The sequence below is a fragment of the Triturus cristatus genome, chromosome 5_1 (genome assembly GCF_964204655.1).
Source record: "Triturus cristatus chromosome 5_1, aTriCri1.1, whole genome shotgun sequence".
Taxonomy (NCBI): Eukaryota; Metazoa; Chordata; class Amphibia; order Caudata; family Salamandridae; genus Triturus; species Triturus cristatus.
In genome coordinates, this window is record NC_140587.1 from 412,490,635 (window position 1) to 412,634,813 (window position 144,179).

General features: G+C 43.5%; 1 long non-coding RNA gene across 1 annotated transcript; it reads right to left on the bottom strand.

The window, feature by feature from the left end:
* Window positions 1-28,619: 28,619 nt before the first annotated feature.
* Window positions 28,620-113,859, bottom strand: LOC146830960 (uncharacterized). Its single transcript, XR_014961217.1, has 3 exons — window positions 113,535-113,859; window positions 53,214-53,321; window positions 28,620-28,752 (listed from the first exon to the last, which is right to left on the bottom strand). It is a non-coding gene; the product is annotated as an uncharacterized LOC146830960 (long non-coding RNA).
* Between the last annotated feature and the right edge of the window lie 30,320 nt (window positions 113,860-144,179).

The window sequence follows — 144,179 nt, forward strand, 5'->3', positions numbered from 1 at the left end:
AGTACTTCACAAAAAATCTGATAAAAATAAAATCAAAATGAAAAAACGATTGGAATTAAATCAAAAATGGGAACAAACATATGGATGGATAATAAAGAACAATGACATACAAAATGGAATTCATGTATAAAAAGATGGATAACGAACATGAAAAGTAAATGGACAATTCATATCACAACATAACAACAAGACCAATCCCCATTGGAGGGGTAGCAATAACAAGAAAAAGGACAGAAAGTGAAATATGAATAAACTTTCCAACTTAAACGAGGGTGACAGACAATAGCCCCACTGGAGGGGTCAAAAATGAAGGAAGAAAATGAACTTTACATTCCCGTGCGGGGTAAAAAAGTTATTGGATATCACCCTATCTTTCTACACAGTTATCATTAATTTCTTAATATAGTGATTCCCATAGAACAAAAGGAAACGAAGTAAAATTAAAATTATGTAAAGAACCACATCCTCCATAATGCAAAGGGAACTTGAGTGACTGCCAGGAAATGATGTAACAACAACCAATTTAAGGGGGACGGAGCCAAGTGGGCAGTTGATCGTGAGCAAGGTATCTGCGATACCGAAACGCGTAGATCTACTGATGCCTGCATCCCGTATAGCAAAGTAAATAAAAAAAAGCACAAAAAGGTTGCTAAGAGTGCGTCCCGTTTTGTCCTTCCAACCAGAGGGATTCTTTGTGGAAATATATATATATATATATATATATATATATATATATATATATATATATATATATGTATATATATTCCAAAAGAAAGTGCCCGAAAGGCGAAGACACCACACACGTCGTTTGTTTGGCCTTTTATTAGTAGACTGCAGCAACACAGAAACGCACTTCCAGCATGGCATCCTCGCCAAACGCGTTTCGGGTTACAATTCCCTTTGTCAATGGCTTAGAGGAAACAGCAATCTTTATTTGTTCGCCCTCGTGATTTGAAATGTCAATCCCGCCCCACTGGGCGTGTGCTGCCACTGCACCTTGGTCTTTGTAGTTCAGGTAAGTTATAATATCCATAGTGGGTGCTGCTGTTAGTTCTCTTCTATGCTTTTTTAGAAAATTTCTTACGATTGCTGTCAGATGCGAGACTCAGCTGCTGCTTCACTTATGGCATACCAATACAGCCACGGCGTTCCATCGCACCCTAAGATTACGGGCGCAGGATCTGCTCTTTCTGCAGCGGGGCGTCTTCTCGGCCAGGGCAGGCCGTTACCGATTCCAAAAGAAAGTGCCCGAAAGGCGAAGACACCACACACGTCGTTTGTTTGGCCTTTTATTAGTAGACTGCAGCAACACAGAAACGCCCTTCCAGCATGGCATCCTCGCCAAACACGTTTCGGGTTACAATTCCCTTTGTCAATGGCTTAGAGGAAACAGCAATCTTTATTTGTTCGCACTCGTGATTTGAAATGTCAATCCTGCCCCACTGGGCGTGTGCTGCCACTGCACCTTGGTCTTTGTAGTTCAGGTAAGTTATAATATCCATAGTGGGTGCAGCTGTTAGTTCTCTTTTATGCTTTTTTAGAAAATTTCTTACGATTGCTGTTAGATGCGAGACTCAGCTGCTGCTTCACTTATGTCATACCAATATATCTATATTATCTACTGGCGGTCGCCAGTAGATAGTTATAGTTAGGACCTATTTTCCATAGGAAATCCGCAACATTCTATTTGGAATAACGTTGGCGCCGGTTGATGAATCCTCGCAAAATTTTCCAAACTTTTGGCCAGCTCCGCTCCGCTCCTACCCTTACAGTTTTGTGGTGATCCGTCAAGCGGGAGCCGAGAAAAAAGGGGGGTCCCAAAACGCGTTTTCCCCATGCAATTTCCCATAGGATCTGTTGTCGCAGCTACAGCCCTAACCGCTGAACGGAATGACACCAAATTTGACAAAGAGGCAGTCCTCAGTTCGGACTCGTGCCTTTTGCATAAATGGTGTGAATCTGTTCAGTAGTTCCTGAGAAAATTAGGGTAAAAAAGTTAGTGATATCTATGGCCGCGGAGGATCCGCGGACCGTACACGCACCGTACGCGCACCCTCCCCGAACCGAGCACGCACCCTCCCGATCACGCGCTGAATGCTAATTGGCTGTCGAGTGTCTCTCTACATTCGAAACCAGGAACTGTTGGCGGCCATTTTCTGCCTCGGTAGAAGCGAGGCTGAAGAAGCAAGGGGAATAAGTGTGTAAAACATATAAAGGGGGCCTCTAGAGGTGCTTAGGGGGTCCCAGAAGGACCCCCTGGGGCCCTCCTTTGTAAAAAAAATAATAAACGGCGAAATGCGCGCATGGTGCGCGCATCCTATTGCGTTGGATGCACGGATCCTCTCGCGGTGGGTTCGCGGATCCAAGGGGAAAAAAATGAGATTGTTGGGAGATAAAGATTAAGCTTAAGTGTTTTGTTCTTGAGTGGCTCTAAAAAGAGCCGTTGTGTTCATTGAGAGTTGTTGGTACTTATAAGTAAGTACCTATACAGAGTCTAAAGTTGTTGAGGAAGACTCTGTTTCCTTCATCAGTAAAGTGTACTCCATCTCTCCTATACATCTCTTGCATATGAAAGCGCAGCTTGTTATTGTAAATGGACCCCATTCTATAGTCTCGGAGAAAAGCAGAGACAGATGTATTCACATGTTTCCTAGCTTTTTCACTCTGTGGACAAAAATGATCGGACCAGTTCCATTTCTGCCTTTGGCATATGTTAGAGTAAACAAAGGCAGTTTTAGGGAAAAGTGAAATCAGTTCTGCAAAGGTGTCCTTCATAAGCATTTCCAGACCTACCCCAGTCAGAGTGCCTAGGTCATTGCCACCACAGTGCACTATTATGAGGTCAGGGTGTTGGATTTGCATGAAGGATTTCACCAATGGCATCAATTGGTGCCACTTTAACCCTGTCTGTCCAATCCATTTAATGTCTACATTTGGCAAACCTAGGTCTTTGTGAATGCTTTTGTTTTCTGCATACCTTTGGCTCCAGAAAATGTAGCTGTGGCCCACAATCCACACTGTAAGCATCTTGTAAGGAGGTCTGGATGCACTCAGATGGTCTCTGTAAATGAAATGGCAGTTTGGAAAGTAAGATGTTTCTAAAATGGTGGCTAAGATGCAATTTTGAAAAAAGACAAGAAATCATTGGTTGTTTAACAACCTTCTACACTGAAAGGTAGGGTGCATATTTCTGTTTTTTAAACGCATGATTCTTATTGGTTAACAAAAACTGATTGTAAGGAACATTATATATGATTAGCTGATATGTTGAGAAGTCAAGCACACTTGCTGTTTTGATTAGCAACATTGTGTGTGCTGAACTTGTGACCTGTGTGCTCAGTACAGTGTTCCATGACCTGTTTCTATGGTAACGGGCAGAAGGCAGATTGGGGGAAGGGTTGAAGTTTATGTCATTTGGAAAGGGTTGAAATGTTTAACCAATAGAAATGTGTGTTTGCTTTTGAATTTATGTGGGAAGGAATGTGATTTGATGTTTACATGTATATGTGTGGAAAATGAGAGGGAAACTTTGCCATTCTTTGGTTCTGCTGACAGGTGCACAGTGCAGAGATTCTGTTTAGGAAAATCTGGTGTGTGACTGATATCTGGTGTGTGACTGATATACATCTTAATCTACAAAACATCTTGAAAGGTGAGTTATTTAATTGTGAGGGGATGTATGTAGACTATTTTTATTTTTATTAGACTAATGTATTTCTTCTGCTAAAGTGTAGGGAGTACTTTTTTTCTCGAAAATCTTATTAACAGTGTGTGTGCATGTAGAAACCATTTTGTGATAAGGATTTGTTTTTTTCATGTGTTTGTAGACAGATAACTGTGCAGTTTTTATATTTTGGTAGAATTAGAAACCAGTCATTGTTTATGAATTTGAGAAATGAGTTATGTTTCTGCAGTAAAATGTAGTACTCCTTGTAGATGAAGAAATGTGTTTTGGTATAGTGCAAGGGATAGTGTTGTTTGTCTAGAATCACACAGAGAGCCTGTGTGCATTTGGGAACCCCTGTGAGAGAAGCATTTAGTAATATCTTGTATTTGCTGACAGAAAACTCTTTTAAAACCTGTCATGTTGTCAAGTTTTAGTAGCATTAGAAGCCAGTCTTTGCTTATGCGTTGATTAAATGAGTCAGGCAATGATGCAAAAGTGCACTTTTGAAATATGCACATTGTGTGCAGTTCTCTTACCACTTCCATAGTAGTAAATAAGGTTTGGTAAACTCGTAGGGATAGTGGTTGTTGTCTAGAATCACACTGTGAGTCTGTGTGCATTTGGGAACCACTGTGAGAGAAGCGTTTGGTAACATTGTGTATTTGCTGACAGATAACTGTTTTAAAACCTGTCATGTTGTCAAGTTTTAGTAGCATTAGAAGCCAGTCTTTGCTTATGCGTTGATTAAATTAGTCAGGCATTGACATTAAAGTGCAGTCGTGAAATATGTAGATTGTGTGCAGTTCCTTTACCACTTCCACTGTAGTGAATGAGTTTTGGTAAAGTCCTAGGGATAGTGGTTCTTGTCTAGAATCACACTGTGAGTCTGTTTGCATTTGGGAACCACTGTGAGAGAAGCGTTTCGTAACATCGTGTATTTGCTGACAGATAACTGTTTTAAAACCTGTCATGTTGTCAAGTTTTAGTAGCATTAGAAGCCAGTCTTTGCTTATGTGTTGATTAAATGAGTCAGGCATTGACACTAAAGTGCAGTCGTGAAATATGTAGATTGTGTGCAGTTCCCTTACCTCTTCCACTGTAGTGAATGAGTTTTGGTAAACTCCTAGGGATAGTGGTGCTTGTCTCGAATCACACTGTGAGTCTGTGTACATTTGGGAACCACTGTGAGAGAAGCGTTTGGTAACATTGTATATTTGCTGACAGATAACTGTTTTAAAACATGTCATGTTCTCAAGTTTTAGAAGCATTAGAAGCCAGTCTTTGCTTATGTGTTCATTAAATGAGTCAGGCATTGACACTAAAGTGCAGTCGTGAAATATGTAGATTGTGCGCAGTTCCCTTTATCGCTTCCACTGTAGTGAATGAGTTTTGGTAAACTCCTAGGGATAGTGGTGTTTGTCTAGAATCACACTGTGAGTCTGTGTACATTTGGGAACCACTGTGATAGAAGCGTTTGGTACATTGTGTATTTGCTAACAGATAACTGTTTTAAAACATGTCATGTTCTCAAGTTTTATTAGCATTAGAAGACAGTTATGGCTTATGCTTTCATTAAATGAGTCAGGTATTGACAGTAAAGTGTACTCGTGAAATATGTAGATTATGTGCAGTTCCCTTACCACCTCCAGTGTAGTAAATGAGTTTTGGTAAACTCCTAGGGATAGTGGTGCTTGTCTAGAATCACACTGTGAGTCTGTGTGCATTTGGGAACCACTGTGAGAGAAGCGTTTGGTAACATCGTGTATTTGCTGACAGATAACTGTTTTAAAACCTGTCATGTTGTCAACTTTTAGTAGCATTAGAAGCCAGTCTTTGCTTATGTGTTGATTAAATGAGTCAGGCATTGACACTAAAGTGCAGTCGCGAAATATGTAGATTGTGTGCAGTTCCCTTACCTCTTCCACTGTAGTGAATGAGTTTTGGTAAACTCCTAGGGACAGTGGTGCTTGTCTAGAATCACACTGTGAGTCTGTGTACATTTGGGAACCACTGTGAGAGAAGCGTTTGGTAACATCGTGTATTTGCTGACAGATAACTGTTTTAAAACATGTCATGTTGTGAAGTTTTAGTAGCATTAAAAGACAATTATGGCTTATGCTTCCATTAAATGAGTTAGGTATTGACAGTAAAGTGTAGTCGTGAAATATGTAGATTCTGTGCAGTTCCCTTACCACTTCCAGTGTAGTGAATGAGTTTTGGTAAACTCCTAGGGATAGTGCTGCTTGTCTAGAATCACACTGTGAGTCTATGTGCATTTGGGAACCACTGTGAGAGAAGCGTTTGGTAACATCGTGTATTTGCTGACAGATAACTGTTATAAAACCTGTCATGTTGTCAAGTTTTAGTAGCATTAGAAGCCAGTGTTTGCTTATGCATTGATAAAATGAGTCATGATTTGACACTAAAGTGCAGTACCATGTAGTATTGTCTTCACTGCACCAGAGCTGAAAATTTAAAATTTTTACCCAGGCACTGTCCTAGAAGTAGTCTGATGATTTAGTCAGTTTCTAATTACTTATGTTGTGAACCATTCATTACCAAATAGACTGCTTCAAATGTCTATGCAGTATGCATGTAGTTCTCTAACCACCTACACAGTTGTTTTCACACCTTCAATTCCCTAGTCAGTATCCATACACTTCTAGGAAACACCCTGTCAGTCCCTTTGCAGTCTTCTAGTGACCCATTCAGCACCATGTAGTAATCCATTCACTGTGCCAAAACCCAAACACTTATAAATTCACTAAGACACTCTCTTTACAGTACTCTAATGATTCAGTCACTGTCTAAGTATTCAAGTAGTCAAAGGAGATAAAGTATGGTAAAAGAAGACAAAATCAGTATAAGGAATTACGCAAAAAAATATTTTACAAGAGAGTAGTGCATAATTTGCTGAAAGATGTGAAGAAATATAAAAAGAGAGCTTTATTTTATAAAAAAGAAGAAGGATATTGAAAGCATTGTGGAAAAGGCTTTTGAAGTAAAAAGGAAACTGTTTATTTTACTGTTAAACAGAATTCGATCACTAGATAAACCAATATATGTAATGAAGGCCAAAAGTAGGAGGAAAAGAGTTATTAATAAAAAAAAATGTTGTGATGTTTTTTTGGGAGAATGGAAACACAGTTCTAGTTCAGAGCCTTTTTTTAATGAAGAGAGTTATTCACTAAGTGAAAAATTATTCTATGCAGTTGACACCAGTAGTAGAGGTTATGAGGTTAGTAATGGTTGTCCAATGGAGAAAGAGAAAATGGTTGAAAGAAATGCAGAAGAAGTGATAGCTGATAAAGTTTTAGGGAGACGTGCTCAAACCCCTGTGTACACTTGGGATTGCAGTAGTGTTTGGAGTGTACGACAGGAATCTATTGAAAAATGATGTAGTTTTTTACGAGTCTATACTAAAATAAGTGTAAAACAAAAGATTAAGCTGTTGCAAGGACTAGACCCTTGCAGAGTGAGAAAACATACTGGTTTGCAAGGTCATTCTCTGGCTTGTCTTTCTAGGAAAGTTTGTGAAAGTGTTTTTCACCATTTCAGAATGCTGGCAGTACATCATACTCAAATGCAAAAGTTAGTGAGAAGGTTGTATTATGCAAAAAGTCCAGCACTAAAGTTAAGTGAGTTGAACAGTGCTCTTTTACGTAGGTCAGTTTCAGATGTGAAGCAGGTCTGTGAGGATATTGAGTTTTGTTACTTTGGGCCTCAGCAAGAGAGTGAAGAAACTGACACATTAGTAGAACAAAATGTTGAAGACAATGTAGAACCTGTAATTACAGAAACATTTGAGGATGAAATCACAAAGTTTAAGGTAATTTCAGGTGAAAGACCAAATGTTTCTTGTATTTGTAGTCGGCGAAGTCACTATAAAAATCAGACTAGGGGTGTCAATCTGTATTTAAAAAGTGAAATAGAAGATAATGATAAGTGGATGGTATTTGCAACTTATTTGTTGGTAGAGGATTGTTTTGATTTGGGATGTGAGCAGCGTATTTGCAAATATTGTTATAATAAATTAGATGAGAATAAAATGCCTGCTAGAGCTGTTCATAATAATCTGGAGTTGGTTGCTATTCCTCCAGAGCTGATTGATTTAAATACGTATGAGTCTATTCTGATACAATGTGTTCACCCATTTCAGGCTATTGTTCGTATGGAGCCCAAAACAAGTAAATTACCTCCATCAGAGTTGCAAAGAGGATTGAAAGGAAGAGTTGTGTATTTAATATTAGATTTAAGGAAAAATGTTGAAACTATTGGTGTAGATCATGCAGAAAATGAGCCACTAGTCATTCTAGTTAATGGTGTTCCTACTAAGAATAAGAAAATCTGGCAAGAGTTAGTGGATGTTAGAAAAGTGCAAAAGGCATCATTGTATCTGTTAAAAAATAATGAGTACTATAGAAATGTGTTTGTTGGAGAAGAAGAAATAGATTTAGCAGAAGATAGTGAAACATTAAGTGGACAAATTGAAAAAGTGGACATGTCCAGATGTGAAGAGATCTATGAACATTACAGTGTACATCCACTTCATTCCAAAGAGGTGATGGGGAATACAATTGAGTTGTTTCAAATGAAAAAAGCAACAGGACGTCCCATGAGTGTATGGGAAGAGAGCTTGGAAGCTCGTTGTTTCCCGCAGTTGTTTCCAACAGGAAAAGGTGGACGATATGATGAACGTCCTGTGCAGATTCCTGCATCTGAATATCGGACAACAAGATTATATGCAGAAGGTCCAAGATTTCGACAATGTATCCCTTATATGTTTCATCTTCTGTTTGAAAGTGACTTGTCTGGACTTTCATATGCAGTAAATCACATTTTAAAAACTGGAATGCATCTTCAAAATGTAACTGCAAAGGATTTCATGGATAAAGTGCATCAGAGAGATGATCATTTAGAATCTCAGTTGATTAATCTGATGGCATGTCAGCGTGGGTCTAATGAATATTGGTACCGTCGACAGGGAGAACTGAAATGCATGCTACGGAACTTGGGAACTCCTATATGCTTTGTTACACTAAGCTATGCTGAGTATGCTTGGGATGATTTACTTGAATTTCTTCGAGAGGCAAATTCCAATATAAAAAATATTGAATACAAGACACCTGGAGAATTGTGCTCTTTGGATCCTGTCAATGTATGCAGATATTTCAATCATAGATTTGAAGCTATGATGTCTTTCATCTGCAATAAAAAGAATCCTCCTCTTGGAGAAGTTGTGGATTTCTTTTGGAGAAAGGAGTATCAAGCAAGAGGTGCTCCTCACATACATATGTTGTTATGGGTCAAGGACGCCCCCAAATTTGGAACAGATGCACATGAAACTGTTTTGTCTTTCATTGAAGATTATGCTACATGTGCTCTTCCAAATAGCAGAGAAGAGAAAAACTTAAAACAACAAGTCTTACGATTTCAAAGCCATAGGTGTGGAAAATACTGTCGACGAAAGTACAAGTCAAAGGATAAGTTATATACCAAATGTCGTTTTGGATTTCCACGTCCTGTATTAGCCAAAGGAAGAGTGAACAGTTTTATGTCAGCTGTACGACATACCATCACAAGAAAGTCTCCGAAAAACACCTACAACTTAAGAAGAAGCGAAGAATCAAAATACATAAATGACTACAATCCAGTTATTTTATCCATGTGGAACGCTAACATGGATATTCAGTATGTTGCAGACAGTTCCATTGCTGTTGCTCGATATGTAACGTCTTACATTACTAAATCAGAAAAGACTGAATTGAAAGAAATGTGGGAAGAGATTTCTCACGAGAAGACTAAGTAAGAAATTATACAGTTTCAGTTTGAACATGTTATCGCATCGTAAAATTGGAGCATATGAATGTTCAGATCGGTTATCACCTGCAAGTCTATATTCCAAAAGTAGAAGAATAATTTGGGTGAGTCTAGGTCTTGCAGGAATGCGAAATCGGGTACTGAAATCTGTTCAAGAAATTGAATATTTAACAGAAAATGACCCTGAAAGTACAGATATTTTGAAAACCAATATGTTGGACACATACTATCCAAAGAGAAGTCATCATCTTGAGAACATGTGTCTCTATGAAGTGCTGCAAAACTACACTTTTAAACGGAATATTACAGAGAACATCAACGATGGAAAATATGGAGTGATTGGTTCTGAAGGATGTCTGGTGAAACAAAGGAAAGGAAATTTAATTAATCACAGAAAACTGAGTTACGACACTGCTGACAAAAGGGAATTTTACTATTTAGCCCTTTTGCAAATGTTCAAACCATGGTGTTCTGAACTGGAATTACTTGGAGATTTTCCCAGCTATGAAGATTCATTTAATGCTTGTAAAGATAACATACAATGCAGCGCTTTCGCAAATTATGTGAAAATGTTGAATGATGAAATTGATCAAGAAGCTACAATTGCTGCTGAGATTGCTAGAGACAGTTCTCAAGACAGTCAAAGTTCTGCTGCACTGAGTCATGATCCACTAGGACAACCAATTGTTGAAAATGAAGCAGCGATTGCAATGAATGAGGTGGAAACAGCAATGTATCAAGCACAAGAAGATGCAATACAGTTAGGAAACTTGGAAGAGCAACTAAATGTTGAACAGAAACAAATATATCACCAAGTGAAAGAGCAGATTGACCATGGATTACTTCATGAAAAGAGAGTGTGCTCATGTACATCATTTCAACCTATCCAAATGTATGTGAGTGGTCAAGCTGGAACAGGAAAGAGTTTATTAATTAAAGTAATTACAAGTTATCTGCAAAAAACAACTGAGTCGCATTTGTCTTGTGTTGTCACTGCTCCAACTGGGTTGGCAGCACATAACATTAAAGGAATTACTTTACATCATTTACTAATGCTGCCAGTAGAGCATGAGAACAAATTGGAATACCACAAGCTATCTGGAGAAGCTTGTTGTGAAGTTTTAAGACTGCTGAAGAAAATGAAACTTCTCATTATTGATGAGGTGAGCATGGTTTCAAACTTGATGCTTGCCTTTGTGCATTTAAGAATGCAGCAAATTCTTTAAACAGAGTATGACGGGTTATTTGGAGGAAAACACGTCATAGTTTTTGGAGATCTACTGCAACTGACACCGGTAAAAGGACAACCGGTATTTAAAACACTTGTCCATGAAGATACCAGAAAGTCTCTTGGCAGTGTTGGTAATGTGAACATTTGGAGCAATTTTGAATACAAAGAACTGACAACAAATATGCGACAGGCAAATGATGCTGAATATGGAAGTATTCTTCAAGATATAAGCATTGGAATTCTTTCACAAAAAGGGAAAGAAGCTTTGGAGAGTCGATTACTTTGCAATGTCTTTCCAAATGAAAATGCAGTTGCTGCAAAAGTGTACGTGGAAATTGCTAAAAATAAGTCAGTGATTTGCTTAATGCCGACACTGCGTGAGTGTTCAATATTCAACGAAGAATTATTAAAATTGGAAAATGAAGAAATTGTTAAAATGAAAGCCATCGATAAAATACTACATGAAGGAATCACTATTATTTTGACGGGTAAGTTGAGATCAAAACTAGATTGTTTAGAAAAAAAAATATCTAAAACTGCTGGTTTGGAAAAGACACTGTATGTGTGTGTAAACTGTCGGGTAATTTTAAGGCGTAATTTGGATGTAGAGAAAGGTTTAGTTAATGGTGCAATGGGTAAAGTGGTGGATTTTGTGAATTATCAGAAAAAAGAAGGAATTGAATTTTTAAAAATTAAATTTGATCAGATTGATGAAGTTAAAGAAATTGGTCGTTGTTCAGTTTGTTTTTTGCTTGTTAAAGATTTATATGTCCGTAGGAAACAATTTCCATTTTCTCTGGCATATGCAGTGACTATTCATAAATCTCAAGGATTAAGTGTAGACAGTGCATTGGTGAACATTGGATCTACTGTATTTAAAGAGGGTGAGGCATATGTTGCTTTGTCGTGAGTCAGAACATTATCTGGTTTGTTTTTGATTGATTTTGATGCGACAAAGGTTACTGCAGATGCAAACTGTGTAAAAGAGTATAATAGGTTAAGAAGGGTGTATGCTCCAAATTTAGGTCAATATCCTGTATTTGAAAAGCGTGTGGTTGGTCGAAAAAGAAGGTTAGAGAATATCTGTACTGAAGATGTCAAGAAGGGAAAAGAACAAGATAATGTCGCGATTGCAGGTAAAAAGAAATTGGACACTGTTGAAGAGATTGTTGGTTATCAGTTTGAAAATTGTTCTGGTGTCAACTGCTATGCTAATGTAGTGGTCAATGTTGTTTTATATCTGTAAGGTTTGCAAGCACAAATTATGCAGAAACGGGAAAAAAGATTTTGTTCTCTGTTGCATTCTGTTTATGAAAAATTGACAACAGATAGAAGTGAAATACAATCTGTTTCAGATGTTCGTAATCTTTTGGATGTGTGTTCTGGTTCTACACAATTTACACAAAATATCCAACAAGATGCTCAGGAATTTTTTATGTATATGCTTACAATTTTTGAAAATGAAGGTGTAGAAATAGAAAATATTTTTGGCCTTTCTTACAAATGGGAACATTATTGTGAAAATTGCATGTATAGAGAGATTTCTGTATTTAACATTACCAGACTGTAAATCAGTGTCTTTCAATAAATTAGTGAAAGGTGCAATTCAAAACACGGAGTGTAGCCAATGTAAATCAGAAATTTTATCCACATTATTCTTAACAAAATATGGAAAATACATAATTTTAATGATGCAACGTTGTACAGCTGACGGAAGAAAATTGGATACTTTAATAAAACAATTTGTAGCAGCTCAACTATCAATATCAGGAAGGACTTTTGTAGCAATTGCAAATATTTTCCATGATGGTCCTTCCACCACATCTGGACATTACACTGCCTATCTAAAATGTGACAAAGGCTGGACACTTTGTAATGATGCCCAGTTGGTTTTCAAGGGAATTAAAAAATTCCTACCTAATATTTTTAAAGCCAAAGTTTTAGGAAGATAATTCACTCTCTGAGGAATTTATTATTATAATTTAATAATTTAATAGGACTACCATTGGACAAAAGAAGTGCAAAAATACCATTTGGCCTCAAGGAAAGGTATATTTTTGAATTATGGACTTTTTGGTGGTCATTTATTCGGTGATTATTTTAATGCAGCATCATTTACAGTTTTTATAAGTTAAAGTTATACAATTTTGTAATCTGTAAGCATTTCATATATGTATGATTTGTATTTTCTGGTATTTTACTGAGAATAGTATGTTGGTTTTTTTTAACAATCTTTCTGATTGATTCTTTTTTGCCCGCTGTTAAGTGATGAGTACCATTGAAATCACTATTTCGAGTGAAATTCAATATATTCTGAGAACAGCAAAAAAGGCAAACAAATTACTTTGTGGAAATTATGTTGTGTTGTAAAAAATGTATTATTATATGTTATAGATTTTTTTTCTTTTCTTTCACAGATCCAAATTTTAAAATAAGCAATTTTTAAGAATTTATATTTGAATGAAAAACAGCAAAAAATTAATACCATTTTTTATTCCTATTACTGTGAATGTAAGTTTAACTAAGTCTCAATATGCAGAATGAAGAGGCCTGCAAGAAGCTACAAATCATTTCAATCATTCTTCTTTGAACATCTTTGCAGACAAAACTCTGTGCTTACCTTCTATCATTCGTAAGGAAATTTAAAAACGGAAATATTTCACTTTTTGTAACATAGTTATTGTGCAAGATACTCTTTTATATTTACAAAGAGAGGAAAAGGCACTCTGTGCACTTTTTATACTCCATGTAAATACAACCTCATCATTTAGACCACTTTGTGTTGAAAGGGTGTTCTATAAGTGTTGTTGTGCATGATTGCACTTAATACTCATAGAACAAGACACATGTCTAGATTTATCAGAAATCATAAATCTCGATATGTGTGTGAATGGTGCACCATTCTACAATTGGTGTAGGAAAGCACAACAAAGAGAATTGTTTTCATTTCTCCACATTTTTATATCTTCAATGCATGCTGAAATGTTCAGCATACATTGAAGGAGAAAAATGCATTTTCTCATTGTTTTTGTGGAGGAAGGTGTGTCTTCCTGCAGAAAAACAAACAGCACATGACACAGATATCCTTGCACTATGGTGCAAGGGTGCCTATGTCACCACATGGCTGCAGTTTAAGCAGCCGTGCAGACAGAAGCATAGATTTGCAACATATTTATGTACATATGTTGCATCCCTGTGCTTCGGAAGTACTCCAGCACACTGCAGTTAAAGAGGTTACTGTGTGATGCTGCAGCACTTCCTTATAGTTCTGCACTTATACATTCACCATACGCTACTAATGCATTCATTCAGTCAATTACGTACTGCACATACATTTATCTAAACTTTCACACACTAACAAAGAAATTTAGCTCTTTTTTTACACCAGGAAAGTTAGTTCTTACAAGAACTTTTTTTTTCTTCTTTCTTCTTTTATATATTTTTTTGGGTTTTTCTAACAATTTTGTAATTTTTTTGGTTTTTCAGAAGAAGAAAAAAAAAAAAAAAAAAAATAGGAGGAACCAAACAATGAACTTCAGGGAACAATACATTTTTTTTTAAAAACCTAGCAAATATGACTTTCTTGGCGGCGGCAGATCAGATCGATCGACTGCTCGCCATAGCACAAAGTCTTATTGCACTTAGTGCAGAGCACTATTAAAAATTAAAATTGAGGACGGATGTCCAAGGTTTGGTCTGATGGATGCACTCTTGATGTGCTCGGCTGCGATGAGGTGGATGGCGCAGGAGCAGGAGTGTTTCTCATCCGTCGGCACTCTTCTCGTGCAAGATTGTTTGGATGAAGGGTCCTCATGTGCTTCATCATACTTGCCGTGCCGCAAGAGTATTTCTTGTTAGGATCCCCTCTCGATAGGACTCTTTTGCAAATCTTGCATGTGACCAAGGTGGCATTGGTCTTATTCTGCCCCTCGGGAAAAGTAAAACATTTCCACACCACTGAAGAGAAACGTTCTTTGCGTGGTAACTCCGGCAAAAATTCATCCTCAGAAGTATGAGGTGATGCAGGCGATGCCTGCTGCCCTGAAACCATTTTTGGTGGAAAAAAGTTAGAGCTAAGTGTAAACTTAGTCTAAAAAATCTTCTTCTCTCCAAAGAGGTGGTTCTCCAAAGAAGCTCAAACAAGAATGATTGAAATGGGTGGGGTCTTTCAGTAGTTAGAACAGGAAGTGTAATGAACCAATCAAATTTCTTTTTTTGCAGGTTACATGGGATCCGCGCACCCTGCGCTTACGCAGAACGCACCCAGCGCGCATCCGCGAAATTGAATTAAAAAGAAATATAGGATTAGATGTCAAAATATATTACTTTTAAGACTAGTTTAGAGTTTGTCTTCAATTAATATTCACATGAAATACATAAATATGTTTTTTTAAATGTTAAATACTTCGCGGGATCCGCGCACCCACCGCGTCTTAGACGCAGATGAAGCATCGCGGAAGCGCGTAAACGTCGCGTTACATACATCGAACGTGTCGCGTATAGGCTGGGAGTCGCGTACTAGTCGTATTGGAATCGCGCACTAACCACGTACCCGACGCATACTATGCGCGGATGCTATCGCGTAGGGATCGAGAACGGTGCGCTTAGGGTGCGCGGATCTAAAAACATGGCAAAAAAACTATATAAAATAAAGTTTTGCACATATAGTTAAAAAAATATTTTGAAAATTTCTTTTTAAAAACCCATTAAGTTCAAATAGTATTTTTTATTTTTTAAAAGAATTGATTGAAAAATACATTTAAAAATGGTGATAAAAAAGTATTTTTAAAAAAATGTAATTAATGAAATGACACACTGAATTTGAAAAATATAGAAATCCACTCAAAATCATTAAACATGATATCTTCAGAGATAAGTTATAGATAGGAATTAGCATTTAAAAAACTTTTGAAATTCACTGAAAAAACGATAGGTTTCATACACGTTATAGTTAGGAATTGGCATTTAAAAAACCTTTGAAATTCACTGAAAAAACCATAGGTTTCAGGCACGTTATAGTTAAGAATTGGCATTTTAAAAACCTTAGAAATTCACTGAAAAAACCATAGGTTTCAGGGGCGTTATAGTTAGCTGGACATTTCCCTTGTACAAAACCCTAGAAATTCCCCTGTTATAGTTAGTTCAGCTAACTATAACTCGCGCCCCCGTAATGCACTGCTGATGACGTCACATATTACATCACTCATGACATGGTCAGTGACATCACTGATGACATCACTGATGACATCTCAAATGACATCACTGATGACATCACTGATGATATCATCCATGTGATAATCGACTGCATCTTCTCACACCCTAATTTAACCATTGATACACGAACTCAAAATTTCAGACGTCCATTCTCAAAACCATAGATACTCCAATACCAATAACTACATACCCACTTATTAACTCTTAGGTCTACATACACCTCCACTCATTCACATGTACAGTCACTCATACTTACAGTCACTCTGTACAAGACTATCATATGCATTTATACACCTACATAAACACTCATACACCACCAATCATCCATAGAGGTACTGTCACACCTAGTCAGTCATGCAAATAATTAATCACACTCCCATTTACTCACCTATGCAGTTATACACACTCAAGTTCACTTACTCATAAAAATAGTACCACATTCTTACGCTCTTATACAATCATTGATACAAGCACACACTCATCCATACAGCCACTCTCACAATCAAACACTCTCACATATACCCACTTATATACTCTTACACGCATATATACTGCCTTTCACATATGTAGTTAGTCAGAAATGTACCACTGAGATATACATTCAATCCCTAACACACCCATACATACACTCACTCAACCATACAGTTCATCACAGATGCACTCTTAAAACCATGCACCCATAGAATCACCCACTCACACATCTATGCACAGAGTCACACACAGCCTACCCACACAAACACTCAGATACTCAGACAACCAATCGATAACCCATATAGACACTCATATAGCTATTCACAAAACCATGCAGCCACTTATATACCAACAGACAGAAACATACAGACATACACACAGTTTAGTCACTAGTCTGCAGTAAGATACATTTAATGACTCACTTAAAGAGTCAGTTAAGCGCCTAGAAAATCATCCATTCACACACTTGTACAGCCACTCATTCTTCCACAGGCCTTTCACTATAAATATATAAAACATATTTAAAATTTACAGAAACACACAGTCACTGGATGATGTCATCAGTGATGTCATCAGTGATGTCATTTAAGATGTCATCAGTGATGTCATCAGTGATGTCACTGACCATGTCATTAGTGATGTAATATGTGACGTCATCAGCAGTGCATTGCGGGGCGAAAGGCCGAGCGTGATGGAGATCCACGCCTCCATGCGCACCTGAGGATTCCTGGTTCCTGACTCCTCCCCCTCCTCCTCGCGGCTGTGTGGTTCCAGCAGAGACTGATGGCGGCTGGCGGGCGGCGTTTTCCTCATCGGGTGGATTGTTTGTTCTCCGCAGCCTGAGGTCTGAAGCCTGAGTTCGACGGGAGTACAGCGGCTTTTACTGTCGGAGTGGGGCAGTTCTTTCCGTTTTCAAATGCACTGGAGTCTTTCGGCATCCCTTGTCTTCAGTTCCCAGCCTCACGCTATATCTGCTTTGTGCCTGGGGCTTCGTGGTTGAGGCAGAGGTGGAAGGCGGAAGGCGGAAGGCGGAAGGCGGCTGGTGGCGGCGTTCCAAAAAGTTTGAATTCGCCTAGCAGAGTGCCCTTTCTTATCGGAGCGGATTAGCTCCTCTCATTTCAGTTTTCGCTTGTAGCGCGGCGTGGCGCTGGAGAAGCCGCCGCAGCTGTTAGCTTACCTGAGCTTACCTGTTAGCTTACCTGAGTCCTGAGACCTGAGACTTCGTGATTTTGCCTATACGGTTGAACAATATCCTGCGACGAGGATTGGGCGTTTGAAGTCCTACTTGGCGCTCAGGTAGCGGAAAACAAAAAATTATTTTTTCTCTTTTTTTTTTTGCCACTGTTGCTGCTCTGTCTTTTTTTTCACTTTGTGTTATTGGACCCAAGAGACCTAGAGGTACCGGGACTTAACTGGGACTAAAACGTAAGGGAGCCACCATTACTACTGGTTTCTTCTAAGTATGGGGAAATTAATGAATACTCGTAAAGCAAAGGATCTACGCATTCAGGTTAAAGAAGCGAGGAATGCAGCCAAATTATTAAATAAAGATGCTACTGGTGATAAAGGCAATGTGAAGGAAAAAAGTGACAGTGCGGGAAGCTCGGAAGAGCTGGAGGAATCTTTCGGAGAGACTCTGACTCCAGATTTAGAGGCTTCTCATTGTGTAGAAGCAGCACGCTCCTCACTTATTCAGGATTCCACTTCCACGCAGGACAGCTTAATGGAGGTGCTCAAGGGCGCTAAACCATTCCCTCTTTTTGATAAGAATAGTGCTGTACCTTGTCAAAGCACCTCCGCCCAAGTCTGTCCTTCTTCCTCTTCCTCAATTATTCAACCTCCAAATTTCCTGCATAAGTCTAACATTGTGGCACCTTCTACACTTTCTACACCTTCACTTAAAGATAACTCTTTGGTACACTCTTTGAAAATTATGGATGATACTCAGCAAGATGTATTGACTTTGGGAAGTACAGTTATAGCGGAATCGCCTACTGACAAGCTCTCAATTACCCCAGGGAACCCTGTTTCTAATGATAGTCACCTCAGTCCTTTGTTAGATTTAGACACTGAGACCGTTGGGGAGATTAAGATGTTAGTTAAAGTTATGTTAAATCTAATTCTCGATGAGGTCCGAGAGTTGAAGAGGTTTCAGAAATCTGAGCTTGCTTTGATCCATCAGCGCCTGGACAATATGGAGGATCTCTTCTCTACATTCCCTGCTCGGCTCCAAGAAGCCGAAACTCGCATCTCTAATCTGGAGGATCAAATGATCGAGGTCAAAAAAGACGCAAATCAGCTTTCCCTCACTTCACGTTTACTTGAATCTAAATTGGATGATTTAGAGAACTATAATCGCCGATCTAACCTTCGTATAGTGGGGGTCCCCGAGGGTCTTGAAGGCTCTAGCACGCTGCAGTGGGTTACCTCTTTTTTAAAATCCAAAGTGATTCCCAATCACGAGGGGGACCTAACCATTACGCGAGCACATCGAGTTCCCGCTCAACCTTTTCCAAATTCCTCCCTCCCTCGAACAATTCTATTAAATTTTTCCGATACACGGATTAAAGAGACTATTCTCTCGACGGCAATTCAGAAAAGACAATTCTTTGTTAATGAAACTGTGAAATGTCGCATTTTTTCTGACATGTCCGCTTCTGCTGCTCGGAGAAGAAAAGAGTTTGTCCAAATGTTACAATTATTTAAAGCTAAAGGGGCCCAACCCACGATAGCGCAACAGTCCAAGCTCAAAGTTTTAGTGAAAGGCAAATTCTTTATGTTATCCGATATTGCAGCAGCACAGGACTTGCTCAGGGAAATCTCGAATTCTTCATCAGGTTAACATTTGGAGGAATTTGTGTAGAGCTTTTTTTTTTTTTGGTGTTCACAGATGGGATAAGTTTTGAAATTTTTTTTTTTGGGTGCCGACTGTATGGAGGGGTTGGGTGGGGGGGTCAGTAGAACAGGATGGAGTGTGGAATCCAGGGGGCCCAGGGGGTGCGACAGGTCACCCCAATAATGGGGGGTAGGTTCCGATGGTCAGCGTGGGAAGGGGAAGTTGGGCCATTGGTGGGGAGGGTTTGGGGGGGTGAGGGTGGTGAGGGTGGCCATGGTGGGGGAGAGTTTTGAGGGAGCTGGGTCAGGGTGGTGACGGGTGGGGTATAACAAAAAATGAAGTTGATGGTGCCAGGTGGGATTCTTCATTATGTAAGTTTGTGTCATTTCAAAATATCAGAATGTTTACAGGGGACAAGGTGAGGTCCGATGGTGTCTGCTTACAACTAGATAACTTAAGATGTCTTTGTCAAGCAAGGAGTGTCTGAAATTGTTTTCTCTCAATGTTAATGGTTTGAATAATATCAACAAAAGGCGAGCTGTGGAAATTTGGATCACGGCAAAAAATCCTTCTGTAATTCTATTACAGGAGACTCATATTTCCTCTCTTAAGATAGATCAGTTTTCGATGTTTAAATCTTGGGCTTCATTTCGGTGTTTTGCATCATGTAATGAATCTAAGCGAGGGGTGGTGATATTTTTAAATAAGAACATACATGCGGAAATTATCCACTCAGAAGAAGGAGGCTCAGGGCGTTGGTGCTGGGTCTCATGTAGAGTTAAAAATAGACAGCGACCATTTACCTTTATTAGCTGTTATGGCCCATTAAATGATGATTCTAATATGTTTGAAGATATGTTTCAATCCCTATTGACGGTGTCTGGGGATATTGTGATGGCGGGTGACTTTAATGTCTTGATGGATCCCAAATTGGACTCATCGTTTCAATCAAAAAAACAACTCAAACCTAAAGTTTTCCAAACTATTTGCAATTATAAAAGATTATTGGATCTCTCTGATCATTGGCGTCTAGATAATCCCTCTAAAAAAGAATATACCTGCTGGTCGAGTAGATTTAAGTCTTCATCCCGTATTGATTTTTTCCTTGCCTCACGCAATCTCAGGTTAGGTTATCATAATACGATGCATAATGTATTTTCCGACCATGCTATGCTTATTCGGGAGTTTATTTTTGGGGAGAGTAGAAGGTCTCCTAAAAGATGGGTCTTCAATAAATTATATCTAAACGACAAAATATGGGTCTCTGAATTCAAAATTATAATTAGAGAATTTATAATTCGCAATACTGGTACCGCCCCTCTTAGTATTATTTGGGATGCCCTAAAAGCGTTTATCCGTGGAATTATTATTGGGAAAGATGCTGCCACATCTATTGCTGTTAGGGCCTTAAAAAACTCCTTTGAACATCGTATACAAGTTCTTAGTGCTTTAAGACAACAAAATCCCTCTAGGCATATTAAAGATCAACTGAATGAAGCCAAACGTAAATTCAGTACATATTTATTTGAGCAAGGAGAGGCGTTTTTTCGTAGTCAATATCAGAAAGTCTACGAAGAAAGTAATTTTACGGGTAGATTTCTGGCTTGGCAGGCTAAAGAGCAAGTTGCCTCTAATCTAATTCGGGGATTGATTTGTCCCATTACCAATCAATATTTAACTGACTCGGATGGGATAGGTAAGATAATGCATTCCCACTATAAAAAAATATATAGCCATCAGTATGAAATAGATCAGCTAAAATTAAATGCTTTTCTGAGAAGGGAAGCGATCCCTTCCCTCTCCGAGTCCGAGCAATTAAATATGGTAAGTGAATTCTCCTTAGAAGAGGTACTATCGGTAGTGCAAGAACTTCCATCAGGGAAAGCCTCCGGCCCAGATGGATTACCCGCGGAATTTTTAAAAGTTTTTTTTCTGCCTTTTCTGATGTTTTTTTAAACTTCTTAACTCCATGCTCATTGGAGCCCCCATCCCTGACTCATTTCGCGAGGGCACTGTGGTTAGCTTTTTGAAGAAGGGGAAAGACGCTAGGGATCCTAATTCATATCGTCCCATTACCCTTTTAAACTCGGACTATAAGATTGTGACTAAATTACTTGCTATTCGATTTAATCATATCACTCCAGATTTGATTCATGAAGATCAAAACGGCTTTATTGCCGGCAGACAACTGATGACTAATACCCACTATCTTTCGGAAGCCTTGGATTATTTTCATACCCTGAGGATCCCAGCTTTAATTTTGTTATTTGATGCAGAAAAAGCTTTTGATTTGGTGGTCTGGGAGACACTTTTTATTATTTTGCAATATTTTCATATTCCATTAATCATTATTAATTTCATTCGCAATCTTTACACGGGTGCCAAAGCAAATATTATTATCAATTCACTAACAGTAGGATCAGTGTTAGTCAATCGGGGTACATGCCAGGGCTGTCCCTTATCACCCATTCTTTTTGCTTTTTTTATTGAACCCCTTGCAATCGCAATTCGGCAGTGTGCAGAGATTTCGCCCCCGATTCCATTAATGTCAAAGATAAAACTATACGCTGATGATATTATGCTTCTTATTAAACTAGATTTGCAGTCACAAGTTCGTGTATTCCAGCTTTTTGAGGAATTTGAGACTTTCGGAGGCTATCGTATTAATAAAACAAAAACAGAAATATTTGTCTGTGGAATTAAATCCAGATTTAAGGGGCTGCATTAATAATAAACCCAAAAGATATCTCAGGGTTTTTTTTACAGCTTCAGTTCAAGATCTCTACAGGCTTAATTTTGATCCCCTCCTTCGGAAAGTCGGTTCAATGCTCACCCGCTGGAATAAATTACCACTATCAATCATGGGCTGAGTTGCTTTGATTAAAATGTCAATTTTACCATTGTTCAATTTTTTGTTTTCAACGATTCCCTGTTTTCTTCCGGGTATTTTTTTTACTCAAATTGAATCCATGTTTTCGCGCTTTTTGTGGGCACATAAAACGCCTCGTATTGCGATGAATATTCTTTATGAGGATTTAGATAATGGAGGCCTTGCACTACCGAATATTAGTGATTATTACAATGCTTACTTTGCTCAGTATTTGACTCGATTTAAATCTTCAACATCAAATTCTAACGCATTTATTAGTTTTTTCTTTGATCTAATTTTCTCGGAAAGTCAAATCTCTCCCCCCCCTTCAAGTTCCTAAATCTCCCAAGCTGGTTAGGTATAAGATAATTGCCTGGTTCTTTAGGAAGCGTACGGCTATGCTTAGAAGATATTCTCTCTTTCTGTTTAATTCTTCCTCCTTATTGATTAATTTATTCTCATTTTATGGGCATGGGTTTGGCTCGGATTTAATGGGTCATTGGACAAATGCTGGATTTAGTAAAGTGGGTGATTTTCTGGACCATACAAGGTGGATAACTCCGCCGGAGATGCGATTACTAATTGCAAGAAATTTTTTGTTAGCCGGGTCTTACATTTATATTTATCAATTCCTGCTACAACATGCTCCCATTTCGTTCACTCAGACTTCTACTCTTAACAACGATCTTTTTTTTAATAATACTTTGATAAGGAAACCCGGAGAGTGGAAGCGTTGCCTCGCTCAGTCTAGACAAAGGGATCTGGGCGCTAAAGTCATAAAAAAATGGTGGGAACAAGAAAATCATGTATTGACATTGTCTACATGGCGAACCATTAATAAGTTTTATTTTTCCACATTACGGGGAGCTAACTGGCGCAGAATATTTTTTTGGGAAAATGGCTTTTGTATCGTACTCCGGCGGTAATAGCCAAAATGTATAGCACCCATCTTCCGAATTGTTTTCGATGTTTAAATTTCGCCCCTGCTAATTGGACTCATGTAATAGCCGATTGTTGCATGGTAAAAGCATTCTGGGATGACATTTTTGTTTTTTTGAGCGCACATTTTCATATTCAGATATCTTTAAATGTCAAATTGATCCTCTATGGCTTCGATCCGCACCTCAATTTATCTGAATCCTTTGCTAAATTAGTTTATATTTGCATGGCTGTTGCCAGATCGTTGTTACTTCAAAACTGGCGTACAAATCAGACTTCATCTATGTATGAATGGTTATTTAAAATGCGTAGAGTAAAGATAAGTGAGCGAAGTTATGCCTTGAGGACTGGGGGGGAAGAAAATTTGAAAAATTGTGGGGGGCTTTCTTTGATTAATTTGTAAACATCTTGTTGAAAGTGGGGTATATTATATGAGAAAGTACTTTATGGTTTGTTTTTCTGTATTCTGTATATGTATGACACCATTCAATTTCAATAAAAAAATAAAATAAAAAAAAGCAGTGCATTGCGGGGGCGCGAGTTATAGTTAGCTGGAATTTCTAGGGTTTTGTACGAGGGAAATGTCCAGCTAACTATAACGCCCCTGAAACCTATGGTTTTTTCAGTGAATTTCTAAGGTTTATTAAATGCCAATTCCTAACTATAACATGCCTGAAACCTATGTTTTTTTTGAGTGAATATATATATATGGGTAAATGTTAAAATATAATCCTGTTTGGCTTTCATTTTGTGTAATGATTAAGCCCGTTTTGTTTACATAAACACATTTCTCGTGTTTTAATATGTGCTGCAACTTGCATAGAAGTCATTATGTATAATCATGTCTTGCCCTGAGCCCCGCCCCTATCCCCGCCCACTTGCCACACCTCTAGCTCATTTTAATGAGTACCTGTTCTTATTTTTTCCCATTTAAAGCACTGGTCAGCTCAGTGGTGTGCACTCTATCCACCAGCTTGCAGTGATCTGCATGGAGCAAGGTCTGATCTGTCGTTACTGCATCCATCTTACTTTCCAAAGACTGTTGTGTCATCTCCAGTGTAGTGCCAATTTTATTCACTGCTGCAAGGACATCATCCAGTTTGTCGCTTATAGACAGCGCTCGAGGGGAGCCATTGACAGTGCCAGTGCCACTTGGTAGCTTGTCCCGTTCAGTGGAGGGTTGGAGGGTGCGCCCTGTGTACCTGTGTGTGGATGCCTCACTGGCCAGGGCCCGCTTGCCAGTAGCACGTAAGGGGAGGCACAGGGCAGCACAAGACCTCAGGAATGCAAACGTGACTGTTGCACACGGAAGCCGGCCTTGTGGTACAGTGAGTTCAATGAGGCAGGCTGTGTGGTGATCAATCCCAACATCTGTGCACCACGCCAGTGTTACTGTAGCAACCATCAAAATATGGAAGGTTAAGAGTGCCCACTTTCCTGTGCTATTCATCATAAATGAGTAGCACAACAGGCCCAGTGAGCAAATGCAGCAGACAGTACTGTGAGGGATAGCAGTACACAGGTGTAAATGCGGCAGGTGACCAGTTGAGGGCCCCCAGAGAACAGCACAACCAAACTATGCTACAATGCAGCAGGGTCCGTGTTTACGCAGTGAAGGTACCAGTAGTGCACCAGGGGGTAATGCAGCAATCCAAGGCTCCCTCGTCAGTCCCGCCCACTTGGGGACACTGTCCAAGTAGAACGCACTCGCGGACAGGGCCCAGTTGACTCTGAGGCTGCCCGCTGCCCACGCAAGGGACCCCCTTAGGAAGGCGGCCACCTTAGTGTCACTTGATGGCACAAACCCGACAGGGCTAGTGTTTGGACCCCCAGGGGTACGGAGCTACTGCGTCATTTCCAGCACACCAGTGGGCAGGGGGGCAGGTATATCTACCTCCCCCACCCAGCTGGCGATCCTTTTCGGTCCGAGGATCACGCCGTCTCCCTCCCTACCGCTTACCCGGTGTGACCGCTGGAAGGATGGCTAGGATAGGAAGGCTGTTAACTTGTTATTTTGTGTTGCAGGTGGAGACACAGGGCGATCCAGAGGCTGAATGGTACATAGGGGTACCCTCTTCAGGACCAGAAGAAGGGTGCAAATGCCAAATAGCCTCAGGAAGTCCTTACGGCAGGACCCTGGAGAAACTATGGCACCCCATTAGTCCTTCGGGCAGTTGTAAACCTGAGCAACAGAGGGATTGCCTGTATACGCTCTGCCCCCTCAAGGGGCGTGAGTAAATGGGTGGACTGATGGTCCACAGGATGTAAGGGGTAATCCCCCAAAATGGTTAGCACCGATTGGGTATGCCATGGTGCAATTTGGCTCATTAGGTGGGCAGGCAGCACAGGAGCTGCCTGCCCTTGGATCGCCCGTAAGTTGAACCACCATGTTGGCATATTTCTTATGCAAAATAAACCTGCAGCAATGTTTTCTCCAAACAACAAATGTGTCTCGTGTGTTCTTTATTGTGGTATTGCTGTGTTTTCGGGTCGGGTGTGTTGCCGATATTGGCACTAGAAGGCCCGCCCGAAGGCAGGCTCATATGTATGCCCCTGCCCCCACTGCACAGAGTACCACAAGCGGGCAGTGGCTGTGCCTCCACCCAGGGGCGTACCAACACCACAGTTGCTCCAGCTCAGTTGGGCGCCTGGCACTACGAAGTGCTGCTGCGATCAGCGCAGTGCCTCTTGATGCGGGATCCACTTGTGGTGACTGCTGCACCTGCACAGGCTCCTCTAGGCAACCCCCGCTTCTTGCCAGCAGTGTCAAGGGCAGGGGGGCCCACCTACCGTGCACATGGATCCCCTCCACCATGGGTTGTGGTGACAGCGCACCGTGTGTGTTCTGTCATCGAATGCCCCGCCGCCTCCAACCAGTCCCATGCACCCCCTCTGGAGTTGAAGAAGTGCGTCTTCCCCTCTGCCATTACCTGCAACTGTGCTGAGAAAAGGAGGGTGTATCTGACGTCAAGTTCTAGGAGCCGGCGTTTCACCACAAGGAAGGAGCTACGTTGTGCCTGTATACAGATTGTGTAGTCCAGGAAAAACATTCTTTACGTTGTCCATTGAAATCTCCTGCAGTTTTCTTGCCTCACGCAAGACAGCATCTCTGTCCCTGTAGTGTAGTTGGTGGAACAACAACAATCAGGGTTTGGAGTCCGGGGGCGGACGGCACGCCGGGACACTTGTGAGCGCGCTCCACCGAGAAGAACTGCAAAAAGTATCCTGAGGTAGCAGCTGGCGCAACCATTCCACTACATACGCCACGGCATCAGTCCCTTCAGCACATCAGTGCTGCGCTCCTCCAGCTGAGTCAAATGGGGCCCACAGCACCGTCAGAACGCAGCTTGCAGCGGAGCTTTTGTCTGCAGGCACAGCAGGATTGGCAGGGAGCACGGGGAGCTACCTGATGGTGATGGATGCCGGGCTCACCTCCAGATAAACATCAGATATTCAGGGTTAAGCGCAGAGCTTACTTAGAGCACGTCCGCCATGTTGGCTGCTCACTTTTCGCCCCCTTTTATCTGTTTATAATAGTCCTTAAGTTTACCTTTGTATAAAAGTTGATTTGCTGGATTATAGTTCACTTTCTATCTCCTTTGTAATATTTTGCAGTCCATTTATGTGATCTTTAACGCTTCATTAAGGGGCAGTAGGCATGTTTCTTTCTGGTTTAAGGTATCTGAGAGCAGAGTGGCTAGCTTGTGGTAATCGTGTAAAAATTACAGCCCTTCACCATATTTTCAGTGTCTATCATAATCTGACCAACCCAGAAGCCTTAAAGCCAATTTTTTGTGGAAGGGCCCCCTGAGATTCTCCAATGCAAAAATTTCAAACACATGGGCCCAATGACAAATACTCTTGAACCATCACTATCACCCCATACCAATCCCCCTCAATGAAGACCACCGTGGACCATGAGATCCCTTGGAAAAGACTCAACGGGTGGGCTGGGTTTTGTAGAATTGTCCTACATTTGATTCGGTCTTTCTTCCATAACAGAGGCCAACAAGCGTGAATCAGAACAGAAGAACCGTCAGAACAGAAGGTGTCTTTAGTGCCTAACAGGGGTTCTGCATGTGACGCAAGGGTTCAATATTTACATGCTTCCACTGAGCAGTATCAGATATGTTTCCAAATATTTGCTGATGATACCCAAATCCACTACCAATTGGGCAACTCAAAGGGTCAGACAAACACCGAAAAAGGCCTTTCTTTTGGATGTAAGGAAATGTTTTCTGATGCTAGAAGTAGGACACCCTGGCAATGACAGCTTCATTTTGATCGGTCCTATCTCCTCCATCTCGTGAGATAATATTTGATGCAGATGTTTCATTCACTCTTTAAGTTAATGCTGTCATTAGTGGTGTGAGCCTACCTCAGCCCGTGCTCCGGAAGGCTGTCAGTAACGCAGTCCAACCATCGACTTGCCCTGAGTTAAGCTAGAAGACAATGAAAGGTACGGAGTTCCTCGTGGAAATGTTGGCCACCTGGTGTATACTCAAGGTAGTGAGGAGGTGGGGGATACCTCCTGTTGGAACTAGGACCCTCACACACCCAGCAAGCTAGGTGTCATGCTTCATCATATGGGTCTGCTCCTCGTCGAGCCAGCGCTGCAATGCTCGACGGGCACCCATAAAGGGGCTCTTTTTCGGAGATCTTTAGTTCCTTGCTGTATAGGTTCCGTGGGTGTGAGGGGCCTAGGGGCGTGTAAATGTGGTGTGTGGATTAAAACAAGTAAGGGAATCCTTTGTGATTATTTTTATTCTGGAAAGGTCCCAACCTGACTAAAAAGGGAAGAGAGGGGGGCGACTATTTTGTTTTAATGTGACAAAAATTCGCTCTACCCCCAGATGGTCAACATGTTTCTCGCCTCAGAATGTCACGAAGTGATCAGTTGGCGATTCCTCAGGACCAGGTGACTAAAAAACAATCTACAGTGGGTGGTGTGGTGCAACGCTACCTACCACTCTTTCTATCCGAGGGTTAATGCCCCGGAGAAGGAAAGCAAACCTAGAGCACAAGAAAGGAGAAAGATCAAAAACCATGTCGAGATAATGGCAAATGATCCTGGTTAAATGCAGTGGATGTGTCTCACTATATACATTCCCAAAGTTAAACATGTAAAAACTTGAAAAACACACAGTGCTGTCATGCAAACCCATCGAGCTCTGTGTGTGCCTTCATATATACATATATCCCCTGTGTAACCGTATTCAGAAAGGTCGTGGTTCTACCATGGTGGGTGAGGGAACATATGCTCACCTCTTTGGTTTTCATGTGCTGCCGAGGAACTCCGTACCTTTCATTGTCTTCTAGCATCAACAAGTGCCCCAGGTAATAGGTTCGCTGAACTACTGAAACACGGCTCCCAAAAACCCTCACAGACTCCAGAGTCATGCAGCCAGACGATTGCTCAACATCCAGAGACAGGACCAGGTCAAACCAGCTTGAAAGCTCTCTCCTGACTCCCAGTAGAATCCAGGTTTAAATTTGAAATCTTCCACACTATTTACAACGTTTATTAGAAAATGGGACACGGCCACCTTCAAAACATAGGCTGACATTCCATTCCAGCTACAAATGCTTCACCTCACATTCCAGTGACTCTTTCTCCATTTTCTCTGCTGCGCTGGGCTCTTTCTCTTCCGCTTCAGCGCTCTGTAGTGGCCACGAAGCTGCACAGTTGGTTCTTTACAAAACACCTGGAAAATGAATAACTACACAAAGTTAATAAACGAAACAACGTGCATGAGAGGCCTTGTCACTGTGTGCTTCTCTCCTCTCTGCTTTCCACAGAGCCTCTAACCAACAATCTCGGGGATGGAAAAGAGAGGGGGCAAGATGGGGGGGAATAACTCAGCATGCGCTCAGCATGCATCTGTAAACGCACATAGACCAGCTTATGTAAAGACATCCATGCAGACAGGCCATCACACATACAGGCACTCATGCACATTGACCGCCATGCACTCACACATAACAGACCTTCAAGCACTGTCTGATACCCGTGCACGTTCACTCATTATAGAAGCTGAAGACCGAGGAAAACAACTAAAGGCACCCATGCACACGTGGAACAACATACATAAAAGCACCCATGCACACATGGAACAACATACATAAAGGCACCCATGCACACGTAGACCAACATACATAAAGGCACCCATGCACACATGGAACAACATACATAAAGGCACCCATGCACACGTAGACCAACATACATAAAGGCACCCATGCACACATGGAACAACATACATAAAGGCACCCAGGCACACGTAGACCAACATACATAAAGGCACCCATGCACACATGGAACAATCAATCAATCAATCAATCATGAAATTTGTATTGCGCACTACTCACCCGGAAGGGTCTCAAGGCGCATGAGGGAGGGGGTCTGCTACTGCGCGAACAGCCAGGTCTTGAGCTGTCTCCTGAAGGCGAGGTGGTCCGGGGTCAGTCGCAGGTGGACGGGCAGGGAGTTCCCTGTCTTAGCCGCCAGGTAGGAGAAGGATCTTCCTCCGGCGGTGGTTCTCTGGATGTGAGGGATGACGGCGAGGGCGAGGTTTGCGGATCGTAGCTGGCGGGTGGGCGTGTAGAAGGTCAGTCGGTCGTTGAGATATCTTGGGCCAATGTCGTGGAGGGATTTGTGTGCGTGGGTGAGGAGTCTGAACGTGATCCTCTTGTTGACGGGGAGCCAGTGCAGGTCTCTCAGATGGCTCGAGATGTGGCTGCGTCGGGGGACGTCCAGGATGAGTCGGGCGGAGGCGTTCTGGATACGTTGAAGTCTTTTCTGAAGCTTGGCTGTTGTACCGGCGTAGAGGGTGTTTCCGTAGTCTAGTCTGCTGGTGACGAGGGCCTGGGTGACCGTCTTCCTGGTCTCGGTCGGGATCCAGCGGAAGATCTTACGGAGCATGCAAAGGTTGTGGAAGCAAGCTGAGGATACGGCGTTGACTTGTCTGGTCATAGATAGGGAGGAGTCCAGGATGACGCCCAAGTTGCGTGCGTGGTCCGTAGGCTTGGGTGCGGTGCCTAGGGCCGGGGGCCACCAGGAGTCGTCCCATGCGGAGGGCGACGGTCCCAGGATGAGGACTTCTGTCTTGTCCGTGTTCAATTTCAGGCGGCTGATGTCCATCCATTTGGCGACGTCTTTCATCCCTTCGTGTAGGCTGGTTTTGGCGGTGTCGGGGTCTCTGGTGAGGGAGAGAATCAGCTGGGTGTCATCGGCGTAGGAGATGATGTTGAGGTTGTGTTGGCGTGCGATGGCAGCGATGGGTTTCATGTAGATGTTGAAGAGAGTGGGGCTGAGCGATGATCCTTGCGGGACGCCGCAGATGACTCCGGTGGCCTCAGAGAGGAAAGGAGGGAGGCGTACTCTTTGTGTTCTGCCGGAGAGGTATGAGATGATCCATTCCAGGGCCGTCCCTTGGATGCCGGTGTCGTTGAGGCGTTGGACTAGGGTGCGGTGGCAGACAGTGTCAAATGCTGCGGAGAGGTCTAGGAGGATGAGTGCCGCTGTTTCACCGTTGTCGAGCAGGGCTCGGATGTCGTCGGTGGCTGCGATGAGGGCGGTCTCGGTGCTGTGGTTGGCTCTGAATCCGGACTGTGATGGGTCGAGGGATCCGTTCGTCTCGAGGAAGGCGGCCAGTTGCTTGTTGACGACCTTCTCGATGACTTTGGCAGGGAAGGGAAGGAGCGAGATGGGGCGGAAGTTCTTGAGGTCGGTCGGGTCCGCTGTTGGTTTCTTCAGCAGTGCGCTGAGCTCGGCGTGCTTCCAGCTTTCCGGGAAGGTGGCTGTGTCGAAGGAGGTGTTGATGATGTCTCGGAGGTGGGGTGCGATGGTAGAGGCGGCCTTGTTGAAGACATGGTGGGGGCACGGGTCTGTCGGCGATCCGGAGTGGATGGTGTTCATCATGCGTGTTGTGTCTTCGGGGGTCACCTTGGTCCATGTCTGGAGGATGGCGGCGGGGTGCGTAGGTTCGACCGATGGGTGCGGGGGTGAAACGCCGAAGCTGTTGTGGATGTTGGCGATCTTGCAGTGGAAGTACGAGGCGAGGGAGTCGCAGAGGTCCTGTGAGGGAGTGATGTTGTTGTTGCCGGTGCTGGGGTTAGAGAACTCCTTGACGATGTTGAAGAGCTCCTTGCTGTCATGGGCGTTCTTGTCCAGTCGTTCCTTCAGAGATTTCTTCTTGGTGGTGCGGATGAGCTGGTGGTGTCTGCGGGTAGCGAGTTAGAGGGCGGTCATGTTGTCGGCGGTCTTGTCGAGGAGCCAGGCCTTCTCGAGGGTGCGGCAGGCCTTCTTGGAGTTCTTGAGTTCGTCGGTGAACCAGGGGGCCTTCTTGCTTCTGTGCCTGGTGAGTGGGTTCTTCAGTGGGGCGAGGTCGTCGGCACAGGAGGTCAGCCACTGAGTGAGGTTGAGGGCTGCTGTGTTAGGGTCCGTTGTCCTGACAGGTGGGTTCTGGCTGAGGGAGGTGGCGAGCTGGTCGACGGTGATCTTGCTCCAGTTCCTGTGGGGAACCTGCTTCGGGTGGTGGTGGACCGTGTTCTTTTTGAAGCTGAAGTGGACGCAGCTGTGGTCAGTCCAGTGAAGTCCGGTGGAGTGGCTGAAGGTGACGTGCTTGCTGGATGAGAAGACGGGGTCGAGCGTGTGGCCGGCGTAGTGGGTGGGGGTGTTGACCAGTTGCTTGAGCCCGAGGTTGGACAGGTTGTCCAGCAGGGTGGTGGTGTTGCGGTCGTTGTTGTTCTCCAGGTGGAAGTTGAGGTCCCCGAGGAGGATGTAGTCGGCGGAGGGGAGGGGTGGGGGCTGATGAAGTCCGTGATGTCTTCGCAGAACTGTGCGCGTGGTCCCGGGGGTCTGTAGGTGAGGGTGCCTCTGAGGGTAGTCTTGGGGTCCGTGTGGATCTGGAAGTGCAGGTATTCGGCGACGTTGAAAGCGTCGGTGGAGTCAGTCGAGATGCGAATGGTGCTTTTGTGGACGATGGCGATGCCTCCTCCGGTCTGGTTGACGCGATCTTTCCTGATGATCTTGTAGCCGTCCGGGATGGCTATGGCGATGTCGGGGGCTGAGGAGGCGTTCATCCAGGTTTCCGTGAGGAAGGCGACGTCTGGAGAAGCGGTGTCGAGGAGGTTCCAGAGTTCCACGGCGTGTCTATGGACGGAGCGGGTGTTGAGCAGGATGCACTTCAGGTGGTTGCTGTTGCCCGTCTTGGTGGGTGCGGTGCCGGTACGGAGGCAGGAGAAATTGCAGGATCGGCAGGCGAAGGGTCCATGGGTGCGTCGCGGGGATGCTCGGTAGCACCCGGGGGTTCGGGCGGTGTTGAGTGCGATGAGTGTGGCGGCATCGTAGGTCCTGCGGGGGGGTGGCGGACGCGGGGGCCAGGGGGTCTAGCGCTGGGCGCGGGCCAGGCACGGACGGGCGCAGACGGGCTTACCTTTGGCGCACCTTCGGCGCTCACTCGGCGCTCCCGCTGCGCGCGTCCGCTGCGCGGTCGCTGAGGGGGCGTCATAAGTACATAAAGACACCCATGCACACATAGACCAACATACATAAAGGCACCCATGCATACATGGAACAACATACATAAAGGCACCCAGGCACACGTAGACCAACATACATAAAGGCACCCATGCACACATGGAACAACATACATAAAGGCACCCAGGCACACGTAGACCAACATACATAAAGGCACCCATGCGCACATGGAACAACATACATAAAGACACCCAGGCACACGTAGACCAACATACATAAAGGCACCCATGCGCACATGGAACAACATACATAAAATCACCCATGCACACGTAGACCAAAATACATAAAGGTAGCCATGCGCACATAGAGCAACATACATAAAGGCACCCATGCGCAAATAGACCAACATACATAAAGGCAGCCATGCACACATAGGCCAACATACATAAAGGTACCCATGTACACACAGACCAACATACATAAAGGCAGCCATGCGGACATGGAACAACATACATAAAGGCACCCATGCACACGTAGACCAACATGCATAAAGGCACACATACTCACATAGACCAACATACTTAAAGGCACCTAAGCACACATAGACCAACCTAAATAAAGGCGCCCATGCACACAGAGACCAACATACATAAAGTCACCCATGCGCACACAGACCAATCTAAATAAAGGCATCGTTGCACACATAGTCCAAAATACATAAAGCCACCCATGCACATGTAGACCAACATACATAAAGGCACCCACATGCACATAGACCAACATACATAAAGGCACCCACATGCACATAGACCAACATACATAAAAGCACCTGCACGCACATAGACCAACCTCAATAAAAGCACACATGGACCAACCTAAATAAAGGCACCCATGCACACATGGACCAACATAAATAAAGGCACTCATGCACACGGAGACCAGCATACATAAAGGCACCCATGCACACACAGCCCAACATACATAAAGGCACCCACACGCACACAGATCAACATACATAAAGGCACCCACACACACGTAGACCAACAGACATAAAGGCACCCATGCACACATAGCCCAACATACGTAAAGACACCCACGTGCACACCAACCAACATACATAAAGGCACCCATGCACACAGACCAACATACATAAAGGCCCCGACGTGCACACAGACCAACACACATAAAGGCATCCATGCACACATAGACCAACATACATAAATGCACCCACGCACTCATAGATCAACGTACCTAAAGGCACTAATGCACACATACAAACAGAGATATAGACACATATACACGTGCACAGAAACGCAAAAGCACACAAGCAATCATTCAGACGTACAAAGAGCTAAACACATACAGACATTCATTAATGATTGTGCCTTGATATCGGTTTGCATGAAAGCAACACACATAGAAGGATAAATACAAACACAAACAACACTCATGCAGGTACTCATACAGTGTCAGACTACATGCAAGAGGTATACACTCACTCAGAGGTAGATATTTGTGCATGGTGAATTATCAGTAACTTCACGAGTGTGAGGCAATACCTGGATGACTCGATTAAAACATGAATGTGGGTCAATAAATGGATGCTGGGGTGGTATAGGGAAATGCATGGAAGGAAGAATGCATGAATGAATAAGTGTGGGTTCGTGGATGGATGAATATATGAGTGGATGGGTAGATAGATTGGACAGTTCATGAATTGGTTTTTTACCTGTCCATAGCTCATTCCTCCGATCTTGCAGTCACCCATTCACCCATCCGTTTGCTGACTCATTTATCCAGCATGTATTTATTCGCCCATTTCTCCATCCATGCCCCTACTCACTTTTCATCCATCCTTCTGCACTCTCTCACCCATGCACTCACTCTTCCTTTCACGCACTCAGTCATCTGTCATCCAACCTTTGATTTATTATTTTATTCTCGCACTCAGCCATCAACACACCTACGCACTGAAACTCGACAACCAATGGAGAAGCATTTTCAGTCATGAAAATGCAGATCTATTGGCTACGTCATTGGTTGTTTAGCTGTATGAATGATTATAATACCTGATAAATGTAAAATAAAGACAGACATGATGCTCCAGTGCTCTCCTTTTACGCATCGAACGTTAATTTTCATATTTATGGATTGAGATGAGTTTAATTTGCATATTTGTGAATTGAGGGGAAATGTAGACTTCCTCCTGGGACCTGCCCCACACACCACCGTTTGAGAGGAGAGATCATCTCTTCTTCAGTAGCCACTAACCCTGCTCTCTAGTCCAGTTCATCAGGGCTGAGCTAGGAGCTAAAAGCAACTCACAAAATATTGTGATATCAATCCCATTTTTCTCTGAGTAAGCTCAATATCCTACCCAACCAGCTTCCAAGGGAAGTGGGGGAGTCACCCTGAAATATTTGTGTTTTCTTTTAATGGGCTAAATCATGCTGATTTCATATGACACATTTTGCAAATATGTTTGCTAAGAAGCCAAAGGATGTATAGATACATCTGATAAGGAATTCATTTGATATTCCAATTCATCAGTACCTTGCGCGGTGCCCAGAAACAGTGGGGCAGATTTACAAGTCCCTTGCGCCACTTTTGCGTCACTTTTAACATGGGAAAAGTGACGCAAAAGTGGCGCAAGGGGCTTGTAAATCTGCCCCAGTGTTTCTCAATCAGGTGTTACATAAATGGCGTGTTCCTTTAGTGCTGCTTCCGGTCACCTGCCCCGGAAGCAGCATTTGCTGCCCACCCTGTTAGGGCTTGCTGTGTTCCAGGTGACGTTGGTCCATATATAATCAACAAATGTCCCCCACTGTGACCTCTCTGTCCCTTAACTGCAAAGTCATTTCGTTTGGGACACAAACGCAAAGAGAGGTAGAAGGGGAAATGATAGTGAAAGAGAGAGGGGCGCAGGCACGTTTCCATTTCAACTGACTGCACAGATTAGGCACGCATGGGAGTGGTTTCTGCAGGTCCGTGCACTCAAAAGGAGAATCTGACAAAATGAAATATTCAGTACTTCACAAATTCGAGAATGTAGAGGGGAAAAAACTGGACTGGACGAGCGAGTTCTGCACAGGAAACCCGAGAGCTGTGGAGCTGCCTAAACCTGCTCGGGGAAAGCGTGCACCAGCAAGAGCCCTTTAGCACTGCAAGCACTGCAGGCAGAGCTCCAGCGCTGCACTCACAGGGCACTCCTGGGACCACATCCACTCGCCGGGGCTCTTTGCACCGGCAGGAAAGCTTCACCCCTCAAGGGTGGAGTCATAAAGCACCGAGTGCTCTGCTCGCAACTGATGCCAAGCGCACGCACCCCGGCCCAGCACCGCTCCGGGGGAGCCGTGCAGCTGCGGGGCTGTGGATCCAGGATGCGAGAGGGACATAAAGAGAAGAGAGCGATGACAAGACAGACACTCGTAACACTCACTCAGTGAACACATCTGCAGCTCTATCCATTCACACACACTCTATGCACTTCATTCAGGCCATGTTAACACATACACCACAAAAACATTGTCCACACTTCCACCAGCGACACAAACCCCCTTTACACACATCATTCATATTTATACATTTACACACACAACATTACCTTAATTTACATAATACACCCTCAGGCTTCTCACATTTCGTTCACATCCACACCATTTATATTCAAACCATCTACAAAAACTCTACAAATAGCTGCCAGTTCATCCTCAAAAACACTTGGACCCACATTACAACAAGAGCGGGGACACCGCATTATTTCCGAACCCACAGTTGTCAGTAATGTGGGAATTAGTAAATCTGAGATGCAGCAATACAGCAATGGTCCAGCTTGTCTGTTTAGGGTGCCCGATGAAAAGGGTGATTACGGTAGGAACCTGAAACACCAGACCCAGTCTGCATTTTGCGTACATTCCCACTTGTCGATGTCACCAGCTCTAGCTGGTGAAAAGGCTGAGGGTGGGGGAAATGATGTTACCACATGACTTGTCATCAGGGCAACTGGAATTATACAGCAGGGGAACACCACATTTATGTGGCAGGGTTGTCTAAATTATGCAGCAAGAGAAGGCAAATTATACCGCATAATGTAGCATTTTTTTAATAGTATTACTTCATTATTTTGTACTTTTTACAAATGGTAATACTCTAAGCACAAAGATTTCACCTCATAAGTACCAGCTTAACAACCAAATACAAAACTAAGCAACTGAAAGATGACCAGTTAACCTATGCGAAGAGCCTTTCCGTCCACTTCGTGCGAAAACATGTCCAAACGTTTTTAGTAACTTTTGATCCACTTGACCTATAAACACATTTTTTTGGTTCAAATCTGCAGATTATGCAGAAGATGATGGTTTATGTGGTACAATATGGCAAATTCATAATTATGCTAAAAAAAAACCCAAGGCCGCATAATCCCATAATTCCAGTGGCCCTGACTGTAATTCCTGATTTGGCTGGTAACGCCATTTACGCACCCGAATCAGAAATTACACCAAAATCGGAATGGAGGCCTTGGTATGTGTGCACTCCAACAAAACAACAGTAAGGACTTTGCAGAGTGTGTTCTGGATTGAGTAGTCCTTCCTTTCATGCTGGTCTCCTGGTGCATTGTCTACCTTTGCATATTTTGAAGCTCGTTCTCTGCCTGACAGTAGCATTCAGCTCATGACTTGACAACAGATATTCACAATCCCAATAAATAACGATAGTGTAATTATTCATGAGTTCTCTTGTGCACATGCCCTCTTTACTGGCCCCAATGGCCCTCTTTACTGTAATTATGCTAATTAGGGAACATGTCGATTTCTGTCTAAATAAAAGGTCTCTAATTTTCTTATGACAATCGAATTGTGACATTACTATTCACATGTTAATAAAAGAATTGCATCACTAGTCCCCCTGCAACAAGGGGTTGTTACAGTCGAATTGTGACTTCACAGGGCCGGCAGCAGGCATTGTAAACAGTGGGCCACTAGGCAGAAATACAGTTACTGTTTATTCAATAAAAGGGAACAGCTCATTCGTATTAGCTATTTTAGCCTGAAAATTCCCAACTTTACCTATTTGGTTGTATTTTTATTGGCAGTATGTTTATTGATTGCAAACTAGCCAGGGGCGGCTCCTCCGCTATGGCGGAGGAGCGTCGCCCCACTGGTAAAATGTCAGCACATAGAAGAAAAATAAAATGACAATAAAACAATTTTATTTTCCACTTCTAGTTTGTGACCGAAGTTAAGGGGCAGTGCGGGTCCATGTCTCCGCGTCAGCAGGGGGGTAGGGAGGGGTGGTGGTAGCACTGAAAGTGTGCATGTAGGTTTGGCTGTCTCTCCACGGTCGGCCAAACCGACATGCGCATTTTGTAGTCCCAGGAGCAGCGAGGCACGCTACGACAAGGGAGAAGAAGAGCGCGGGACGGTGATGGAGCAGAAGTACACAGGTTGGCAGTGATAGGTAAGTGTTTAAACTTTTATATCTATTTTTTCCCTGTGCTGCCCCCACTGCCCCCCACGTCAGATTGGCAGCAGCCGCTGCTGAAACTAGACAGGAAAGTAGGACTCTGCTCTTCATGCTGCCTTTCTGTTCTCATAATGCTGCCTAAAGCCTTCACATGGCTTCCAAAGAGCATCTGTAAAAATGTCATTCAGGCCCTTGTTACACATCGCGTAGACTACAGCAGTGCTCTACTCTAAGGCATTACTAAACTACTGAGCATAGACTTCAGTCACCCAAATCTCCGCAGACGCGCCCATTCTGAATCAGATATCTCAAAGCCCCTCATGAACAATCACTTCAGTGCTTAATTTGTAACAAAAATAAGTGCCAGGGCTCTCGTCAGGAGGCTACTGCATCTTGCATCACACATTGCCCTTCCCATGCTGTCAATGATAGTATCAACAGAACCACTAACCATCACACTCCTACAAGTGTGACAATTCGGACTATTTCAGGCCCCTAGAGCTATAAGAATGGCTTGGGCGGCAGGTGATAGTTTTTTTTAATCTATATTGAATTATAAATTAACTGTTGTTAAGGTCATCTCTATATTATTCGGACAGCGCCACTTTCTGGCAGACTGTCACAAGTGCCGGTGTTAACAATTAAGTGCCGGTGCCAAGCACCAGAAACCACTGGCTCCTATTAAGCACTGCTTCGATACACAAACGGGTGCACTTTAGTAGTAGTCTGTTTTCCTCATAAAGCTTTATTAAAATCTAGGCCTTCCTACTTCAACTCTAAGGTCAATTTCTACCACATTTCCTGCTCTCCAAGCCCCCCAGACAGGGGCGTAGCTTCTGGAGGTGTGTTTGGGGTGTCACCCCCCTGATACATTTATTATTTAATAAATAGGTGGGTACAGGAGCTTCCAGTCGGGTATGGTAAGGTGTCTGTTGGATTTCACCTGGGATTTTTAAATACTCCCTCAGACAAAAACATACGCACACACATTCGCATCTCTGTTGTGAGGGTCTTAAACATGGTTATTTGACAAAATACTGTGGGGCAGATTTATGTTCCCTGGCGCATCCCTGCAAATCAGCATGGATGCGCCAGGGAAGATGCGTCACGCAAGTTTGCCCTTGCGCCACCGCAGATGCGCTGCATTTATAATGCGGTGCATCGTGGCACAAGGACAAGCAGATATGTGACGCATCTGCCGGCATAAGGTTGGCGCAGTGCTGAAGTTGCGTCGCAAGCGCGACGCAACTCCAGCACTGTTCCAACCTTTCCTATCCCTAACATGGTGCGTCAAGCCTTACGCCTGCTTCAAGCAGGCGCAGGGTTTTGACGCATCAGCGTTGGGAAAGTGACTCAGTGAAATCTTATAGATTTCACTGAGTCACTTTTCAGAGGCGTTCCTGCGACGGAACACCCCCCCTGAGTTGCAACGCCCACATGAAACCTGACGCAGGTTTCATGTGGCGCAGGGCTTTACACCGTGACGCAACTCCAGAGATGCGTCACGATGTAAATGGGGCGCAACATGGCGCAGGGTTTACGCCTCCGCTGCGTCACAAAAGTGACGCAACGGCGGCGTAAAAGTGGCACAAGTCCGATATAAATCTGCCCCTAAGTTTTAAGTACCCCCTCACAATCTGCACTGCTTTCCCTTTCCAGTGACCCTTAGGCGGCCCTCATGCATTGCTCCCAGACCTTCGGCTTGCAAAGGTTGCCAGTATTACGCTTGTCAGGCTTAGCAGCAGATCCTTCTCCTTCTGAGGAGCCAAACACTGGAATCTCCTTCTCAAAACCGACGGCCTTCCCGCCTTTTAGGAAATCTCTTAAAACCTACCTCTTCCAGCCCGTTTAACCCCTTTCGGCTCTCCCTATCTTGATCTTGTCTCCGCACCACGACAACCTCATGAGAGCAGCAGCCACTCTCTAAATAAATAAATAGTTGTATTATATTATGAATTCTGACCAACAGCTATTTTCAAAAGTCAGTCCCATTATTATACTTTCTCTATATTGTGCAACCAACTCAAAGCTATATATTTCCATTTTAATTTTCGAAGTCAACCTGTCTGCTACCTGAGTCTCTCTTACATACGAAGTAGCAAGAAAGCAATACATTTGAGGGTTAGGGGAAGGGCAAAAGAGAGACCTGACCATATATTATAATGAGTAAAGTACTCTCAGTTGTATGCTACAGGGATATTGTACATTGCCTTGGAGTGCCAGAATTTATAAAGAAACTCAGCCTTCGGCCTCGATACCTTTTTTGTAAACACCTTTTTATACATACAAACCAGTGACACATAATTTCCCCAAACAACATTGCAGCGCGAGAGCGCGCACGCGCGCACGTACGCACGCACGCACACACACACGCACACGCACACACTTCAGTTGGGGGGTCTCCTGAGGTTCCCATGCGACCCCTGGCTCTGAAAGGCCCCTGGGCGGCACAAAGATCAAAAGCAAACACATTTACACTCTGCAGCCCTCGCGCTCTCGCACTGTCTTAGGCTTCAGACGCCTGCAGCAGGCACGGGTCTCGAAGTGAAACTGTTGCTGATTTTGTCTCTTTCGAGACTGGGGGTCTTCTTTCAAAAAGAGATGGAGCTAAGCATAAATACTTTTTTGAGTTTGAAACGGGGATGCAAAGACCTTTCTGCCTCTGAAAAGTTAGGATTAAACCAGCGGGGGTCAAGAAGAAAAAGAAATGATAGCTCTCTGCTAATCGATGGTCCACAAGGCAGCCTACACACCAGGGTCTAATGCTGGCACCCCCGCCCTTGTACAGTTCAGACGACCATGGCCTAGGGACCAGGGTAACCTTTCATTACACGCACCAAGATGTGGCTGAATCCCCCCTCTGCAGCGCTGGACCAGAGACACTGACAACAGTCACAGGAAAGGGAAATAAGAAATACACCTTTTCTACATTGTTTCTGGAGGCCTTTGTGTTGCCTTACATGTAGCTTACATAGTCTGAGATACCTTTGCATTCTGGTACTTGCAGTCCTGGAGTTAGATTGGAGTACTCATAACTACAAGCTACATAATGCATAGATAACTCCTGTACTGGGTGACCTTCTGCTGCCTGACACTGAGGGCCTTGCAATCTGTGGGATTCTTGATGAAACTTCGCAAAACTGCATCTGCCGCGCATCCCGGCATAGGGTGAAGTACATTTCATGTTATGGAAATTAAATTATTTAATTTTCAAAATTTCACTTGTGCTATCATTTAAACAAGAAATGTTTAAATTATTGATTGCTCATGCTACAGCAGTACTGACAGCCATAACGTTCCTACAGTACATCTCTATCACCACTTGCACCATGCACCACTATCCCAGTACTACGACTAGCATGCAGCTCACGCTGCATCTCCATCCTCATGTGTACCATGCACTGCCTTCCTTAAGCAGAAGCGGCTGGCATGTGAGGAGAGCGTGGGGCAGGGGAACAAAAGTAAAAAACAAGTTTAAAAAAATCCCACTTACCTTCCAGACGCAACAACCTCCTCGCTTGGGTCTTCTAAATGCAAGCAGGCTCCAGGAAATTGCAGTAACCAATCCTGGTGCTTCTCTCATGCTGCATGAGAGCAGCGCCAAGATTGGAGGGAGCGGCCTTTCTTGCTGCTCCCGAGGACACTGGAGCCCTAAGCTTTCTCTAACCCAGCTGTCTAAGACAGCTGAGTTAGAGAAGTTTAAAATGCGCATGTATGGTTGTCTCGCCCAAGACGGCCGGCCAAAAAGACATGCGCATTTGCAACAATAGTGCCCTGTTTAACACTGCTGTCTGCTGCTGCCTGACTGGCAACAGCAGAAATCAAAGAGCCCCGCCCCCCGTCCTGATGGTCGGCTCGGGATGGGGCTATGAAAAATGAAATAGTAATAAATAAACTTTTCTTACCATTTTATTTTCCATCTGGGGGTAATTGTTTAGTGGGGCAACACTCCTCCTTAACAGTTGAGCCGCCCCTGCTCACTTGCACCGTGCACTGCTGCAATCTTAGTACTAAGTATAGCTCAGAGCTATCTTAATGGAACTTTATCCTCACTTGCACTAACCATGACTGCTATCCCAGTACTGAGACTTCCTCTGGGCTCTCACAATGCTTCTCTATCCTGACTCGCACCGTGCACTGCTATCTCAATACTAGGAGTTCCTGGGAGTTCTCACATTGCATCTCTGTACTTACTTGCACCGTGAACTGCTATCTCGGTACTAGGAGTTTCTGGGAGTTCTCACATTGCATCTCTGTACTTACTCGCACCGTGCACTGCTATCTCGGTACTAGGAGTTCCTGGGAGTTCTCACATTGCATCTCTGTACTTACTTGCACCGTGCACTGCTATCGCGGTACTAGGAGTTCCTGGGAGTTCTCACATTGCATCTCTGTACTTACTTGCACTGTGCACTGCTAGCTCAGTACTAGAAGTTCCTGGGAGTACTCTCAGTACTAGGAGTTCCTGGGAGTTCTCACATTGCATCTCTGTACTTACTTGCACCGTGCACTGCTATCTCGGTACTAGGAGTTCCTGGGAGTTCTCACATTGCATCTCTGTACTTACTTGCACCGTGCACTGCTATCTCGGTACTAGGAGTTCCTGGGAGTTCTCACATTGCATCTCTGTACTTACTTGCACCGTGCACTGCTATCTCGGTACTAGGAGTTCCTGGGAGTTCTCACATTGCATCTCTGTACTTACTTGCACCGTGCACTGCTATCTCAGTACTAGAAGTTCCTGGGAGTACTCTCAGTACTAGGAGTTCCTGGGAGTTCTCACATTGCATTTCTTTACTTACTTGCACTAATCACAACTGCTATCCCAGTACTAAGTCTTCCTCTGGGCTCTCACAATGTTTCTCTATCCTGACTCGCACCGTGCACTGCTATCTTAGTACTAGGAGTTCCTGGGAGTTCTCACATTGCATCTCTGTAGTTACTTGCACCGTGCACTGCTATCTCAGTACTAGGAGTTTCTGGGAGTTCTCACATTGCATCTCTGTACTTACTTGTACCGTGCACTGCTATCCCAATATTAGGAGTTCCTGGGAGTTCTCACATTGCATCTCTGTGCTTACTCGCACTGTGCACTGCTATCTCAGTACTGGGAGTTCCTGGGAGTTCTCACATTGCATCTCTGTGCTTACTCGCACCGAGCACTGGTATCTCAGTACTAGGAGTTCCTGGGAGTTCTCACATTGCATCTCTGTACTTACTCGCACCGTGCACTGGTATCTCAGTACTAGGAGTTCCTTAGAGTTCTCACATTGCATCTCTGTGCTTTCTCGCACCGTGCACTGGTATCTCAGTACTAGGAGTTCATGGGAGTTCTCACATTGCATCTGTGTACTTACTCGCACCGTGCACTGCTATCTCAGTGCTAGGAGTTCCTGATAGTTCTCACATTGCATCTGTGTGCTTACTCGCACCGTGCACTGCTATCTCAGTGCTAGGAGTTCCTGGGAGTTCTCACATTGCATCTGTGTGCTTACTCGCACCGTGCACTGGTATCTCAGTACTAGGAGTTCTCGGGAGTTCTCACATTGCATCTCTGTGCTTACTCGTACTGTGCCCTGGTATCTCAGTACTAGGAGTTCCTGGGAGTTCTCACATTGCATCTCTGTGCTTACTCGCACCGTGCACTGGTATCTCAGTACTATGAGTTCCTGGGAGTTCTCACTTTGCATCTCTGTACTTACTCGCACCGTGCACTGCTATCTCAGTAATAGGAGTTCCTGGGAGTTCTCACATTGCATCTCTGTACTGACTCGCACCGTGCACTGCTATCTCAGTACTAGGAGTTCCTGGGAGTTCTCACATTGCATCCCTGTACTTACTCGCACCGTGCACTGCTATCTCAGTACTAGGAGTTCCTGGAAGTTCTCACATTCAATCCCTGTACTTACTTGCACCATGCACTGGTATCTCAGCACTAGGAGTTCCTGGGAGTTCTCATACTACATCGCTGTACTTACTTGCACCATGCACTGGTATCTCAGCTACCAGTACGAAGACTCACAGAGCTCTCCCAATTCATGTCTATCTTGATTTGCAACATGCATAGCTATCCAGTACTAACACTCCCACAGAGCTCTCACACTGTATTGGTATCTTCACTTATATCATGCTTCACTATCCTAAAACTACAACTCCAACAGTGCTCTGACAATGCAGCTCTATTCTGACTTGCACCATGAGCAGCTAACCCAGTGCTTGCAGCATAAGTAGCAATTTCAGTGCTTGCACCATGAGTAGCTATCCCAATTCTTGCACCATGGGTTTATATTCCAGTGCTTGCACCATGAGTAGCTATCCCAGTGCTTTCACCATGAGTAGCTATCCCAGTGCTTGCACCATGAGTAGCTATACCAAAGCTTGTACCATGAGCAGCTATCCCAGTGCTTGCACCACGAGTAGCAATCCCAGTGCTTGCACTATGAGTAGCTATCCTAATTCTTGCACCGTGAGTAGCAATCCCAGTGCTTGCACCATGAGTAGCTATCCCAGTGCTTGCACCATGAGTAGCTATCCCAATGCTTGCAACATGAGTAGCTATCCCAGTGCTTGCACCATGAGTAGCTATCCCAGTGCTTGCACCATGAGTAGCTCTCCCAGTGCTTCCATCATGAGTACCCTTCCCAATGCTTGCACCATGAGTAGCTATCCCAATGCTTGCACCATGAGCAGCTATTCCAGTGCTTGCACCACGAGTAGCTGTCCCAGTGCTTGCACCATGAGTAGCTATCCCTGTGCTTGCACAGATCTATCACAAAGCATTTTAATCCTGACGTGGAACTTGAACTGCTTTACCAGTACTATGAATTACACTAAGCACTCACATTGCATCTCTATCCTCACTTACACCATGAGTAGCTATCCAAGTGCTTGCACCATGAGTAGCTATCCCAAAGCTTGCACCATGAGTAGCTATTCCAGTGCTTGCACCATGACTAGCTATTCATGTGCTTGTACCATGAGCAGCTATCCCAGTGCTTGCAACAAGAGTAGCAATCCCAATGCTTCCACCATGAGTAGCTATCCCAAATCTTGCACCATGAGTAGCTATTCCAGTGCTTGCACCATGACTAGCTATTCATGTGCTTGTACCATGAGCAGCTATCCCAGTGCTTGCAACAAGAGAGGCAATCCCAATGCTTCCACCATGAGTAGCTATCCCAAATCTTGCACCATGAGTAGCTATCCCAGTGCTTGCACCATGAGTAGCTATCCCAGTGCTTCCATCATGAGTAGCTATCCCAATGCTTGCACCGTGAGTAGCTATCACAATGCTCGCACCATGAGCAGCTATCCCAGTGCTTGCACCTTGAGTACCTATCCCAGTGCTTGCACCGATCTATCACACAGCATCTTAATCCTGACATGGAAGTTTCAGTGCTTTACCAGTACTATGAATTACACAAAGCACTCACATTGCATTTCTATCCTCACTTGCACCATGAGTAGCTATCCCAGTGCTTGCACCATGAGTAGCTATCCCACTGCTTGCACCATGAGTAGCTATCCCAGTGCTTGCACCTTGAGTAGCTATCCCAGTTCTTGCACAGATCTATCACAAAGCATCTTAACCCTGACCTGGAACTTGAACTGCTTTACCTGTACTATGAATTACACAAAACACTCACATTTCATCTCTGTCCTCTATCCTCACTTGCTGTCACCGCTCCGCCAAGACCATGGACTCGGCGCAACCCGCCCGCAAGACCACAACCCAACAGAAGACCATGCAATGCATCCTCCTCAATGTCCGATCCTCCACAAACACGCCACAGAAATTGGCACCTCCTCGACAGCACCACCCCGGACGTAGCGTTCTTCACCCAAACATGAACCAACACCACCTCGGGACCGGACATCGCCATCGCCATCGCCATCGCCATTCCCCAAGGATACAAGATCTCCAGGAAGGACCGCCCCAGCCACCCGGGAGAAAGAATCACAGTCGTCGAAAAATCCAACCTCCGCCTGAGCACACTCCCTGATGAGCCCACAGACCTGATGGAACACCTTCACTTCAAGATACTGGCCAGCCCTACCACCACCCTCCGAGGAACCCTCATCTACCGGCCCCCTGGACCCCGTGGACTTTTCGCCAACTCCATCATGGACATCATCTCCCCGCATGCCATCACGTCCACCAACTACACCCTACTAGGAGACCTCAACTTCCACCTCGACAACCAACTGGACCCCAGCACCACATCCCTCTTGGACAACCTCCACAACATTGGACTCCGCCAGATCGTGACCGAACCCACGCACTCAGCTGGACACACCCTAGACCCCCTCTTCACAGCAGGTAACTCCATCACCTTCAGCCACACCACCGAACTCCCATGGACTGACCATAGATGTATCCACTTCACCCTCAGAACACCCACCATCCACAGACACCTGCAACTGCTCCCACGAAGAAACTGGACCAGAATCACCGACGACCAGCTAACCTCATCACTCAGCAGCTCCACCCCAACCATAGTGGAAAACGACGACCCCAACACCACAGCCCGAACCCTGCACAGATGGATCTCCGACAGCGCCAACACCATAGCCCCCCTCAAGAACAACAACAACACCCACGCCAAGAAAGCCAGATGGTTTACCACCGAACTTCGAGAGTCCAGACGTACTTGCCGCCGCCTCGAGAAGGCCTGGAGAAACACCAAATCCACAGAAGCCTACAACAACTTCAGAGCCGCCACCAACGCCCACCACCAACTCATCAGAAAAACGAGGAAAAACACGATTGAAGACAGAATCTCGACTCATGCACACAACAGCAAAGAACTCTTCAACATCATCAAGGAGTTCGCCCAACCCACCAGTGAGTCCACCGACATCCCTCCCTCACAAGACCTTTGCGACAAACTCAGCACCTTCTTCCACCACAAAATCAAGAGCATCTACGGCAACTTCGACGAAGACAACAAACACACTGAACCCTCACCAACCACCCCCGACACCCTGAAGCCAGCGATTGACAACTGGACAGCCCTCACCACCGAAGACACACTGAAGACGATGAAGTCAATCCACTCCGGGGCCCCCACGGACCCCTGCCCCCACCACATTTTCAATAGAGCCGCCGACACCATCGCACCCATGCTCTGCCACACCATCAACCGCTCCCTGGCAACCGCCACGTTCCCCGACGACTGGAAAAGCACCGACGTCAACCCCTTCCTGAAGAAACCCTCGGCTGACCCCACCGACCTCAGAAACTACAGACCCATCTCCCTGCTCCCGTTCCCAGCGAAAGTCATCGAGAAAGCCATCAACAGTCAACTCGCCACATTCATCGAAGAGCACAATATCCTCGACTCCTCCCAATCCGGCTTCAGAAAAAAAAACAGTACGGAAACTGCCCTCCTCGTTGCAACAGACGACATCCGCACCCTACTGGACAAAGGAGAAACAGCAGCCCTCATCCTCCTTGACCTCTCAGCGGCGTTCAACACAGTCTCTCACCGCACCCTAATACGCAGACTCCACGACGCAGGGATCCAAGACAAGGCCCTCAACTGGATCTGCTCCTTCCTCTCTGGCAGAAAACAGCGAATCAGACTCCCCCCTTTCCTTTCCTCTCCGACCCTACACCTACCACCTGCGGAGTCCCCCAGGGGTCCTCCCTCAGCCCTACACTCTTCAACATCTACATTGCTCCGCTCGTCAGAACCTACGGACTCAACATTGTGTCATACGCAGACGACACCCAACTCATCCTCTCCCTATCCAACGAACCCAATACCGCCAGACACAGTTTTCGAGAAGGTATGGAAGCCGTCGCCAAATGGATGAAAAACAGCTGCCTACAACTAAATACCAACAAAACAGAAGTACTCATCATGGGCCCAAACCCAGATGCATGGAACGACACCTGGTGGCCCTCCGTCCTCAGAAGCCCGCCCACCCCCACGGACCACACAAGCAACCCGGAAATCATCCTGGACTCCGAGCTCAAAATGTACCGCCAGATAAACTCCGTCTCGTCCTCCTGCTTCCACACCCTCGGCCTCCTACGTAAGACCTTCAAATGGATCCCCTCAAACACAGAAAGACTGTCACTCACGCCCTGGTCACCAGCAGACTCGACTACGGCAACGCACTCTACGCCGGAACAAACAAAAACCTCACCCGCAAGCTACAGAACATCCAGAACGCCACCGCAAGACTAGTCCTTGACCTGCCAAGACACTGCCACATCTCCCAGCACTAGCGCACACTCCACTGGCTCCCCATCAAAACTAGAGTCACCTTCAAGATGCTCACCCACATCCACAAGGCCCTCCACGACACAGGACCAGCATACCTGAACAGCCGACTCAAATTTCACACACCCCAGAGGACCCTATGATCTGCCCAGCTCTCCTACGCTGTGGTCCCCCGCACCAGAAAGACCAGATCCTTCCTCGCAGCCTGAGCCTGGAACGCCCTGCCGCTCCACCTCAGACAGACAACATTGCTCCCCATCTTTGCAAGAAACCTCAAAACCTGGCTCTTCGACAGACCCCCCCTTGATGGACTGGAGCCTGCTACCCCCCCCCCCCTCAGCGCCTTGAGACCCTTACGGGTGAGTAGTCGCGCTTAACAAACGCCTGATTGATTGATTGCACCATGTATTTCTATACCACTACTTAGGGTTATACTACAAGATGCCTGTAATTAAAGGTTGAACATACCAGGTCCAAAGTACTCATTCAGACTGGTATCTTCACCCCTAATATTGTATTGCAAGTTAGAGTTCTCAGAAAGGGGAAAACATGTGAATCGGGAAATAGTAGGCTTTTACCACATATGGATTCCAAATTCTGGGAACTTTACAATTGATATGATTTCCGTATACTGTGGACAAGTATAAAATTTCAGCAGACGTGTAATTTAGGATTCCGGGGCACCAGGCCACTGGGAATCAGCCAGTGCAGTATCCCCCTGTGGATACTGCACCAGCAGACCTGGAATGAGGACCTAAAATGTCAACGAAGCTCTCGTAATGCATCCATATCTTCACTTGCAGCAGGCATTACTACCCTAGCTCTAAGATTTCCATGGAGCTCTCACAATGCATTTCTGGCATGCCTTGCATTATGCACTTCTCTGCTAGCTCTGAGATATCTCCATAGCCTTCACCTTGCACCTCTGTAAGTAGTATTAACAACATCTATCTGGAATGTGCACTATTATTCTTCTGATCAGACATCCACTGAGCTTTCACATTTCACCTCCCTCCTGATTTACAGTATGCACTGGCATGCCAGTATGGGCACATCCTCTCAGCTCTTGCAAGCAGGACCTCTTCTTTTTTCAGTTCAAGAATTTTTTTATTGATAAATATAAAGGTGTCTCTAAAAAATACAAAATAATAACCTCATATTGGTACATTCAAAATATGCCATATTGAGAGTATAAGAATCAAACTTATAAATAACAGCACATGAGATACAAATAATACAAAAAAAATCTGAATATCAATAAATTATAAAAAGATATTAGAAACGATTAGGGGGTCAGGGGGGTTTAAGAACTTCTTGTTGTGATGGTTGTAACTGGGAGAAATTTTGGGCACTTGTATCAAGAAATATTGTAACAGGTGACCACAAATCCAAACGCTTCGTTGCCAAATTTATAGGGTAAACAAAAGTAGTATCTAACCTATGATTGTGGCAAACGGCGTACCACCAGGCTCTATAAGAAATTTTTGTGAAGTCTTTCCAATTTATAGTAATTTGTTAAAAAGCAACTGCTAATAACAGATCAATGGTTTTGACATTAAACATCACATTTTCCCAAACAGCTGAAAGACTCCCTAAGGAAATAATGGCAAAAGAAAAAGGAAACTTAGAAAATTAGGTTAATTTGAGCTCAAACCTGTTTCCAGAAGTTACATACAGATAGACAGGAGAATAACATATGGAATAAATCAGCGTTTGGAGAAGAACATGTCCAGCAAACATCTGGCACAGTTGAAAAACTCTTACTTAAAGCATGTGGTGATAATAAAAGTCTATTTTATACAACAAATAATGTTTGTGTTGTGTTTGCTGCTCTGGAGGATTTTTGTAACTTAATCCATAAGTTCTTCCATAAAGGAATTAGCCAAGATGTCTGAAAATCATGTTCCCACGACTCCTCTATTCTGGATTTCTGCCTAATAGTGTCATTACCCTGTAAAAAACTGTATATGGCTGAAGCTTTGGGTGTATTCTTTAACAGAGTGTACAATTGCGTAAGGGAATCTGAATTGTTAGAAATAGTAGGTATACTGGTTATTTGGGTATATGTAGTGATCACTGCTTCCTTTAAAAGATTGTACTTGAGAGTGAATTAAGTAGGTAAGTTAAACAGTTGGCTAAGCGAGGGAAAAGACAAAAAGACTGAGTGGGAGAATAACTGGTGGGCCCAAAGTAATCCCTTCTGTCTCCAAGTTTTCCAATAAAAGGGTTTATTGTGAATAAGCAAGTTTGTATTAAGCCAAATGGTTGAATTGAGGAAGGAATCTATAGTGTGATGTGTATGGGGAGATGATGACTGAAGGAGTTTGGAGGTCAATTTAATTATAGGTGTAGAAAGGGTCTGCGGTTTGCATAAGAAAGAAAGATATTCATGAAAAGAAAGGGGAGACAAAAAAAGACGCTCAATTGAGGTTCATAAGGGGCAGTCATCTGTGGGTTCAAGTAGCCAAAGAGAAGCCTGACGTAAAAAGGAATGCTTTCTGATACACCTGAAAATCGGGAAAATTAACTCCACCTTCTGTTTTGGAGCGAATTAACCTTATCAGAGACATTCTGGGTTTCTTGTTGTTCCATAAAAAGGAAGAGAGGATGGAATTGATTTTCTTAAATGATTTAACAGGAATTGGAACTGGTATGTTAGAGATAGTGTATAAAACTATGGGCGACAGCATGATCTTAATGGTGTCTAAGCGTCCCCACCAAGATAAGTAAAGGGGATGCCACTTAGCGGTTGGGTCTGAGATCTTTTGAATACATTTATTCATGCACAGTGCTACTGTGTCAGAAATACAAGGTGTAATATGTAGCCCTAAGTACTTAATATGATTGGGGCTCCATGTGAAGTTAGAAGCACTAAATTCTGGTTTAAACGTATATTTGGTTAAGGGGAAAATTTTGCTTTTATCATTATTTAGCTTATAGCCAGAAATAAGGGAGTATGCTTGAACGCCCGCTAAAAAGGCAGGGATTGATTCACTTGGATTTGATATAAAAGCAAGATATTGTCAGCATAAGCTGCAAGTTTAATATGACAATTTAACATTTGGAAACCATGTAAATTCGGGTTTTGGTGCAATTTGGAGAGAAAAGGTTCCAGAGCCAAATTAAATAAGAAGGGAGATAAGGGGCAACCTTGACGAACTCCTCTGCCTAAATCAAAGAATGAGGAAATCAAACCGTTAGGGCAAACTGCAGCACGAGGATTCGAATAAAGAAGAGAAACTAAGGATGTAAATTTAGGACCAAAGCCAACCATTTAAGAGTATAAAACAAATAAGTCCACTCAACTCTATCAAACGCTTTTTCCGCGTCTAGTGCAATTGCCACTAAGGATTGTTTTAGGCGGAAGGATTTGGATAAAACGTTAAAAAGAAGTCGTGTATTGTCTGTGATAAATCATCCTTTAACAAAGCCAGACTGTTCCTTTCCCAACAAGATCGGTAGGTAGGAATCTAATCGGAGAGCTAAAGTTTTAGAAAAGATTTTATAGTCAATGTTAACAAGGGAGATAGGCCTGTAGTTTTTACAAAATCTAGATTTTTTGCCTTCCTTGGGGATGAGGCAAATATGAGCATCTGAAAAAGATCCAGAGGAATTATTTAAGGAGCTAAAAGAATTCATTAAAGAGTACAATTTAGGCAATAGGAGTTTGGAGAATGGAGATAAAATTAAACGGTAAAACCATCCAGACCCGGTGCTTTATCTTTTTTAAGATGTTGAAGTGCATTTAGGAGTTCTTGCTGTGTAATGTTTGACTCCAAAGGGGATAAATCCAGAGAAGAAAGATGGGGTTTTGGTATGTTAGAAAAGAAATGTGATAGGGAATGGTCTGTGTGTTGTGTTCCGGATGAGTATAGAGATTTGTAAAAGTAAAAGGGAGAATTCGCTTAAAATTTCAGCATCTTTGAATTTTAAATTTGAATTTATGTTGTATATCGATTCTATGTTTGATTTGTTCTGCCTGACTTTTAAGTAATTGGCCAATATTTTCCCAGCTTTATTTCTACCTCCATAAAACTTTGCACTGGACTTTAACAAGTATAATGATGCGTCATCAGTCGATTTCTTGTTAAATAGCAATTTAGCATTTATAAGGGCTGTTAAGCAATCTTTCGAGTGGGACGTGTAATAAGAAGGTTCTAATTTCTTGATGTCGTGAAGGAGATTTTTAGTATGTGTACGTGCAATTCTGCGTTTCTTGGCAACAAAACCAATAATGAAATCTCTTGCTGAAGCTTTATGAGCATCTCAAATAGTTGAAAACAGCATGTGCTCAGTTTGATTGGATTCAAAATATTCATTAAAAAAAGTAGTGCAGGAAGCAGTAAACTCTGAGCTTAAAAGAAGAGCATTGTTAAAACGCCATCTCCTAGGGAGTAAAGCTTTAGGTATAATGTCAATGTCAATTGAAACAGGAGCATGGTCTGAGAGTAAAATGGGGCCAATTTCTGCATGTGTGAGTGTTTGTGAGATATTGTGGGAGACAAAAATATAATCAATTCTTGACTGGGTATGATGAGTGGGGGAATAGAAAGTATATTCTCTGGTAGTCGGATTACATAAGCACCAAGCATCTAGGAGTTTATGTTGAGTAATTGTGTGAACAAAGGATTTATGCGGTTTATTGGGAACAAAGGAGAATCTAGAGTTTCTGTCAACAAATGGATCGAAAACCTGATTACAGTCACCAGCTAATACAAAATTATCTTCCATGGAGTGTGTAATTTGCTTCGCCAATGTGGACTAAAAAGAGGGTTCACCACATGTAGGGGCATAAACATTAAGAAGAGAAACTGGAACATCCTTTAACAACAATTCAACACTTAGCCATCTGCCTGAGTGTTAGAATAACAAGTGATAATATGCATAAAAGAGAATAAAACGGGATAAGATTATAAAAGACACCAAATTCGAAAAAAGAGAAAAATTGTAAGCCAAAACAGAAAACGAAAGACAAAACGAATGACATACTTACACTAAGAGAACAAGAATGTAGGGGTAGGTGGAACCACATGGAGCAGACGAGACGTCCAGTGAGGACTGGAACTTAACGGGAAGGGAACACGCCAAAACATAAACGTAACTGTGGAAGCAAAAGAGAAATGAAATGATAGGATTAGCTTTAACTTATATACTAAACATAAACATAGAAGAGGCAAAATCTTGTAATATTAGTTAACATTGTCAAAGATAACACTAAAATGCAGAACCAATAAAAATATATAACAGCATAAATCCTGCAGTCAACGAGAAAATGATAGCTCAAATAAGAGACTTAGGCGAGTCAAGTATCATGTGAGGAGGATGGTCTTGAAGAGTCCATGAGATCTGTCTTGTGTGCATTAATGAAGCTTTGCAGACGTACTGGATCATTGTATGAAGCAGTTTTGTTATTGTAAGTGACTTTAAACAAGCATGGATGAAATAGACCGTATCTGGCACCCATGGAACGAAGGACTGGTCTCATGTCGAGGAAGGCTTTACGTCTTGACGCAGTGGCTTTTGAATAATCCTGTGCAAAAAATAATGTAGCACCAGACCAAGACATTTTTTGAATAGCCCTGGCAGCAGCCAGAACCTTTAACAGATCTGTGTACTCCAGAAAGTACAAACTGACACCTCTCGGCCTCTGTGAAGATGAAGTATTAGTGGCAAAACGAACCAATCTGTGAGTGCGTTGTATGTTCAATGTGGTGCCTTCTGGCAAAAGAAGAATCTTGGGAAGAAAAGATTTAAAGAAAGCAATAGGATCTGTACCTTCAACCCCTTCTGCCAAATTATAAATGTGTATGTTGTTTCTCCTATTTCGATTTTCAAGGTCCTTGACTTGTTTTTGTAGTGTTAATACTTGAGAATGTAAGGAGGTAACGCATTTGGTGGTGTCATGAAAGGAGGAAACATTCTGCGACCAGTTATCTGAGAGGATTTGTAATTTGGTGTTTCTTTCCTCTACGAAAGGTCTGAGGGCTCTTATTTCCTGAAGTAATAAGTCCATTGAGACTGGGGAAGCCGGTTTGGGTGGTGAGGGGGGTCTTTCTTCAAGCGTTTCACATTAGACTTTCCTGTTGTTATCTGCGTGGGCTCCATATCTGTGTTGCACTGGTCTATATCAAGAACCCCCAAATTTTCCAAATTAGAGCGTTCAGAAAAAATTGTTGAGGGGTCCGGTTTCGGCGCTTAGCAAGATGACCGCCTAGCGGAGTCGCTCCGCTTCATCGGGACTCTTCGACAATGTAAACAATACTTTTTCCGCGCTTTCCTTCATCAAGCTGCCCCGCATCGGACACCGGAACATGAAGAGACTTTGGTGAGCTGCTTTCAGCCTTGCAGTGCGTCGCGCTTTTCCCGCATTTTCCTTCTGACGCTCTCCCTTCAAATTTAACCGCCATTTTGTCTGACGCCCGGCTCTCCTGATGCAGTGCGCATAATTCACTAGTTTCTAGATACTCTTAGCGCCTGTGACGCAACTTGCTTAATGACTGCTGCCACTTTCTACTAGTGGACAATTCCAGAACCTCAGCAATAAAATTGCCTGTGACTTTTCCTCTGCTGTTTATACATGCCTCAAGACGCTCTCCCTTCAAAATTAACCGCCATTTTGTCTGACGCCCGGCTCTCCTGATGCAATGCACATAATTCACTATCTAGATGCTCTTAGCGCTCGTGACGCAGCTTGCTTAATGCCTGCTGCTACTTTTTACTAGTGGACAATTCCATAACCTCAGCAACAAAATTGCCTGTGACTTTTCCTCTGCTGTTTATACATGCCTCAGGATGCTCTTCATTTTGCTGCCATTATCGTGTCACTACAACTGCTCCTCATAATTTTGCATGGGTTATCTTTGCTGTCTCTTCAGCTGTTGCATCCTCTGAATATTACAGCGTAATTTCTTTTTCTTGAATGGTTCCTGCTACATTTTATCATTTTTCCTCTGTTTTACTACTTACGACCACTGGTCTCTTCTTCTCAGAGAACTTACTACAATAATTGTTTTTAAGTGAGATGATCGTGCCTCCTATGGGAAAACTGTGCAAACCTCAATTTGTTTTTACTCCTAAGCTACGTGCCTCAAACTCGTCTCCTACACAATTACAAGCAGTACATCCGTCTCTTAATACTGGAGAGATGGCTGGAGTTCCATCTCCCCGCACTTCTTCAGCACAGCCTGTGGCCAACAAACCTTCTCCTGCATCTTCAGCCACTAAACGCTTGAAGAATGACCCTCCTTCTCCAGATAGGTCCTCTCCTACTATATGGAACTGTTATTAGAGGAGATTCGAGCTATACGACCGGTTGTTGAGGAAACCAACAACAGAATGCAATCTCCAGAGGAGAAATGGCTCTCCATGGAGAATAGAATGTCTACAGTCGAACAGCAAATTTCAGTTGTTCAAGGTGTCTCTCAAAGAATTACTTCTTTGGAAAAAGAGGTACACAGGCTCCAGCAACATACTGTGGACTTGGAAAACCGGAACAGAAGAAACAACCTGCGCATTTATGGATTACCTGAGTCTCTAGAGGGAGACGATCCGGTCTCCTTTTTTTCTTCCTTTTTACTGAAGCTGTTGGAAATGCCATCTTCAACGTCCCTCAGCATTCAGAGAGCTCACAGACTCGGTCCTCGTCCATCCCTCTCTGCTTCATCAGTCAGACCCAGGGGTGTTATTATTCTTTTTTTGAAATTTACTGATTTGCTATCAGTCCTTTCCGCTGCCAGGTCTAAACATCAACTTTCTTGGCTTGGCCAAAGGGTCTTTCTCTCCCAAGATGTTTCTAACGCTACTGCAGCCAGACGGAAGGAGTTTCTCACTCTTCGTGCTCCTCTTCGCACCCTTGGAGCTCGTTATGGTCTTTTTCATCCCTGTACGTTCAAGGTGACTTTTCAGAACAACACTTCAACATTTGAAGATCCGGCGGAACTCAGGAAATTCATTCACTCCCATACTGCAAGCAGTATGGATATTGCGGGTCCTTCTTCTGGTTGACTATTCATAACCATAATTGTATTTTTATGTAATTCTCTATAGGGTCGCTGTTAGAATTTTTATACATTTCCATTTCGGTTTCTCCTGTTTTCTTTGTTTGTTTTGAAATATCTCTCTCTTTTTTGACTCTCTCTTTGTTAAACTCTAGTTGCTGGTCCTGTTTTATATTCTTACTGTTTTGTTTTTCCTCCCTCTCTTCATCTTAGCTATCCTGTATGTTTTAGCTCTGCTTTACTTTGTCTCTCATCTTAACTATTTTGTTCTTTTATGTCTTTCTTTAATACTTACCTTCGGTTCTGTCAACCTCACTTTAAATTGCTTTGTGGTGCTACTCTTGTTAATTCTTTATACTCTTTAATATATAGGTTTTACAGTTCACATATGCAGTTTCTCCCTTTCCTTACACTGTCTTGATTCGTATTAATATTGTTATTTTATCCCTCCTATTTGATGCTTGTTTGTTTTCCCTTTTGTATCCACGCAGGTCATTTGTTGTTATCTAAACTATTTGGTTCATTTTCGTATTTCTTCCTGTCCTGATACGGTCCGGAGCTTCCGGATTGGGTATCCCATCTTGTTGTACGTCGTCCTAGCCCTTGTGTTACTTCCTTTATCCCCTTCAGGTACGTTTTTGCAGTTATCCCTTTTGGATATGTACTGTCTTCTCTTAGCTCTCCTTTCCTTACCCCTTCATTGTTCTGTTTTCTTTCTTTTTTCTTTTCCATCTTTTTTCTTCTGTTTCTTTATTTCTTACCATTTCTTCTTATTACTACCACTTATCTCCTCCAAATTTCCTTCTACTCATTATATTTTTTATGCTCAATTGCATTTGTGTCTTTCAATAATATACTCTTGTTTTTATGATGTTAATATTTACAATTTAGAGTTATTACATGGAATGTAAAAGGTTTTAATAACCCTATAAAGAGGTAGAGAATTCTTTCACATTTAGCCTCCTATAATCCTTATTTAGTTTTGTTACAGGAAACTCATTTATCTGAGGCTGAAGCTCTTAAACTTAAACGTAACTGGGTTGGTTTAGTAATGACCTCCCCTACCAACACAAAAAAGAATGGAGTTGTAATTCTATGCCATAAAAGACTGAAATGCACTGTTGTCACACAGGACACGGACTCCGATGGAAGGTGGATTTTGGTTAAATTATTAATTAACAACATCCATCTCACTGTGTTTAACCTCTATGGCCCGACTCAACCTAATTCCTCCTTTTGGCCGTCTATTACAGTTAAATATTTTCAACATAAGGATGAATTTTTTATACTTGGAGGGGATTGTAACCAAATTATAGACCCTTTTATTGATCGCAAATCCCAGGTACGTTTTATCCCCCACAAAACCCACAAACAATTTCTTAACACTATCATTCAGACTCAACTGGTTGATACATGGAGATAATGTAATCCAGATCAATTAGAATTTTCTTTTTTTCCCCCTCCACATGGATCCCTATCCCGGATTGATTACATATTTCTTTCAAAATCCTTAGCCTAAAACCGTGATTCCTCCATGATTGAGCCCATTTTGATTTCAGATCATGCTCCGGTGGTCGCTGATTTCGATTTACTTCCTCCCCACTCTAAAATGTCTAGGTGGAGATTTAATAATTATCTCTTACAGGATCCTGTTTTTTCCTCTTCCTTCACTTCCTTTTCTGAAGAATTTTTTTCCATCAATGAAGATACTTCTATATCTCCTGTTTTGGTGTGGGATAGTTTTAAGGCAGCTGCTCGAGGATTTATAATTGATTTTGTCTCTAAGAAAAAGAAACAATCTTCTCATAAGCATAAGGCTTTATTATCTTCTATCAAACGTTTAGAACACCAGTTTTACACTTCCTCATCCGACTCTAATCTGCAACAACTCATTCGAGCTAAGATGGAGTTTAATAGAATCTCTACTGACAGAGCCTCCTTTACCATGCTTCGTAGCAGTGCCAGGTATTATGGTGGTCGCAATAAGGTTGGCTCACTTCTTGCTAATTATTTAAAATCCAGAAAAGAGAAAACTTTCATTGAATCTATTCACTCTACTGACGGTAAACATCTTTTTAAAGATAAGGATATCTCAGCTGAATTCACAAAATTTTATACTGTCCTGTATACTACTGAATCACCCCAACTGATACACTTATCCATGAATATATCAGGACTATCCCTTCTCCTCCTTCTTCAGATCTTGACTTTTCCTCTCTTGACATAGATTTCTCATTACAGGAAATCTCTTCTTCCTTAAACTCTGTAAAGAAAAATAAATCCCCTGGCCCTGATGGTTTCTCGGTAGAATTTTACCTTCATTTTTCCAATCTCCTATTACCAAAACTTTTTCACCTTTTCCAACATTTTTCTTCTACTGGTGCGGCAAGTGGTACTTTCATAGAAGCTTCCATCTGTCTTATTCATAAGGAAGGCAAAGATCCCAAATTCTGCAAAAACTAACGCCCCATTTCCTTGATAGATGTTGATTATAAAATATTTTCTAAACTTTTAGCATTACGCCTTGATTCCTTCCTTCCTCATTTAATAGGCCTTGAACAATGTGGATTTGTTAAAGGTAGACTAACCTCTGATAACTCTCGTCTTTTTTTCAATGTTCTCAATAAGGCCCCTTCTCTATCCTTTCCGCTTGCGGCGATCTCCATTGATGCGGAAAAAGCTTTTGATAGGGTAGATTGGTCTTTTATGTTTAAATCTCTTAAATGGCATGGTTTCGGTTCTAAATTTATATCTCTTATTTCTCTCCTTTATTCTACTCCTTCGGCTTTTACTATTGTTAATGGTCAAATTTCGCAACGTTTCTTGCTTCATAGGGGGGTCAGGCAAGGCTGTCCATTGTCCACCCTTTTGTTCGTTCTCTCTCTTGACCTTTTCTTTCTCGTATACGTCAGAATCCCTCTATCTTTGGTTTTCCATATGGAGATCGTCACCTGAAATTATCTGCATATGCTGATGATATTTTGCTTTTTATTTCCAATCCGGGCTCTTCTGTACCTTCACTATTGCAAGAAATCTCCGATTTCTCGGCGGTATCAGGTTATAAAATCCATTCTGATAAAACAGAAGTTCTGCCAATTACAAAATTTTGCCTCAAACAACAATTCAAATCTACTGGTTTTCATTGGAATAATTCCAAAATCAAATATCTTGGTATCTGGTTTTCCAATTCTATTACCGATTCGGTTAAATTGAATATGAATGTAGCACTTGATCGTATATCTAAACTCTTCACGTCCTGGAATCCTCTTTTCCTCTCCTGGTGGGGTCGCCTTGATTCTATTAAGATGATGATTACCCCCATACTTTTGTATTATTTTTCAATGATTCCTATTCATGTCCCTCACACTTTCTTTAAAAAAATAGACTCTCTCCTCTCTCAATTTCTATGGAAAAACAAAAAATCTAGACTCTCTTTACTTCAGCTTAGAAAACCCAAACTTGTGGGTGGAGTAAACTTTCCGGATTTTCGATTATATCATAAAGCTTTTGGTTTAAAACAAGCTTCTCATTGGCTTCTTACGGAGTCTTCTCCTTTTACTCCTCTTTGGGTCACTATTGAGCGATGTCTGTTTACTCCTTTCTCGACCAAGGAAATTCTTTCCTTTACTGCCAAGAATACCCACACCTCACCTCCACTCTTTAAGCACACATGCTCTCTTTTAAAATCTCATTTTCAACCAAAAATAATATCCAGAAGTATTTTCCTCCATTCTCCTTTGTGGCATAATTGTCTTATAACTATTAATAATAGACCTATCTACTGGTCCTCATGGAGAGCTAAGGGGATTTCTTGGGTTAAGGACTTGTTTGAAAGTACTCCTCCCTGTTCTTTTCCTGACTTTCAGGTTACATTTAATTGTCCCCGATCTTTTTTGCATAAATTCTCCATACTCATGGAATTACTTTTTAACATTTTTTATTCTCTTCCTTCTGACATTGTTCCCATTACTTATGATTCACTTCTTAAAATGTTAGCATTAAATCCAAAAGCTTCCTTAATTACAAATTCTTTTACTCCCCAAACCCAGATCGAGATAAGACTAATATGGAACTAGCTTGGGAATTGGATTTAGGCTTCCAATGGAGTACTGATATGTGGAATAAGATTTGGGCTCGGTCGCTGAGGATTTCACGATCTGCTTCCACTACTCAATCTATGTTTTTTCTATATCATAGATTATATTTCACTCCTGTTTCCATAGCTACTTTCACACATACCAACGGTAAGAAATGCTGATCCTGTGATTTTTCGTCAGCAGATCTCTCCCATCTCCTTTCTTCATGTCCTCCTGTTCTGTCTTTTTGGTCGCAAATCTGGGATCGTTTATCAAAAATTTTCCAGATTCATTCACCACTATCCAATGTTCTTCTCTTTATGGGAAGTCTTTCAGAATCCATTCTTCTACCTTCCTATGAAAGAGGGCTGTTTGATCTTATGTTGGCTCTAGCGTTTCAACAAATTACAATGAATTGGAAATGTTTATCTAAACTTTCGACAAAGTCATGGTGGAATATTGTATGTCAATACCATATATTGGATGTGGCTAAAGCCTCCCAATGTAATTTACATGTAAATAGCGATGTTTTTGGATGCCATTAACTAATTATTTAAATATAGTTGCAGTCAATACTGTTTCTCATCATCGTTCTGAAAATTTCCAACCCCCTTAATTTTCTTCCTCTTTGTATTATCTTTCCTCCTCTCTTACTATTTTGGTAATATACCTATTCAACAGTTGTTTGCTTTTTACATTCTTTGTTTCTTATGAGCATAAGGTTTGACGTATATTTGGATTATTTTAGATGTTTTATACCCCATCCTTTCCCTTTCCTCCCTCCCTTTCTTTCATTTCCCAAAATATAAATAGCTTTCTTCTCTGATTTACTGCCTACTATATTTTATTTACATGATATTCTATTATTGTTATTTTTTTAGGCCTTTAATGTATGCCACTGTTTTGTTATGATTAAATAAAGCTTCTTAAACAAACAAAAAAAAGAAAAAATTGTTGAGTTTTTGATGGAGATAAGCTTTGGTTTCGAAGTAGCAGAGAGGGTGCCTTTTGTTCTGCCCATCAAACTGTAATATCGAGAGTCCAGAAAGCAGATACAGAGTTTGAAAGTGAGGAAGCTGGCAAAGAGGAGAAAAACCTGGCTGAAAGAATGTACAGCTGAACGGGACAACGCCTTCAGAATGGATGTTGAAGATAAAACATTCCAAAAAGTATTAGGAACCTTTATATGTCGAGAGACTGTTTAGTAACCACCACAGAATGAGCAATTGAACTACTTGAAAAAGCAATACAAATTGTCTAAATCGTGTGCATAAAGCAAAGAGGCATCACATATGAGAGGGGTGTAAGAGTAGAGCTAGTGCGCCTCTTATTAGTGCTGGAGAATTATCACAATGAAATTAGAAGTGAAGCACAAAATGGCGGCCGTAACCACAACACCCCAGCACTTGTGGAAAGGTGGGGTGAAACTGGGCTACTGCGCCGTTGTAGACCCCTGTTGAGAGAAGATATCACACGGCCAAAGCATGAGGGGGGTCTAATATGTGTATTAGTGGAAGATAAAATCGCCACTCATGGGGGTAAAGAAACGCTCGCATCGCGTTAGAAGAAACAAAATGGCGGCAGTTACAGCGCGACATCTCAGACACGCGTTCGTCTTCAAATAATGCCGTCAAATTTACCGGAAAAGCGGTAGAAGAGGCCACATCATTGCAAGCATTAGTTCACCCGCAGGGTCCTCCGGGAAGCTTCGCAAATAGCTCTCTCTGAGCGCAGTTCACTTGCGCAGGTCCGGGAGCCTCACTGCAACGCCGCCATGTTTGCCGGGCTCCAAGCCACGCCCCCCCGAAGCTGGACCTCTTCTGACTTGTACTGTGCACTGGTATCACAGTATTGAGGCAAGAACAACACTGCCCATGCAGTCCCTAACCGGAGTCCCCGATGGAAGCTTCCAGTTGTAGTGCTGCCTTAGCATTTGGGGGCTTTGTTTAGCATGTGAGGCTTTAATTAGGCTGTCTGGCATAAGGTGCCTACCCCTGAGCATGTGATGGCTACAAATTTGACATATCATGTTGGCATCCTAATGAATATGTGTGTGATGATTAAAATAGGGTTATATTTATTTTAACATCTTTGTTATTTTTTTAATTTGAACCTATTGTGTAATTTTTTTTTTGTAAAACAATTTTATTCGTCAAATACACATGTAGCGGAGCTCTGTAACCCAGAGACTTCCGTAGCATCAATAAACAAAATCCTGGCTTTGACATTTTTCTCATGAAATACCAAAAGAAAATTACATAAGGGACGTGCATAAAAAATGCAACCCCACTAAACAAATGAACATAGCACACCCCCCACCCCATCGCACCGCCAATCCAGCCAAAGCAGCAAGTCTGTTCGGAGCCTATTGTGTAATTTTGTTCTTATTTCGTGTTTTTATTTTCAGTGATGCCACCTCCTGTGATGTCATCAGGGCATGCACTCCCATGACATCACTTCCTGTAAAACCAGCAAGGCCAATGTTATGTGCAGTCTCTTCCTGTGCTGTCATCACAGGTCAAAGGGCGCATGATGTCACTTCCGGTACCCCTAACATTTTGGTGAATCGACGTACATGTTGTTTCTCTTACATTTGTCTCATGTCCATAAAAATAGCTGGGTTCAGGCTGGTGGGTGCTAAAAATACACAGCTGCACTCATCCATTGTCTGCTAGTGTAACAGGAAATGAGTGTCTCGCTTTTACAATTTCCTCAGTTAAATGTATCTCGATTTTGAAAACGGGAATAGATATTTCTTGCAAGTGTAAATGTTTGTTAATTAAGTGGGAAAATATTTGGGCCGGGATATAACAGACTCACCTCTCAACACCTGCCCAAGAAGTATACACTATTTTTGCTATTTTGAAAAAAAAAGTTATTAATAAAAGTGGTTCAAAGGTATCAATTGCACTATTTTTCTAACATTTTTTCCTCCTATAAAATGTTTTATTTTAACCTATCAGCATTGCCTGGATTCTAGCCTACGCCCTCAGTGCTTCTAAGTTTGCCCCTGCACCGGGCCCACGTCCATAAGGTTCATGCCCCCTCTGTCAAGAAATCCCAGTCTCACTGCTGTCTGCAGCCTGTGGCTGCAGCATCCGCTCCGTGAACAGCCAACAGCCCGCCATATGTTTGGCCTTTTCCCTGACACCGTTTAGAAGCTTCTCCGGGAACTGCAGCCTCTGGGACTCCCGCCAAGTCTTACATCCTGCGTAGCACAGTAGAGCAGACGTCTGCAGCCTTCCAAGGGCTTTCAAGCACTGACTCCTCCGGCGCGTGCTTCGCTTCTCCAGCCCGAGCCAGCGAGAGAGGCTGAGGGAAATCTAGCAAGGCAGGCCTGGTGGCACAGACGCCTCTCACGGTTGTGTCTTCCAGATTCATCTCAGGTCTGCTATTCAAGCCCCATCGCTCGGAATTTTCAAAGCAGCAGAAAGCTGCAATAGCAGCAATATACTCCACATCCTTGTGACAATATGCCATGCGCGAGCCCTCGCAGAATCTCATCTGCAAGACTGAAATAATGGCCTGGACTGTTCGACATTGACTTTCATTTTGTCCTTCAGTGAGAGATAGCCCCTTGTTTCTTCCTAGCAAACCCCACTTCTCCCATAAATATGTTAACTCGCACCTCTCCAGCACCCCGTCATAAACTCTATTTGTCACATGTTAAAATGACTGCAAGTGCCTGCACAATTAGATAAGAGGGTGAAATCACAACAGGCAATTCCTTAAGTGTGAAAGAGACCACTTTACTGAAACAGTCTGTTCTTACCTCAATAAAAAACAAGCTGGCCGCATATATTAAACCTAACAAACCAGCGCCTCGCCAATACAAAAATATTCTAACCCCCAAACATCCTCCAATACTAACAACCCACAAACAAGGTGTGGCCCAGCGGCTAGAGTGGCTGACTCTGGAGAGCAGGGCTCATGGTTCAATTGCTGGTGCAGCTCAGTTCAGCATCATGTGACACTGGGCATTAAGTCACTTAATCACCCAACAGACCCCAGTGCCTGGGAACCCTTAGGTGTGATAAGTTTGCGCTCTACAAAATGTGGAATTAATCACAGCGCAAACTTATCACCCGTTCACGCTTTACAAAATGTGGAGTTAATTACCCATTAAATTCTTTTCAGTCTCTCAACCCAAAACTGCTGGACAAATAATTGCCCTTCAACTCCTTCCCGTAGTAACTAGGGGGCATATTATCAAGCCAGGCGATAAAATTATCGCCGCTTTAGCGGCAGAAAACTGCCGCTAAAACGGCGATAATGGGCTTGATAATATGATCTATGGAATTCCAATTGAAGCCCATGTTAGACGTCCTTCACATTTAACATGGGCTTCAATTGGAATTCCACAGAGCATATTATCAAGCCCATTATCGCCGTTTTAGCGGCAGTTTTCTGCCGCTAAAGCGGCGATAATTTTATCGCCTGGCTTGTTAATATGCCCCTAAGTCTCTGCCCCATCCTTGTCTGCTTACCTCATCTAATCTACCAATTTACCTCCCATTTAGGGCATCACAGCTCGCCTATGCCTCTTCTCTCCACTCAGGGTCAAGTTTGTCCATCCTAGAACCTAGCCACTCCTTCTGCAACCCCTCAAACTGCCTCTACCTCCATTCCCAGGAAAACATGCACATTTTCTTTCCCCACGAAATACCTATTTTCCTCTCTGCCATTTTACCCCTTACAGAAAATCCTCCCATCTCTAACCACCATTCCCTGCCCAACTACCTTACTCCTGCGTCCATAAACTCAAGCAACTAGGGCAACTAGGCCCTGTTACCAAGAAACCAACAGAACTACCCAGCCTTCTGAACAACTCATAGTCCACAACTTTTCTCTGTTCCTGACTTGTATCGAAACCCCGTTTTACAAAACATGTATTTATCTGCTAACCAACTATCAAGACACCAGATCTGTCCACCAATCCATGTAGCTTCCCGCCTCTTACCTCCCTATGCTGCGTGTCTTCACTCATTCACCCATCCATTGACCCCTGTGCACCATCTGCATATGGGAACAATATGAAGCAGAAGTATCGTTAGACCCTGAGATGTAAAAAATGCCAACGCTGCACACATATATTCAGCTTCTGCCCACCCGTGTACCCCCACCTACTGGCTTCCTCTAGCGCTCACCTGCACACTACTGTGTACCACACATAATCATCCTTTTCTCATCTCACCTCATACCTCCTCGCTGGTAAAACCATCATTGTAAGTCACATCTATTGCATGAATGATTCCTGCATCCTTGCCCCTTAATATGGCAAAGTCCTGCAACAATCTGCGATATAACCTCCAAAAACTCCTCAACCATTCTACTCTCCCATCCCTACCTTCTACATACAATACCATTTGAAGACTAGCACTACCTTTTTACCCCAAAGACCAATATAGCCTAGCTACATAAACCCTAAACCTTTACCACCCATCATCTCTCGAACTCTGAACCTTATTCATCCCAGGCTCCACCTGCATCCTCCTGGCCTTAACACACCACTCAAAAAACTCTTTCATTTCGACAGTACAAGTGTAATGACCTGCGTGTCATCATGTTCTATTCCCCACTTGGTCACTAGAGTTCCTCATTCGAGAGCCTTCATCTAGTTTGAGTTGCTCTGGAACACCCAGAGTTCAGTTGCTGCTGGAGCTGTGTGGGTAAGACGTTTTACATGAAGATACCTGCTGTTAACTAATAAAGACTCTTCTAGCAACCTTTTCCAGTGTGCCACGATCCTACTTTATTACAACAAACTTTGTACACCTCCCCACTCTTTTTCTCTCGCTGCCTCTCTCTCTCTTGTTTACGCTCGTATAAACACGCATGCCCCCTGGTCCTTGCAGTGCATTCGTAACCCAACAAACATCTGACCCAAGACCGTGTGCACAAAACACTATGGTCACTGAAGAAAAACCCTTTCTGCTCAAACTCCATAAGAAAAGCAGACTATCTCTTCTCAACTACTGTTCCGAACTGCTGTTTCTTCCACCATCTGAGTACACCACAGTCCCAAAATCTGCTGTCCGTATACTTACCTAGTAAACCCCCAGTGAGGACTCTTTCCTCAGCAGCAATACCCAGGCTCACTGAGTTCCCTAAGATCATGTTGCAGTCTCACCCTGTAACACCTACCTCCAGTGCTAGCCCTGATGTCTTCCAAGCAGTGCCTAATTTGTAAAAAAAAATAAGTGCCAGGGCTCTCGTGAGGAGGCGACTGCAGCTTGCACCTAACATTGCCTCTGCCATGCTGCCGATGATAGTAAAAACACAGCTACTGACCGTCACACTCCTACAAGTGTGACACGTCAGATTATCCCAGGACCCCAAAGCTATAAGATTGGCTTGGGTGGCAGATAATAGTCAGTTTTAATATATATTTAATTAATAATTAACTGTTGTTGTGGTCTTCTTTAAATTAGCCCTACAGTGCCACCTAGTGGCAGACTGTCAGAAGTACCGGTGTTGACAATTAAGTTCTGGTGCAGAGCCCCGGATACCACCGGCTAAAATTAAGCACTGCTTCCAAGCAGCCCAACGTTTCTGCAGCTGAATTATCTTCGCTTACCAAAAACCACGTTCAAAACTGTCATTTGCCATCATTCTTTTCCCTTCCTGATCTGGAAACTAACTTAAAATTCTACCCCTGTCTCTTCTCTAATAACCTACCATGACATGCTGTCGCAATCACCTCACACACTCCAAAGTCCACTTTCAACTTCACCCTCAGCCTAAACTTGTATAATGTGCTACATCAGATCCTACATAGACGAATACTCTCACCAAAAACACCCTTCCTTTACAAAACTACCACACTACTAATTGTGCTTAGATGTAAACCCTTTCATTTTAAGTCCTCACCATAAAGCACCCCATCAAACATCTTCTTAAAAACCTCTCTTCCATTCTCTCCTGGTCTACTCAGTCTCCCAACCCACAATGCCTTTGATTGATGTTTCCACCATGTGTGGTGCAAGCATCACTACAACTCCTCCAACCGACCCTAGAAACACGGCAATGCCTCCACACACTCTGTACTCTTTGGTCACGGGACAATGAGAAATCATCCCAGTATTGGCCAAACACCCTAAACCTAACCCAGACCTAGCCTACTAAATAAGTTAATCACCTGCACAGTTCCCTTTCCATGCATGCATCAACAACCAGCAAAGTACCTGCTTTACATCATTAACAATCTGCACTGGCTTTCAGCCCTGGCTTTCTGCCCTTTCTCAAATAGCACCACTTCTGTTACACTGTAAAAATGCTCATAAATACTCTTCCATTTTCACCATCCTTCTGGCTCATCTAAATGATAAGTCCTACTGAACACTCTCACTGCGTTCACACCCACTGCATACTCACATGTTGGCTATAAGGGTGTTATACTGGCATTCTTGGTGTGGTTCCCCTGACTTTTTGCTAAAGTGCATGTGCTTTCTGCTTAAAACATGGTACCATTGGCTTATCCACAACTGGCATGTGTCATTTTCTTATAAAGTGCACTTTCCATGCCCAGGGTGTGTAAATTAAATGCTACTATGGGCCTGCAGCACTGATTGTGCCACCCTCCAGTTTAAACATGTCTCAGGCTTGCAATTGCAGAGCCTGTGGATGTAGTTTTAAACTGCCATGTTGACCTGGCAAGTTAACTCTCTTGCCAGACCCAAACCTTCCTTTTTAATACATATCAGTCACCCCTAAGGCAAGCCCTGGACAGCTGAAAGGCAGGGTGCCATTTATTTAAAAATTAGGATATGTACGTTCAAGTTTTACATGTCCTAGTAGTGAAAAATTCTTCCATTAATTTTTTACTACTGCAAGGCCTATCTCTTCCATATGATACCATTGGGATTACATTATTAAATTTTATAACTATAATTTCCAATTAAGAAGAGATTGAACCCCCAAGTTTGGTGTCTCTGGAATCACAATTTAAAACCCCAAGTTATGGTGGAGCCAAATTTTAAATTGCAATTCTGAAAATGCCACTTTTAGAAAGTTGGCCTTTCCTTACTTTAGCTATAAGGTGCCTGCTGCCTGTCTCTTAATACGCATCTGGGGTTGGTGACAGATATTCTTTGTGCTTTTCCTGTAGACAGCCACACACAAAGGGAGCTTAGGTGTGACTTGATGGGCAATCCACATCCTGAAGCTGAACGCAGCCTCACACTTACACCTCAATAGGCTGTATCCTGTCCCCACACAAAGGGCTGCATCCACCCCAGTAGTGCGTCTGGAGGAAGGGCAGAGACTTTGAGCACTTCAAAGGTCTCTCTTTGGAGCCACCCCCACTTCAAAGGCACAACTGGGTGTAAGTACTGGATCTCGGAAACCACCACTTCAGTGCAGTTCTGGACCTGTGGATACTTTGCCAGAAAGAAGAACAGTTGTGCCGCTCCAAGAACTGTCACTCTATTGGATTGCTGCTTTGCTGTGCTGACCTGCTGCCCTCCTTGCCTGGGTGAGAAGGACTAGAACCTCGTCACTTGAACCCAAATCCCAGAGTGTGACTCCAAGAGCTTTCTGCGTTGCCTCCTATTTTGAAGTCTCAGGGACATCAAAGACTATCATCTCATCCTGCTACAGCACCTGGACTCTGCAACCTGTGAGTCTTGCCCTGCCAAATGGTGCCAATCCAGTCCTGGGCCCTTGAAATTGGGTATAAAGTGCTGCTCCAGTAGAACTCCAACCATTGACGCCATTGTGACGCTCGGAACTGGCGCATTTCCATCATTGCCGAAGCATCTCCTCTGCTGCAAGAATCAATGGCATTACATCGCCATCTGCATGTCTCATCGCCTCCATCTCCAACTTTGCACGACTCGGAGCCTGTATCCTGTCGATTGGTCAACGACATATCGCCTCCCCTGCACCTTGCAACTCATCTTCGATGCAATCGAGGTACATTTCAGCAGTCAATCAATCAATCAGGAGTTTGTTAAAGCGTGACTACTCACCCCTTAAGGGTCTCAAGGCGCTAGGGGTGGGGGGGGGTGCAGGTTCCATTCCATCAAGGAGGGGGTCTGTCGAAGAACCAGGTTTTGAGGTTTCTTGAGAAGATGGGGAGCGATGTTGTCTGTTTGAGGTGGAGCGGAAGGGCGTTCCATGCTTGTGTGCGTGGGTGAGTATCTTGAAGGTGAGTCTCGCCTTGACGGGAAGCCAGTGGAGTATGTGTAGGTGCGGGGAGATGTGGCATTGTTTTGGCAAGTTGAGGACCAGTCTTGCGGTGGCGTTCTGGATGTTCTGTAGCTTGCGGGTGAGGTGTTTGTTTATTCTGGCATAGAGTGTGTTGCCGTCGTCGAGTCTGCTGGTGACCAGGGCATGAGTGAAGGTCTTTCTGTGTTCGAGGGGGATCCATTTGAAGGTCTTACGAAGGAGGCGTAGGGTGTGGAAGCAGGAAGATGAGACGGAGTTCATCTGGCGATCCATTTTGAGCTCAGATTCCAGGATGATTCCCAGGTTGCATGCGTGGTCCGTGGGGGTTGGTGGGTTTCCGAGGGCGGGGGGCCACCAGGTGTCGCTCCAGGCGTCGGGGTTTGGGCCCATGATGAGTACTTCTGTTTTGTTGGTGTTTAGTTGTAGGCAACTGTTTTTCATCCATTTGGCGACGGCTTCCATGCCTTCTCGAAAGTTGTGTCTGGTGGTGTTGGGTTCGTTGGATAGGGAGAGGATGAGTTGGGTGTCGTCTTCGTATGACACAATGTTGAGTCCGTAGGTTCTGACGATGGGGGCGAGTGGAGCCATGTAGACGTTGAAGAGCGTCGGGCTGAGGGAGGAGCCCTAGGGGACTCCGCAGGTGGTAGGTGTAGGGTCCGAGAGGAAAGGGGGGAGTCTGACCCCAGGGCTGGCCTGGCCGTTGCGGGCACTGGACATTTCCTGGGTAGATTGCCAGGGAGGGGGCCAGTTTTAGGCCCTGGGGGGCCGTTTTTGTTACCGGTGGCCAGCAATATCGGCCCCCTGTAACAAAAACAGTTGAAATCGGCCGTATCAAACAGCTCGACCGCACCCCCCTTATCACCCCCAGGAAGGCCACCCGAGCTGTTTGCCAGGGCCAGTTTTGCTTCCCAGTCCGACCCTGTCTGACCCACTGCGTTCTGCCAGAGAGGAAGGAGCGGATCCAGTCGAGGGCCTTGTCCTGGATTCCTGCGTCGTAGAGTCTGCGTATTAGGGTGCGGTGAGAGACTGTGTCGAACGCCTCTGAGAGGTCAAGGAGGATGAGGGCTACTGTTTCTCCTTTGTCCAGTAGGGAGCGAATGTTGCGGCGAGAAGGGCGGTTTCCGTGCTGTGTTTTTTTCTGAAGCCGGATTGGAAGGAGTCGAGGATGTTGTGTTCTTCGGTGAATGTGGCGAGTTGGCTGTTGAAGGCTTTCTCGATGACTTTCGCTTGGAACAGGAGCAGGGAGGATGGTGCCTATATCCAACCCCGCTCAATTGCAATTGGCCTGAACTTTTGGATTTGACCTAGCGTGACCAGATAGCCCTGGTTGGAGCTTTATGCTTTTAAGCACTACATTCCAGTTTTTTCTTTAAAAACTCATAACTCTGGCTCTACTTATTGGATTTTTGGCGTTTCCCTTTTATTTAGTTCATTAAATTAAGCTCTATTTTTCTAACCAGGTGTGATATCTTTTTGTGTGGTGTTTTCTTTGTTTTACTGTTTGAAGTGTTGAACAAATACTTTACACATTGCCTCTTAAGTTAAGTCTGACTGCTCTGTGGCAAACTACCAAAGAATGCACACAGGTTAATTTAGGGTGAGTTTGTGACTTACCCTGACTATGGTTGTAGTTCCTGCATAGACATATCTCTGCCACCAGAAACATTTCTAACACTGGTGATCAGCGGTGGGGATAGGACTTGTGTTTATGCAGTGCCATACAGTGATTTGGTGTACACTACTATTTGGAGTCCACATTGAGGAGCAAAATAGGCCTCCAGTTCTTGACATCCTCTCTCTCTCCCACCTGCTAATAAAAAAAGTGTTATCATACCTTCATGCAGGGACTGCGGTATACTTTACATTTCCACCATTTCCTCATAGATGTCTAGCCAGACCAGGCCGATCAGCCGACATAGTTCGACTTAGAGTTCAACATAGAGTTCCACTGGCGGACTGACACTGCCTGGGGTCTTGCCTATCGTGGAGATTGTGGCAGCCAGGCGCAACTCTTTCAGAGTGAAGTGCACATTCAGGCCCTCTCTCTCTTTTGGACTCACTGTCTTTGAGACGCCCTCTAGGAAACCATTCACCTATGCTCTCTCCGATGATTTTGGTGAGTAGAGCTCACCATAAAAGTCTGTCTTATTGCTTGCTCTTTCCTGCTGTGGAGCTACCCATTTGCATCCCGAAGTTCCACCAAAGGGCTGTCAACTGAGTGAAGTTACTTGAAGAAGAACAAGTTACATTTCTTGTTCTTCTCTAGGTTCTCGGTTCTGGTACAGAAGATTATTTTCCTGGATTCTTCCTTGAAGTGCTCTGCGATTTCTTTTTGGGTTATCTCCAGCTACTCACTGACTCCTACAATTGGACCATCTCCAACATCATGAACAACACTGCTCCATTCAAACATAAAAATGCTTCAACAAAAATATCCAAACCGTGGTATAATGATAACCTAAACACGGAAAGACGCAACCTTAGGGCAGTTGAACGCTCCTGGAGATCAAATACCTCCTCGCACCAACTTAAACTCCTAAGAGACGCTAGGAGCCTCTACTACAAGCAAATCAGGAACGCCAAGTCTAACTATTTCAGACACCAATTAGATCAAGCGGCAAACCGTCCCAAGAAACTTTTCGAATTGGTCAAACAGCAATCAATTGTAGGTCCAAACCTATCTGAACCTGGAGGCAGTCCACCCTCTTGTGACGAACTGACTACTTTCTTCATTGAGATATCAAAACTCATATCCTATGACCTTGCGGCTAAGAAGGCCGTACTCCTCTCTTCCAGGGCAGCCTCTCCACCTGACCTCTTTGAAAAGCTCAACTCTACCCCCCTGAACCCCAAGAACAATGCAGTCTGGGACACCTTTACCCCATTCAGTGAACAAGCCATCACAAAGATTTTCCTGAATATCAACCCTTCCAACCACTTCAATGACCCGCTACCCCCATCAATTTTCAAGGAAATCAAGAATGCACTCATCCCTACCTGGACAAGGATTGTAAATGCGTCTCTATCTCAAGGCACAATCCCTGATTGCCTAAAAGCAGCTCAAATATCCCCTATACTAAAAAAACCTAACGCTGATAGGACCGATCTCACTAATTTCCGACTTATCTCCAACATCCCTACCCTTGCGAAACTCCTTGAAAAATGCGTTCAATCCCAACACTGTGCTCACATTGAGAATTACCAACTCTTAGACCAGCATCAATCCGGCTTTCGGACTGGGCACAGCACCGAATCGGCCCTCATTTATGTTATGGATGACATTCTAAAGATTCTCAATCAAAACGAATCCTGCCTCCTGATCCTCCTTGACCTTTCCTCCGCTTTTGACACGGTCAATCATGACAAATTCTTATCCATTCTGCAAAACATGATGGGTTTTGGTGATCAGGTGCTAAAGTGGTTCTCGTCCTTCCTCCACCACAGATCGCAAAGAGTCAAGGCAAATCACTCTCTCTCCCAGCCCTCTCCTGTTCTCATGGGGGTCCTCCAAGGATCTGCCTTATCTCCTATCCTCTTCAACCTTTTCCTGGAACCATTAGCAAACTCACTTAACTCCATGGATATTCATTTCCACATGTATGCCGACGACACGCAACTCTATTTGAAAATTTCTTCCCCGGAGAACATCATCTCACTCAACACCACCCTAACGTATACTCAAAACTGGTTAACTGAGAACCATCTCCTGCTCAACACCTCAAAAACAGAATTCCTGCTCGTCTCCCCTCAGAATCACACCTCCAATCTTGACCTCTGGCTGAGCCACCTCACTGCTTTCAACTGCACTCCGTTCATCGTAGACTCAGCCAAATCTCTAGGAGTCACCATGGACAAGAACCTGAATATGAAAAATCATATCAGCAATTCATGTAAAGGAGCAAACCACTTGATAAGGACACTCAGAAATATCAAACCTTTCCTTCCACTTAAGGATGTCAAGCAGGTGGTTCAAGTGCTTGTCCTACCGAGGCTAAATTACGGTAGTGCTACCTTCTGTGGCCTGCCCAAATACACCCTGGCTCCGCTAAGGGATTCTCTGAATGCTGCTGCTAGACTAGTTACAGGCACCAAACGCAATGAGCGCATATCGCCAGTCCTAAAATCTTTAAATTGGCTCCCCTACGGAGCACGAATCCAGCTAAAAATTGCCACTATGACGCATAAAGCCATCCACTCCAATACGCCTAGGTACCTGGCACAAAAACTTTAACTATCCTGCGGTGTAAGAGCCTCTAGAAGCACCACTACCTTTCTCTTGAAACCACTTATCCTTAACAAAAAGAGAACTTGTCACAGAGCCTTCTTTGGCGCGGCTCCAAAGATATGGAACTCTCTTCCACCAGAAATACGCAGAATCTCCAGAACAACGGTGTTCAAACTGGAAGTCAAAAGATTCTTGATGAATAAACTCCTTCACTAATTGGGCTAGGCTCTCTGGCCCGCTGACATTGTTCCTACTTCCTTTGTTTCTACATTTACCATTACACTTTTTTGTCAAACTGTGTCTCACTTTCGTTATCCTGTTCTATTGTTTAACATAACTTCTTTTTGGAATTTTCATGTACCTTATGATCATTTGTGTTTTTAACTTGTTGTTGTTTACATTATGGTCCTTCTAATTCTAGTTCGATTGTAAAGCGCTCTGATATCCTTTGGGATCTGGTTCGCGCTACATAAAACTTTATAAATAAATAAAATAAATTATCTCCAGGTCATCACCCACGTTCCATCCTCTGAGCTCAGGTTCAAGAGTTGCTGCAGTGTGCTTTGCAGCCTCCTTAACTCACTCTTCTTTTTCTGTGCAGGAACTCTGCTTGCAAACTGGAAGAAGCTCTGGAACCTGATAGACACCCATTCCCACCACTCGTTGGACGAGTGCAAGAGGTCCTTCATGTCCTTCCGCTCTACATAGGTAACTAATGAAGCGAGCAGGGAACTTTCCTGTAAGTTCCCTCTCGAAACTGACTGCTTTGTGCTTAGAGAAGTGGACAGCAACCATAGAGGTTTAACGAGACTTACAGTCAGAGAGCTAAATAAGAAGTCAATCCAGGAATGCACAGAACCATCAGGCCAACTCCAGGACAAATTCATGGCATTTGCCCCATGACCCATATGATGTCCTGCAAGGATGCCTTGCCTACCATCTCAACCAACAGCCTAGATGTCACTTCCATTTCTAGAGACCCAGTGCATCCATTCATCACTGTGGTGCAGTTGAATTCACTGCCCTTCAGGATTGTCCTGGATGTCATGAACTGTAGCCTAAGGACCGGCAAAAAATTGAGCCGTTCATTCTTCTCCAGGGGGCATATGGGCTGATGAGCCGCACTGCCTCTTCAGCCCATGAGCTCAGCACGAGACCAGCAGTCTGCCATTGACCAGTTCTGAAATGCTTGCTCCTGATCAAAATGATGACTTGCAGTCATTTCACCTAGAATAAAAAGATGGATCACACGTCCACTGCCCCTCGAGCAGGCTGCGCAACTGCACGTATGGATTCCCACATTCCTGCAAAAAGAAGATGCCTCTATTCTGAGTTGCAAGGTGCACAGCGTGCCAACGTGTCTAACCTGATCTTTGACACTTCAAGGTGAACAATGATACAGCCATTGTCTCAACATTTGCTTTGGGTGTCCGGGTTTGAAACCACAACGGTGTCTGAGCTACACCAACATGGGGTGTTGAGTCACCTGCAGCTCTTCTCAAGCTTAAATTTCCTCTTCTGCAATCTCGGTACACTCTTCATCTTACCCCATCTTTCCCCAGCCACCATTGACATCTATGTATCAAAGGGAGCAACAGTGTTTTCACTCAAACAGATTGAGTGACGCGATGATGTGATGTTTGCGGCCGACACCAGCAATGTTAAAGAACTTATTAAAAGTAAGGGGAGGTAGAGCTAGGGCAATAGCCCAGAGAGTCCCAAAATGGAATTGCTCTCCTGCGCAGCTTGTGTACAAAGACTATTACGCAGGCCTCATGTGCCACAGCCCATGTGCACAATTGATTACTTTCATAATCATGAGTTACTCTTAAATCAGTAATTATCCCAGATTTATGGAAAGAAGGTAGTCCGTAGTAGCCATATTAACTTCCTGTAGTGTCCACTGCTTACCATTTACCTACACCCTCGCCAAAAGACAGGAGGCTGATGAGAAGATAAAGGTGGAAGAATGAGTCAACAGTGATGTCACCAGGAGGTGAATTGGCATATGATGTCTCTCCCCCTATAACTGAGATCCTGATGTTGGTAATAGATTTCCACCGGTGGAACCATCAGAAGCTTCTCCAGCGGAAGCATGACCTTTCCCACACTCTACATAGTACAGCAGCAATACTGGTCAGTAGCATTCACCTAAGGTTATAGCGTGCAGCCTCACTCTCGATCCTTACCAGGAGCTTGATGGAGAGCTTACTCCGCCACACTTGTGATAGAGTAGCCTGTCTGCCAAACTCTAAATAAGGTCCAAAGTCTACACTGACATATGCACAGAGGATCAGCCTGAAAGCTATAACTTTAGTGACTGTTCTTCTGATACCGCTCGACAAGTATTGCTAATGTGCATGCTATGGATCCAGGGTGAGTGGTACCATGATATGACTGAAGTGTGTGGCAGGTGTTGCTACCCCTTGTTGCGCCTAAACCATAATGGAACTGCCTTCGATCAGAATGATATATGCCAAGCAATTCCCATTGACTACCACAGAGCTCCTTTCATAGAAACTCGAAGACGTGCGTCACCACGGTGACTTGAGCAGCCAACTTACCTTTGCAAATACAATCAATCAATGAATTTGTAAAGCGCGCTACTCACCTGTAGGGTCTCAAGGCGCTGGGGGGGAGGGGGGATCCGCTACTGCTCGAAGAGCCAGGTCTTGAGATGTTTCCTGAAGGAGAGATGGTTCTGGGTCAGTCGTAGGTGGGTGGGGAGGGAGTTCCATGTCTTGGCCGCCAGGAAGGAGAAGGATCTTCCTCCGGCGGTGGTCTTGCGGATGCGCGGGACGGTGGCGAGGGCGAGGCTGGCGGAGCGGAGGTGGTGGGTGGGTGTGTAGAATGTGAGGCGGTTGTTGAGGTATGTGGGTCCCATGTCGTGTAGAGCCTTGTGTGCGTGGGTGAGGAGTCTGAACGTGATCCTCTTGCTGATGGGGAGCCAGTGCAGGTCTCTCAGCTGGGGAGAGATGTGGCTGAAGCGGGGGGTGTCCAGGATAAGTCGTGCAGAGGCGTTCTGTATGCGCTGGAGTCTTTTCTGTAGTTTGGCTGTGGTTCCAGCGTAGAGGGTGTTTCCGTAGTCCATTCGGCTGGTGACGAGGGCCTGTGTGACCGTCTTCCTGGTGTCGGTGGGGATCCACTGGAAGATCTTTCGGAGCATGCGCAGGATGTTGAAGCAGGATGACGAGACGGTGTTGACTTGCTTGGTCATCGTGAGGGAGGAGCCCAGGATGAAGCCCAGGTTGCGAGCATGGTCCGATGGCTTTGGAGCGGACCTCAGGGCAGGAGGCCACCAGGAGTCATCCCAGGCGGAGGGGGATGTTCCCAGGATGAGGACTTCCGTCTTATCTGAGTTCAGTTTCAGCCGGCTGAGCTTCATCAATTCCGCGACGTCTTTCATTCCTTCCTGGAGGTTGGCTCTGGCGGGGTCATTGGTGAGGGAGAGGATCAGCTGGGTGTCGTCGGCGTAGGAGATGATGTTGAGGTTGTGTTGGCGTGCGATGGCTGCGAGGGGGCTCATGTAGACGTTGAAGAGGGTGGGGCTGAGCGAGGATCCTTGCGGGACGCCGCAGATGACTTCGGTGGCCACGGACCGGAACGGGGGAAGGCGGACTCTCTGGGTTCTGCTGGCGAGGAACGAGATGATCCATTCCAAGGCCTTTCCTTGGATTCCGATGTTGCTGAGGCGCTGTATCAGGGTGCGGTGGCATACGGTGTCGAAGGCTGCCGAGAGGTCCAGGAGGATGAGGGCAGCTGTTTCCCGTTGTCGAGCAGGGAGCTGATGTCGTCGGTGGCTGCGATGAGGGCGGTCTCGGTGCTGTGGTTTGCTCGGAAGCCGGACTGCGAGGGGTCGAGGGATCCATTGGTCTCGAGGAAGGCGGAGAGTTGTTTGTTGACGATCTTCTCGATGACTTTGGCCGGAAAGGGGAGGAGCGAGATGGGGCAGAAGTTCTTGAGGTCCGTGGGGTCCTTGGTGGGTTTCTTCAGGAGGGCGCTGAGCTCGGCGTGTTTCCAGCTCTCTGGGAAGGTGGCGGATGCGAAGGAGCTGTTGATGATGTTCCGGAGTTGGGGTGCGATGATGGAGTCGGCTTTGTTGAAGATGTGGTGTGGGCAGGGTTCAGTTGGGGAGCCGGAGTGGATGGTGTTCATCGTGTGGGTGGTATCTTCGGTGCTGACTGTCATCCAGGTGCGGAGGGTGGTGGTGGGGGGCACCGGATCGGTGGTAGGGTGCGCGGTCTGTGCGCCGAAACTGTTGTGTATGTCAGCAATCTTGCGGTGAAAGAACGAGGCGAGTGAGTCGCAGAGGTCCTGCGAGGGTGTGATGTCGTTGTTGCAGGCGCTGGGGCTGGAGAGCTCTTTGACGATGCTGAAGAGTTCCTTGCTGTTGTGGGAGTTGTTGTCCAGTCGTTCTTTGAATGTGGTCCTTTTGGTGGTGCGGATCAGTTGGTGGTGTTTGTGGGTGGCATTCTTGAGGGCTGTCATGTTTTCTGTAGTCTGGTCGTGGCGCCAGGCTTTCTTGAGGGTACAGCAGGTTTTCTTGTTGTTTTTGAGGTCGTTGGTTCTTGCTGCCGTGTCTGCCGGGGCGGTTCTTCAGTGGTGCAAGGTCATCGGCGCAGTTGGTGAGCCACTGTGTGAGGTTGCGGGCTGCTTCGTTGGGGTCCGTCGTGTTGGTGGGGGGGTTCTGGCTGAGGGAGGTGGTGAGCTGGTCGGCGGTGATCTTGCTCCAGCTTCTGCGGGGAATCTGTTGAGGGTGGTTGTGGGTCGTGAAGTTGAAGTTGACACAGCTGTGGTCTGTCCAGTGCAGTCCGGTGGAGTGGCTGAAGGAGATGTGCTTGCTGGAGGAGAAGATGGGGTCAAGCGTGTGGCCGGCGATGTGGGTGGGGGTGTTCACCAGTTGCTTGAGTCCGAGGTTGGCGAGGTTGTCCAGCAGGGTGGGGTGTTGATGTCATTGTTGTTCTCCAGGTGGAAGTTGAGGTCTCCTAGGAGGATGTAGTCTGAGGAGGTAAGGGTGTGCGGGCTGACAAAGTCTGCGATGGCTTCGCTGAATTGTGTGCGTGGTCCCGGGGGTCTGTAGACGAGGGTGCCTCTGAGGGTGGTCTTGGGGTCGGTGTGTATCTGGAAGTGAAGGTGTTCGGCGGCGGTGAGGGTGTCGTCGGAGTTAGTCGTGATTCGGATGGTGTTTCTGTGGACGATGGCGATGCCTCCTCCGGCTTGGTTGACGCGGTCCTTCCGGGCGATCTTGTAGCCATCCGGGATGGCTATGGCGATGTCGGGAGCTGAGGAGGCGTTCATCCATGTTTCTGTGAGGAAGGCGACGTCTGGTGATGTTGTGTCGAGAAGGTTCCAGAGTTCGACGATGGAGCGGGTGTTGAGCAAGATGCACTTGAGGTGGTCGTTGCTGGAGCCTGGCTTGGTGGGTGCGGTGCAGGATCGGGTGCAGGTGAAGTTGCAGGCGTGGCAGGTGAATGCTCGGGTTGGCTGGCTCCGGCGGGGTCCAGGGGTTCTGGCGCTGGGTGCGGTCCAGGCGTGGACGGGCGTAGACAGGCTTGCCTTTGGCGCGCCTTTGGCGCTATTGGCGCGCCCGCTGCGCGTGGCCGCTGCGCGTACGCGCGGTCCCTGCCATATATGGCAAAGTGGGAGGGAGGAGCAGCTGGGAGGCGAGAGCGGGGCGGCAAATGGGGAGCGGGTGCCAAGAGAAGGGGGCGGGGCTGCAGGAGAGCAGCGGCGGGGAGCGGAAGAGGGGGGTGGAAAGAGCGGGAAGACGGAGCGGGAGAGCGAGGGCAAGCCTGGGCAAGCCTGGAGAGCAGGGGCCTTAAGGAGAGGCAGCAGCAAGAGAGGCCAAGAAGGCAGCAGCAGCAGAATCTGGGCACACGGGAGCCGTGCGGAGTGGAGTGACCGGGTCAAGGGAGTTGTAGGCACTAGAATTGATACTGGTGTACAAGCCATTCTATTTCACTATCTTCAACCATGGGCTGGTCATGTCCACCAGTCTCCAGGTACTGAGGGACCAAGGGACAGCACTCTTCAGAAGCGCAGGCAGCCAGGACTAGCGGGGAGGATGCAGCAGTGTGACCTGAAGGTGGGAGCGGACACATTGTAACTGACCTTCAGGAAGGATGCACATGTCATGCCTTTGTAAAGCTGGTAACTTAAATGGGGAGGAAAATACACTCAGGCAAAGGGGCTGTCCCATGTCAGAGTGGGCGGCCCACACACCCTCGGCATGAAGTTCACAAAGAGACCAGCAACATGCCTCCATGGAGGGCTAGCCCAAGGGCACAGGCCTGAGATATCCATTCAAAGATGTTATGGCACAATGATTGCAAGCACTGGAGATGGGCAGTTGAGACACGGGACAGCAATGGCTCAGGCTAAGCATAGCGCCTGAACCATTGTACAGGTGGAGAGTCCAACCAGAGGTAGACAACATGGCTGAAACAGATGTTATATATCAATACAGGACAATGCAACATGAGTGGGCAGCACTGCACATCTCTCAAACATCCTGAAAGAAACAGTGCATAAATTACACAACAGGCAGTGTGAGCAAACACAGACGTCAACGCCTGGTTCCTGAAAATGCAGAAGAACATTCTTCGGTTGAGGAGATGAGGAATGCCTTGCGTCATCAGATGCAGGCCTCTGCCTATATGATCCATAAGACAGTGTGGTAGTATCTTTCCGTATAGAATGACATCCCCCTGCACTGCAACATGGGCAGCTCACTGTTATGCATATCAATTGCAAAGTCTAGGCACTTCTCCTCTCCTTCCAACCGGACATGAAAGCTGCCAGTATCTCTCACAGGACCATGTCTCCTTCCAGAATGAATCCTGAAACCACAGTGTCATCTAGGGTGACCACCTCCGTCCAAGTCATTAGGGAAATTGCTTTCAGTCCTGAATTTTGTGTCATATCCTAGGGCATTCTGGGAGATGTGGTGTTGTTTTGCTTCCGTTCAATTAATTGGATTAACACACCTGAAATTAATGATTAGTGGGTGAAAAGCTCCTGACGAGAGATAGTGTCTGTTATGATCTGAAATGAGGTGGTCACCCAAGTTTCATATGTGCTCACCACCTGAGGCAACGGTCCCTTTAAATGGGTAAGAGTGTCTGCGTGGTGGTGGACACCATGATCCCTGTCAGAGGTCACAGGCATACTATGGCAGTGGGCAGGCAGCCTTTAAGGGATCTCACTATTCAGTATGCTCAAGCAAGCAATCATAGGTGGCTGTTTTACTCACTAAAGCAGAGAAGGATTGTGTATGTGTCTGAGAAATACGTCCCCGGGGACTAGTGCTGTTTTCTCCTGTTCTCCAGGAATTCCACAATGGTCTTGCTGTGGCATTTGCCTAAACACCCTTGCCTGAGTAGATGTAGTTGTGTGTGGTAGAGGTTTATGGCCATTACTGATTGGGTCCATGGTCACCATGTAGTATAGCAAAAGGAATAAAGAAATATCTGCAACAGGTCACTTTCCCTCAGTGGATTCCCTAAGCCCTGATATCCCTTGAAGTAGACCAGTGAAAGCTGATCTGAGTGCCTCAAGGCTCCTTTGATGGCTCACAGGGTCCGGATATTGTCACTGTAATATCTTTGCTGTTCAGTGTTGTGATAGGGTGTGAGCAACCATGGGTTAAATGGCTATGCACTCCATCCTTTGAAAAGAGGACAGAGTCTAGAGTGCTCTCTACTGTGAGAACACACCCAGGTGTTGTGTGATTTACCTACAAGGACAGGGCCTCTTATCTGTGTCTTCTTATTTTCTGAACACCCATCTGGTGCCCAGGCAAGGTGGGACACGGGTTTCTTGGTGGTGCAGTGTATGCAGTCATTGGCATCTATAGTAATCGTAGAAGGACATATATCATAGAAACATCCCTTTACATGCTGAATGTCCAGTGATGTGCAATGAGAAGTCACAAGTTAACAAAGTATGGCTTGTGAGGGCTGCGCGCCCCTGTAACTTGTCATGTTGCCTTGGTGATGAATAGATCATCTAAAGGAAAGTTGTAACAGTACTGGTCTGCACACAGTGTCCTTTTCTCGGCAGATGTGGCTGCATGTGTCCTCTATTAGGGTTTAATATGGTGTTTTGTTTGATGTTGTTGATATCCTCTGTGTACATTGTCAGTCAAGGAGGTCATGCAGTTTCCCCTTTGTTTGAAAGTGTGTGTGTTCCTTTCTTCCACTGACAAGGCAGTTGACCATACATGTGTTGCAGGTGCACCTGAATTCCCACACGCTTCAGCTCCTCGCACAGGTTGTCATCACCAAGGCACATTGTTTGCGGTGCTCAATCATGTCTGAGGGTCGCTGTCAGTACGTCTGCTGTGGCCTGTTCTTAGATGGGTTAGTTAGGTGGGTGATGACGCTGCACTGGTCAACGACGTGAAATGTGCTTTTTTTTATTGGTTTGTTTGCTAGTTCTTTATTAGTTTTGATTTACTCCACATTTTGCTGTCAGTACGTGTTGTTTTCTTACAAACTGGTAAAATATGGCACAAAATGTTAATTCTATATATTCCTGGGTGTACTGTAGGGCAGCGAACATGCCGCTGACATTATTTGCATGATTTCAATTTTTATGTTCTGGAGGTTTTCTTTGTATTTTTTGGATTCAGATGTCCATATGGGCAGTTGTGTAGTTTTTAAGTCGAGCATTCGAGACTTCTTGTGTATGTACTTTGTGGGCTCTGGAGATCAGCGCTAGGACTTGTCTGCTTCCATTTAGGGACTTTTGTTTCTGTTCAACTGCCTCTATTTAACTGTCTTGATAGAAAACGACCAGTAGAGGTCAGTGAAATACCAGATTTGCTTTCTGCTGAGGTACTTTATTTTTGTGGCAACTGCCTCTATTTAACTTTCTTGATAGAAAACGACCAGCAGAGGTCAGTAAAATACCAGAATCACTTTAGCATTCTCTAGATTCCAGTCCATAGAAATTGTCTTCCACGAGCACCGGTAGACAATTATATTTTTTTCAAATCTTGTATTTTCAGTGATATGACCACCGAAGGCCCTGATTTTATATAAAAAAACAGAGCTTTGGACTATACCATTTCCCGCTGAAAGGCAATATTTCTCTCCATGTGTTCCCATTCCTGGCGTGTCACGCAGTTTGGTGCTTACTTTCCCTCCATATTAAAGAACAGTAGATGTTTCAGCACCCAGGCTAATGTGCTGCATAGCTAAATACATATAGGGTCCCAAAGGCGAGACCGATTGCACTGCAAATGCTTGTTTTTTTTAACTGTTAGATTGTTACGTCGCATACATTGGAGGAGGTGGCAGTAACTGACGGGCTTGATTTCCCATTTCTATTTGGAGATTACAGTGTGTGCATTTCCCTTTGCATGTTAACGCGATATTACCCAAGAAACACCATCCGACGGATATTTCCTCTATGCTCCACTCGTCGATGTCAGCGCCTCCTGTGTCCCTGTGATGAGTTTGCTTTATCTGACTCTTCATGAAAGAACCGCGCCTTGCCCTCAAGGCAAAAGCAATGTCTTCTCCCTGTCCCCAACTTAAAAACGTAGCATTGTGTGTACTATTCAACACGGTGGCATCCTCGGCAGCACTATCATATTTTCTCCCTGTAATTCTTTATCAGCTTAAAATAGAAGTAAAGCTACTGCATAAAACAGCAGGCGCCTGCGCATTAATGCAAGGAAATGTGCCTCTGCGAGGAGTGCTCGCGCTTTCAATTCACAGCCTTTAATAACTGCCGTGGCAGGCAAATAAGCAGGTGTAAAACCCTCCAGAAAATACAAGGCACAAAAGCAAGAATTATACCAGAGCATGTCTGGTGAAAGGCCAGCTTTTCCTCCTCTGCCGTGGCGTTCTTTCACTGTTTGTGTCACTGACAGGGTCATTTAGGTCCACGAGTTGCGCTAAAATGGAGGCAACATTGTGTTTACATTCACTTCAGTACAAACTCACAATAGGTGCTGAGGGCAATCTGCATTATTTCCTGCGTTTGTACAGGCAGTTTACTGGTGCCTGTACAGACCTGTGTAAAAGGGATAACGAGTGAAAAACTCCCTTAGCGCACCTGTGTTCAAGTTATTTAGTGCTTAATTTGAGCCGGTGAATTCGGGTGCTCAGCACCTGCACTTAATTGGTTTGCGGTGCTTGGCACTGGCACCTAATTGTCAACACCATCCTTAGAACAGTCTACCACATGGTGGCGCTGCTCATCTAATTTAGAGATGTTGGGTTGTTTAGGAATCCAATATACATTAAAATTGCTAATATCTACCCCCTCAGCCATGCCTTTAGCTTTGGGGACCTGGAATAATCTGAACTGTCGCATTTACATGCAAGAGAGATGGTTAGTAGTTATTTTGGCAGCTATGCCAAGGGCGGTGGGTGGTGCAAGCTGCAGTAGCCTCCTTGTCAGAGCCCTGGCACTTAATATTTTACAAATTAAGCACTAGTTTAAATCGTGTGCAGAACACACAGATACCCGGCTCAGATATCACTTGCATTTTCCCGCTGGGACTAAGGTCTGTAAGGATTTACTGGAAAAAGAGTTTGTTCAGAGCAATTTCAAGAAGGAAAGCTGTTAAATTGGTATTAAAGCTCAAATATGTGCATAAATAATGAAGGTCTTTATTATGAGATTGGAGATGCAGGAGTGGGACCGCCCCGCTTCCGCACCTCCAACCCCGTGTTTGAATCGCCTGCCAGATTAGGAGTTTTCTCCTGTCTGACGGGTGGTTCTTTGGCGTTCCCACCGCAGTGCCTATGAAATAGGCACTGAAATGGTAATGTCAAAATCAGTACCGGCATCAGCATGAACTGCTGCAGTCCATGCAGTGCAGGTACTGGGATGCATGCACACAGTAGAGCACAACATGTATCCCCCTTCATGCACCCATTGGCGCAGAGGCACAAGATCGTACCACTATGAAAAATGTGGCAGTGAGGAAACTTTTCATATGCTCGGCAGGACCGTAGCGGTCATGCCAAGAATATTGCAGCCTCAAGACTGCCGCACAACAAGAGGTTCCTAGCGGTTGTTGTGGTGCCAGGGCAGTCCAAATGCGTCCTGGTCGCAATAGGGTCGCCGGAAGACAGCCAGATTCATAATAAGCTCCTAAGAATAGCAGATCCTTTGAGTTGGGGCCTAGTCATCCAGGTTTTTGGGTACAGATCCAAGCACATGTTTTGTGGCCACACTCCAACAGACTAAATCAGCATGGCTTCATTTCTAACATTAAAATGGCGCACTTCTGTAACCCAAAATCTAATGTCCTAATGCATCGTTGTAGCATTTTGTTGGGCCTGACATCATTGTCGCAGTGGATTTCCCTAACATTTTGCCTTTTGACCTCCTGTTTTTGCTGACTTCAATTTTGTTGGCCTCAGGATTCAGCGCACTTGACCACTGCTAACCAGTGCTAAAGTGCTTGTGCTCCTTCCCTAAAACGTGGTAACATTGGCTTATCCCCCATTAGCATATTTAATTTACTTATAAGTCCCTACTAAAGTGCACTACAGGTGCTCTGGGCCTGTAAATGCTACAAGTGGGCCTACAGCACTAATTGTGCCACCCACTTAAGTAACTGTTTAAGCATGTCTCAGGCCTGCCAGTGCAGAGCCTGTGCGTGTTGTTTTAAACTGCCTTATCGGCCTGGCAAGATAAACCTCTTGCCAGGCCTAAACCCTCCTTTTTAATACATATTAGTCACTCCTATGGGAGGCCCTGGACAGCCTTGAGGGCAGTGTGCAGTGTATTTAAAAAGCAGGACATGTATTTCTAAGTTTTACATGTCCCGGTAGTAAAAAACTCTAACATTTGTGTTTTACTACTGCAAGGCCGATATCTCCAATGGAATAACATTGGGATTGTCTTAGTACCTTTTATCAGTGTAATTTCCAAATGGGAAGATAGTTGGTATATGTCTGGTGTCTCTGGAATCCTAATTTAAATTTTAACTTATGGTGAAGTCGGATTTTAAATTGCAATTCTGAAAATGCCACTTTTAGAAAGTTATAGTAACAACCAGAAACATTTACCGATAATTATTTGGCCAACACTTTTATGTAGATCAAGAAATGTAATAAACTTGACTTTGTTTTTTCCCCCAACAATTATATATATACAATTATACATTTATATGAGCTAATTTGTGCATACACATATCATAGACATTGGATAACATTCAACAGATTGTATGAGCTATGTAACCCACATCACACAATAAAATTCAAAAACACAATACCTTAACAAATATTTACACATAATGCATAATGTGCATTGTAGCAGTCCTAAATTCACCACAAAAAGGTGTTAGGTGGTTTTTCACAAGTACAGGGACTTCTATAATTGTAGCATGTGTAAGGGGTGTAACTTCTGATTATTTGAACCAAAACCTGAATCCTGATATTATTTTCAGGATTTCCTTTGTGTAGTTGGTGAGTCTACACAACTCAATGTGTTTCGAAACCTCAGTCTCTTCAGGAGCTAGACTAGTTTTAACTCTCTTTTGGTGAATGTTGGCTGTTTTGTGATCTAATGGAAAATAGATATTTCGAATGTGGGAGTATTCTAGGCTGGAGCTTTGGATGACAAAAACTTGGGTGGTTTGGAGATTTTTTTTTTATTTCTGATCTATCACTGTGCATATTGTTTATGGGCGTGGTGTGGCATTTCTAATAACCGTTTGCACTCATAACAATGTTGCCAGTAGTTTTTATCATGGCTCACGGTTTAGTTGAACACAGCACAGCTTAGTTTTCATAACTTTCCTTTGTTGTGACTGCAGAAGCCCGTGGCAGAAGCACTTGGTAGAAGAAACCAGAACAGAGAAATCTATCACCAGAATAAATGCAAAGAAAAGTTCAAATATTCCTTAAAGCAAAATCACTATTAAAAAAAGTTAGGATGACAAAGCTGCGCTCAATTGAGCAAAAATCACTGGCAGCATCGTCTTGATTTAATCACAGTACAGGAAAGTTATGCGAATTAAGCTATGCTGCATTCAACCAAACGGTGAGACATGACAAAATATACTGGCAACATTGTTATGAGTGCAAACAGTTATTGAAAAATGCCACACCACACCCATAAATAACGTGCACAGTGAAAGATCAGGAATTACCAAAACATCAGCAAACCACCAAAGTTTGGGTCATTGAATGCTCTAGCCTAGAAAATGCCCACATTCTAAATATCCCTTTTCCAGTAAAACACAAAAAAGCCAACATTCACTAAAAGAAAGTTAAGACCAGTCTTTGTCCTTAGGGGACACCTAAACCATGGGGTTTGAAACGCGTCGAGCTCTTGTGCAATCCGGAGTTGAATAGACTCACCAACTACACAAAGGCAATCCTGAAAATAATATCAGGATTCAGATTTTGGTTCAAATAATCATTAGTTACAACCCCTACACATGCTACAATTTAAGTAGTCTCTATACTTGAGAGATACCTACTGAATCCTTTTTATTGTGAATTTAGGATTGGTACAATGTACTTTATGTGTTATGTGTAAATGATTGTTACGGTATTGCTGTCTTTTTTAATTTTATTTTGTGATATGGGTTAAATAGCTCATACAATCTGTTGAATGTTATCAAATGACTATGATATGTTTATGAACAAATGAGCTCATATGAATGTATAAGTAATTGTATTAAAAAACAAGGTCAAGGTAATTAAATTCCTTGATCTATATAAAAGTGTTGGTCAAATCATTATCGGTGAATGTTTCTTGTTGTTACTATATTAAAGTGGTCTAACCTTGCTGATTATATTAGACTCAGCTCCTTAGTTTTGACTTTTAGACATTTGACATGTTCTTGCTTTAGCCATTTGATGCCTGTAACCTGTTTCTGAGCGCATGACTGGGTGCAGTTGGCAGATAGGCTTTGTGTATTCCTCCTAGACAGCAAAACACACAAGATGATGAACGGAATGTTGCACATTGGCAAAACATTAATCCCCAGTCACAGATCTAGTTTTAATCCATCGTTATTTTGCTCACCACGCCACCCCAGTCCAGACATGGCCAAATGCAAATCAGTCTTGACCCTGTGCCTCATGGGAACAGTCCAGCCTGAACTGCCAAGCCATGTCTTCCCTGGACCGGAATCAAGCATCCTAGGACCGGTTTCGGGGTTTACCCCTAGACAGCCACTCACAGTGGCAGCTTATGTGTGTCTCAATGGGTCATCTCTGGCAGAATGAGAGGGGGGAGCTGGACACTGCCTCATTTACACCTGAATAGTATATGTCCTGTCCACACACAAAGGGCTTCATAGCCCCCTGTAGTGAGCCTGGAGCCAGGGCAGGAAGGGAGGACAACTATGTACTTCAAAGGCATGTCTTTGAATCTTCCCCCAATTCAAAAGCCTCACTGCGTATAAGTACTGGATCTCAGACAGCACAACCTCAGTACATTTCTGGACCTGTGGATACTATGCCAGGAAGAAGGACTGCTGTGCTGCTGAAAGGACTGCCACTCTGCTGGGCTGCTACTCTACTGGACTGCTGCTTTCTGTACTGACCTGCTGCAACTTACCTGGGAGGGAATGACTAACCCTCATCTCTGGATTCCAGAACCCAGAGTGATTTCAAGGGCTAGTTGGCTGGCCTCCTGATCTGAAGCCTCAGGGATGTAATAGGCTTCCAGCCATCCTGCAAATGCACCTGGACTCTGGCATCTGTGAGTCTAACCTGTCATGTGGTGCCACCCTGGTCCTGGGCCCTTGGAAGTGGGCCTAAGGGGCTTACCAGTGGAACTGACGCATCTTCTCTGCTGAGCAGGGCCTCTGTGAGCAAAACCGATGCATCTCCCGGCGGAGAGGCGCATCTTCAAGCAGAACTAACACATCACTGCTGCTGCATGGATTGGACATGGCGCAGAAGGCCCACATCACACTCCAAGTCCTTGGAACTGACACATCCTCATAGGCGCTGTGCATCTCTGGCCTAGGGCCTCACATCCATCATCGATGGCAGCCTGAAACGACGATGACGGACCGCGCAGCTCCTCGGAACCTATGCATCGCCAGATGCGCGTTGCATCCCTGACTTTGGACTTTGCATCAAAAGCCCCGTTGACAGGATACTTGATGATGATGCAACAGGGCCTCATATAACTGCCTTGCTGCATCTCGAAACTCACACATCACTTCAGCTGCACAACACTTCTTCAACCCGGATCCATGCAACAATCTGCAACCACGATGAGAGGTTCTTTGTTCAGCAGGCTCAACTGCTTCCCAGTACGGCACGGCCAGATATCCCTTGGTTTTGCTTGGTGTTTTTGGGCGCTATTTCAACCTCAAACTCTAAAATTGAATATCGCCGGTTTTACTGTGTGGATTTTTGTCATTTTGGTGTGGGATCCTTTTTGTGCGGTGTTTTCACTGTCTTACTGTTTGAAGTGTTGCAAAATACTTTACACATTGCCTTCAAGTAAACCCCGACTGCTCTGTGCCAAGCTACCAGAGGGTGAGTACAGGCTAATTTGGGGTTTGCTTGTGCCTTACCCTGACTAGGATTGTGGGTGCTGCTTGACGAGGGCTCCCACACCAGTCAACAAGAAACCCAATTTCTAGCATCATTCATGAGGGATGTATGATGGACCACGACCGCCTGAACAACGACATAACTTTACAACACCTGAACGACTAAAGCGTCTTTACAACAAAAGTCTTTACGACGCCTGAACAACGAATGCTTCTTTACAACAAAAGTCTTTATAAAGACTTATTTTATCATGAATACGCCTTTACCATGAATAGGGGTGGGCGGAATTTGGGAAATTAACTTTCGCAAATTATCGCGAAAATGTTTAAAATTATCGCAAACAAGCAGAAATATCGCGAAGATGCAGACGTTTTTTTCCCGCATGTTCGCGAGATTTTCTGCAAGGTTGCGGGTCGCCAACTTACCCATGTGGTTGCTTGCGGGCGCGGCCATCTTGTTTTGAGTTGTCTCGCGGTGCATGATTGCGAGAAGAAAGACGTGATCGCGCGACGCATGACGTCACTGCGGGCGCGAACTGTCGCGAGACAGCGCAAATGGCTAAAAACAATACAACATCTCATGGAGAACGCGACCGGATCAAGAAAACTTGTCGGCGAACGCAGGGATTCAGGTAAGGCGATCGCGCGCGCGCGAGAATGTATTATTTTACAGCGCGAGCAAGAAACAAATTATCGCCAAGCTGCGGAAACCGGAAATTTTGACATTTTCGCACTCTCCGCGGAACGCGAAAATGTCAAATTATCGCAATTTCCGCGAACGGAACGAAATTTTCGCCCAGGCCTAACCATGAATGCATTTACCATGAAAATGTAAAAATTTTATAGGTAAGTATAGCCCCTTTTAATATACATACATATATGTATAATGGGTTTATACTCACCAATAAAAAAACGTACACTTTCATGGTAAAGATATGCATGGAAAAATCAATGCACTGCTGATGACGTCACATATTACATCATTCATGACATAGTCAGTGACATCACTGATGACATCACTTATGACATCTCAAATGTCATCACTGATGACATCACTGATGACATCATCCAGTGACTGTGTGTTTCTGTAAAGTTTAAATATGTTTTATATATACGCCTAGGTGTATTGAAGAATGAGTGGGTGTATAAGTGTGTGGATGAAGGATTTAGTAGGTGCGTGACTGACTGTATATGTGAGTGATTAAATGTGTCTTGCTGAATTCATGGCTTAGTGACTAAACTCTCAGTATTTGTTTATCAGTATGTCTGTTGTTGTGTAAGCTGCTACATGTGTTGGTCAGTAGCTACATGAGTGTCTATATGGTTTATTGATTGGTTGCCTCAGAATTTGGATGGGAGACTGAGTGTGTGTGTGGGTGGGTGGGAGGTGTGTGACTCGGTGCATAGATTTGTGAGTGGTTGATTCACTGGGTGTATGGGTTCAAGAGTGCATGTGTATGGGCGGGTGAATGTGTGTATGGGTGTGTTGGTGAGAGATTGGATGTCTCAGTGGTACATGTCCAAGTAACTACATATATAAAAGGCAGTGTATGTGAGAGTTGGAGTATATAAATGACTATACGTGAGAGTCAGTGATTGTGAGAGTGCCTGTATGGATGAGTGAGTACTTTTATCAGTGATTGTATAAGAGAGTAAGTATGTGTTAGTATATGTTTGAATAAGTGAGGTGGTGTGTGTATAACTGTATAGGTGAGGAAATGGGAGTGTGATTGATTCTTTGCATGACTGACTAGGTGTGTGAGTAACTCCATGGATGAGTGGCTGTGTGTGAGTGTCTGTATAGGTGTATGAGTGCATATAATAGTGTTGTATTGATGAGTGACTGTATGTATGAGTGATTGTATGGGTGAATGAGTGGATGTGTGTGTAGACCTAGGAATCAGTGAGTGCGTATGTAGTAACTGGTATTGGTGTGTCGATGGTTTCGAAAATGGTAGTCTGTATTTTACAGTGGGTGTATCAAAGGTTATATTAAAGTGTGAGGAAGTGCATCAGATTTTGACGTGGATGATGTCATCAGTGATGTGATTTGAGATGTCATCAGTGATGTCCCAGTGATGTCACTGACCTTGTCATGAATGATGTAATATGTGACGTCATCAGCAGTGCATGGCGGGGCGCGAGTTATAGTTAGCTGAACTAACTATAACAAGGGAATTTCTATGGTTTTGTACAAGTGAAATGTCCAACTAACTATAACGTCCCTGAAACCTATGGTTTTTTCAGTGAATTTCTAAGGTTTTTTAAATGCTAATTTCTAACTATAACATTCCTGAAACCTATGGTTTTTTCAGTGAATTTCAATGATTTTTTAAATGCTAATTTCTAACTATAACGTGCCTAAAACCTATGGTTTTTTCAGTGAATTGCAAAGTTTTTTTAAATGCTAATTTCTAACTATGCCTACAAAGATAGGACATGTGAAGAAAGAGGAAGAAAAGCGCAGAAAGAAGCAAGACAAATACAGAAAGAGGCAACAGAAGTCCAGAAAGACGAAGAAAAGTGCAGGACGAAGCAAAATATGTGCAGAAAGAACCAACAGATGAGCAAAAACTACTCCTGTGCCCCCAACTTTTTACTGACAGGTACTGGTGATAACTGACTGACTAACCAGGACCAGAGCCAGTGCTATGCTAAAAGACACTTAGAATACAGTGAAAACACCTACATACACTAGGGAACACTATGCATTGGGGTACCCCTGTGATTAGCATGACCTCCTCTGTATTCACCATGAGTTAGTGCCTGGGTCATTGCATGAGTACTGAGTGGATGATTAGAGTACTGCAAGGAGAGTGCATGGTGAATTTATAAGTGATTGGGTTTTGGTGGAGTGATTGGATAAGTACATGGTGCTGGCTGGGTGATTGGAGGAGTGTATGGGTAGTGACAAGGAGATAGCTGTACTGCATCAATAGTGCTTAGGGGATTATAGCAGTGAATGTGTTAGTGCCTGGGTCATTGCATGAGTACATGGGTTGTGACTGGATGATTATAGTGCTGCAAGGACAGTGCATGGTGAATTTATAAGTGCTTGGGTTTTGGCAGAGTGATTGGATAAGTACATGATGCTGGATGGGTGATATGAAGAGTGCATGGGTAGTGACAGAGGGATTTCTGGAGTGCATGGGTACAACCTGGGTAACTGGAGGAGTGAATCAGTACTGTGTAGGTGGTTAGAGATCTGCATGGGTAGTGCACAGGGGGTTGTAGCAGTGCATGTGTTAGGGCCTGGGTCATTCCATGAGTACATGGGTACTGACTGGAAGATTAGAGTACTGCAAGGAGAGTGCATGGTGAATTTATAAGTGCTTGGGTTTTGGTGGAGTGATTGGATAAGTACATGGTGCTGGCTGGGTGATTGGAGGAGTGCACGGGTAGTGACAGGGCGATGGCTGGACTGCATGGGTACTGCTCAGGGTATTGTAGCAGTGCATGAGTTAGTGCATGGGTCATTGCATGAGTGCATGGTTAGTGACTGGATGATTAGAGTGCTGCAAGTAGAGTGCATGGTGAATTGCTTGGGTTTTGGCCCACACGGACCCTCAGGATTCAAGGGGACTTAATTCCCCAATTTAAAACACACCACAGGGCGCATTTGCACATTTGTCACATCAGGCCACGCCCCCTCACTGCACCACTGTGCAAACGCGCCCCCTGGACCGTTGTAAATTGGGGGATTAAATCCCCATGAGTCCTGAGGGTCCCTGGGGGCAAACTAGCCCACCAGCTACCTCCAGTAAGCACCACAGAGCTGCGTTACAGAGAGGTGTAAAAAGGGGAGTGGCCTCTGAACACCTCTCTGCAATGCAGCTCCCTGGCGCATACTGGAAGTACCTGGTTGGCTAGTTGGCTCCCAGAGACCCTCAGTATTCAAGGGGAATGAATTCCCCAGCTTATAACGCGCCAGGGGGCGCGTTTGCTGAGTGCTGCAGGGAGGGGGCAGGGCCTGACCATGATGCTGGCTTTATTTATTTATTTTTTTATTTTACAAGGGGGGCTGTGTGGCCTCCCTTCTTTTACATTAAATGTGGCCCTGGGGACCCCATCCCCCAAAGCCTGCTCTTTTTTTTTGATTATGAAAAAAAAAATGGGAAGGGGGCCACGCGGCCCCCCTCCCGAGGCCAATTTAGTCTCCGGCAACCCCATTCCCCGGGGCATGGCCATCCTTTTTTAAAACTTATTTTTGGGAGGGGGGGCAGTGTGGCCCCACTCCTGAGGCCATTTTCGGCCCCGGGGACCTCATCTCCTGGGGCATGTCCAGTATTTTTTTTAGATATATATTTGGAGGGGGGCCGCGCTGCCCCTCTCCTTAGGCCATTTATGGCCCAGGTGACCCCATCTGCCGGGGCCGGCCTTTCCTTTTTTATTTTATTTTTTAGGGGAGGGGGGCAGTGTGGCCCCCTTCCTGGGCCACTTCTGGCCCCGGGGACCTCATCCCCCGGGCCGGCCCTATCCGTTGGGGACTGCGGGGGGACCCCAATTCCCCCACTGTCCCGCCGGCTCCTCACCTCCTGCGGGAGCCGCATTGCTTTTCCACACAGGGAGCTGCTAACCTGCAGCTCCCCTTATGGAAAAGCAATTGTGCTTTGCTTCATTGAAGCGAGAGCAGGTTTCCCTGCTCTCGCTTCAATGAAGCAAAGCAGAGTTTGCAATGACAGGGCGGGAGCCGCACGGCTCCCGCCATGTCATTGCAAACAGCAGTGTCCCGGGGGTGGGCACCCCGGGACACTGCAGGAGCTGGCCCTGGGGGGTGGTGGTCGCCAGGCCCATCAAAGGCTCCAGGAGGGGGGCCACACGGCCCCCCTCTCATCGTTTCAAAGCCCCTGGGAGGTGGTGGTCCCGGGGGCAGGGGGGGGCCGTGTGCCTCCCCTCGAATAATTAATCAAAGCCCCGTGGGTGGCAGTCCCCGGGGCTTGGGGGGCCTTGGAGGCCCCTCACACATTAAAAGAGAAACCCCAGGGGGTGGCGGTCCCCGGGGCTGCGGGAGGGCCGAGTGCCCTCCCGCACATAATGTTAAGCAAGCCCCGGGGGTGGTGGTCCCTGGGGCTGTGGGGGCCCCCACGGGTCCCCGCATATATTTGTTGCAAATGCCCCCAGGACCTGGCCCACCAGGGGCCTCAATTAAATGAAGCGCGGGAGCCCATGCTTCATTTTTTAAAAAATTCTCGTGGGATTCGCGACCCCAGCGTGAATCTCACCAAATTATTTTTTTTTTAAATGCTTTTTTGGGCCCTGGGGGTCCTTGTGGGACCCCCTGAGCAGGCCAAGGGGGTCAGGGTGTTTCTACCCTGCCCCCTTTTCTTTTTTTTCACCTTTGTTTTTCAGTTTTCTTGTGACTCGGTTCTACCAAGTCACAAGATGGCTGCCAACACTTCCTGGTTTGGAGTGTTGACAGCCAATTAGAATAAAGCTTGTGGCCGGGAGGGTTCGCGAACCTTCCTCGGCCATAGATATCAATATTTGTATTTTTGATTTTGACTCTTATTTTTTGAATTTCTCAGCAACTACTGAACGGATTTACACCATTTAAAAAAAAAGTTGCTTTCTGAACCAAGCACTACCTTTTTGCAAAATTTGGGGTAATTCTGTTCAGCAGTTCGTGCTGTGGCCTGTCTCAAAATTTCCTATGGAAAATAACATGGGGAAAACGCGTGTTGGGACCCGCCTTTTTTCTCAGCCCCCGCTTGACGAATCACCCCTAAACTTTCATGATAGGAGCTGAACTGGATAGACTTTTTTTGGGAGAATTTCACGAAGATTCGTCAAACGATGCCAAAGTTATTAGCAAATCAAAAAATGCTTTTCCTATGGAAACTAGGTTCTAACTATAACAACCTACTGGCGACCGCAAGTAGGTAATATACATATATATATAATTCACTGAAAAAACCATTGAAATTCCCCCGTTATAGTCAGTTCAGCTAACTATAACTCACGCCCCCGCAATGCACTGCTGATGACGTCACATATTACATCACTCATGACATGGTCAGTGACATCACTCATGACATCACTGATGACATCTCAAATGACATCACTGATGATGTCATTCATGTGATCATTTGATGCTTCTTGTCACACCCTAATATAATATAACCTTTGACACACCCACTCTAAATTACATACTGCCACTCTCAAAACTATAGACACTCCAAAACCAATAAGTACATACCCCATCACAGAGTCTTATGTCTAAACACCCACCCACTCACTCACCCATACAGTCACTCATACTTATGGTCACTCAGTACAGGACTATCATATGCACTCATACACCTATATAGACACTCTCACACCGCTACTCATCCATAGAGTTACTCACACACATACTTAGTCATGCAAATAATTGATCACACTGCCATTTACTCACCTATACAGTTATACACACACAAGCTCAATTACTCACACAAATACTAGCACATTCTTATGGTCTTATAAAATCAATGATACAAGCACACACTCATCCATACAGCCACTCACACTATCACACACTCTCAGTTATAGTCATTTCTGTACTCCAACATACATATATACTGCCGTTCACATATGTAGTAAATTACACATGTACTAATGAAATATATATTCACACACTAACACAACCATACAGATATTCACCCACCCATACAGTCCATTACAGACCTAGTGTTGAAACCATGCACCCAGTGAGCCACCCACTGACACATCTATGCACAGAGTCACACACATCCCACCCACACAAACACTCAAGTACCCATACAGATACTCAGACACTCAGACAACCAATCAATAACTTATATAGACATTCATGTACCTATTCACAAAACCATGCACCCGCTTACACACCAACAGACAGACGCATACAGTCATTCACACAGTTTAGTCATTAACCCATGCATTCAGTAAGATACGTTTAATGACTAACTTATTGAGTCAGTCACACACCTACAAAATCATCCATTCACACACTTATACAGTCACTCATTCTTCAATATGCCTTTCCCTATATATAATAAACATATTTAAAGTTTATAGAAACACACAGACACTGGATGATGTCATCAGTGATGTCATTTGAGATGTCATCAGTGATGTCATCAGTGATGTCACTGACCATGTCATGAGTGATGTAATATGTGACGTCATCAGCAGTGCATTGCGGGGGCGCGAGCTATAGTTAGCTGATCTAACTATAACGGGGGTATTTCAATGGTTTTGTACAAGGGAAATGTCCAGCTAACTATAACGCCCCTGAAACCTATGATTTTTTCAGTAAATTTCTAAGGTTTTTTTAAATGCTAATTCCTAACTATAACATACCTGAAACCTATGTTTTTTTAAGTGAATTTCAAAGGTTTTTTAAATGCTAATTCCTATCTATAACTTATCTCTAAAGCTATGATGTTTAATGATTTTCATAGGATTTCTAAATCTTTATTTTTCAGTGTATCAATTCCTTTAATTATGTTTTTTTATATTGTTTTTCACCAGTTTTGTAAGTTTTGTTATTCACTCATTTCTTTTAAAAATGAAAAAATATTATTTGTTTTTAATTAATTAAAAAAAATATATATTTGTCATTTTGTAAAACTATTTTTTATATATTTTTTCAAATTTTTAAACTCTATTTTTAATACTTTATTATTTTTTTTAAAGTTTTTTTTGAGTCACACACCCACTGCGTTAGGAACCGCGCACCCTACGCAAGATAGGATGCGCAACTCCTAATTTTACCGTTAAAAAAAAAAATAGCCCCTATCACTAATTTTTATTATCCCCGGGGGACCCCATCCCCCGGGGCTTATAAAAAACGTTGGGGACCGTGAAGGGAGCACCAACGCCCCCACGGTCCCAGCCGGCTCCCCGCGTCCTTCGGGAGCCGGCATTACTTTTCCACATGGAGAGCTGCTGACATGCAGCTCCCCGTGTGGAAAAGCAATATGGTTTGGATTTTGAAAGAGAGAGCTCTCTTTCAAAATCCAAACGAAGTTTGCTATGGGAGGGTAGGAGACTCCCGCCCTCTCATAGCAAACAACAGTGTCCTGGGGGTGGGCACCCCAGGAAACTGTAGGTGGGGGTGGCGGTCCCCAGGGCCCTCAAGGGCTCCAGGAGGGGGGCCACGCAGCCCCCTCCCTCAATAAATAAAGCCCCAGGGGGTGGTGGTCCCCGAGGCTTGGGAGGGCCATTCAGCCCCCCCACCCTATTTATTTTCCAGCCCCGGGGGTAGCTGTCCCCGGGGCTGGGGGCCCCCCTGGCCCCCCAATCATTTTTTACGCATTTTGCCCCCGGGATTTGGCACCCCGGGGGCTAATTATTAAGGAAGCGCGAAAGCCCGCGCTTCGTTTTTTTTTTTACTGCCGGATCCGCGCACCCTGCACGCATTTTGCCATATAAAAAAAAAAGGGGCCCTGGGAGTCCTTCTGGTACCCCCTAAGCAACTCTAGAGGGTCAGAGTATTTCTACCCTGCCCCCTTTATATCTTTCACACACTTATTTCCCTTACTTCTTCAGCCTCGCTTCTACCGAGGCACAAAATGTCTGCCAACAGTTCCTGGTTTAGAATGTTGACAGACACTTGACAGCCAATTAGCATTCAGCGCGTGATCGGGAGGGTACGCGCAAGGTTCGCAGAGGGCGCGCTCAGGGTGTGGGTAGGGTGCGCGGATCCTCCAAGGCCATAGATATATATGTACTTTTAACTCTAACTTTCTCAGGAACTACTGAACGGATTTACACCATTTAAGCAAAAGGCACGAGTCTGAACTGAGGACTACCTTTTTTTTAAATTTGGTGTAATTCCGTTCAGCAGTTCGGGCTGTAGTTGCGTCAAAAGGTCTTATGGGAAATTGCATTGGAATAACGCATTTTGGGACCCCCCTTTTTTCTCGGCCCCCGCTTGACGAATCACCACGAAACTTTCAGGATAGGAGCGAACCGGAGCTGGCCAAAAGTTTGGAAAATTTCGCAAAGATTCGTCAACCGGCGCCAGACTTATTGGGAATAGAATGTTGCAGATTTCCTATGGAAGATAGGTCCTAACTATAACTACCTACTGGCGACTGCCAGTAGGTAATATATATATATATATATATATATATATATATATATATATATATATTAGCATATACTTTGTCAGCAGATACTACCTCCTCGAGACAACGAAGCACGGACCACAGATTGGTGCAGCAAAATGTACTCTTTATTTCCCTGAGACCTCTACAGCCATGACGCGTTTCAGCCCGTAAAGGGCCTTGATCACATGACACGCTCTATTAGGTGGGTGTTTTTTTTATACACTTTTTTTCTCTTTTTTGCTTTTTTTGTGTAATGCTTTAACCAGTGCTTAAAGTGACAGTGCATAGATTAATAACAAATGAAGGTAAACGAACACTTTACATAAGTATTAAAACCATACAAATCAGATATTCTTATTAAAGGTTGCATACATTCAAATAAAATATTTATAACAAATTTGTAAATTGTTTATAAAATATTGTACTTGACTTGGTTACATCTCAGAGAGAGATATTAATATCTTCACAAATCTTAGTTAATACTAATTAAACTATACTTGTTCAGTTGATATGCCTATGAATTTAAAATAAACTAAATTAATAAATTGCATAAAAATATGTCCATGGTCTGAATACCTTGATTAATTCAACTGAAAAGTTACATTATAATGTACAAATTGTCAATTAAATGCAAATTACATATTGGACAGTATGTTTGTCTACTGTACCTTTAATTTACTATTTTCAGTTCCCTATAAGTTGTGAATTAAAGTGCAAGTGCAATATAATTTTTAAAATTCGACTAAGCTTACTAAAACCCGATATTAAAATATTATGTAAAATACCTATGTAAAAAACCTGTTGACCCACCCTATGTGTTAAAACTATGTGTGTATAGAGTAATATGTTGGTTAGGCGGCTAGCATAATATATAAACTAGTATTTAAGACAGAATGCATGTATCTATATCAATATTATGGAACACTAGTCATCAATAAGTTTCTTCAAATGATGAGGAATGTTAGGAACTGGGACATTCATAGACATATGTAGAGTTCTTCAGTGGCGTTCAGACCTTTTGGATGCTTGGTATCTAGGTTCATGATATACTTAGCTTCCATAAGCCTGAGTGTTCTTTCCCTGTCACCTCCCCTCTTGTTTAATGGGACTGAATCAATCAAGAAATAACTCAGGCCTGTGGGATCTGCATTGTGTGCCTCACTGAAGTGTCTGGCCACTGGGTATGTCTGATCTTTGTTCTTAATCGCTCTGATGTGCTGAAGTACCCTCTTATGTCCTTGTAGGATCGTGCTACCCACGTAGCTTAACCCACATGGGCACTCCAGCACATAGACGACACGGTCAGATTTACAATTGAGGGCCTTAGTAATGGGATTTTCTTTATTGCTGAAAGGGGTTTTGTATGATGTGTGATTACTGCCATGTTTGCATGCTTTACACACCTTACATTTGAAAAATCCCTTTCTTTGAGCTAGCCATGTACTCTTGTTGAGACTAGACGGGTCATTCTGGACTAGAATATCCTTCATAGACATAGCCCTGCTGTATGTAATCGCTGTTTTTTTGGCAGCAGATGCCCAATAGTAGGGTCGCTTAAAACCAGGGTCCAGTTTTTTGTAATCAACTTTCTAATTTCTCTTTCTTGTTTATTAAATTGAAGGATAAATATAAACACATTCTCCTGATCTTGTTTGTTTGTATTTTCTGTTACTGTATCGTTAGTGTCTGCGTTCTTGTTGAGAAAGGTTTCCCTAGTTTTCCCCCTGCTTTTGAGGATTGCAGCATCTAAGCACTTTGTAGTGTACCCCCTTTCCTGAAATCTTCTTTTTCTGTTTTCTTGCTCAACAATTAGGTCTCTATCACAGCTACAGATGCGTCTCAATCTCAGCGTCTCGCCATACGGTATACTGTGTATGAGATGCTTGGGGTGTGAACTGCCTGCATGTAGTACAGTATTTCCTGCCGTCGGCTTCCTGTGTAGCTTGGTTTCTATTTTGCCGGCCTCAACAAAAATGTCAACATCTAAAAAGTTAACACTTGTCTTACTAATAGATGCTGTAAAATGTAAATTCAATGAACTATTGTTTAGCCGTTTTATAAATTCTTCTGCCTCACTGGTTGACCCATCCCATATTACAAAAAGGTCATCAATATATCTCCACCAAGCCTTAGTATTTTTGGTTACGTAGGTGGTATGCTCCTTAAGTAGGACCAGCTCCTCCCACCAGCCCATGTGGGGACAGGCATAGCTAGGGGAGAAGCTGGCCCCCATCACTACTCCTCGTAACTGTTGGTAAAGGGTGTTTTGAAACAGAAAGTAGTTGTTGTTCAAACAAACTTCTACCATATTTAAAATCATAGCACTGTGTTGAGCATATTGCAATCCTCTTTTGGCCAGATAAAATTCAAGAGCTTTTAATCCATCCCTATGGTTAATTGACATATATAGAGATGTCACATCCAGTGTCATTAATAAGTAATCTTGTCGCCATGGATATTTCAACAGTTTCACTAGAAAGTCACTCGTGTCTCTAATGTAGGATGTTAAACTCTGGACATGTTCCTGTAGGAAATAATCCACATATCTGGAAGTATTTTTAAGTAAACTGTTGCGTGCCGAAATAATTGGTCTTCCGGGTGGTTGTTGTGCATTTTTGTGGATCTTTGGAATAAAATACAAAATGGGGACTACTGGTTTATCATTCTTCATGAATTTAAATTCATCCACTGTTAACAGTCCCGTATTTTTCCACCCAATAAGTTTCATGTTGAAATCATTTGTTATTTTGCGCAAGGTTGGATAATCACTACGTCGCTAACAGTCATTGGCTTTGAGTTGTTTCATGGCTTCTGTAATGTATTCACACTTTTTCCAAAGAACAACATTACCGCCTTTATCAGCATTGCACACGACAATAACTGGGTTCTTTTTTAGTTTAGCCATTAGAGCATTGAATTGGATTTCTTGTTTCTTGGTTCTAGATTTTGTAATATTTTGAATTTTATGGTTTAAATCTTTTAATCCAACTACCACATTGTCGTGAAAATTATCAATCAAATCTTTAAATCATTAGTGGGTGGAATGTAGAACAAGGTTTGAATGGTGTTTTAGGTTTCATTTGTATATCACTGTCATTGCCTCTGTCACTTGTTGTTATCTTGGGACTGGAGATCTGATTTTCTTCCAATAATTCTTCCATATCAGTAAGTAAACCCCTGTCTGATTGAGTGAGACTGTTTAGAGTGTCCCCTTGATCAATGTGAACAGTTTGGATATTTGTCATTTCACTCCTTGATTTTTCTTGCTGTAGATTTGCTTGTTGAAAATGTTTTTTTAATTTTAATTTTCTGATACTTTTATACACGTCAAATCGCGTGGTGACATAGTTAAAGAAACTTACAGGGCAAAAAGAGAGTCCCAAAGAGAGAAGTTGTTGTTCTGCTTTATTGAGTACTACTTCTGTGAGGTTTAAGATTGTGGGGTTTATATTATGTTTGTGCTCTCCTAACGTCTCCAATTCCTCTTTTGTTTTTTCTTTTGTTGTGTTTTGCTGTTGGTAATGTCTTTTCCTTGCCCGCCTTCTTTCCCGGCGTTTGGATGTTCTGTTTGCGCTTTGCTTTGTTGTGGTCTTGGGCGCAGGGTCTACCTGCGCTCTTCCACTAAAAAATCAACCTCATCTGCCAGTGAAAGTGATACTGGAATTTGTTGAAGCGTTTGATTGCGGGATTCAATTTCAGTTTCGCTCTCAAGTGCCGAACTGAGCTCCGAATTCGAAGATACCCCATCTGTATTGGATCTGGTGGCAGGAGTTCTTTTGTCAGTCTGACCTCCCTTATATTTGGAAACTTTCTAATTTCTCTTTCTTGTTTATTAAATTGAAGGATAAATCTAAACACATTCTCCTGATCTTGTTTGTTTGTATTTTCTGTTACTGTATCGTTAGTGTCTGAGTTCTTGTTGAGAAGGGTTTCCCTAGTTTTCCCCCTGCTTTTGAGGATTGCAGCATCTAAGCACTTTGTAGTGTACCCCCTTTCCTGAAATCTTCTTTTTCTGTTTTCTTGCTCAACAATTAGGTCTCTATCACAGCTACAGATGCATCTCAATCTCAGCGTCTCGCCATACGGTATACTGTGTATGAGATGCTTGGGGTGTGAACTGCCTGCATGTAGTACAGTATTTCCTGCCGTCGGCTTCCTGTGTAGCTTGGTTTCTATTTTGCCGTCCTCAACAAAAATGTCAACATCTAAAAAGTTAACGCTTGTATTACTAATAGATGCTGTAAAATGTAAATTCAATGAACTATTGTTTAGCCGTTTTATAAATTCTTCTGCCTCACTGGTTGACCCATCCCATATTACAAAAAGGTCATCAATATATCTCCACCAAGCCTTAATATTTTTGGTTACGTAGGTGGTATGCTCCTTAAGTAGCACCAGCTCCTCCCACCAGCCCATGTGGGGACAGGCATAGCTAGGGGAGAAGCTGGCCCCCATCACTACTCCTCGCAACTGTTGGTAAAGGGTGTTTTGAAACAGAAAGTAGTTGTTGTTCAAACAAACTTCTACCATATTTAAAATCATAGCACTGTGTTGAGCGTATTGCAATCCTCTTTTGGTCAGATAAAATTCAAGAGCATTTAATCCATCCCTATGGTTAATTGACATATATAGAGATGTCACATCCAGTGTCATTAATAAGTAATCTTGTCGCCATGGATATTTCAACAGTTTCACTAGAAAGTCACTCGTGTCTCTAATGTAGGATGTTAAACTCTGGACATGTTCCTGTAGGAAATAATCCACATATCTGGAAGTATTTTTAAGTAAACTGTTGCGTGCCGAAATAATTGGTCTTCCGGGTGGTTGTTGTGCATTTTTGTGGATCTTTGGAATAAAATACAAAATGGGGACTACTGGTTTATCATTCTTCATGAATTTAAATTCATCCACTGTTAACAGTCCCGTATTTTTCCACCCAATAAGTTTCATGTTGAAATCATTTGTTATTTTGCGCAAGGTTGGATAATCACTACGTCGCTAACAGTCATTGGCTTTGAGTTGTTTCATGGCTTCTGTAATGTATTCACACTTTTTCCAAAGAACAACATTACCGCCTTTATCAGCATTGCACACGACAATAACTGGGTTCTTTTTTAGTTTAGCCATTAGAGCATTGAATTGGATTTCTTGTTTCTTGGTTCTAGATTTTGTAATATTTTGAATTTTATGGTTTAAATCTTTTAATCCAACTACCACATTGTCGTGAAAATTATCAATCAAATCTTTAAATCATTAGTGGGTGGAATGTAGAACAAGGTTTGAATGGTGTTTTAGGTTTCATTTGTATATCACTGTCATTGCCTCTGTCACTTGTTGTTATCTTGGGACTGGAGATCTGATTTTCTTCCAATAATTCTTCCATATCAGTAAGTAAACCCCTGTCTGATTGAGTGAGACTGTTTAGAGTGTCCCCTTGATCAATGTGAACAGTTTGGATATTTGTCATTTCACTCCTTGATTTTTCTTGCTGTAGATTTGCTTGTTGAAAATGTTTTTTTAATTTTAATTTTCTGATACTTTTATACACGTCAAATCGCGTGGTGACATAGTTAAAGAAACTTACAGGGCAAAAAGAGAGTCCCAAAGAGAGAAGTTGTTGTTCTGCTTTATTGAGTACTACTTCTGTGAGGTTTAAGATTGTGGGGTTTATATTATGTTTGTGCTCTCCTAACGTCTCCAATTCCTCTTTTGTTTTTTCTTTTGTTGTGTTTTGCTGTTGGTAATGTCTTTTCCTTGCCCGCCTTCTTTCCCGGCGTTTGGATGTTCTGTTTGCGCTTTGCTTTGTTGTGGTCTTGGGCGCAGGGTCTACCTGCGCTCTTCCACTAAAAAATCAACCTCATCTGCCAGTGAAAGTGATACTGGAATTTGTTGAAGCGTTTGATTGCGGGATTCAATTTCAGTTTCGCTCTCAAGTGCCGAACTGAGCTCCGAATTCGAAGATACCCCATCTGTATTGGATCTGGTGGCAGGAGTTCTTTTGTCAGTCTGACCTCCCTTATATTTGGAAACTTTCTAATTTCTCTTTCTTGTTTATTAAATTGAAGGATAAATCTAAACACATTCTCCTGATCTTGTTTGTTTGTATTTTCTGTTACTGTATCGTTAGTGTCTGAGTTCTTGTTGAGAAGGGTTTCCCTAGTTTTCCCCCTGCTTTTGAGGATTGCAGCATCTAAGCACTTTGTAGTGTACCCCCTTTCCTGAAATCTTCTTTTTCTGTTTTCTTGCTCAACAATTAGGTCTCTATCACAGCTACAGATGCATCTCAATCTCAGCGTCTCGCCATACGGTATACTGTGTATGAGATGCTTGGGGTGTGAACTGCCTGCATGTAGTACAGTATTTCCTGCCGTCGGCTTCCTGTGTAGCTTGGTTTCTATTTTGCCGTCCTCAACAAAAATGTCAACATCTAAAAAGTTAACGCTTGTATTACTAATAGATGCTGTAAAATGTAAATTCAATGAACTATTGTTTAGCCGTTTTATAAATTCTTCTGCCTCACTGGTTGACCCATCCCATATTACAAAAAGGTCATCAATATATCTCCACCAAGCCTTAATATTTTTGGTTACGTAGGTGGTATGCTCCTTAAGTAGCACCAGCTCCTCCCACCAGCCCATGTGGGGACAGGCATAGCTAGGGGAGAAGCTGGCCCCCATCACTACTCCTCGCAACTGTTGGTAAAGGGTGTTTTGAAACAGAAAGTAATTGTTGTTCAAACAAACTTCTACCATATTTAAAATCATAGCACTGTGTTGAGCGTATTGCAATCCTCTTTTGGCCAGATAAAATTCAAGAGCTTTTAATCCATCCCTATGGTTAATTGACATATATAGAGATGTCACATCCAGTGTCATTAATAAGTAATCTTGTCGCCATGGATATTTCAACAGTTTCACTAGAAAGTCACTCGTGTCTCTAATGTAGGATGTTAAACTCTGGACATGTTCCTGTAGGAAATAATCCACATATCTGGAAGTATTTTTAAGTAAACTGTTGCGTGCCGAAATAATTGGTCTTCCGGGTGGTTGTTGTGCATTTTTGTGGATCTTTGGAATAAAATACAAAATGGGGACTACTGGTTTATCATTCTTCATGAATTTAAATTCATCCACTGTTAACAGTCCCGTATTTTTCCACCCAATAAGTTTCATGTTGAAATCATTTGTTATTTTGCGCAAGGTTGGATAATCACTACGTCGCTAACAGTCATTGGCTTTGAGTTGTTTCATGGCTTCTGTAATGTATTCACACTTTTTCCAAAGAACAACATTACCGCCTTTATCAGCATTGCACACGACAATAACTGGGTTCTTTTTTAGTTTAGCCATTAGAGCATTGAATTGGATTTCTTGTTTCTTGGTTCTAGATTTTGTAATATTTTGAATTTTATGGTTTAAATCTTTTAATCCAACTACCACATTGTCGTGAAAATTATCAATCAAATCTTTAAATCATTAGTGGGTGGAATGTAGAACAGGGTTTGAATGGTGTTTTAGGTTTCATTTGTATATCACTGTCATTGCCTCTGTCACTTGTTGTTATCTTGGGACTGGAGATCTGATTTTCTTCCAATAATTCTTCCATATCAGTAAGCAAACCCCTGTCTGATTGAGTGAGACTGTTTAGAGTGTCCCCTTGATCAATGTGAACAGTTTGGATATTTGTCATTTCACTCCTTGATTTTTTTTGCTGTAGATTTGCTTGTTGAAAATGTTTTTTTTATTTTAATTTTCTGATACTTTTATACACGTCAAATCGCGTGGTGACATAGTTAAAGAAACTTACAGGGCAAAAAGAGAGTCCCAAAGAGAGAAGTTGTTGTTCTGCTTTATTGAGTACTACTTCTGTGAGGTTTAAGACTGTGGGGTTTATATTATGTTTGTGCTCTCCTAACGTCTCCAATTCCTCTTTTGTTTTTTCTTTTGTTGTGTTTTGCTGTTGGTAATGTCTTTTCCTTGCCCGCCTTCTTTCCCGGAGTTTGGATGTTCTGTTTGCGCTTTGCTTTGTTGTGGTCTTGGGTGCAGGGTCTACCTGCGCTCTTCCACTAAAAAATCAACCTCATCTGCCAGTGAAAGTGATACTGGAATTTGTTGAAGTGTTTGATTGCGGGATTCAATTTCAGTTTCGCTCTCAAGTGCCGAACTGAGCTCCGAATTCGAAGATACCCCATCTGTATTGGATCTGGTGGCAGGAGTTCTTTTGTCAGTCTGACTTCCCTTATATTTGGAAACTTTCAAAGAATCATATTTTTTGGCAAATGTAAAGATTTGTCCGCTTTCATAGTCGGTACGGTCTCTGTGGAATTTATAAGCTTTCCTTTCCCTTATTGTGTCCTCTTCTCTCTTTAACCTCTTCGTCATTTCATCTTTTAGTTTTGCAATTTCTTCTTTTTGGCCCATGGCTTCTATCTCTATGTTAAGAATCTCAATTTGTTCCAACAGCTTGACTCTGTCCTTTTCAGCATATTTGACCAGGATGAGCAGGAGTCTGCGCGATGAGTCCAAGTTGGCCTCAGCCCACTCCTTCTTCATGTCTCTATCAGGATCATCATAGCTTGGTGCTAAAGGAATTCTTAGACCACGAGGTACCCTTCCAACGTCAACATAACGTTGGAGGGATTTAGCCTCCCACCACTTTTTTTGTTCGGTCCCCATTAATTTTTTCAGTGCCTTGACTTTGTCCCTTAAACTAGTGTTGCGGAGCCCCGCAGGTGCATTCTGGGACGTTGAGTCCACTGTTGGCCGTTTGGTGTCATTAAACATATCGGCCGCCTCCCGTTCACGGAGCGCGTCGGCTGTCATGGTCTTTTCGGGAAATGTGTAGAGTGTTTTAGCTGGTTTGATGCTGGCTGTGAAGAGCTTGTGGTTGATAGCCCCGCACTCGCACCAACCGCACAAACCCCGCACCCGACTTTAACTAATTTGAGCAGCGGTATAGTCCTTTTGCCTTCTGCAAATTACCGGCAAAGCTTACGTGCCAATTTGACCCGTACTCGCCTACCTGGTAACAGCTTTGTAGCTCCCGGATATACTCCTGCTGTGTGTTTTCGTCCATCGGGAGGTGTCACCAAAATAATCCTCCCGGATTTGCTGAACAGCTTGTGGAGCAAGCGCTGACTCCTTTGATGGCTGCACCCAACGTTGCGGGGGGGTCCGTGTTAAACCATAGAAGTCAAAAACCGGCTTTCCTTATTAGCATATACTTCGTCAGCAGATACGACCTCCTCGAGACAACGAAGCACAGACCACAGATTCGTGCAGCAAAATGTACTCTTTATTTCCCTGAGACCTCTCCAGCCACGACGCGTTTCAGCCCGTAACGGGCCTTGATCACATGACACGCTCTGTCAGGTGGGTGTTTTTTTATACACTTTTTTTCTCTTTTTTTGCTTTTTTGGCGTAATGCTTTAACCAGTGCTTAAAGTGACAGTGCATAGATTAATAACAGATAAAGGTAAACGAACACTTTAAATAAGTATTAAAACCATACAAATCAGATATTCTTATTAAAGGTTGCATAAATACAAATAAAATATTTATAAAAAATTTGTAAATTGTTTATAAAATATTGTACTTGACTTGGTTACATCTCAGAGAGAGATATTAGTATCTTCACAAATCTTAGTTAATACTAATTAAACTGTACTTGTTCAGTTGATATGCCTATGAATTTAAAATAAAATAAATTCATAAATTGCATAAAAATCTGTCCATGGTCTGAATACCTTGATTAATTCAACTGAAAAGTTACATTGAAATGTACAAATTGTCAATTAAATGCAAATTAAATATTGGACAGTATGTTTGTCTCCTGTACCTTTAATTTACTATGTTCAGTCCCCTTTAAATTGTGAATTAATATATATATATATGCATTCCAAAATCCTCTGCTTATTGTCAGAAAGTACTCGGACACTCCAACATGCTGAATAAAGTTTTAATGGCTGGAAAAACGATGCGTTTCGGCTTACGCCTTGCTCACGCTACTAGTTACACAAATTCATCACTCGTGATTTATCCACTTCCCTTAAAAAGATATAAGACGGTCTACACCCATATAATGTATATAAAACACTGTCAACTGTGGCGGCCATTTTGTGACGATGTTAAAAGTATAATACACAATACAAACATCGCATGTTCCGTTAATGGAACTGAAAGTGGCTGAAGTATATCATAGCAGTAATTCACATATCCATGTTGTAAACTCATTAATACAACAGTGGGAATATCAGGTGCAGGGGCCGCTCACTTAAATATGTGGCACTTTCTTTATCAGTTTATATTGATTGAATTACAATGCACACAAACGCATGTATTTCAATGAGGTATATTTTTTAAGTGTGAGCTCTTCTGTATAAGATGCTTGGTATGGGCCGATTAGTTGCGATAATATTCCCACTGTTGTATTAATGAGTTTACAACATGGATATATCCAAAAAGCACATAGACTCTCCAAACTTCCTTCCGGCGAGAAGAGAGACACGAACCACTGGGAAATATGGCACTATTCTTTTAATCCTCAGTTACGACACATTTCGGACAACACTTGTCCTTGATCACATACAAACAAACTCAGTTTGCCATCTTTTTTTAAATATGCTTTGTTACCTAACCACGTGGTGTATAAACATAGAAGAGCCACCAGCACAAAGTTCCACATAGTGAAAAGTCTGTTTTCGTTTGTTTCATGCATCTACCTGATTTTAACAATACATTAAAGTCGGTATTGTGGCACTGAATACACAATAATACAAACATGGTAATTCATAGCGATATGTGCTGTTGTAAAAACCAGTCATACTAATTATAAATGCATAGTTATAACATTCATAATTAGAGCAATTTGCTTCATAAATAAATAATGCAGATCATGTTATGAAAAAGGGGTAAAACCATAAATCACAAAATTGTCATATTTACAGGTACAATATCACTCCTTTATACACAACTGGGCATAGGGACTCCTTTATAATGCCTGGGAGGCCTCCTATTAGCCTATTTATGATATTACAAGCAGAAATGTGAAAAATCGCATAGAACCATGTAAACATCAAAAAGTGCAAATCACTGCAAAGGTTAGAGAACCACAATTGGCCATCTTCCTGCATAAATGCAATTATGTATGAGACTCAGACTCTTACAATAGTTTAATCCCAATGCCGATCTCGAGGGAATAATCCTGCTGTGCAGGTTCTAGAGATTGAGCAAACTATGCAGACTAGTGAAAGTGCTATGTGCTTAGTAAAGTGCTACCTCCGGTCAAACTGACCTATTAAAGTGCAAGTGCTTAAAAATATAAAAGATTCAAAAACTACACTCGTGAAAATCTTTAAAAAGTCATAGTGCAAGCCAAGATAGAATAAAGGCACGGCATGGACTATATATCAGTAATCAAATACTCAGTACTAACATTGCATCTGATCTAGAACAAAGTGGAGGGATATTGACCAAAAGGAGGATAACTTTCATAGTTATATCAATTATTTCTCCTATCATCACTCTAGGTCTTTACAGGAAATAATGCAGATTTTCCGTATTGTTAAATCCATTGGGAGATTTGCTGTCTAGCTCAAGTATCATTCTTGACTCTAGCTGTCTCAACAGCTTTTCTCTATCTCCTCCTCTTCGGAGTTTAGGAATGACAGCCACCACAAAATACTTCAAGCATTTAAGATCATTATTATGTTCTTGCCTGAAATGACAAGCCACAGGATATGCGGCATCGTTATTTACAATGGCTCGCAAGTGTTGCAGTAATCTGACATGCACCTGCAGCTTCGTACTTCCCGCATATCTCAAGGCACAGGTGCATGTCAGAACATAAACCGCAAACTCTGTTCTGCAGTTGAAGCTGCCCTTGATGGTAATCATGTCGGGGCGGAAGGGAGTGGAGTATCGTGTTGTATTTTCTCCAAACTTGCATGCTCTGCATGAAGAGCATCTATAGAAACCTTGTCTAGGTTGTAACCACATTTTAGTTGTTGCTAACTTTGGGCTGTTTTTAGCAATCTGTGTTCTCATGGAAAGACCTTTCCTGTATGTGATGGTAGGTTGCGTTGGGAGTCTCGGAGCTAACACTCCATCCGTGAGCACTATTGGCCAATTGCGCCTTATTATTGACCTAATCTTTCTTTCTTGTTTATTGTATGTAGTTATCAGTCTGGGGGCATTGTCTACTGGGTTGGATACTTCTTCTACCAAGTTGGTGGCAAAAAGGCATGTTCTAGGTCTCTCACTCACTTTTCTGACTGCCTCCTTTACAATGGTCTCACTGTATCCTCTCTTTTTAAATCTAGTTAGGGCCTCCTGGGTACAGTTATTAAGGTCTTCCTCTGTGCTGCAGATTCTTTTGAGGCGTAAGAGTTCCCCAAATGGAATGTTGTTGATTGGATGTTTTGGGTGTGCACTGCTGGCATGGAGCGTAGAATTACCACCAGTGACTTTTCTATGTGTTGTGGTAGCTATTTTACCATCCTTAATATACACTCTTACATCCAAGAACTCAATGCTCTCTTTGCCTGATCTGCGAAGTAAATTTGAGGTTAGCAGTATTTATATTGATGTTGTGAATAAAATCGATGGCACTCTTTTCATCCCCTCTCCACACAATAAAAACATCATCAATATACCTTAACCAGTATTGTACATGGTTGGCAAACTCAATGGAGTGTGTGCGCTTAAGGACCTGTTCCTCCCACCAGCCAACATGCAAACATGCATAGCTGGGAGAGAAACAGGCCCCCATCGCCACACCCCTCTTTTGTATGTAAATGTTGTTACCAAATGTAAAATAGTTGTTGTACAGACACCACGAGGCTAAACTTAGCAGCATCTTATTATGGTTGTAGCAGTCCATAGGCCTAGTGTTTAAAAAGTGTTTGACTGCATTTAAACCTGTGGTATGTTCGATGCTTGTATAAAGCGATTCGATGTTCAGAGTGATGAACATAAAATCTTCTGCCCACTGGACATCATGCACTTTTTAAGGAAGTCCCCTGTGTCTTTTACATAAGTAGGGAGCCGTTTCACAAAGTCCTGCAGAAAAAAGTCCACATATTGCGTCGCTTGTTCCCCCACACTATTAATGGCTGAAATAATCGGTCTACCAGGTATCGGTGAGGTCTTTTTGTGGACTTTGGGAATAAAATATAGCCTTGGTATTACCGGATGTTCTACATTTAAGAATTGATATTCTTCCATGGAAATGACTCCCTCTCTTTTCCATTGTAGAAAATTCTTTTTCAAGGTTTCTTTGGCTAGATTACATTGTTTATGATTAGTTCTTTCATAGCAGGACTGGTCATCAAGGTGTCTACGTGCTTCCAATAGACAATCTTTTTGCGCTCAAATCACTATGTTGCCGCCCTTGTCGGATTTAGTAACAACTACCTCATGATTGTCACTCCGTTTTTTCATCAATCTGGTGTATTGTAATTCTTGGTAATTTTTGTAACGTTTTTTATGTTTGATGATGTAACTTTTTGATACTCCCCGTGACAACCTCACGGAAGATATCTATTGCATCCTTCCGCATAGCTGGAATGAAATCCGATTTGGGCTTGAAAGGGCTCATGCTCGCTCCTCGCTGTCTGATGTTGGCATTTGACAATCATTCTTGTGTTGACTTCCCATTGATATGTTCCTGATCTATCATATTGCTATTGCTACTGAGATCATGCAAGGTGAGTAATGTTGGAATATCAGATGCTAGGAGCTCTGTACTGGAATGATTCATATTGGTATTACTCTGTTGTGTTTCTTTAAGCCCTTCATTGATAGCAAAGAATTTTTTAAGCTTTAACTTGCGGATGATACAGAAAACGTCTACCCTTGTGCACGCATAATGAAAATCGCTGACCAGGCAGAAGGACAACCCCAATGATAGTAATTGTTTTTCCACCTCTGTCAACACCATTGTGGACAGATTGATAATGGTGTTGTCATCTGCCTTAATTTCCTGCGCCAGTGTGTCTTTTTTGGTTTTGTATTTCCTCCTTTTGCGCCTTTCCCTTCTCCTTGCGTTTTTTCTGGTTCTATTTTCCTCTTTTGATCGCGTGGGCCCACTGTTTTTTGTGATGATCCGACGCTAAAAAAATCAATCTCTTCTCCTACGTCGAGTTTTCTTGCTTGCCCTGATTCGCCAATGCTGCTCATGCTCCCACTTTCCGATGACATATCGCTGGTAAGTGAGTCGCCATCTACATTAGAAGAGGTTTCATTCTCAATATTATTTGAGCATTGTGCCGAAGTTGCTGCAGAATTCGTTGGTTTAGAATTTAGTTTTATTTTCTTTGCATTTTTATATTTTTGTGCGAACGTAAATATCCGGCCTTGTTCATTGTCACTTTTATCGCGGGAGAACTTGTAATCTTTGCGTATTTTAATTTTTTCCTCTTGCTTAGTTAATTGTTCCTGTATTTCCTTTCATGTTTTCAATATGAATTCACTCGGTTCTAGCTTACTTAATTGTTCATTCATTTGCTCAATTTCTAAAATCAAGGCTTGTCGATCGATTCCTGCATATTTCACCAGTATTCTCACCAAATTCATAGACACCAGTAAATTGCTTTCGCCCCATTCTTTTAACATACGTGGATTCGGGCTCCGAGCTAATAGGATTCTCAGCCCCTGTGGGACACGTCCCGCTTCCTCATACTTTGTAAGTGATTTATGTTCCCACCCAGAGGCGCAACTAGAGCCAAATTTCGGGGGGGGCTGAGCAAAAATTTCGGGGGGGGCTGAGCAAAAATTTCGGGGGGGGCTGAACTTTAAGCAATAGGCAGAGTGGAGCTCAGGGGCTCTTAGAAGGGGTGAAACAACAGCAAGGCCTCATTAACATGCAAATGGTCTTTTAAAGACCTGTGAAGTGCTCGGGCGCGGCTGCTTTTTTGCCCGGGAAGGTGTCTCATCCCGGGCTGCCACACACGACGGGGGGGGCTGAAGCCCTGTGAGTCCAATGGGTGTTGCGCGCCTGTTCCCACCACTTTATAACTTCTTTCTGCATACATTTCTCCAATTTCTTCAAGAGTATTTTAGCATCACATTCTTTGGTTGTAGTGGTAGTGTTAGGAACTTCGCCACTCGTAGATGCTTTGGGCAGATTACTAAAAAGTTCCTCCGCCGCGGCTTCACGCTGGCGAATTGCATCCGCTGACATGCTGAGGTCAATCCATGTAGATATTACGCTATATCTCGATCTATCAGCCCAAGCCGTGCCTTTCACTTCTCCCCACCTACACCACTCGCCGGTCAACTCACCGCCGTAGAAAACCACTTTCGACTGCTCCTCCGACCTCGTCGTTGCCGTCTCCTGGCTTCTGTGGAGATCTCCAGCTGCGTTAGAGGGCGGCCGCGAAAAATGCTTTCGGATCCTCTGTACTCTGGTTGAGAGCCCATGCCTGCTTCACGGGGAGTGGGTTCGGTCACGGAGGCAACCACCTTCCGTAATTGTATCCAAAAAGCACATAAACTCTCCAAACTTCCTTCCGGCGAGAAGAGAGACACAAACCACTGGGAAATATGGCACTGTTTATTTGGTATATCAATTAGCAGTCTGCCGTAATTTGTTGGATGTCACAAAACTAGCCCGTGTTCAAGGACTTAGGAGTTCGGAACGCGTTAGGCAAGAAAATGCCGCCTATGAAGTTGGCAGTTGTGTCATAACAGTGAAGGTAATCTCGTGAGAGTTCGTATTCATTTGTGGACACAGCTGGGAACTTTTTGACGGCCGTTCAGCCGTGAAGTCTTCACCACCGTGCTGAAAATGAAGTGAGTCCGTGGCTTAGACCAGCTAAGCCAGGAACGGAACAGCAGGTTAAACAAATAGAAACTGTGTAATGGGCGGTTCACTGGAGGGAATTAAATATTGGTTTTAACATTGTGACATTGTAACACCCACTGGAGGATAAAATTGAATATTGCAGAAACTGCTAATCCCAACATGCATTGTTTCATCTGAGACGCCCACTATTGGGCAATAAAAGGCATTTAGTAAATCAATTAGCGGTCTACAGTAATATGTTGGATGCCATTCTTTAATTAAGTCACGGCTCTCCAACTTAAACGAGATGGACTTCACGCCCCTCCTGAAAGAACAAATCAAATCCCTTGAATTCACCCTTGATCCGATTCTCTCGCTGAAAGAATACATTGCCAAGAATAATAAAAAAACTGGTTCCACCTCTTTCTGCTAAAAAAAAGAGAACGCTTTACTCTCAGAACAACACTTCAAAAAGACAGTTTAAGTGTGTATCCCCTCCCATCTAGATGGAGATAACGCCCTGCTCAACAGCATCCCATAGTCCACCCCTGTTTCCTGAAAAGCGTCCTTCACAAAGGAGCACAGCTCTTCAAAGGCCTAAAGAGATCTGACCACATCACCCTCATGCTGTACAATCTACAGTGACTCCCCCACCAAGCCCCGATCATATTTAATATCAGGTGCATCACTCATAGGACCCCGTACAGGAAGGCCACTGTCTACCTAGCTAACAAACTAACAATATTTGGAGGTCAGCATGTGATGAGAGGCTTCGATATTTCCAGATTACAGACTAAACACTGTAGGAAGACGAAAACAAACTTTCTCAGCCTACGCCCCTCCAGGATCTGGAACAACTTCCATTCTGACATCAGATGAGCACCATTCCTCCTACAATTCAGGAAAACTCTGCCCTTCAAGGAACACTGCCTTAGATAGGCTGACATCTCACCCCTTCCATTAGCTCTACAGCTTAATTTTGTCCTCCCCCCCCCTTGAACACCAACTGGGGCATGCCCCCTTACAGAACTCTATTGCTAGCCAGCTAGGTTAAACACTTCAGAAATGTCAAAGCATACTTATTGGTAAAAAGGTACTATGGGCTTTGCATTACTGTAATGGGAAGGAATACATTTAAACACACAAGGATTACTAACCCTATACAAAATGATAAAGAGTGAGTACCAAAAAATAAAGAATGGATTATTCATTGGCAAAGTATTAGCCGACCCACCCTAATGCTAAAGAGCACCTCTCTGTAGCCGAATAAACATATTGTATTGGATTGTAATTGCATTTATATAGTTCTTACTACCCCTGACGAGGTGTCGAAGCGCTTTTTCGGCGAGTAGCCCGCTACTCCAGGACCCACAGAGGATTAGTGTTGAATTAGTATAGTGAAACATAAAAGTAACTTTTAATTGGTGGATAGGTTAGTCAGTTATTTAATTCGGAAGGATAGCAGAAGGATAGAAGAGGGAAAAGGGTTTGTATTTATATATCGCTTGTTACCCCTAATGGGGTGTTGAAGCGTTTTCTTTTTTGGCGAGCAGCACGCTACTCCGGAAACCCATAAAGGAATAGTGGTGAATTAGTATAGTGAAATATGAAAAAATTTGAGTGGTGGAGATGTAATTCAGTTATTTGGATAGAGAAGGGTAGGAGGCGGGATAGAAGAGGGAAAGAGGTTTGTATTTATATAGCGCTTGCGACCCCTGATGGGGTTTTGAAGTGGTTTTTTGGCAAGTAGCACGCTACTCTGGAACCCATAAGGATTAGTGTTGAATTAGTATGGTGAAACATGAAAGTAATTTGAGTGGTGGATATGTTAGTCAGTTATTTGGATTGAGAAGGGTTGGGGAGGGGTAGAAAAGGGAAAAAGGTTTGCATTTATATAGCGCTTGTAACCCTCATGGGGTGTTGAAACTCTTTATTGGCGAGTAGCACGCTACTCTGAAACCCATAAAGGATTATTGGTAAATTAGTATAGTGGAATATGAGAAGTGAACATGTTAGTCTGTAATTTTGATTGAAAAGGATAGTGGAGGGATAGAAGAGTGAAGGATTTGGATTTTTTATTTTTATTTGAGGTCATAGCAGAGGAGGTGGCTTTTAGGTGAGTAAAAAGAGGCTTTGAAGGGAAAGAGTTTAGAAAGGTTTCTTTTGCGGGATCTGTATAGTAAAAAGAGGTGTCAGATGATGCAAGGAGAGGTATTACATGGAGGGACAAAGATGCACAATGGAAGCAAGTACATATAGACCAAAGATTTTTTTATATATATATATATTATCTACTGGCGGTCGCCAGTAGATAGTTATAGTTACATCCTAGTTTCCATAGGAAATCTCAAAATTCTATTTTGAATAACTTTGGCGCCGGTTGACGAATCCTCGCGAAATTTTCAAAACTAATGGGGCGCTCCGTTCAGCTCCTACCCTGAAAGTCTCGAGGTGATTCGTCAAGCGGGGGCCGAGAAAAAGGGGGGGTCCCAAAACGCGTTTTCCCCATGCATTTTTCCATAGGACCTTTAGTCGCAGCTACAGCCCGAACGGCTGAACAGAATTACATGAAATTTGGCAGAGAGGTAGCCATAAGGTCAAGGAAGTGCCTTTTGCAGGTCTGGTGTAAATCTGTTCAGTATTTCCTGAGAAAATAGCATTTAAAAGCATATCAATATCTATACGCGTGCACCGTGCGCGCACAGTGCGCGCACCCTGCCGTGCGCGAGCGCAATTCTGATTGGTTGTTAGATGTCGGTAAACATTCGAATCGGTCGAAACCAGGAAGTGTCGGCCGCCATTTTGTCTCTCGCAGTCTGAGGGGGTGAAAAAAAAAGGTAGAGAACGTGAAAAGGTGGCAGAGTGGACAGTTCCTGACCCCCTAGCCTTGGTCAGGGGGTCACAGAAGGACCCCCAAGGGCGAAAAAAACAATTTTTTTTAAATTGCAAGGTGCGCGCACGGTGCGCGCATGGCGAACCGCGGGTGCTCGGTGCGCAAAGCGCACCGCGCGCCCACAGCACACGCACGGTGCACGAAGCGTACCGTGAGCACACGGTCCGCGCACGGAAAAAAACCTGAAAAAAATAAATAATAAATACATAACTTAACATTTAAAAAACCGTACAAATTCACTGAAAAAACCATAGGTTTCACACACGTTATAGTTGCGAATTAGCATTTAAAATACCTTGCAAATTCACTTAAAAAACCATAGGTTTCACACATGTTATAGTTAGCTGGACATTTCACTCGTAAAAAACCAATGAAATTCCCCTGTTATAGTTAGTGCAGGCAACTATAACTCACGCGACCGCAATCCTCTGCTGATGACGTCAGATATTACATCACTGATGACTAATGTGTCTTTATGAAAAATAAATATTTGTAATATATGTATAGCTAAAGATTAATGGAAGAAGACATGGGTAAATAAGTGTCTAAATACAGTGATGTAATATCTGACGTCATCAGCAGAGGATTGCGGTCGCGTGAGTTATAGTTGCCTGCACTAACTATAACGGGGGAATTTCATTGTTTTTTTACGAGTGAAATGTCCAGCTAACTATAACATGTGTGAAACCTATGGTTTTTTAAGTGAATATATATATATATATATATATATATATATATATATATATATATATATATATATATAACATAATTATTCTACATGTTTATACAAAGCAATACACAGAGATAGGTACATATCTATAGTGAAAATAAATGCTTATATACAAAAGGATATGCTGTAAATTTCTGTTTGCATATGGTGCTTATGTGGGGGAGAGCCAATTCTTGAGTAGTTGTCTGAAGATAAGGTGCTTGTCAGTGGATCTTATGTTGGGGGGGGTAAAGAGTTCCATAGTTTGGCTGCTTGAACAGAGAAGGATGCGTCACCCATGGTTTTTTTCTTGTATCTTGGGATTTTGAGGCGAGATTCCCCTCTAGAGTGGAGGTTCCTTTGTTGAATGTGTTTGGTGATTTTATTCCTGATGAAGAGCGGTCCCATTCCATGTATTGCTTTGTGGGTGATACAAAGTAGCTTGAACGTGGATCTTCTGGCAACCGGTAACCAATGCAGGGCTTTCAAGGCAGGTGAGATGTGGTCTCGCGGTTTGATATGCCAGAGTAGTCTGGCAGCCGAGTTCTGAATCCGTTGTAGTCTTTTCATGGTTGTTAAAGGTGATTCGTGGTAGAGGCTATTGACGTGATAGAGTTTGGACAGAACAAGGGAGCTGGTAGCTTAGACCTTGTGTGGAAATCTCAAATGAGGGAAAATTTGTTGCAGCGTTTTTATAGTGACAAAGCTTGATCTTGCTAGTTTGTCCACTTGGGCATTCATCAATAGCTTGGAGTCCATGGTCATTCCAAGGTTTCTTACTTCCTTCGATACTTTATGCAGTGATCCCAGTTCATCAGGCCAGGCTGTAATATACTTCACATGTGTTTATATGTGTAATGAGCTCGTGTTGCTTGTAGAGCTCGTGGCTTGTAACTTGCATGCGCGTGGTGAGGTTACACGCGCATGCTGTCTGATGTTATTCAAATGGGCATCTCTCAAAGATGCATTCCCATGCGTCTAACCTTCTTTCTGAAGTATGAACGGTGTCAGTGGACAGTTGCCATTCGTACTTCAGATAGGGAGGACGCACTCCAGTGCTGTGTTGATTTCCCCTTGAATAAAGCTTCAGGGCTTATTTACTTCAGTCTTCTTGGGATTTATTTTGTGATTTAATTCAAGGATTTACACTTTACATTTGGCGACGAGTTATTTTAAGAAAGAAAATCAACACCACAACGATTTGTGTTTCCTACCGGCTGCCCGATCTTCCAGTTCTTCATCTCGCTAAGGAACTCTCATTTCAAGATATTAATAGAGGAGTTTTCCGGATTAGCGAAGCAACAACCAATCAACGCATTTGTCTTCCTTTCAGTCGGATGTAAACCCTCCTAACACGGAAGAGGTCCTCCTTGATTGGTTAAAATTCGTGAAAGCAAAATTCTTCCTACGCGCACCCTCATTGGCTACAAGCGTGTGAATTATTCGTCATAGATTTTAAACGCGCAGCGTGATTGGCCACAGGTTTGTTGGTATTTTACATTGTGCCACGATGAAAAATGAGGACAGCTCAACAGGAACTCGCAATTGAGCAAAAGTAAGTCGTTTTTTATATTTTCTAGATCTCTACAACCTTACTTTTACTAGAAAGAAGACAAAATTAAGATTTGGTGCTTTACTACATCGTTTAACAAAACTACATAGTTAAAAACTCAATATTAAAAAAGTGATAATGGCTTCTCAGCAAATATGTCAGCTTGAGCAGTTTCTCTTAAGACCAGGAAAGCCGAAGGAGCCCTGCAAACTATGGTTTAAATCCTTTGAGAATTACCTGGTGGCAATAGATGCAGAAGAATATTCTCCCAAACGCAGACTTGCAATTCTTTACAGTTTTTTGGGCAGTGCTGGGCGTGAAACCTTTGACAACTTACCTGTCACCATTCCACCAACAGATGAAGGAGATGGATGGAACGTTTACACTGATGCCGTTAACAGGTTAAATAAAAAGTTTTTAGAGCAGCCAAGCGTTATGCTTGAAAGATTTTACTTTATGAAGAGGAAACAAGGTTCTGATGAATCCATTGAAGACTATATTTCAGTTTTAAGAAACCTGGCGGCGAATTGTAACTTTGGAGCTTACCTTGACTCGTACATAAGGGATCAGTTCGTGTACAGCTGTTTTCACAAAAAAAATCAGGAACGTCTTCTCAGCTGCAGAGATCCTTCCCTTGCTAAGGTTATCGACATTGCAAAAGGGATTGAGAGATCTATTATAACGTCAAAATGTTTAACTGATGTCAACTCTTCACCTGTTAACATGATTCAAAATGATCCTCACATTAATCATGTTTCTTTCAGGCCAAAATTTGTAAAACCTTTCTTCCAAAAACAGGCAAAAACTAACTCTTTTTGTTTTAGGTGTGGTTCAAAATCTCATTTAGGTGATAGCCCTATCTGTATGGCACTAGGTAAGAAATGAACAAACTGTGGGAAAATGGGTCATTTTTATACTGTGTGCACATGTGAGTATTTCCATTTTGGAAGTATTCAATTTGAGATGGCTCCAAGCCATCCACTGATCCACGGCTCCGAGACAACTGAAAATTGGGGATTTTCCAATGTCTTTGGGGCATTCCAGTTGAAGGAGTATTTGCGTGTCGTCTGCATAGTTATAGCACGTGAGGTGAAATTGATTGATCAGTACCAGTAATGACTTCATGTAGATGTTGAAAAGCATGGGCTAGATGATAGAGCTTTGAGGGACTCCTGCTTTTGTGGAGTATGGTTTGGACAAGAAAGGTGGGGCATGGATGAGATTAGTTCTGTTTCGAAGGTAGGACGTGATCCAGTCTAGAGCAGTTCACTCTATGCCGGCTTCATGGTCTTTGTTTGAGTGTCATAGTCAACCATGTCAAAGGCAACCGAGAGGTCCAAAAGGAGTAGCGCAGCAACCCCGTTGCCGTCTACTGAATTCTTCAGGTCATCCCAGATGGCAAGGAGGGCAGATTCAGTGCCTCTTTGTGAGAAACTGCCCTCTTTCTTGCATGGTATGGCCCCACTTTTTGCTGAATAGCTGATGTTCTTTGACTGAGTGAGGCCCGGGCTCCCGCCAATCAGGCACCCAGGGCCTATGTTCTCTCCTCAAAACTGCATTGAAGCCTAAACCCAATTGGCATCTCCGACATGAGATGAGGAAATAATGCCGTCACTGAAGGTGCAAGACAGCCAATGGCTGAAGTGGGCTGACCCATTGCCCCTGCTGTATGCTGTTATGTGTGGATGAAAAATGTGAATGACAGTTGAACAGACCAATGGCTCAAGATGGCTGACTGAAAGTTACTTTATGTATGTAGTTGCAGTAGTTTCAACACCAACAAGGGCTTTATCTCTGCTTTTTTGGCTTTAAAAGCCAAAAAAGGAGAGATAAAACTAGCGCCCTATCAACAACAGGGTGCTAACATGCAAATTTGCATGTTAGCACCCTTTTACTCTATGCTTCCCCTTGCATCTCTAATGAGATGCAAAGGGGGCGTTCCAGAGTAAAATAATAGGAGAAATGTCGCAAAGCGACATTTCTCCTATTATCAAGAATGTCGCTAACCCTGTTAGCAGCGCTAACCGCGGTAACGCTGGTTACGTCTGGTATTTTTCTGACTTAGCCATGATATCCTATGGAAGGAGGATATCATGGCTAAGTTTGCCTGTCCCTATCAACAAGGTAACGTGAGATTATCGCTGGGTTTCCAGCGATAATCTCACGTTAGCCTGTTAGCGTGAGAATTTTTATCGCTATTGAGATAAGCGTTGCTAATAGCACGCTATCTCAGCGATAAAAATTCACGCTAGCCGGCGATAATTATCCTAGCGCTAAGTACGCTTAGAGATAATTATCGCCGGTTGTTGTTGATATGCCCCTTAGTTGCCTCGTTGGATTTAGCACTTTATAAATCAGTCATTTGATTTGAATGGGTTGAATTTGTACTAGAGAGCTGAGACCTACTTCCAGACTGATGGTAAGAAAGTGCTTTATGCCATCGATTGAATAATTTAACATTGTCAATGCAAATTAGTCAAATAAAAACAATACAGTGGTGTTTTAAGGGCTGTATGACAGGGTGTATAGCTAATTTCCATAGTGTCTTTAAAACATGATAGAGTCCATCCGGTGAACGATATCACAACAGGTCTCAAAACCCAAGCAGACATCAGCAAACAAAGGAACATTCTGGAAACCCTTTTGCCGGTGAGCGTTGGAGATGCAGAACTGGGTAAAGAGAAGTGTTTTCCTTCTAGGCGCTGGGTTTCCCCTTCGGTGTTTAATCACGGCACGGCTGCTTATAGCGATCTTCTGCCTGGTCTCCGGGGGATTGACAGTCAGTTAGGGTATGTCTGCGCGAGCTCTTGATCACCTCATGTTGTTGTGCTGCTGTCAGGGAGAAGGGCCCGGATGTGTCTGCGCGCGAGCAGCCGAAACAGGTTATCAGCGCGGCTTCTGTCACAATGGCAACTTGAAAGGATGGAAATAGACACCGTAGACAAGTACTAATGTGTCATATCACAGCATTCACACATCGCCTCGGGGTAAATAAAAAGCGGTGCGGCTGGCGAATGCACCTGCTGCGTTCAGGCGCACTGGTAGGTGGGTAGAGGAGCTGTGATCACTCCTCTTGCTACAACGGAGCTCCTGAGGGTTGATGCGGCGCTTCAGCGCGTGCCACGGGCTTACAACCGGGAGCCCTGCTGAAATGTGAGACAGTACCTTCCAAGCATTACAGCGCTAAACAGCATTATTAGGAGATTCGGCTCTGCGCGAGCTGAAGTGTGGCACTCGTGAAACTGCGTATTTTGAGTTACTTAAACTTTGCAAAATTAACAAACATTCTCATTAAGTGATTTTATGTATATCAGTCTTTTCAAAAGATTCTGTTGGTATCTCGCGTGAGGTATGCCCTCGTGTGAAGATTTTTCACGAAATACAACTAAATCATATTTCATGGCATTTGCAGCAATTTTGTGTAATTATTTTCAAGATTTCATGAAAAAAATACAATGTTTTGCACACTCCTATGTACAAGCAAAAACACGCTTTGTAGTGTGTGTTCATAAGAAAACCTGTATTCTACACGTACACAAGCACGCTGAAGACACTAGTTGGTGTCATGTTTGGTGCAAAATACCTAAATTAATATACAGTGGTGGTCACCACTGTGTAATTATAGTTAGGACCTAGTTACCATAGGAAGAGTGTTTTTTTGGTTTGCTAATAACTTTGGTGCTGTTTCACTAATCTTCAATAAACTTAAAAAAAATAAAGTTCGTACACCGCAGCTCAGGGGGGACCTAAAACATAATTTCACAATGTAATTTTCCATAGGAAATTTAAACAGCTGTACCATGAAACTAGCTGAACAGAATTACACCACATTTAGCAGAACTAAAGCTTGGTCCAGAAATCGTGACTTTTATGATTTGGGGTAAAACTATTCAGCAGTTGTTGAGAAATTAAAGGTTAAACAACGTTATATGCAAAAACAACAGTTGATGGACAGAATGCAGAACAATGTCATACATTCACCCCAGTACAGAGATCTGGGCCTAAAGCCATAGTTTTTTTGCTCACCATTCCACTCCAGTTTGAACCCAGCCAGGGTATGCCCAGACGTGGGTCCCAGACTCACTGTGCCACTGGATTCAAGCTATCCTGGCTGAAGAGGGGTGAAACCCCGAAACCGGTCCTAGGATGCTTGTTTCCGGTCCAGGGAGGACCTGGCTTAGCAGTTCGGGCTGGACTGTTCCCATGAGGCACAGGGTCAAGACTGATTTGCATATGGCAGTGCTTAATTTATAAAATATGAAGTGCAGGTGCTCAAATGTTTTTTGGAGGCCACACCTACTTTTCTTCGGCTCCACCCACTTCCTCCACTGGCTCCACCCATTATATTAGCTCCACCCACATCCTCAACTGGCACTGCTAAAAGACAGATGTAATACCCAATCGATCTTACTATGAGGAAGGCTCCCCTGCTGAAATTAAGGTTTTGAGAGGAGGTTCCCCTGCCCTGTGAACATTTTGAAAAAGATTAAACCAAAAGTGCATTAAAAGCTCAATTTTGAAATAAATTAGCTAAAATCACTAATCAAATGAAAGGGACAATTCCAGTGCTGTATGAGCCGATTTCTGGAACGGACAATACCATTATTAACAGATTACAGATTTGGAACAATTTTCTTCTAGATCGCAACACCATAGTTCGAGCTAAATAGATCCGATTCCTCAGTAGACAGTGATGTAAATATTTACACTTAGGTGACGGTCAGTCGGTCACACCTTAGCCGTCTCGCTGGAGCGGGTGATTATTACGGAGCATTATAGGCTCTTGGAATCTGCAATTCTCATGAGCTCCACCCCCAATGCCATCGTACCCCCACTGTCACCAGGGCCGGCTTTAGCGCTGGTGGTGCCCTGTGCGACGATGTTTGTTGGCGCCCACCAATGACCACCTCCACCACGGATTCTCTCACTAGCACCCTTTAACAGTGACCAAGTCTCTATAACCACGTTCTCTCAGATGCATTGAATTAGTTCTATAGCGCCACTCATACCAGTGTAGGGTGTCCGAGCACTTTACATCACATGCACATTACACAGAGACAATCAATCATATGTGTGTAAATCAGTGTATAGGTAATGTTACATAAGCCAAAGGACTAAAAGTGTAGGAGTCACATGTCATCCATACTGGTAGGCAGGATAGTTTAGGAGTGCTTGGTGTGGAGAAGCACAAACTCAGAGTCGAAAAAGAAACAGCATAGTTGGGAGTTTTCTTTAATAATAATCTTATTTCAAGCCAAATTAACCCTTTTTGCAACATTAATCAATGTTCTAATAATGTATACTGTGCAGTGTGTATGCAGTTCTAGGATGAAAGTTAATAGCTCACTATTCTATATTAGGACTTTAAGTTATAAATTGCAAGTAACAAAAGGATGCCTCTTTTGAAAGCAATAACCTGCTGATCTGTTTACATCATACCCACTCTGTAATCTACTTGGTACATTCTTTGCAGCAGGCATATTAACCCTCTGCACTAACTTCACCGAAGTCAAAACCTCAACTATACAACATGCTGATCTCTCTCCAGGAAGATAATTAATCACAAGAGTTATCTTGACATTTATGTGAGGCCTGGTAATTGCTGGGGGAAAGAAACGCTGCAGCAGGTGCTTCAAAAGCATAATAAACTTTCAAACACCGAGCCCCCAGGAAGCCAGCACCCGGTGCGGTGGCACCTGTCGCACCGCCCTAAAGCCGGCCCTGACTGTCACTCTGGGTCGGTTGAGTGCGGTTTGGTCGGTGCTCAGCTAAATTACCGGAGTGCTGCCTGCCATGCCATGGCATGCCGCATGCCATGGATCTCCTGTCGGCAGGTCGCTGCGGCTCTGCTCCACTCTGCTACAGCCCTGCTCCCACCATACTCCATCGCGTGCTCACCAACACGTCACAGTCGTCACTACAGAGAGCGGCATCCAAACCCTAGAGCTGCAAAGACTCCCGGGGCATACACGGTGCGCCCTGTGCTCCCACCCCACATCCCTCTGGCACACTCCAGGCATACATGCAGAGAGCCCTGTGATTCCACCCCACATCCCTCTGGCACACTCAAGGCACACATGCAGCACCCTATGCTCCCACCACACATCCCTCTGGCACACTCAAGGCACACACGCAGCACCCTATGCTCCCACCACACATCCCTCTGGCACACTCAAGGCATACATGCAGCACCCTATGCTCCCACCCCACATCCCTCTGGCACACTCAAGGCACACACGCAGCACCATATGCTCCCACCACACATCCCTCTGGCACACTCTAGGCATACCTGCAGAGAGCCCTGTGCTTCCACCCCACATCCCTCTGTCGCACTCAGTCAAGGCACACACGCTTCAAAAACATTCAGCTATCCCAACAGGTTTGCTCTACAATGGCTCAACATACCGGCCAAACACTGATATTGGGACGGCTGCTTGCAGGGCGGCTGGAAGATGGGTATTCTTTGCAAACACGTTTCTGCCTCTCTGTTTTGCTCCACACTCAAGCGAAGCCACAAGTTCCTGTGACATGTTCGGAATATCCATACAGGCCTCATGCCAACCACCAAAACTCTTCCTGCATATGTCACTCTATACCCCCATGCTATGCCGTCCATGATCAGCAGAAGGAGCGGCCTGTCAGTCGTAGAGGGCAAGAATATGCATTATGCACAAACCCTCAGTATTTCTCTCGCACCTCTTCTCTTGAGTCCGCGCGTCAGCGCAGCTACAAGTCTGGAGCACCGGCTGCACCGCATTCAACACCACGACTCTTCCCACATACCCACTGTCTGTCTACCAATCACAGCTGACGCGCTGCGGGCCCTCGCCAGGTGTACCCAGGACCATGCAAATGCCTGTAACCAGAGGCGGCTGCACACTGTGCACAGGTGGATGGCCTGGTTAAATTGTGGCGATTTCTTCCACGACAAGAACACAAATATACACACAACTCAAACACAAATCTTACCGCGTTACTCGTGGTGGGCCGTGGGCAGTCCGGCTCAGTGTGGAATAAGTAACTGATTATTTTAGGCGTGGTCCGGTCCGAACCGCAGTGTGTGTCCCTCCCGCGACTCCCGGACTGGTTAGCAGTGGGCTGCAGTTGTGCTGGGGCGTGGGCATGTGACAAAAAGCTGCCACGCGCTGTGCGTACAGCTGCCCCGCCCCCTACCCCCCTATCAGAACAGTCAAGAGTCAACATAACCGACTCACTGCGACCCACAAATCCAGCCCGCCCCTGGCGCCCCAATAAATCAGTGTGACGTGCACGCACGCCGCACGGCCCACTGAGCCCACCCCCCACTCACTGACTGTAAAATTTAAATTACCGTCGAAAGTGAAACCGTTACCAGGCTGCGGCCTCTGCCGCCATGATCGATGGATCACACACACTACTTACTACGCCACCAACCAAGGCACCAATAATTTATTCTCTTTCGCACCGTGCGGTGCGCAGCACGGCAGCAGGCAGCAGCTAAAAATAAAATAATTGAAATAAATCATTGAAGTAGTGTGAGTTAGTCACTCTGTCTGTCGAATGAATGTCGATGAACTCACACACACAGCCGCACTGAACTTCTCCTGTGACCTGCAGGCTCTGCCAGGCTGCATGACGCACACGCTGATGAGACTGAGAGAGTACAGTGAGTATTTTAATCTATTGGAAAAAAACATCAATGACGCACGTTACGGGCCGGGCGAGATGCGTAGACCCGGCCCTGTCAATTAAGTGCCGGTGCTAAGCACCGGCAAGCACCGGCACAAATTAAGCCCTGGGCCAGGTCTAAACTGGGGTGGCATGGTGAGCAAAAGAATGATGGATTTGACCCAGATCTCTTGACTGGGGTGAATGTTTTGATTTGTTCTGCATTCCGTCCATCAATTGTGTGTCTTTTGCTTCCTCGCCCTAAGTGCGCCAGGTATGCCCAGACGTGGGTCCTGGGCTCACTGTGCCACTGGATTCAAGCTATCCTGGCTGAAGAGGGGTGAAACCCCGAAACCGGTCCTAGGATGCTTGTTTCCGGTCCAGGGAGTACCTGGCTTAGCAGTTCAGGCTGACTGTTCCCATGAGGCACAGGGTCAAGACTGAATTGCATATGGCCAGGTCTAAACTGGGGTGGCATGGTGAGCAAAAGAATGAGGGATTTAACCCAGATCACTTGACTGGGGGTGAATGTTTTGATTTGTTCTGCATTTCGTCCATCAATTGTGTGTCTAAAAAACGTTGTATATCTGGACGGTTGGGTTCACGGGGTGGCTTGCAAGAGTCCCGCAATCATGCAACTTCAAATAATAGAGTGATCTGATTGCCGAGGGGGATTTTTTCCCACCGACAGCTTCGCTCCCACAGGAGAAAAAGGCTTCTGTGAACACCTGCGGTAGCTTGAGCTCTGATTGTCTGGCAGTAACATGAAGAGAAATGCTGCCCCCATCATGTCAGGACAAGGGGACTCAACGCTCTGTCTTGAAATGTTTTTTTAAAAAAGGTATAAAGGGCAAAGTAGGGACTCCCTGAACCCCTGGACCTTGTAGGGGGTCCCAGAGGCGTTCCCCAGGGCCGTAGTTATATAAAAGGGGGGATTCTGAGATCCTGTGGGTGTCCAGTAGGAGGCAGCGTGGCACCCTGAACTCCTGCAAGAGTCCTGCGGGAGCGCAGGGCCACCTCTGGCACCTGGAAGTGTCTTTTGGGAGCTGAAAAAAAGAAATCGAAAAGGGCTGCAGCCTGAGCGTGTGTGGTGGGTTGCCATGAACAGGAGAAGGCCATGCGTGTGCGGGGTTGGCTGCCTGTGAAGGGTTTGGCACAGGGCCTGGCGACATCAGGGGTCAGCTGGCTGCAGGGGTTGGATGCAGATCCTGGCCATAGACCTGGCCCAGTGGCCAACCCCATGCCTCACACAACCGAACCAAAGGCCACACATGGCAATATTTTGGCCTTACATATGGTAATTAAATATCACTTTACATTAAAAGAAAACCTAGAAATTTACTCGAAAAAACAAAGGCTAAAGTGACATTATAGTTAGGTATGGTAATAATATCTTACTTTACATTTAAAACAACTGAGAAATTCACTGACACAACCAAAGGTTAAAGTTAGGCAAAATGCCACTTTAACTAAAAAAACACCAAAATCAGTTATAGTTACTTCAAGTAGATATAACTCACACCTTTGCCATGCACAGCTTATCACCTCACATAGTACAACACTCATAAGATGTTCTGTGACAACATTGATAACATTACTGATGAAAACTGAACTGCCATCATTGACGACACTATGCATGGCAAGAGCCACAACCGTGCCAAAGAGCAGGTAGGATGCATCTCCTCTTTTTTTCTGGCTTGCCCAAGGACTGGGGGCATACAATGTTTACTCACCCACACCTTACCATTGGAGAAAGGTGGTGTATTTTAGCCTTCTCTCTCTGTGCTGAAGAGCAGGTGCTGCATGTTTTTTTTTTGTTTACACCCATCTTGGCAAGGATGGGTGATGTTATTCCCCCCATCTTGTACAATGCCAGGCACAGTGAATTTGTCTGCTTTTACCCCGCAATCATGCCCAAGTGTGGAGGGGACTGGCTTTGTTTAACATCCCATGGATGATTTTCTTTTTTATGGACAACCACTGCCCTGCCCACAGGTGTGGTAGGGTTCAACACCACACATGGTCAACCACTGTTACTACAACATCCTTGCATACAAAATAATGGAGGTAAATTATTAAAATTATTTTGAATTACATTATTTCAGTAGTTAAAAAAATAAATAGATATAATTTACATGAAAAATGCAAAAATAGTAGATATTTCTTCTTTAATTAGAACATAATTTAACAACCGTTTTTGAATGTATAAATGAATGTAACATTAGTATTTATTAAAATATAATGAAATCACATTACAATTTTAAATTCTTCTATACATCACTTTTAACAATTACATTAATGAATAGTAATAAAATAATACTTCAGGTAGAAATTTATTTTGTATGTAAACTTCAGCAAAACATTGTTATTTATTTTTAATTTAATTAAATAAAGATTTATTTCAGAATTAAGTTAATAGTGCTGTAGCATTTTTTATATTTTGTTTTGCATTTAAACTAAATATATGCAATTATTTTAAATTCATATTTAACACAACAATATGTCTACTAATTGTTTAACTTAATTTTTTACTTTTCCTTACACTTTACCATAGGGAGACTCCACAGTTGGGTTGGCGATCTCCTTACGGTAAAGTATAAGGATTGTTTTTTAAAGTTCAGTAAACATTATAATACATTAATATAAATATACTTAGATTAAATATTAATGTAAATTAATTTCATATATTTATTTTAAATGTAGAACAAAATTTAGAAATGTTACAGCACTATTAAATTAATTTTGAATTAAATCTTTAATCTATTGCAATTTTTTTGACAACTTTATCAACATCTCTTAGATATATTTGATGTTGTCAAACAGGAACTTGGTGAAAACAGCAGTTACAAAAAACAACATTCCCAGCGCTCTTGTTGCTCTTCCCTATACCCCTGATCAGTTTTCTTGACTCGCCCTGCTATGCTTTGCCCCTCCTCCTACACCTCCTTGCTGATCTTCCCATTCTTCTACCCTACTCTGCCCCTTCCTTTTCCCTCAACCCTGAAACATTGCTAATGGTTATACTCCTCTCCATATGTTTTCACTACTTTTAAACCAACCTTTACTCTGTTGCTGTCACCTACCTTAATAAATGCCAATAAATCCCACCACTGGAGACAACCAAAGTGAACTTTCACTTTCTTCTCATCTTTTTCAGAAACCTTAAGTAACTTGTCTTTAGCCATTCACATCTCTTCCACTCCTCCCAAGAAATGTTATGAACTACACTCTACTACAACCACTCTTGGGCGTATGTCCATTTAATTTAAAACTGCCCACACACTTACCATTCTCTTTTGTCCTTAACATCTCTGCTACTGCAGCACTGTTTTCCATGTCACCCTTCCTTTGACAATGTTTGCATGCCCATCATTGGAACAGGATGATTCTAGCTCGCCTCTTACCTTTCTAAGCAGTTCTGCTCTGGGTCATGGTGCTGCTCCCACTCAGCAACCTGGGGGTTGCCACTTATACTCCCTCCTTTCCACATTGTAAACAACATCACTTGAAGACATTACTCATCATTTGGGTCTCAAACATCTTTTCACTGATGACATACACATTTCCTTCCCCCTCCTTTTCTCACCGGTTGTATGCTAGAGTTGTCAACTATCTCACTAATGTTTACCACTGGAAGTCACATCACTCTTTAATGTTCAACTTAGGCAAAACCAATGGCAGGTGGATAATACATTCACTGCGGTGATCTTTATTGATCTCATAATTACAGGTTCGAATCCTGGTGGTTCGACTCAGCCTTTCATCCTCTAAGTGCCACAAAATGAGTACCATTAACAGTAAATATCTACTATTGAGCACATATTCACTCTTTCTAAATATCTGCTCTTTATAAACATATTTTATGATATGCTATTTCTCATGCTGCACCTTAGCCCCAAACAGTGTCTTCCACAAGCCCTTTCCTTCTGACAGCTACAATCCCATGCCATCTGCCAAAAACATGGGGCCCTCTTCAACCGCCGCATTGTACGGTCTTCAGTTATCATCGCAACCTCCATCATTGTTTGCTTCTAGCTACTCCAAATCCACCAGATCTGACTGCACATGTTATTGACCAGGACTCATATTAACACTCTAGTCCTTAGCAAACATGGGCATTACAATAACCTTCTCCTCAGGCGCATGCAACACTTCTTTCTCCCTCTGGACAAAGTACTCAACTTTTCCACTTGTTCTAATCTCCTTTCTCCACCCGCCACCTTTCCACAACAGTATCAAGATGGCTAGTTCTCCTTACAAAAGAGACTGTGTTCTATTCTTCTCACTAGCCGTCAGATATTCCCATGGAAGGGTTCTCTAGCTCCCCACTAAATACCACCTCACCCACTTTAATAGGCCAGATACAATAGTTCTGAAGAAGCACCTCCCATGTACAACAAACTGCAGTCAAAACAATGTAAGAAGCACAATGGAGCAGCAGAGGAAAATAGGAAAATTGACATGCTTGGCCATCACAGAGCTACTGAAGCTACTTTGTAGGAGGTAGAAAAATGGGAACTGTGAGATATGTATCCTGTAAATCCGATCAAAATAGACAATCACCTTGAAGTAGAGCATTCCTGAGAAGAGAAACTGTCTCAAACTTAAAATGGTAATAATGTATAATGTTCCCGCTTACAAGTTAAATGGATTTAGCTGTATAGATACTGAGTGATTGGAATTAACATTTTCAGCCAGTATCATTGCATCTAAATCCAGCCATTACAATGTATTTTACCTGGAATGTGGAATAACACACAGATCTAGTTTTACTCGGCCAAAATATGCATAGAGATTCTGAATCCATGTAGATTAACAGGCCCGCTTTACCTTTAAGTAGGGGTATTATGGCACATCGGAGGGCATGGGGGAAGGGTGTCTAGGGGCAAGACAAGCTGATGGGAAGGGGAAGGGTTCCACACTCCCTCTTGTGTAGTAGGGGATTAGGTGGGGCTTGGTTGCCCGTGGGCTTGCAACCCCTGCCCGACCTACTCTCAGTTTTACCAGCCGGCATTTCCAGCTGACGAAATCGTGCCAATGTTTCGGCACTTGCTGATTCTGGCTGTGGGAAGACCAGGACATTTGTGATCCGGCGGAGCAAGCCTAACATGGTTGAGATCCATGAGATTCACAGACGGATGTAGCTTGGCTTTCTAATGAGATTGCAAAAAAATGTCTCTTGTCAAAAATTAAGTTCTATGACACCTTGTTTGCATTACTCCACAGTTTGATGTGCATGAATTGTGTATCATTTTTTAGAAAAGAAAACAATAAACGGGGCAAACCAAACTGGACTGGAGACACATAAAGCCTGAGTGACCCGTAGACCTAAGGTATTCTGAGTAACGAGAACCACGTTGTGGAGACGATGGGATTACTTCCTGGAGCTCGCGTTCTGTTCCCACCATGGACCCTGCCTCCTCTGCTCCTCTAGGGGTTGAATGCAGAGAGAACACTTCCTCATCCAGTGAAGGAGCCTGAAGGAAATGGGCACAACCAGGCATATGCTGGAATGGGCTACCAATTGCAATTAAATATGCCACATGTGACTCTGTGTAAGTCAACTGTGCTTATTCCTTGGTAATATAATGCCTGGCTGCATTTGGCTTTAATATAAAGCCTTAACTTACATGCAAAAGGAGGTAACGAGCTTAAGCGCTATCTTATCAGAAAGGCTGCACCCAGATTGTACCCATTTACACTTGTGTACCTTAAAAACACCTTTTTCCATACATCCAATTAGGAGATAGGTAAGAAAGTCCCTCTCACAGTATGTGACTAATGAAGCAACATTGCAACCTCTGCACAACATGATTTTATAGATATTGTAATGGTGGCATTGATCCTTTCTTGAGATATCTGTGGCTCACAAGTTAAACGATCACTTTCACTTCTTGTTCCATTTCAGGTTGGCTCCCCTATTCCCACTGAACAAAGCTTCCACCCTGAACAAAGACCTTCCTACCTGTCACTGCCATTATGTTTTACAACTCTCCGCTAACGTACGTTTTTGGCACTATCTGCTTTGAAGAGCCGGAAGTTCGCAGACATGAACAATTCTGATCAAGTGATTTGGGAATAGTTCATAACATGACATAGTGACCTGCGTGAAAGAGTCTATTTTGGCTAGTGAAGGAGTCAAGAGTGCTGACTGCTGCTTCATCTTGAATATCTGTAGCTGTCACTCCTCGGACAGCTGGGAAAGGTGGCCTCTCGCTGACCACAGAGGAAAGAGGGCCCAGGATCTGATAGGGGAATGCCCGCTTGAGGTGGAACTTCTTTCCTGAGGGCGAACATGTGCAAGACTTAGGAGACAGGGGAGCTACACCCACTTGGAAGAAAACCAGTAGACCAGTGTGAACTGGACATGCTATTCAGCCAGCGAATCTGGCACGTCTCTGTGCTTGGGGAGTGGAGCTCGATCTGCATAATGTGAATGTTGGCTCTCTGGCAAAGGAAAACCAGGAAGCAGTCACAGCAGGACATTCTGTTGTGACCAGAAGCTGCATTAGGCCTGTGCAACTGGAAACCCTCTGAAGAACCATTCTAAAGATCTCGACATTTATTCGTCAGCTACTTCTTAAATATGGGCATTTGCTGCAAGAGATTGAAGCTGTGTTAGGAAAGGGCATCGTTTTGCCAAAGAAGATCCTCTTTTAAACCCATTTGCTGGCAACGGCTTAGCTTCACGGCCAAAATCGAATGCACTGCTGTGGCATAGACATTGCTTCGATTATCACAGCCAGCGCCTTGGGGAGTTCATATTTTCAAACTGAGGTTAGTTCAGTTCTGTGTTATTTTGATCAATAAAGTTTGATCTTTATGTCAAACAAAACCCAGCCACGTTTAGGTTGAGAGTGAAAAGTATTTATTACAAAAAATAATTGTCCTTGAGTCATAGAGGAAACCAACAAGGGAACCCATATACATTTGTAAGGGAGACAAACTCCCCGAGAGAAAGATGCAAATATATGGCATATCACAAATATTTCTAGCATCCATCACATGAGTAAAATCTCACCAAGAATACAAGCAGGTGCATAGATGAGCTCATGTGGCCATCTGAAGCAACTACAAGGTATGCTGTTTCAACTGAGCAAGCTACATTTTCCCAAAAATACACACCTCTGGTGTCAGGGCAAATCGCATCTCATCTCGGATACGGGAATATCAGGTCAGCAGAGTTAGCATCCGCGGAAAGGCATGGAGGTTACAAGTTACTAAAGTCAAGAATTTGCTTTTTAATTTTACAATCATAACTAAATTAGTTTGGACATTTTATCATAATTCGTAACTGTAATGTTGATTCTGGTGTTGTTCGTGAGTCACGTGTAGTTTTCTGTGAGGAAGGCCTTGGTGATTGGGCAAAGCTACCAAGGGTAAGCTTGGGATTCTTAACAGAAACATGTTTATGTCATAGAAGTGAGGTTGTTTAGCAGTGGCAGCTGGCACAGGTGGGGCGGTGAGACGGGTGGGGCGGTGAGGGGGAGTCGACAGACAACGGAATAGGTATAATCAAATAAATAAATAATACATATTCCGTCGTTTGTCGACTTCCCCCTGCCACGCCCCACCCACCCCACTTACCTGTGCCGGCCGCCGCCGTCGTTTTGACTTTGTGGGACCCCAGCCATAACTCACATCTAGACTGTGGCTCCTCTCTCCCTTGGGTCAATAATGCAGATCTCTACACAGAGCCTTTGTGTCATGATGCACGTCATGTGCACATCTCCAATGTAAAACGGCGGAAATGGATGACCTGGTGGAATCCGAACATTCCACGCTAACATCTGACTCCAGATCAGGCGCTGCACTCCGTGAAACATGTAAAGAGACTGAATATGTAGAATGAAATCTGCAAGCCCTACTGTTTGCTGGAACTTTTAGTCTTTAATTGTTCATCTGGTAGGTTAGAAGAGGTGTAGTTCTTGGTGCTCGTCAATAAAAGGAGTGAGAGAGCAATTAGGATCCCCCACACTTGTCAAGAATACAATGACCTGCAAGCAAAGCTACTTTGATCTCTACAGTTCCTGGCTAAATAATCCTAAACCTGTTTACCAAATCACGTAAAGCTGATAAATCCTCACGGAGAGCAATTCTTGCTACATTAGTCATTAATGTTTAAGCGATGTGTCACAGCGTATGCTATGTCTCGGCTATAATAGGTTAAGTTAATGGTTTTGACAATGTTTTTTTGCCATGTGCAAGCAAACGCACGCATTAAGATGTATGCTCACACATAGCTGGCAATCCTGCAATGGACTTTCTGTTAATGAAAACCCATTCAAAGATGGCTTCTGAGCTGTAAAGAAGCATCATGACACAGGCATACGGGTGCAATGACACATGCGCACCTATGTGTCATGACGCATGCATACACATGCCTCTTGACACCTGTGTGTTCATGTGTCGTAACACATTAATCCAATGTGTTTTTTTTTTTACTATTCTAACATTGCATACGGCCATGATAGAAAGGTAAGTGTAAACAAGTATTTCCAGTGCAACAGGTATTGCATTTGCGAGAGTTAGAGCTATGTGTTTTGGTTTGGAGTGTACTGGGTGTATCTGGTTTGGATTGGAATTATGTAGATTGTGTTTGAATTGTTCATTGTGGAATTGTGTGGAATGGAATTTTGTGGTGTGGAGTGTATTTGTGTAGTTGAATGTTGTGCCATGGTGAATAGATAGGGGCGAGAGCTGCACATAGATTTAAGCAGTTTAGGTGAAAGAGCAAAAGTTAGACCATAAATTATATGGAATAAAATAATACCCTGTCACTTATATTACAAGACTATTGAAAGTCATCCCTAACAAGTCAGAAAAAACGTTTCCAATGGAAGACTCAACACAACTAAAACTACAATGTACTTGTATGTTTAATGTATTTCTTTTTTAAGAATAATTGTCATCAAGGCAAGTAAAAAGACTTTTTTATGAAGAACGTTTAAAGCTAGTGCTCTAAATGCTAAGCTAGTCCCTTTGGAAACATTACATTTTCAAAATGAATTTAGTTTCTCTTTTATACTAGTTGTAAAAAAGTTGAATTTTGTTTTTACAAGGTGTAGTCATATTTGTGTAAGGAGGATTGAATCTCCTCTGATGAACCGACCTCTGATGCAGTGCCAATGATTAAGTCAAAGTCCAGGTTATTACCATCAGATCTGTGTCCTAATGTCTAAGGAAGATTTCGAACAAAAGTCAAACTTTTAACAGAAACATGATGAATTCCAAGTACAAGAGGCCACTAATGTGAAAAGGCTCCCAATGAATATTCATGGGCAGTGAGTGAACTTTGTAAGTCCCACCCACCCCGACAGAGTGAGAGACGAGATGTCTCGCTGTGATACTATCAAGAGCACCCCAAGCAAACGAGTCACAGTCCTGCCCACGCACACATGGCTACTTCAGACACGCTGGGGTCCATATAAAACCTTAAACAATACCGGAGTTCATTACAGAAAACTGAAATGGTAAAGAATACTACTTTTTAAACAATATATAACATGGAAAAAAACGAACAGGATAAACGAGAAAAACATAGGCTAATGTGAAGTATTGTTACTTTTACTAAGACACACTTGAAACATGCACGTAGGAATGCAGCGGGCTTTAAACAAACTTGATACATCATGACTCAGTGCTGCTTCTAAACACTGGCAGCAAAACAATTGCTACTGGAAGAGTGATGAAAAATTAGCAAATCTAATCTGCATTTAAAAGTTTATAGGTTTCCGATTTTGGTTTTCAGCAACGCTCTCTTCTTATCAACTAACCAATAGCATGCGGCAGACGGTTATGATTAAGTGAGAAACAGACACAGCCGGTTGCTGATGGTGTAACAGTAAAGCATTCTAGCCAGTTCCTCGATTTGAAATAGTCCACACATTTAGATCCCAGAGCACAAGCACTTTCTGAGCCTCTGCTGCTGCTATCCTGGCTCCTGGTTATCTCTGAGGGTGTATTGCAACTGTGCACAGACTCTGCATAGTACTAAGGAGAGCCCATCTGCTTGCAGAACATCTGAGCCTGCTGTAATATACAGTTCCTGGGGAACAAATGTAAGTAACTCTTTGATTGGTCCATTGACACAGCTGGTGATGGGTCACTGCGTGTCCTCGTCTTATTGGTCAATATATGCTCCTGTTTCACATGTAAGTGGCTACGACAGAGGGATGTTACGGTCACGCGGTGTGCTTGTTTTCTCTTTTCTTCTACCGGTGACCTTTTACAATTTTTTTTTACTCCAACTGAAAGCTTTAAAATCCTTTACTAAATCATGTAAAACTGGGACGATTATTAATTCCAGTTGCATATTACGCACGCAAACGTACTAACAAATCTGTTAGGCGGGAAAGCGAAAAGTCAATCATACATGAAGGGACAGCAACAAGTTTCTTTTTGAAGCTAGCGATGTCGTGTAGCTTACGTAAGTTACGGGTGTAGCTTACGCCTGGGAAGCGGGTTTGTGTCTCGGCGTCGGCTCTACCAAATCTAAATAAATAAAATCAAACTCATAACAAATCAATTTAAATAAACAGTGGCAATTTCAACCACATAGAAACTGAAACAAACAGTGCTGGACCAATTCAAAGAAAACAAGCAGGCCCGAAGTAAACAGAACACGGGAGGGGGAAGTGCACGAACAGGCGCCCTTGGAACACATCTGATGAGCAAGAAATGCAAATGCCAAGGGAAGCGAAAAGTCAACCAAAACAAGAAGCGGCCGCCATTGCTGAAGCTGGCATCCCGCGAGTGCTGTGTACGTTAATCAAGAAACTAGTTCTCCCAAACTGCTAATGAACGCTATAGAGTAAGGACACATGTAAGAGGGGCTGACCTTATGGGAGGTAACAACAGGAGAGAGGGAGCTACTGAGGAGGGACTACCAAGCCTATTGAAGAATCAAAATCCATCATTTACAAATGACAGGAAGAGAAGCCAATTGTAAAGATGGGTGATACATGGGCGGAGCTTAATGCCCATATACTGAATACAGTAAGTCTCACAGGGACTGCGCAAGTGCTGCCTAGACAAGACCTAAAAAGGGAGTGAGCGGCCTACAGCACTTTTCAGCTGCCAAAGTCCTCCTAAAATGAATAAATAAATAAATAAAATGGGGAGAGGGAGCAGGGAATTAGAATAAAGTATAAAGTATGCAAGAGCCCCCTAGCTCTTTACAGTTGTCAGGCCTTTGTAAAAAAGAAAAAAACACAGAAAAAAACAGTGGAGAGAGCAAGGAAACAAAGGCACGCCCAAGGAGTGCTGACACATAAAAAAGGGTACCCTCAAGGCATCAGTGAAAAGATACAGCTCAACCAATTAGTATACTGTGAGACTGAAATGCTCAGGGGTTGGACAAACACAGGAATAGAGAGAAGACCATCAAATCAAGAGCAGACACCAGAGATAGAAAACAAAACCATCCAATCTTGAGTAAGGGGTTTACCTGAAACCCACTTTTAAGTATTTGAAATGTATTGGAAATAATAGGTCTGTCAGCAGACAGCTAAAGCTGTTGGTAGCCGACAACTAGTAATACTAAGGCTGTAAAAATAGACTCACTGGAAATAGTTGGCCATAGAAGATGCAGTCAGAGATTAGGTGGCTGGGTGGGAATAGTTTGGGTGAGACCTGAGGGTTCATTAGTGGAGGCGGCGAGGTGGCATTCTACTTATAGTAAGCATTTGCTGCGAGCCCGACATGTTTCAAGGGTCAAGGACGGGGCCTTCCAAATATTCATAATTTTACCAAGCCTATTTTGAAATAACATGTTCTTGAATTCAGCGTAAATGATGAAGTCTATAATGCTTCAAAGTATCACCATGTTTCCATGGAAGCAAGCACGGCTTTGACTGCTACATACTTGTTGAGGCTCACTACAGCCATTCAGGCAGAGAGTCATCTAATCACATCCTCTGAGCACTGACTGGGCTTTCTGCAAATGATTCTAGTTGGGGAGTTCAGGGTTTGCAGGTAAGAGCAGACAGGACTACAGTGCACTCCTTGATGAAGTAACCCACAGTTGTGCTTTGATAGTGTAGAATGTTGCCTGGGGGAGGGGAACCACTGCCCTCTTCCAGTTAACCAAAATGGGATGCTATTGAAGGCACATTCCCAGGCACCTGCACTCTGTTTGCTCATTTGCAGCCAGACATCATAGCCTGACGAACTGTCAGGGGGACTAGAGGCAGTGCGATGCATCTAGCATATGTTATGACACAGGGTAACCTTTAACCTTGGTATGTAGCAAAGGCCTAGGCTATCTTCCTCTTGAAATGGGGGTGCAGCATACATTAGTTCAACTAAAACATATGGTTCAGTCTTTTATCATATCATGGCCAGTATTTTCCAAATGAACATACCAGCTAATGCACTGCTGAGGAGCACAGAGGGTATTCAGTACTTAAAAAAGGTAACAAGTGTGGGAAGGGGAGGGGGGGTCCCAGTAGGTGAGCAGCAAGATGTTTGGAAAACGTTTGTAACTCTTGGGTCACATCACAAAGTGGCATTCGAAGTGCTAATTTAAGGAACGTCTGTGTCACCGATTTGTTCTGACTGGTGACTTAAAAAGTTGAAGAGATTGACGAGTGCTATTTTACCACCTTCCGTACTTGTAAATGGTTGCTTGTCACTGGAACTTTAAAGGCGTGTGTTACATTTGGCTAAATGTACCTTCATTTGTTGACATCATTAAAGTAAACAACAAAACAACATACATAAAGCAACATACCTTCACAATCAGTGTATAACAGGGCATAATACAACAAAACAGTTAAGACATGAACACAGCACAACCACCTCATTACAGCACATCACAATGAAATAGTGCTGCACAAAAGCACAACAGCACAAAAAAAGCACAATACATCACGATAACAAAATGCCACACAACAGATGTGCACAAACAGTGTTGCCACAATTTACCACCTCTAATAATCTGTTCTCTGTGCTGGTAAAGTGCACTATCTATTGTATTCACCTCTCCTAGTTAGCTGCTCCAGCATGTGCTGCTGGAAATGCCCCGCTAGGTTAGATTTGGGCTGATGTATTGATGGGCGAGCATGGCCATGAGTGAAGAGAGCTTTTACATTTGCCATTGCCACCAGACCTACCCTACAACAGAGCATTACTGAAGGCACTGTGGATCTAGCAATCCCCAGGTAGTGGCTCACTAGTTTTGGGCTTTCAGGGTTGGCTGGTGGTGGGCACAGAAGCTGGGCAGACTGCTGGATGGTGACCACATACCATGAGTTTTCCCACATCTCCTTCAGTTAACATAGCCCTTGAGAAGGATGACCACCTACTGCCATGCCCACTAATGAGTTGACATTGGTTCATGCAGCACGGCACGCTAGTTTTCCTCCTCCATCTACAGGTGCCTGGGGTCCATTAATGTCTTGGCCATAGCAGCCACATCATAAACAATCGGAGCAGTCTAATCTCCATTAATGGCAGAGCTCTGTTGCCACCTCCTGCCAGAAGCTTATATGTCTTTAGGAACGTTCTCTGTGGAATAGATGGAGCTGGCATTGAGGGGGGTTGGACATGCTGGCAGCAACTTCAAACTGGACAGAGTAAGGCTGTAGTAGCAGGGAACCAAACTGTTCTTTTCAGGCACTGTCCCCAGCTTTGGCCACTGCAGAATGGGCCCTCCATTGAGGATTATTCGCCCCATTGTGAGGATCTAGTGTGAAGCTTCATAGTGACGAGTCTCTTGGACAGGAGCACTCATCATGATGTCCACCAAGGTTCCGCCCACACAGATATACGCACACACACTCAGCGTTGGCATACTACATTCACAATTGAGGCTGTAATGATTTGAACTAGACAGATATATGTCGTCAGGAAGCAAGCATATGTGCATTACTATTTGTGCATTTCCCCAGTAGGTAGGTGGAAACCCTGGGCCAGCATCTGCATAATATGAGGTAAGGCACTATGGCGCCACTACTAGGAACCACCAAATTACACAAAAGCTGAGAAAGTACCTTTTTATTAGTGTTTGAGGTGTGTTCCAGAATCAAACGCATATTTTGGCTGGAACATAGAACATTCTTGCACAGTTCTGTGCACAGTTCTGTGAGAATGTGCTGGCACGTGCTCTTTTGAATGCATTCTCTGTGAATACGTCCTTTATTACACACACCCCCCCAGCTTATTATCTTTGCCTTCATAATGATGTACATTCTAAGTTATAGAGTTTGCTTTTAAGAGACTGGTTTTCAATTAACCTGCCCCATCCGCTTTGTGTGGGAGACTTCTTAGGCATCAGCCTATAACAAATAGACCGGCCCCAACACATATGCTTCCCATCCGCAGTTTCAAGGACTAAGGTGGCAAGACCGGAGCTGTGGTCTTCCCGTTCCTGTCGGAGGCATGTCGTGGCCTCAAAGTCCGATGGCATTACGTATCGTAGGTGCCTCGGGAAGGAATCCAGCTAAATAATCCTTATTTTTGGATACTTTTATGATCTTTAACACCTTGAACCTCATTGTAGAAACTTCTAACACTATTTAAATACAAATCTGACTTCTGTGCCTGGTGTATCACACACATAAGTTCTAAACTTGCTAACTCTTCCACCAAATTGTATGATCGAGTTCACAATCTTCATCCTGGAGAAGAACGTTATCCATTAACTCTGATCTCGGTTTTAATCCACTAGTTGAAGATTGAAGCAATCTATATCATCCTTGAACAAACTGACATTTAACCTCTTCAGTGCCCATGACGAGATAGTCTCGTCATGGAGCACGGTCGCGCTGTGCCCATGACGAGACTATCTCATCATGAACCCCACCCACTAATACAACGCCCGGCACAGGAGGGGGAAAGGGCGTGGCACAGACGGGGTTAATACCCTGAAAAGGGATGAGTAGGCAACAAAATGTAGGACAAGATATGGATCATTTGTATTTCAGGATAAACAGTTTTGTTCTGCAATTACTTACCACCATTCCAGTTCTTAACTAATGTAGTCCTAAGAAGTACATATATATTTTCATGAACCCCTTTATGGATGATATGCTTATCCATTCGGGTCTTGGAAGCCAGCATATTCTACATATACCTCTTGTATTATCTTCATCAGACTCATTTTAAGGCAAAGTTGAGTGAATGTTATTTGAATTCTTGAGTTTATTATAACTTACTCCTGAATGTGCACAGATAGTTTAATAAAGAAAAAGATGATGGTTATCTTTGAATGGCTATTTGTAACCTCAGCAGATAGATTCAGAGTTTTCTAGTATTTGACAATCTTCCATTGCACTGTATCAAATAGCTGCCAAGTATTACACATGAATGACAGCCTTTCTTAAAAATGATTAACTTCTGTATGATTAGAGAAGCTGAAAGGGCTCTGTGTTGCATAGTTAGCTTGCATTAGCATATATTAGCATGCATTCTCTGCACAGGCTTTGGTGCATGTCATAGTATGTTTTGGAGTGCGCTCTGGATTCCAAGAGAATGTTGATCCTGAGATTCTTGACTACCCAGCGGCTGAACTGAAGTGGTCCTGACTTGTGGGCACTTTTGCTGTGCTGCTCTCAATAAACCTCAGAAGTTCTGTTTAAAGTGGACTGTATTTGTAACAATTGCGACAAGTCATTGAGGTATCCTGTCAATTTTGGTAGCACAGGAATGGATTACCTCACCTACCCACGATTTAGAATGTATTTGATATACTCTGGATCAGCCTCAATTGGAAACTAAGGAACTATACTGTTCTTTGAAATCCGGATGGACGCCTGCAATTGTAACTAGATTTGAACTGGGTATCGGAAACTGGATTTGACCCGAGTATCAGATTGCCTAAATACCTGCATCATTGAGGAAGTATGGCCGTTGAGGGGCATTTTTTTGTTTTTAAATCACTGCTGAGCGCTGCCCATAATTTTCAGCCGCAGTTGCATTCCGGCAACAATACAGCGTGATGTGCTCCATCGGAACTCTGTGTGCGTGTGCGCATCATCGACACAGACGTCTTGCAGATCATCACCTCATTGTCATGTGGTGTGCATACATCATCACATTGCGTGGTGGTCATTTTTGACAGGAAAATGAACTGGAGACAGTAACAGTGGTGCCTACAGGGTAAATATTAAGACATTATGATGGGTGAAATTACTGATTGGAGAAACAGCGGTCAGTAAAAAATAACTTGAATGTGTGGTTGTAATTATAACAGTAGGGATATCAGTCAAAAAAAGACTTACCCTCAGTTTCTATAATACTGTGAGGGTACCTAACACTGTTTATTGTGAGGAGATTTCAGGGATATTTACAGGAGATACTCTGTGTAATACAAACAGACACTAAGCAGTGTAAACCCCCAGCCAAGTTCTTAAAACTTAAGGGTGAACTCCCCCATTCCATGAGTGAGGTGGAAGGAAGAATTTCACACATACATGAGGGCCATAGATGGTGACCGTGTGGGACGGAATGAAAAAAGGGTGTATTTTGCATTGTCTCGGATCAAAAGGTCAAGTTGTTTTCAGAACGTTACCTCAGGTGACCCCATCTGGTGGACAAAATAAGAAGGATGTGTTCAAGGCAGCTATATTACGGATGGAACAGATGTTTAAACTCACCATTAGCTTTGCTTTGAACAGATTAAAATTTTATACAAGAGCGCAAAAAGATGACAGATCGTTTGATGAGTTCTCTACTGCTCTGAGAGCGTTAGCTATGAATTGTAATTTTGGTACTATTACAGATGAGATGAGAGGAGTTGGCCTAACGGCTAGGGCGCTTGACCTCGGACCTGGGGAACTGGGTTCCAGTCTCGGTAATGACGCTGAACATCCTGTGATTATGGGCAAATCACTTAATCTCCCCGTGCCTAACAAAAAATGAATGTGTGTCCTCATGTAACGTAACTGGTGCTATGTAAGGCGCTCTGATACCTGATTGGATTTGGGTCAAGCTCACGCTATATAAAACTCTGTAAAAAAATAATTATAGTACATGTAAAGATTAAGAAAATGCAAGAACAGTTGTGAGTTGAATCAATGAATGAAGTAGTTTTATAGAGCGCGCAATACCCAAAGGTGTCTTGGCACTAGGCGAATCAATATGTGATCCCAAATTACCGGATGCAATAGCCACGGCTAAGGCGTTAAAGCAATTGGAGAAGTGGATGTCAGCCGTGAAGAGTGCTAACATATGTCTGGATAGCACAGAAGATGTGTGTATGGTCTAATGTGCTGAAGAACATCGCTCTGAAGGATGTACTGTGAGTGGGACACAAGTGAATAATTTTGCAAATGGGAGGAAATTTGACAAAACAGAGAGAAGTGGAGAGTGCTATAGGTGTGGTAGCAGCACACACATAG